Source organism: Salvia hispanica, chromosome 4, assembly GCF_023119035.1.
Source record: "Salvia hispanica cultivar TCC Black 2014 chromosome 4, UniMelb_Shisp_WGS_1.0, whole genome shotgun sequence".
In the NCBI taxonomy this organism is placed as follows: Eukaryota; Viridiplantae; Streptophyta; class Magnoliopsida; order Lamiales; family Lamiaceae; genus Salvia; species Salvia hispanica.
Genome location: NC_062968.1, coordinates 2251931 through 2391640, shown reverse-complemented (window position 1 = coordinate 2391640; position 139710 = coordinate 2251931). Strand labels below are relative to the sequence as shown.

The 139710-nt window shown below is 35.1% G+C and overlaps 19 protein-coding genes and 1 non-coding gene across 31 annotated transcripts in view; 11 read left to right on the top strand and 9 right to left on the bottom strand.

Annotated features, from left to right (window-relative positions):
* Positions 1-3037, bottom strand: part of LOC125220085 (protein DNA-DAMAGE INDUCIBLE 1) — a 6551-nt gene extending 3514 nt beyond the window's left edge. The window contains exons 1-6 of one of the 2 annotated variants that reach the window (XR_007176288.1): positions 2780-3037; positions 2651-2683; positions 2405-2541; positions 2003-2120; positions 1057-1173; positions 236-301 (exon numbers count right to left, since the gene is read on the bottom strand). Coding sequence is in view for 1 of the 2 variants with exons in the window: in XM_048122221.1 (XP_047978178.1) it covers positions 236-301; positions 1057-1173; positions 2003-2120; positions 2405-2541; positions 2651-2683; positions 2780-2845 (537 nt within the window). In the remaining variant the exon portion in view is untranslated. The remainder of the gene's footprint in view (positions 1-235; positions 302-1056; positions 1174-2002; positions 2121-2404; positions 2542-2650; positions 2684-2779) is intronic. The other variant, XM_048122221.1, reaches the window with a different exon arrangement.
* Positions 3038-6032: 2995 nt separating this feature from the next.
* Positions 6033-14404, top strand: LOC125185627 (enhancer of mRNA-decapping protein 4-like). Its single transcript, XM_048082185.1, has 11 exons — positions 6033-7233; positions 7803-7852; positions 7928-8084; positions 8173-8391; positions 9299-11014; positions 11524-11883; positions 11956-12075; positions 12500-12670; positions 12807-12968; positions 13082-13207; positions 13838-14404. Exons 1-11 carry the CDS (start codon positions 6307-6309, stop codon positions 14144-14146), a joined length of 4317 nt encoding a protein of 1438 aa, XP_047938142.1. The 5' UTR covers positions 6033-6306; the 3' UTR covers positions 14147-14404.
* Positions 14405-15502: 1098 nt separating this feature from the next.
* On the bottom strand, positions 15503-16223 carry LOC125218817 (chaperone protein dnaJ 11, chloroplastic-like). Its single transcript, XM_048120591.1, has one exon. It carries the CDS (start codon positions 16145-16147, stop codon positions 15704-15706), a length of 444 nt encoding a protein of 147 aa, XP_047976548.1. The 5' UTR covers positions 16148-16223; the 3' UTR covers positions 15503-15703.
* A 19129-nt stretch (positions 16224-35352) lies between these two features.
* On the top strand, positions 35353-40123 carry LOC125222786 (probable galactinol--sucrose galactosyltransferase 1). Its single transcript, XM_048125592.1, has 13 exons — positions 35353-35619; positions 35693-35910; positions 35994-36084; positions 36436-36484; positions 36567-36658; positions 36731-36838; positions 36928-37059; positions 37139-37549; positions 37653-37794; positions 37914-37981; positions 38066-38200; positions 38286-38503; positions 39207-40123. The coding sequence occupies exons 1-13, from the start codon at positions 35447-35449 to the stop codon at positions 39584-39586; spliced, it is 2217 nt and encodes a 738-aa protein (XP_047981549.1). The 5' UTR covers positions 35353-35446; the 3' UTR covers positions 39587-40123.
* A 3838-nt stretch (positions 40124-43961) lies between these two features.
* On the top strand, positions 43962-48203 carry LOC125223941 (probable galactinol--sucrose galactosyltransferase 1). The gene is made up of 13 exons (XM_048127260.1): positions 43962-44230; positions 44505-44755; positions 44833-44923; positions 45373-45421; positions 45530-45621; positions 45705-45812; positions 45909-46043; positions 46131-46541; positions 46626-46767; positions 46862-46929; positions 47024-47158; positions 47243-47460; positions 47565-48203. The coding sequence occupies exons 1-13, from the start codon at positions 44040-44042 to the stop codon at positions 47939-47941; spliced, it is 2268 nt and encodes a 755-aa protein (XP_047983217.1). The 5' UTR covers positions 43962-44039; the 3' UTR covers positions 47942-48203.
* Positions 48204-57050: 8847 nt separating this feature from the next.
* Positions 57051-57662, top strand: LOC125217656. Its single transcript, XM_048119176.1, has 2 exons — positions 57051-57401; positions 57468-57662. The coding sequence occupies exons 1-2, from the start codon at positions 57051-57053 to the stop codon at positions 57660-57662; spliced, it is 546 nt and encodes a 181-aa protein (XP_047975133.1).
* Positions 57663-62591: 4929 nt separating this feature from the next.
* Positions 62592-63716, top strand: LOC125223438. Its single transcript, XM_048126583.1, has 2 exons — positions 62592-63413; positions 63486-63716. The coding sequence occupies exon 1, from the start codon at positions 62720-62722 to the stop codon at positions 63371-63373; it is 654 nt and encodes a 217-aa protein (XP_047982540.1). The 5' UTR covers positions 62592-62719; the 3' UTR covers positions 63374-63413; positions 63486-63716.
* Positions 63717-67198: 3482 nt separating this feature from the next.
* Positions 67199-71753, top strand: LOC125219169 (KH domain-containing protein At5g56140). 3 transcript variants are annotated; one of them, XM_048121071.1, is made up of 8 exons: positions 68129-68213; positions 68332-68388; positions 68553-68611; positions 69105-69256; positions 69983-70102; positions 70188-70304; positions 71014-71157; positions 71238-71753. In XM_048121071.1, the coding sequence occupies exons 2-8, from the start codon at positions 68342-68344 to the stop codon at positions 71385-71387; spliced, it is 789 nt and encodes a 262-aa protein (XP_047977028.1). In that variant the 5' UTR covers positions 68129-68213; positions 68332-68341; the 3' UTR covers positions 71388-71753. The 3 variants fall into 3 exon arrangements, with proteins under 3 accessions (XP_047977027.1, XP_047977026.1, XP_047977028.1); XM_048121070.1 differs by lacking the exons at positions 68332-68388; positions 68553-68611 and adding an exon at positions 67199-67533 and having other exon boundaries at positions 68128-68213; positions 69108-69256; XM_048121069.1 differs by lacking the exons at positions 68332-68388; positions 68553-68611 and adding an exon at positions 67199-67533 and having other exon boundaries at positions 68128-68213.
* A 99-nt stretch (positions 71754-71852) lies between these two features.
* Positions 71853-73813, bottom strand: LOC125219170 (probable calcium-binding protein CML21). Of its 3 annotated transcripts, none has more exons than XM_048121072.1 (5): positions 73662-73813; positions 72975-73187; positions 72639-72841; positions 72340-72514; positions 71853-72243 (listed from the first exon to the last, which is right to left on the bottom strand). In XM_048121072.1, exons 2-5 carry the CDS (start codon positions 73168-73170, stop codon positions 72089-72091), a joined length of 729 nt encoding a protein of 242 aa, XP_047977029.1. In that variant the 5' UTR covers positions 73171-73187; positions 73662-73813; the 3' UTR covers positions 71853-72088. The 3 variants fall into 3 exon arrangements, with proteins under 3 accessions (XP_047977029.1, XP_047977031.1, XP_047977030.1); XM_048121074.1 differs by having other exon boundaries at positions 72340-72511; XM_048121073.1 differs by lacking the exon at positions 73662-73813 and adding an exon at positions 73510-73649.
* A 6047-nt stretch (positions 73814-79860) lies between these two features.
* LOC125218396 (heavy metal-associated isoprenylated plant protein 16-like) lies at positions 79861-80600 on the bottom strand. 2 transcript variants are annotated; one of them, XM_048120052.1, is made up of 3 exons: positions 80529-80600; positions 80332-80410; positions 79861-80216 (listed from the first exon to the last, which is right to left on the bottom strand). In XM_048120052.1, exons 1-3 carry the CDS (start codon positions 80532-80534, stop codon positions 79969-79971), a joined length of 333 nt encoding a protein of 110 aa, XP_047976009.1. In that variant the 5' UTR covers positions 80535-80600; the 3' UTR covers positions 79861-79968. The 2 variants fall into 2 exon arrangements, with proteins under 2 accessions (XP_047976009.1, XP_047976010.1); XM_048120053.1 differs by having other exon boundaries at positions 79861-80108.
* Positions 80601-92041: 11441 nt separating this feature from the next.
* On the top strand, positions 92042-97239 carry LOC125224534 (phosphatidylinositol/phosphatidylcholine transfer protein SFH13-like). Of its 4 annotated transcripts, none has more exons than XM_048127949.1 (16): positions 92042-92138; positions 92297-92363; positions 92814-92915; positions 93041-93344; positions 93858-93957; positions 94095-94361; positions 94647-94724; positions 94876-94980; positions 95067-95116; positions 95196-95295; positions 95415-95498; positions 95575-95688; positions 95937-96081; positions 96317-96693; positions 96776-96850; positions 96947-97239. In XM_048127949.1, exons 3-16 carry the CDS (start codon positions 92909-92911, stop codon positions 96965-96967), a joined length of 1827 nt encoding a protein of 608 aa, XP_047983906.1. In that variant the 5' UTR covers positions 92042-92138; positions 92297-92363; positions 92814-92908; the 3' UTR covers positions 96968-97239. The 4 variants fall into 4 exon arrangements, with proteins under 4 accessions (XP_047983906.1, XP_047983903.1, XP_047983904.1 ...); XM_048127946.1 differs by having other exon boundaries at positions 92809-92915; XM_048127947.1 differs by lacking the exon at positions 92042-92138 and having other exon boundaries at positions 92217-92363; positions 92809-92915.
* Positions 97240-99877: 2638 nt separating this feature from the next.
* Positions 99878-102120, top strand: LOC125185342 (GPI-anchored protein LLG1-like). Its single transcript, XM_048081866.1, has 3 exons — positions 99878-100201; positions 100268-100324; positions 101644-102120. Exons 1-3 carry the CDS (start codon positions 100111-100113, stop codon positions 102006-102008), a joined length of 513 nt encoding a protein of 170 aa, XP_047937823.1. The 5' UTR covers positions 99878-100110; the 3' UTR covers positions 102009-102120.
* A 2516-nt stretch (positions 102121-104636) lies between these two features.
* Positions 104637-109692, top strand: LOC125222446 (uncharacterized WD repeat-containing protein C2A9.03-like). Of its 2 annotated transcripts, none has more exons than XM_048125067.1 (10): positions 104637-104850; positions 105886-106029; positions 106430-106597; positions 106688-106774; positions 107334-107468; positions 107574-107684; positions 108103-108194; positions 108330-108435; positions 108802-108888; positions 108969-109692. In XM_048125067.1, exons 2-10 carry the CDS (start codon positions 105889-105891, stop codon positions 109380-109382), a joined length of 1341 nt encoding a protein of 446 aa, XP_047981024.1. In that variant the 5' UTR covers positions 104637-104850; positions 105886-105888; the 3' UTR covers positions 109383-109692. The 2 variants fall into 2 exon arrangements, with proteins under 2 accessions (XP_047981024.1, XP_047981025.1); XM_048125068.1 differs by lacking the exon at positions 104637-104850 and adding an exon at positions 105167-105185.
* Positions 109693-110475: 783 nt separating this feature from the next.
* TRNAW-CCA lies at positions 110476-110547 on the bottom strand. Its single transcript has one exon. It is a non-coding gene; the product is annotated as a tRNA-Trp (tRNA).
* Positions 110548-110736: 189 nt separating this feature from the next.
* Positions 110737-111359, top strand: LOC125218505 (photosystem I reaction center subunit V, chloroplastic). The gene has a single exon (XM_048120184.1). It carries the CDS (start codon positions 110813-110815, stop codon positions 111263-111265), a length of 453 nt encoding a protein of 150 aa, XP_047976141.1. The 5' UTR covers positions 110737-110812; the 3' UTR covers positions 111266-111359.
* Positions 111360-114423: 3064 nt separating this feature from the next.
* LOC125219111 (high mobility group B protein 10) lies at positions 114424-118601 on the top strand. The gene is made up of 6 exons (XM_048120988.1): positions 114424-114595; positions 116011-116089; positions 116801-116963; positions 117056-117109; positions 117220-117581; positions 118256-118601. Exons 1-6 carry the CDS (start codon positions 114447-114449, stop codon positions 118340-118342), a joined length of 894 nt encoding a protein of 297 aa, XP_047976945.1. The 5' UTR covers positions 114424-114446; the 3' UTR covers positions 118343-118601.
* A 2387-nt stretch (positions 118602-120988) lies between these two features.
* LOC125222854 (WPP domain-interacting protein 2) lies at positions 120989-123288 on the bottom strand. The gene is made up of 2 exons (XM_048125698.1): positions 121923-123288; positions 120989-121778 (listed from the first exon to the last, which is right to left on the bottom strand). The coding sequence occupies exons 1-2, from the start codon at positions 122923-122925 to the stop codon at positions 121234-121236; spliced, it is 1548 nt and encodes a 515-aa protein (XP_047981655.1). The 5' UTR covers positions 122926-123288; the 3' UTR covers positions 120989-121233.
* A 1358-nt stretch (positions 123289-124646) lies between these two features.
* On the bottom strand, positions 124647-125616 carry LOC125220003 (PRA1 family protein G2). Its single transcript, XM_048122110.1, has one exon. It carries the CDS (start codon positions 125407-125409, stop codon positions 124816-124818), a length of 594 nt encoding a protein of 197 aa, XP_047978067.1. The 5' UTR covers positions 125410-125616; the 3' UTR covers positions 124647-124815.
* A 1872-nt stretch (positions 125617-127488) lies between these two features.
* On the bottom strand, positions 127489-133092 carry LOC125222182. 2 transcript variants are annotated; one of them, XM_048124670.1, is made up of 4 exons: positions 132832-133092; positions 131822-132179; positions 130508-131513; positions 127489-130190 (listed from the first exon to the last, which is right to left on the bottom strand). In XM_048124670.1, exons 2-4 carry the CDS (start codon positions 131983-131985, stop codon positions 127797-127799), a joined length of 3564 nt encoding a protein of 1187 aa, XP_047980627.1. In that variant the 5' UTR covers positions 131986-132179; positions 132832-133092; the 3' UTR covers positions 127489-127796. The 2 variants fall into 2 exon arrangements, with proteins under 2 accessions (XP_047980627.1, XP_047980628.1); XM_048124671.1 differs by lacking the exon at positions 132832-133092 and adding an exon at positions 132544-132779.
* A 4809-nt stretch (positions 133093-137901) lies between these two features.
* Positions 137902-139710, bottom strand: part of LOC125222130 (uncharacterized protein At4g26450) — a 4561-nt gene continuing 2752 nt past the window's right edge. Inside the window, exons 3-5 of the mRNA XM_048124597.1 lie at positions 139377-139566; positions 139019-139073; positions 137902-138265 (exon numbers count right to left, since the gene is read on the bottom strand). Coding sequence (XP_047980554.1) covers positions 138213-138265; positions 139019-139073; positions 139377-139566 — 298 coding nt within the window. The 3' untranslated portion in view covers positions 137902-138212. The remainder of the gene's footprint in view (positions 138266-139018; positions 139074-139376; positions 139567-139710) is intronic.

The window sequence follows — 139710 nt, the reverse complement described above, 5'->3', positions numbered from 1 at the left end:
TAAACATTAATCTACAAATTCTTTCATATTGGAATATTTATCAGTTGCAGCAAACAGAAAAGGAATATAGGAAATATTGGCTAATAAGCCAAAAGAAAATATTCAAAAATGGGTTCAGAAAACCAGTTTAGCATAACTATGAATGATCTTAAGTAAAGAGATTCTCAATATAATATCAATGTCAATCTACGCACTGCAAATTATCTCGACATTATATAGAGGAAAACTGAGCAACCTGGCGAATAGAGGCTTCTATTTTCTTTTGTGCCTCCACATCAAATGGATCTGCATAAAGTAAAGCCTGCCCAAATAAACAGCATTAAAAAATAAAGAATATGAATTTATTATGTATAAGAGAGAAATGCATTCAAAACGAAACCAGGAAAAGAAAAAACCAAAAGGCATGTGCTAATAAAAATACTCCCTCCGTTTTTTAAAAATAGCAACTATTCCCATTTTGGGCCGTTCCTTAAAAATAGAAACTTTGGAATCTTTCTGTTTTAGGACATGGACCCCACAATCCACTAACTCTACTTTCACTATTTTTTCTCTTCCTCTCTCTTACTTTGCTCATTTTTCTTTTCCTCTCTCTTATTTAACCAATTCTACATTAAAAGTGCCGTTTCAAATGTTTCTATTTTTTGAATACGGAGGGAGCATAAAACTAATGAGCTTATCAGTATTCTGATTGGAAAGTAACCAACAAAATAATGCTAAACAATGAACGAAGAGATTCAGATGACAGCAGTTTAACTGTGAGTCGGGACTGTTATTTAAGAAATTGCATTTAGTATTTCATCCAGTAACTTTTGCAGATTCCAGCCAAGGATCAGATGTGATGTGTTATGAGAAGTTAGTAAATTCTTGAGAAGCAGGAAAAACAATCTCTTCAAGTCAATTATGAGATAGGAGGAAGCATCTAAACATAGCCATGTGAAATTACAGCATTACTACACATGATCATCCCCGTGACAAGAAGCATGTACTGCTATATCTAATAGGGGAACTATAGAATGGAAACAATTATAGATGAAGGAATAGCTGAGACACACTGACCATTTCCTCTTCTTGTTGACGCCTTAATTCAGATTTCTGGCGATTACGTGCGCGCAAAATGTCTTGTAACCTGTTGAGATCATTTCCAAGTATGGCTTGTGCTAACTCCGGATCCCTCTATCAGTTCAAAAGCCATAGTAAGATCAGCACCAAATCTAAGTGCTATAGATTTAGATTTTTGGATGCAAATATACCAAGAATCGTAAAACCTAAAAACAAAGATGGAAGAAATGAAGGCAATCACCAATACTAGCCCATCCCCCACCCCCTCCCTCAATATAATAGGTCAAAAGAAAAGAGGTAATCATCCTTTCAAAATACTCTAACTAAAAGGTAATGGGCACTTTTAAAAGCCATAGTATAATATTTGAAGAGTAACATTTGAGTTCAAATCATGGCAGTGAGTTTTATGAGTGGATATAATCCATATTGGTTTACCAATGACTACTTTTCTCGTAAGCATAGTTGGAACTAATAACACTAGAGTCAGGCACCCCCATTAACATCAAACACAAGAGTCAGGCACCCCATTAAGATCAAACAAAAGAGTCAGGCACCCCATTAAGATCAAACAAAAGAGTCAGGCACCCTCATTAAGATCAAATATAGAGATCGCATTCATTTTTTAGCATGATCACATGTCTCAAATCACTCAGCACAAATTGGCTTCACATATGGATGTTTGGATAGCTGCATATCAAGAAGAGAGGAACATAGCAATAAAGTTAATTGAGTTTGCAGCGATAGTGTCACTCTTGACAACAGACTTAGCACAGGATCCTAATCATGTATAAGAGCATGACAGAACATTGCCAAGATTAAATCTTTATCAATTTCAAGTTCTACATCATTACATCTGTACCAAGAACATGCATATTATTTTTATTTCTTTTTTAATAAACTAAATTAGGAAGCACTTTATTTGGTTTCCCAATTGATATAGTACCTGAAACAGTTGTGCCATCAAATTCGAATCACTGCGCACTTGCTGTTGGAAAGCTGAGGGATTTACAGCTGAACCATCAGGACTGAAGCCCGCAGCTTCGCTTGAAGGTGCTCCAGCTCTATTTAAAGATCACAGCAAAAACTCATTCATTCCAAGGAAACACTTTAATTCCCATACATTCCCAAACAAAATTATTACTTTACCAAAAAATTAAAGGGGACAATTTAAAGAAGAGGGGGAGAGAGAAAGGAAAAGAATTATGAGAAGCAAGTAATTAACATTATAGCATCATACATTCATACTATGCTATAGCTAAACGTACAACTACATAGAAACTTTCCTAAATAGTACTATAAATCTCAATGCCATAAATATTAAAACTTCAAGAATTCAAAGATAAACCTGGAACCAGAGGACGCGGCGTTCGGAACCATCATAACCAAATCTCCATCAGCAACACCCAGAGCACTCAATTTCTGAGAATTCCCCATCTCATTCCCGTTAAGCAGCAATTGCTGTTGCTGCAGCGGCACCCGAGTCTGTTCACACACATTGAATTGCACATAATTCCATATCAATAATCACAAACTATCCAAAAAACCAAGCAAAATTAGAAAGAATCAATAACAACACTAATAATCACCCCACCTCAACTTCAAGCAGAGCTTTCAAGTTCTCAACCTGTTAATTATGCATTGAAAAACAAAAAAAGAACAAAAATCAACAATACTTCAAAAATCAAGGGGAGGTAGGGTTCAGAAAGTTAGGGCAAATTACCGATTCGTCGCGATCGACTTCTAGCGTGACGATTTGCTCGTCGGTGGTCATGACGGTGATCTTCATCTTCTCCGGCGCAATTGGATTCGGATTCTTCGAGGAATTATCCAAAATTGAGTATGGAGCTATGCAATTAATAAGAGAAGGCTCTAGATTTCCTCCTACTTGGTTGATACTTTAACTAACGCCGAAAGTTATCTTCCTCGCCGTTGACTGATGCTTTCTAGGAAATCGGTCGCTTTACTTCTTCAGCTATTTTCCACTGCGGTGAATTTTCGGCTGCGGTAAAACCTGTTTCTGATTGAGAGGACGCTTTTATACTACTCCGCCGTTAATCAAGTTTTTATTTATTCATGGTATTTTAAAAGCATTTTATATGTATGAAATAAATTAGGTAATTTCCATAATTTCAGTTTTAACTTTTGTTTATTTCCTTCTAAATTCGAATTTGGATTATTACGACTTGTAAATCCGTATTAGTTAAAGTTAGAGCATCTCCAATGGCGGACGTCGCGGTAGGACGTCGCGGAAGTCCTACCCGGCGTCTGGCATTGTGGAGCAAAAGGTCGGACACGCCCGTCCCATTAGCCCGTCGGATGTCCTTGGATATCCTCGCGACGTCCTACCTGACGTTCGCCATTGTGGAGGGGGTCGGACGTCCGAGTTAAAATTTAATTTATTTTTCTTTTTAAAAAAACTCTATAAATACGGCTCTATATATACGGCTCGTTAAATTTTGTAAATTTGAAACATATAAATTGAATAATTGTGATTTTATTTTATTGCGGAAAGTCCTAGTGGAAGTCCTACATTGTGCAGTGGGATGAGAAGTCCTAGTGGAAAGTCCTAGTGACGTGACAGGAGGTTTTTATGGAAAGTTCTAATGAAAGTCTTGGTGGAAAGGGCGCCACCGGAGATGCTCTAAAATTTCCTTTTACCTTACGTGTGATTCTTGTGCCTTGCGTATGAGAATTGGGCTTTTTCTTTTTTTTAGTAATTGGGCCATAAGCGTTATGGGAAGAAATTGGGCTATGATTTGATAATAAATTACAAACTGACTATATTTTCTACTGGATCATTATTGGTTGGGTTTGATTAGGTCAAGTCAAGGATGTGGACGGATGATTAGCATACCCAATCAGTGAACTTGTTAGTGGATTAATATTATCCATTATTAGAAAAGTTGACACTTTTAATGTGATTATGTGATTCTGAAATAAATAAAATTATCATTTTTAATGAAATAGAGTGAAGTCAAACTTACTCGAATTCAGGTTGATTAATTGGAATTTACTAATATAATTTAAATTTGTTCTGTATTTCTTCTCAAAAAAAATAAATTATTTAATAAATTCAATTATAGGGGACTGATCAATTGCTAACTACAATTAATTTAAGACCATAGAATTTTAGAAATCTAGTGGTCTAAAATTTACCACGTGTAATTTTCATTTTTATTAATTAAATCGAAAAAGATAATAAATAAATAAAAAAACCTACCAAATTAAGGTTTTGAATGAAAATATCAATATAGCGTTTTGAAAATATCAACACAATGCTTTGAGAATGTCAACACATTGCTTTAAGAATGACATTCTACATGTATTATATTTACATATTTCATACACTATGTTGGCATTTGTTGATATACGGAAAAATTAAAAATTTCTTATTTATTTTTTAATTTTGACATCGGAACATATGCAAGTGAGATCTCGTTAGAATCCTTATGAAATTATCTTTAATTTGATATATGTTGTGAGAAAAAATAATTTAAATTGAGAAAGTTATATGCGTCTTAAAGTTACGTGATATTTTTCAAAAGTTAATTACAACTAATTTGTTTTAAATTGACCTTAATACTCTTTATTGACGTTTTTTGTTGATCGTATTGACATTCCGGGGTTGATGATCTAGACCCATTGATTTGAATATCTAAGGGCTATTATTTAATTATAGTTAGCAATATAACACTCCCCTTCAATCATACTTCTATCTTCATTGTTACTAAACTATCTTTTGTCTATTTCACATCGGTATAGTTAAATACTTTAACGTACTCCATTAAACAATAACTCTTAAAATTCTATACTATTTTTAAGGATTACATATATCTAACTTTCACAGGGTGTGTTACACTGTTAACTCACCCTTAAATTGTTAACTACAGCCAAATAGTAGGCATTAGATCATTAAATCAATGCATAAGATCTTTAAGTCAAGAGTATCAATACAATGTAAAAAAATATCAATTAACAAAAAATTAGTTATAACTAACTTTTAAAAAATATCTCAAAACTTTAAATTCATATAACTATCTCAATTTAAATTATTTTTACACTACATATATCAAATTAAAGATAATTTTATAAGGATTCAAACGAGATCCTACGTGCATATGTTTCGATGTCAAAATTTGATAATACTTTCGCCAATTTTCATATATTTCGTGCAGCAGATTACATCAATACAATATAATACATGGATAATGTCAATATGAAACTGTATTTACATTTTCATGTATTTGTGTTGACATATTTAATACACTATATTGACATAATGTTTCTCAACCCTAAATTTGGTAGATATTCTTATCTTTCCAATATTACAAAATAAAAATAAAATTACACATGATAATTTATCCAAACTTCTATGATCTTAGCTTAGTTGTAGTTAGTAATTAAGAGATGAGTTAGCAAATTAATGAACCCCAGACTGAGATTACAATATTTTTTTTTTGGTTTTAACCACAGATATATTGAACGAATCCGACTAATCCTGCTCGACCGGGCTTGCGTATCAAGGCCGAAAGTCTCCCAGCGGGTGGCAGGGTTTGAACCCGTGACCTCATGGTCACCACAGCTCTGCGCTGCGACCAGTTGGTTTGAGATTACAAATTTTACTTTTTAAAATACACACTAATATTTCTAAGTTGAGATATCAACTCATGATTAAGTGCAAATGCTTTTTTGACTAGGTTGAAACAAACAAGTGAAAAACTTTTGATGGTAAAAAGAAAGTGAATATATCAATTGAAGACAAAATTCGTGTATCACTAATTCTCAAATCCATCAATATATATGTGACTCATTTTAATGAAATCATCAAAAATAGACCCTAGATCCAATTTGCAATCATATAAAGGACCAAAGTAGTATATTCCAAAAATACAAGGACTTTCTCGGGAAATATGTCACTGAATGACGCCATGAATCTTTTTTTCCGATCAAATGAAAACTGGCGACGACTGTAAAAACAATAATATTTGTGAATCCATCTTTCTTCATAATTTGGTCGCTTAAAAGTCTCTCCTCACTCACTCATCACTCCATCCCCATACCCCCAAATTCCTACATCGGATCTCCCAATTTCTCACTATTTCAATCCACTTCTCAATCAATCTATAGATGCCCGCTGCTCTGAATCCACCGGAAAATCGATCAGATCGTTCCACCTCAGATTCCAGCTGCAGCAGTCGATCGGTTTGCTTGATTGATTGATTGATTGATAGGTAGATACGTATACAGATGGCTTCCCCTGGCAATCCCCACGCACCAGGCGGAGGTCCCTTCGATATGCACAAATTGTTCAAGCCCTCCACGCCGCCGCCTCAGCAGCAGCATCCCACCTCCACCCCCAATTCCAACCCTAACCCTCAGAGCTTCCCCAACAACGTCAGCAATGCTAATTCCAACCCTAATTTGGTCTCCGCCCCCTTCCCAGTCCCGTCGGCATCGTATCCGCCGCCTACCGGCGCCGGAAGTGGGAACTACTCCTATTCCCCACAGACGTCGCCGTACCATTACCACCCGGTGTACACCCCCTACTCCAACCCCCCTCCGCCGCCGCATCAGGAGTATGCTAATGTGCACCCTCAGAGATCGATGTCTTATCCCACCCCGCCGCTCCAGCCCCAGCTGCAGGCGCCGCCTAATTCGCAGCACCAAAATAATTTTCAGAACCCCCCAAATCCCCACCCCCAAAACCCTAATAATCCAGGTGCTCGTTTGATGGCGTTGCTGAGTGCGCCGCCTTCTACCATGGATGTTGTTCCGCAGCAGCTGTCAATGCCAATGGCTCAAATCCACCCCACTTCCTCATCGGGCTCTGATTTTTCTATGCTGCAGAATGTGAACGTCTTGCCCTCTTCTGGCCAGGGTATGGCTGTTTCACATCAGGGCCCGGTAATGCGGATGCCGAGTAGTAAGCTGCCCAAGGGGCGGCATTTGATCGGAAGTAATGTTGTTTACGACATAGATGTTAGATTGCCTGGAGAAGTGCAGCCTCAACTTGAGGTTACACCCATCACAAAATACGGATCAGATCCTGGACTTGTTTTGGGGAGGCAAATCGCGGTCAACAAGACTTATATCTGTTATGGGCTGAAGTTGGGGGCCATCCGGGTGCTCAATATTAACACTGCTTTGAGATCCTTGCTTAAGGGTCTAGCGCAGGTTGCTACCACACTATGCTCATTAGATTCTGTTGTTTTCACTTAAGTATGTCAAATATTGTTTCCCTTTATTGATTTATTAATCTCTTGGTTAAACCAAATGTAGTTTCTGACTGCTTATGGTCATGTTTTATTTTGCTTGCATCTTTGTATTGGTTAGTTAATGGTGTGATGCAACTAAAATGTATTCTCTGTCTTGAAATTTCTGATTAAGCTGTCATTTTTCGGGCATTAGTGAAAGGGAGTTCTGCTGTGGGAATGGAATATAGTTTTACTGATAGTACAATCTTTCTGGATTCCAGGATATGTAACACTAGTGGAACTTGATAGTTTACTATTAGGTCCTTGTAGAACATCCTATACTATATGATGATTGCCTTGTTAGCTAGACTTAATGCATTAATTTGTATGATATCCCATGGCATGATCTGTGGTTTAGAGTGGTAAAATCACTCTATTGATCTTATTTGTGGTAATTTTATGGTGACATGTTTCATTTGTTAGCTTGGCTCGTCAATAGCATCAATAAGTTCTCCTGATTTACGTATTGAATGGTGAACTTTCTTGCAGAGAGTCACAGACATGGCTTTCTTTGCTGAAGATGTTCACCTTTTGGCTAGGTATACTCTTCGCCAGCTGTTTTTATTCTTCACACCAATTAATTTCTCCTTAACATGCTAATGTGCTCCACACAGTGCAAGCGTTGATGGGCGGGTTTACGTGTGGAAAATAACAGAAGGTTCTGACGAAGAAGATAAACCTCAGATTACTGGAAAGATAGTTACTGCCTTACAAATTACTGGAGAGGGGGAATCTCTCCATCCTAGAGTTTGTTGGCACTGTCATAAACAAGTATACTGCCCTTTTATATATGTTCTGTAGTTGTGTTTTTACACCTCCCTGTCACTAATAGTTAACCAAGAAATTTATCCTTCTTCAGGAAGTTCTTGTAGTGGGAATCGGTAGGCGCGTTCTGAAGATTGATACTACAAAAGTTGGAAAAGGTGAAAAGTATTCAGCAGAGGAGCCACTTAAATGTCCAATTGAAAAGTTGATTGATGGCGTCCAACTTGTTGGCAGCCATGATGGAGAAGTGACTGACTTGTCTATGTGCCAGTGGATGACCACACGCTTGGTATCGGCTTCAGTGGATGGAACGGTTTGTTGACTTTCCTTTTTGTGTTATCCCATTACAAGTGATCAATTTCTCATTTTAGCAAAAAACATCTTTATTTTCTCTTACTTTATTCTCTCTCCTACTTTATTCTTCTTTATCTCTCTACTTTATTCCTCTCCCACTTTATTCTCTCCCCACTTAACTCATTAAATATCATTTCCTTCAATCCTATGCCGAAAACAAATTGATTACTTGAGGTGGGACGGAGAGAGTAGTAGATAAGGAATTGTGAATAACTGCCTTACTTATATCATCTGCATACTTAATTGCAACTTAAGTAAAAAGAACCTTCTTCGATTGTGTATAGTTTACTCATACATTATCCTAATATAAGCATGATTGATTTCCAGAGCATCATCCGCTTTATTTGGAAAGTTCGTAGTGATCAATTAAGCAACCTCTATGACTAATTGCATAAGAAGTTTTACATTAAAATCTTCTTTAATACTACTCCCTCCATTTCTTAAAAGTAGAAACTTTGGAAACAGCACGGGTTTTAATGTAAAATTGGTAAAGTAAGAGAGGAGGAGAAAAAGTGGGTAAAGTAAGACATATGATGAGAAAAAGTAGTGGAATTAGTTTTAGTGGATTGTGTGGTCCATTTCCTAAAGTGGGGAGTTTCTATTTTTAGGTAGCGGACCAAAAAGGAAAGAATTTCTATTTTCAGGAAAAAGAGGGAGTACAATACAAACAGCATAAAAAATTTCACATATACTTGGAGTTTGCAATGATGTTGAGAAAGTATGTAAACTCTCTGTAATTTCCTTTTATTCTGATGATGGGTTTGCCCTTAAATAATCACTTGATAACTAATTGGTACTTGCATAGTTAGCTGTCCTGAGTATGATAGTTCTGGTCATGCTTATACCTGTTCTGATTGTAACCACAGATAAAGATTTGGGAGGATCGCAAGTCATCTCCAATTGCAGTTCTCAGGCCACATGAAGGACAACCTGTCAATTCCGTGACCTTGTGGCTGCTCCTCATCGTGCACTCAATTGTCAAAGTGTTCATGCAGGGCCCCCTGAATCGAGAATTGAAGATATGGGTTTCAGCAAGTGAAGAAGGGTGGTTGCTTCCTAGTGACGCAGAATCATGGAACTGTATTCAGACGTTGGAATTGAGAAGTTCAGAGGGTCAACTAGAAGAAGGTTTCTTCAATCAAGTAGCAGCATTGTCACAAGCTGGCCTTCTTTTATTAGCAAATGCTAAGAGAAATGCTATTTATGCTGTGCACATGGAATATGGTCCTAACCCAGCAGCAAGTTGTTTTGATTATATAGCAGAATTTACAGTCACTATGCCAATACTCAGTTTTACAGGGACAAGCGAAGTAGGACCTCATGGTGAACAAATTGTTCAAGTGTATTGTGTCCAGACACAGGCTATTCAGCAGTATGCTTTAGACTTGTCACAGTGTCTGCCACCCCCTACAGAGAATGTAGTCTATGAGAAGACAGACTCTAGTGTCTCACGGGATGCTGCAAGTATTGAAGGGATTGCTAGGATGGAGCCGTCTGGCAGTAAACCATCAGAGATTTCTATATCTAGCACAGCTCCCAAGGCAAGCCTGCATGAAGGTGGCTTGGATAATGCATCAACCATTAGGTATGCTGTTGGTGCTGCTTCCGGTGAGTCACCAGCTATACAAGAGTTTGCTACCTCAAGTATGGAGTCCAAACAAGTTAATTTGTCCAAAGCTGTTAATGAAACTGATATTTCTCTTGCCACTTCAACTCAACTCCCTCTGAGTCCCAGGGTTTCTAGATCTCTATCTGGTTTTAGTCGATCAAGCAGCATTGAGCATGGCCCACCTGGTTCGGAGCAGAAAGTGATTGAATATTCAGTAGATAGACCAATGGATGGTATTCATGGAAACTTGTCTGATGTTGCTTCATTGGATGGTGATTCTCAAGATGATATTTCTGCCGCTCGCAATCATCCAATCAAGTTCAAACACCCCACTCATTTGGTAACTCCTGCTGAGATATTGATGGCCACTTCATCCTCTGATGTTAACCACGCAATTGAGCCCCAAAGTGAGGGTGAGCGTAATATTCAAGATGTGGTAGTTAGCAATGATACAAGGAATGTTGAGGTAGAGGTCAAAGTTGTTGGCGAAACAAGATTCAGTCAAAGTAATGATATTGAGCCCCGAGAAGAACTTGAGACTTTTGTGTCAGAGAATAAGGAAAAAACCTTTTGCTCTCAAGCTTCTGATCTTGGAATGGGAATGGCTCGGGAATGCCGCATCTTGTCTCCTGAAACGTACACTGTGGAGGAAGCTAGGCAGGTTAGTGGGACAGATCGAAGAGAAGCAGATACCCAACCCTCTACCACAGTGGAAGAAGGTCATGACTCTGCAAAGGATATGACTCAGAAGGATGCCGATTCTTCAACCCCTTTGGCTGCTCAACCAACTGCACCAACTACGAAAGGGAAGAAGCAAAAGGGAAAGAGTGCTCAAGGATCGAGTCTATCTTCACAATCTCCTAGTGAGTTCAATTCAACTGATTCTACTGTTGAACCTGGTGTTAGCTCTAGTACTCCCCAGGCAGAAACTGGAGTTCCACAAATACTTTCCATGCAAGAAATGCTGAATCAGGTGATTTTACTTTCATTTTTTGCTAGTATTTATGATAGATCTTGCATCAGTAATTTTTGTTAGCACCATTGTGATACCTTTCATGATTTCTAGTGTCTGCTCTTTTATCCTTGCCCCTCGGTGAATATTTGTGTCCATCTGAATTGTATACTTAATAGTTGTAGGGCTAAAGAGAATTCTTCGCTCACGACTTGTTGTTGTTTGTCATTCTCATTTTTGTATTTGACTATTTTTACATCCCAAATTGAGCAACTTTATGGAAAACTTAATGGCTACATTCTCAATTAGGATACCTGAGTATGGAAACATATATTTGTAGCTAATGCTAAACATGTAAGTTGATCTATGCTTTTTTTAAATTAATTTTCATTTGTTTTGATATTACAAATCTGCAGTCTTATACATTGTTGATATTCAAGTACTGCCATTTTATGTGGATTTACTGTGTCTTGATGCATCAAACTATTGCCATTACTTCATTTTTACTTTTTTGCTTTCTTTTCTTGCAGATTGTGAACATGCAAAATGAAATGCAGAAACAAATGGCACTGATGGTTGCCGTTCCAGTTACCAAAGAGGGAAAAAGACTTGAGGCAGCCTTGGGAAGAAGCATGGAGAAAGCTGTCAAAGCCAATTCTGATGCTTTGTGGGCTCGTCTTCAAGATGAAAATGCAAAACAGGAAAAAGCAGCTAAAGAGCGCATGCAACAGCTAACGAATACAATCAGTAATTGCTTAAACAAAGACTTACCTGCTATCATAGAGAAAACTGTCAAGAGAGAACTGACTACGATTGGGCAATCTGTGGCACGCACCATTACGCCAGCCATTGAGAAAACAATTTCCACTTCCATTATAGAGAGCTTCCAGGTTAGAACCTCAGTTTGTTTGGTTCTCTTTTGTTCAACCATGTATTGTAACTTACATGATTTTTGTTATCAGAAAGGAGTAGGTGATAAAGCTGTAAATCTGTTGGAAAAATCAGTCAGCTCCAAACTTGAAGCTTTGGTTGCTAGGCAAATCCAAGTTCAATTTCAAACTTCTGGCAAGCAAGCTCTGCAGGTATTGAACAACAATATAGTTGATTTACTACGTCGGGTGGTTGCAGTTCCTTTTTTTTCTTTGGGTGAAGCTCTTGTAATTTTTTAGGAGTATCTAAGTTAAAAGATCAAAGATCTGATTCATGCATAATCATGCTCAGTTGCTCTGTTTTGCTTTGAATTGAGGGTTGTAGATAGAGAAGCATTTATATTGTATCATTTTCTAGCCTAAAGCTCTCTAATGATGTAATGTGAAACCAAATATAATAAGGTTATTAGTTTTGCAATGAAGCCATGACCTAGCCAACTGGGAGCTTTGTTATATCAATATGTTCCAAGATATGATTAACTGGATTTTCATTATAGTAGAAAGTATTCATTTTTGTTAACACGCTTTGCCTTTCCTGAATCTTTTGTATATGATTTAGTCTGACTTTGCAATGCAGGAAACCCTGAAATCGAGCCTGGAAGGTTCTGTAATCCCTGCATTTGAGATGTCATGTAGGACCATGTTTGAGCAGGTCGATACAGCATTTCAAAAAGGAATGGTTGAGCATACGTCAGTGGTTCAGCAACAATTTGAGGCATCACATTCTCCATTAGCGCTTGCACTAAGGGTACTAAAGTTGATGGTGTTATTATGATGTTTTAATATCACCATTGCTACTTTTTAGGATAGCTTTAGTCTAGACACTAGAGTTTATCTCATTGTACTTCTTATCCACCTAACAGTAATTTTATTTTACTCTTCAGGATGCTATAAATTCAGCATCATCAATGACTCAAACTTTGAGCAACGAGTTGCTTGATGGTCAAAGAAAATTGTTAGCTATTGCTGTATCCGGAGCGAATTCTAAAGCTCCGAGTCTATTGAGTCAACTAAGTAATGGTCCTTTGGGTTCACTTCATGAGAAGGTTTGCTGTTTCTATTTTTTTGGTTATTTTTCTTTGTTGGCTGTGTTATCTATAAAATTTAATTTCTTTCTGTCTATAGCTATTTCATCTGATAAAAGGCTTTTCTGTTTTAGCTTGAGCTTCCCCCTGACCCGACCAAAGAGCTATCTAGATTAATAGCTGAGCGCAAGTATGAGGAAGCTTTCACCGCTGCCCTTCAGATGAGTGATGTTAATATAGTATCTTGGCTGTGCTCTCAGGTATTGTCTGTGCTGACGATAGTTACATGCCTTACTCTGAGTTCCTGTGGTTGGGTTCAGGTTTGAACTTAGGTAGCTTTGGCACATGGTTGGAGAATGATGAGGCTAATTGCTAGATCATACTCATGTACCAATGTAGGAATATGGCTAGGAGGTTTTAAAATGGATTTTGTCAAACTTGAGATGAGGCTCACTTTGTGTCTCCCCATTGAATGATTGAATGTTTCACTTGAGAATTGAAACTGGAGAGGATTGAATAACTTTGTCACTCAACAAAAAGATAGGCAGTTAGAAAACTGAAAATATAATCAGTTCATGGTAAAAAGACAATTTACAGAGGAGAGATGCATGCGAAGATTGGCATGTTGAACTTAGTGAATTTGGATTACTAGCAACAAAGATGTTTGTGCTGGACTAACTCTATAGTGAATTTGATAAAATTGTGGATCTAATGAAATTTGTTGTGTATGTCTAATATGACCCCACACTCACTATACTCTTCATACCTAATCAAAACTTGCTCAACTTAGCTTGGGCCTGCACTATATTCTATTTATCTGCATTAAACAGCAGACAGTTTTCTAACGTGACTATGTTTTTAGTGTAATGAATTTGTATGGTTTGGCCCAGGTCGACTTACCCGGAATTTGTTCGGTGAATCCCCTTCCTTTGAGCCAAGGTGTACTTCTCTCCCTTCTACAGCAATTGGCTTGTGATATAAGCAATGAGACACCTCGTAAGTTAACGTGGATGCGGGAGGTTATGACTGCAATAAATCCAACTGACCCGATGATCGCAGTACATGTACGCCCAATCTTTGAGCAAGTATATCAAATACTAAACCACCAGCGCAACCTTCCAACGTTGGGCGGTGCTGAACTTGCCAACATCCGCTTGATCATGCATGTCATCAACTCCATGCTCATGAGCTCTAAATGATTGATGTGGTTTGCTGGAGCCATTCGGATTTGGGTGCTTAAATCTTTTGCCTTTTCCCCGAATGATAGGACCATTGTTAGCAGCAGTTTGTGTGAATTTTAACTATGCAGTTTTAGTGAGTTTTCCATATGCAATTTTGTACTGTGGTACACTGTCTGTCCAGTTACAATTCTGTGTCTGGATTTGACTCTCTTCCATTTGTTTGTCATATTGATTTTCCCAGTTTCATTTGAAATATATATATGCAATTAAGGGATATGCTGTTGCAGTGAGTGCGCTGTGGCCCTACTTTGCCTAAACTTTAGTTACTCATTCATGTTTTTCCACATGCCAAATCTAGTGATTTGGAGTGAAATATACCCTACTATGAGAAATTGGGTGTTCAATGAATGCATTTTCATATGTAGCAATTTATTCTCTTTCTAAACCCTTTTTGCTCTTTTATAAATGAATACATTTTCATACAATACGTTAAATTCATCATAAACTAACCGTTTTACGCAATTCAATATTTGTCCCCACATTAAATCATGTTCTCCCCTTCCATTTTCTGCTTAGACGATGTCGTTTTGCCTAACGCTGTTCTATTCACGTGTTATGAAATAAGTTGCCACATCAATAGTAATCGTTGGAAAAGAGAGGATGAAATAATTGAAAAAATTTGCCTTATGATTTTGAAAATTGTAAGACATTAATGTAGCCAAAATAGAAAATAAAAAAATGACTCAAGTAATTTGGAACCATCCAAAATTGAATAGAGTACGACTCAATTAACTTGGACGACTGAGTATTTGATAAGTTGCCAATATAAATTTAGTTCTTAGCTAATACTCCGTCCGTCCACGAATAAGAGTCCCGTTTTTCCATTTTGGTCCATCCACAAATAAGAGTCTCGGTTCATGATTACCATAAATGGTAAAGAGACCACACATTCCACTAACTCATTTCACTCTCATATCATTTAAAACTAATATATACAAGTGGGACCTCTATTCCACTAACTTTCTTCCACCCACTTTTCTTAACATTTCATAAAACCCGTGTCATTTAGAAATGAGACTCTTAATCGTGGACGTAGTGGACGTAGGGAGTAGCAGTAATCAACAAAATCAGATTCTCCACAAACAACTAATGAGTGTTGTGTAAAGAGATAAAAGCACAGCTACCAGAAAACTGGAAAGGAAGGCTGAAACCTTCTTCCTCTTTGCTTTTGGGGTGGGGAGATAGTTTCTCTCTATTAATTCTTACTAGTATTTTATTTCCGCGTCGCAGTCGCGTACAGCATTTTCTGTTTCTGAGAATAGATCTTCAAAGGTAGCCAATGAGATTAAATTTAGGTGCAATCACAACAAATTCTTTCTCAATAATCAGTCTTCATTAATATTATACTTTTCTACACCGGGGAATTACATTCAGAATTCCAAACAAAAAGAAAAAAAAAGCAAAGAAAAACCGTATTCTAATAATTTCCCCTTCTAAAAATCGGAAAAATCAAAAGGATCGCAAAAGCATATACATACGACTTGTCAATGTTCCTGGATCGCGATTGACGCGGCATCACCAGCACTGGTCCGTCTCCCAGCGACGCGTCTGGTAAAATCTCCCCCTGCCAGGGCTCCGGTAGCCGCCGGGATTCCACCGCCCGCGCGAATCGACGGTCAAATTGAGATCGTACTCCGCCCTGGCGTTCGGATCCGAGAGCGTGGCGTAGGCGTTGTGGATCTCGATGAAGTCTCCGCCGTCCGCGGACGTTGCGATCGAGGAGTCCATGAACCGCGCTCTCGCGTCCGGGTGGTGCAGCTTCGCCAGCGTGCGGTACGCCGTCTTGATCTCCACCTGCGACGCGTTCCGCCTCACGCGGAGGACCTCGTAGAGGCTGCGGCGGTCCGGCGCCGCCGCCACGGCCAGCTGCGCCGCCTCGGCTCGGACGGACATATTGCGGCTGCGGAATTGCTGGAGGGGAGCCGGCGATGTGGAGGCGAGCGTGGGGCTCTGTAGCATCGAAAAATCGGAAGGGGAAACGGAGATTTTTTTGGTTTGGAGAGGAGAGAAAGAGAAGTGAATATACAATTGGAAATGTGTGGAGAAGAAAGGGTTTAAATGGAAGTCAAGAGGGCGCGTGGGCCCCACCCGTGAGAGGGGGAAAAGCTGTGTGTTTCTGATGATTTACTGTGTGCTGACTTGGCACACTGTATTGCCTCTCTACAGCTCAATAGCGTCGACTCCACATTCTATTTATTTTGTCTTCTATAATAAATTGATTTAAATATTGAAGCAAAATTATACTCATATTCTAAAAATTGTTTTCGTGAGGAGAGAGAATATACAAATTTATTTTTAAATATAAAAACTAGATATTTTGAGTGGGAAAAAAAATTATTGGGTTTTCTCATAAATGGTCCATGAACTTTAAAAATATCACCAGTAGTCCCTAGACTAAGGGATAATATCAAAAACGGCCCTTTTGCACTATTTCGAGACGAAAATGCCTTTTGAGGGATTTGGGAGGTTTGGACAATTTGATCTTTTTACACTTTTAACATTTTAAATCTGATATTATTTCAGTTATGTACTAAATCTGATATTATTTCAAAATTATCATTCTTCTTCCCTTTTGTCATCCTTCACTTTGTTTCTTTATTTCAATATTAGATTTAATTTTACAAAATTAAATTTTAAATATCAATAAATCTTTTTAATTATAAAAATTATTAAATAACAAAAATTAATAGTCATAATCAATATTTGATAGTGTCTAATATTTAATCAATAAGATATGACAACGCCTTAGTTTTAATCAATATTTAATAGTTTTAATCATAAATAGATCATATAACACGATTTATTATGAAATAAATATGCATCTAATGTAAGACTAATATAATTTTCGTTTATTAATTTGAAAACAATCAAAATGACTATAAAATTTCAACAAAAATACTCCTATATAAAATTTTTAGTCAACTTCATAATATTTAATCACAAGCAATTATAACAATCGAAGAAGGCTAAATAGAATAACTCTTATTTTTCCATCATGATTAATTATTTTTCTATACTTCTTCAATTCAGCTGAATATTATATTAAATAACAAAAATTAATAGTTTTAATCAATATTTATAGTGTCCACAAATTAATAGTTTTAATTAAAAATTTTATTGATATTTATAAATCAAAATTTAAAATTTAATTTAATAAATTAAATCTAATATTGAAATAAAGAAACAAAGTGAAGGATGACAAAAGAAGAATGATAATTTTGAAATAATATCAGATTTAGTATATAACTAAAATAATATCAGATTTAAAATGTTAAAAGTGTAAAAAGATCAAATTGCCCAAACTACCCAAAACCCCTCAAAAGGGCATTTTCATCTCGAAACAGTGCAAAAGGACCGTTTATGATATTAACCCTTAGTCCAGGGACTACTGCTGATATTTTTAAAGTCCAGAGACCATTTATGAGATAATCCTATAGTCCAGGGACCATTTTTGTAGTTCACTCTTGCGTAAATTGTTGATTTTATTCTATCTCTGAGGCATTTATATGAAAATGTGCAATTGTCGTTTAGTTCTCGTTGTTTAATTTTTTAGAATAAAATATCGGTGTAAAAGTATTCAGAATGTCGACATGACAACAAAAATTATGTACATCGATCATCTACATTACACGTTGTTTACATATCAATTACTCAATCGACGTGTACTTCCAGCTGCTACGTTGATATTCAGATCACAATTAAATATTTTTTGTAGAAAATAATACTTCCCTCCATTCGTGAAATGTTGTCCACATTTGACTCGGCATGGTTTTTGAACAAATATGAAGAAAAGAGGATGGAAAAGTTTGTGGAATATGAGTTCCACATTTATAAATTAGTTTTGTAATAGAACGTGAATGTAATGAGTTAGTGAAAAGTGAGCCTCATTTATCAAAAATGAAAAAAGAAGAAGCAAAATGAACAACATTTAACGGATGGACTGAAATGGCAAACACTACAACAAAAAAATCAGATAAAGACACTTTTTAATGCTATTAAGGATGCTAATTTGTGTGTCTAATAATACCTCATATGCTTCATAAAGTGTCCTTATTGTTTGTGTCTCAACTAAAGTTAAGGGAAACAAATAAATGTGTCTTAAAAAGCAAAAGATTAAGATAATTTGCCCTCAACTAGGGCCACTTTCTTTTGTATCCTAAATTATGGTTATTTTAAAAAATTTCTTAACGCTAGTAATTGCGCCTCAAACTTTGTGTTCATAAGAGATGGAGTACTACTAAATTTTTTGTAGTGAAAAGTGGATAATATTTCATGGATGGATGAGTAATCAACACTAATAGAGTGAAGGAAGTACATTGTTTGTATTCCCTCTCTCTACTAATATAAGGACAATTTAACCGGACATAGGTTTTAAGAAATATAAGTACTCCCTCCGTCCCATTGAAGATGACCCACTTTCCTTTTTGGTTTGTCCCAATCAAGATGACTCATTAATTAAAATGGAAATCCTTTTATCTCTACTTTATTCCCTCTCTCTTACTTTACTCTCTCCACTTAACACACAAAATAAAGTTGCATAAAATCCCGTGCCGCCCAAGAAAGGGGTCATCTTCCTTGGGACGGAAGGAGTAAAAAGTAAGTGAAAATGGTTCGTGGAAGGTGAGTCCTACTTTTAATATTATTAGTGTATAATAAAATGTGAGTGAAATAAAGTTAGTGGACTGTCAGATCCATTACTAAAAATAATGAAATATAAATAAAATATTTATTGGTGGAGGAATGAAAATGATAAAATGAGACAGTTATTGACGTTGGACGTAGAGCTCAATCAATTTATTGAAAATTCTATGTGGATAATAGGATAAGGATGAAAAATTGGGTCGTATTGATGTTGAGTTGTCAGAGAACCCAACTCTACTTCCATTTGCGTCAGTATTTAAGCTTTTTAATTTCCTTATAATTTATTTTTTCATCAATTGCTTTCTCTCTTAACAATTGTAGAATAATTGTTGTGTGTTGATTCTCCTTTTACCTTTACATCTATCTTCACTAAGGATCTGAATTATTGATCTTCGCTTCAAAGTCTAGTAATAGTGGTTATATTCCTTTTATTTGTCTAGATAAATACACACATATATTGATATAGATGGTTAAAAACACAAGTCATATATACACGGTTATGTCACGAATATCAAAATACAGATAAAAAATTGATATATTATGATGATGATCTCACTTAACTCTCACCTTCCTCTGTAATCAATTAGTTATCAAAGTAATACATTACATATTATAATTGCAAATGAATGAGGAAAATATCTTTTGAGATGCGAAATGGATATGTCTTGAATGTAATAGAAATAGATTTGTACAATAATTATGAAAGACTAGTGTAGCGAAAAATTGTCCCACCATGTGTGCAACTCCTAATGTTGTTTATCCTTCAAGGAAAGCATGACACGAAGAACAAGTTGTTTTCAAAGATTTTTATGTGTCTTTTGCAAAGAGGAATCATAAAGTCTTAATCATATGCAAGTATTCCTTTAGTATTTTTGTTGCAAATGTTAGAATCTAATCATTTTGCTTGCTCAAGAGTCTGATCACGTCTTTCTTCAAACTTGATAAAAAAAAAAAAGACTGTGGAACTCGCTCTTCTTTGTTTATGCATGGTTTATTTGGTGGTTTCAGAACAACGTTGTCTTTCAGAAGATAGATCCAAATTGAGAGGTTGAAAAAATGTTAGTAATATTTTGGAGACTTGATTCGTGGATCAAATAATGGTGTTTATAGCTTCCCTCTCTATCGAGGCAAATGTAATCGGAGATGATTAAGGTTAGAAGACGGTGAATAATAAGCAAATGATCAAAGTTTCAATCAAAGATCAGTAATGATGATATAATGTGACATTTTTCTCGTCTTTGGTTTGTTGTTTATGCTTTTGATCCTTGATCTTGTTTGCTCTGCAGATTTGTTACGTGTTTTGTGTGTTTCACTTGTAGGTACGTGTGCTGACAGTTGACATGCGTGCTACTTTGGACTATTTTGGATTAAGAATTTTTCTGCTAAAATATTTTTGGAATACTTGCTCATCGTTCTATTCTATGATTAAAGTATTTTATTTACCAAATAACCTTGCATAGACTATACAAGTATTCAAATGTTTTTGAAATACTTGCTTATCAAATAACCTTGCATAGACTAGACAAAAATTCAAATGTTTTTTGGATACTTGCTCGTCGTACTTAATTTATATTGAAGTTTTTTTATTTATCAAATAATCTAGCATAAACTCGACAAATATTCAGATGAAATGAAACTGAAATTTACTCATGATATTTGAACTCAGAGTCACTAATGTTTTACCCTTGTCATTTTAATTAGAAGGCTATAAAAAGCATCATATTAACAATTTACTTGTGACGAGTAAAGATGATGAATTCCGATGTATAGGAGGTAGTATAAGATTAAAATATTATTGTAAGGATGCATGGAGGGGCCAAAAATTGATCTCACTTTTATGACAATATTTATATGGATTTTTGGCTTTTTAAACCAAAACCTTTGCCGGAATTCCGGTTTTTCCCATAAACTATGAAATTTGTTTTTAAAACCACGAACTATCATTTCGTTAGGATTTTCCCAACCCGACCCGAATAGCACATTTCTGACCCAAATAGCATAATTCAAAATGTTAAAGTTGTGTTTTGTTTATTCAAAAGTTGTCATTTGTTATGTAATAATTGTGACTGTATGTATTATTGTGTCAAATAGGATCCAAGTAATCAATTTAGTGACAAATAGGCTTAAAATTGACATGTAGACAACCCGGGTTTCGTCTTTAACCCGTCAGGGGAAAATCCTAACGAAATGGAAGTTCGTGGTTTTAAAAACAAATCTCATAGTTTATGGGAAAATCGGAATTCGACGAAAGATTTTGGTTTAAAAAGCCAAAAGTCCTATTTATATTATTAATATATATCGATAGATAATTACTATTTCACACTTTCTAAATCCAAAATTTAAAAATAATTTATTTGAAAATGGCGACTGACTCATCGCACATTAAGATATAGAGAATGTGCATCAGACTTCCAACTTTTCTAAATATTTTTTTTAAAAAAAAGTACTAATACTATTTCTCGACTCAAATCATAACTGTTTTTATATGAAAATTACCTTCAAACCAATCTTGAGTCATAACGTAACAAATTAATTTTTATCCATCCACGTAAGTCCACTATCTGTTTCAGTCAAGTGCTCCATTGTTCATATCCATTAGTCTTAATAGACGACAATAAAAAATAATTAGCCTCTTATTTTACCAAGATCTTCACGAATCATTAGTTTGATTGACTAGGAAGTTAACTTATTTAAATTGATTTCCTCGTGACTCATAAGCATTCACAAATAACAGGCAAAATTTGGAACAACTTGTAATAAAATAGGTTAATATTTATAATTAACAGAAACCTCATAAATAAGGGTCTGATTATTATTAGTACAAAATACATGAGTGGTTTTATTTACATAGCCACAAAGTCTCCAAGAGTAACCGAACTCGATATCACGAATAACTAATTAAGAGTCAACTTATAGCAATTAATTATATAATTTGTTCTTAAGTTGTGTGCTTACAATGATTAATTGATGGTATGATATATCTTCAATATTTATATACTCTTTTGTTTATAGGACACTCTCACTATACGAATGTTATTATTTAAACAACAAAAGCCCCCACCACTTTTATACTAATCAAATTTTATTTAATAAGTATAATCGACTCTACTAAACAGCCTCCTCATAAGTTAGAAATAGAATATAATCAATTATTTGTTGGAAACGCAGATCATATATAGACAAACAAAATTCATTTAAATTCTCCAATAGTATAGATCCGTTGTCACAAAAATCCACTACTAAAGCTAGTTTTAATTTATCAAAGTGAAATTTCCAAAATGGATACCATACATACACCAACTTAGTTTTTGATACTCTATTTTATATTTGCAATTGCATAACTCAAACTAAATGAAATAGATAAATAGAAAATAATACTCCCTCTACCTCATCTCAAGTGATTGACTGGTTTTCGACACGTATTTGGGAAAATGATAATCAATAGTTAAAGTGAGGAAAACTAAAGTAAGCGAGTAAGAGAATAATGTAGATACGACTCTCTTCTATATTATTCTCTTTCTTATTTTTACTTTCTCTTTACTTTAACTATCTATTTATTATCGTCTTAGCAAAATAACGATAAAAAAGAAATAAATCACGTGAGCCGGGACGATGGAGTACTATGTAAACCCACTAGATATAGTCTGCAATTTGCAATTTGCAATATGCAAAGGCAATAATGATTGAGTATATATTAAATTATATGCATCCATCCACAATGTACATGCTGATGAAATAGTAGGGCCAATCACTAGCATTTGTTTCCTAAAGTAGCGCGCAATTGTGCAAGTGTTCGGATTTGGATTATGAACTAAGACACACTTTTGGCAAAAAAATCTCTATGATTGCCCTCGCATCAAAATATCTCTGATCATATAACAATTAAAATTTTATCTCAACATAAACAAATATGAACAAAGTTATAGTAATTATATCACTTAATAAAAGTTCGCTTCTAGATTGTCTTACAAATTTAGTTCGTAAAATAATCCTATATTTTTTTTGTCAAGGTGTACTTAAGGTTGATGGAATCTACTAAATTTAATTACCATAAGGTTGATATAATCTATTAAATTTAATTACCATCCTTGTTAAGCGACCAAACACAACTCAATTGGTAAGATGCTTAAGCTCCAGCTAAGAAGTTGGGATATAAATCGTCGTGGTGTATGTGTAAATCTAAAAAGAAATTCTTAGTCTTGTAAATTTTATTAAATATATTTTTTTTTCTTTCGCACATGTGAAGTGGAACTGATTACTCTCATCCTTCACCTTTACATGAATACAAATTAAGTTCGAGATCGTTGGTAGTCTTTCTATAATGTTAAAACCGCGATAAGCAAGCAAGATTAAAAAAAATCTATGTGGTTATTTGGTTGATACTTAATTTTTAAAAATCAAAATAAAAAAGTGAGATTTTGGTACCTAGTTTGTTTAATATTTCGAGTTTTTCTACTTATTTATTTTATGTCCCAAACATATTGGATTATATCGATCCTTTTTAAATTATTACTACTTATTTTTCCGGAAAACCATTTCTCCCAATATCTATGCGTTTTCTTAATAAAAAAATTTATAATTCTACGCCACTCATTTTTCTATATATATATTTTTTATTAATTTCCCCCATTAGTACGTTCCAATTTTCAATAAATTTGGTATTTTAAGAAAATATTCGATGGCTGAATGATTTAAAATTTGAGTCTATGAACATGATGCAAGAAAATTTAATTACAATTTTTTTTTAATTGAATTATTAAATTTGACCATTCCGATTATAAGAAGAGATAGATCACAAATCGTTTTCAAATGACTCGTAGTGACATTTCATATTCAGCCTTCCAAAGCTTCTATCCAATCGAATGAGATAAAGATCAAATATTCCACTTGTAACATTTCATAATTCAAAATAAAATAAAATTTCTTGGCACGTGCCAAAGCTACTAGAAGCCTTTCACTCTCACACTCGAAATAGCCACACATTTTTAGCTAACGTATTGATTGTTCCATTTTCTTTTCTTTTCATTATTGACCCTCTGCAGTTGTACCATTCGCTCAAGTGGTTGGACCTATTCCACTTTCCATTGTGTGATGAGATTGATATATAATTAGGCTGTCAAAGTGTGTTACGGATAAAATTTCATAATTATAACTATGGTTTGATTAATCAAGCCAACAACAGATTTCATAGGTTATGATGTCACTATAATAAGTATACGATTAATTTAAAATTTTCACTAATGGGTTTAAAACAAGGATTAGTATATGGTGATGGTTTGATAACGATGTGAAAGCTATATCTTCGCCACTACTACTATTTTTTATATACTCCATTAAATTATATAAATGCAATCTGATGTACTCCTATACACTATGTTCTAGAATATTTAATTGCTTCTTTTGTGTTATCGTGTAAACTTGTATTTTATTTCAATCATATAACATTAAATTTATAACCAGGGTTTCAGGTGAAAGTTAACTTAGATACATGATTTATTAAAAGTGATCCATCCATATTGATTAGTCTCGCATGCTCTTCGATACAAGCAGTGTATATTGGAAAATTACCTAATTAAGTAATCAAAGAGTTAGCAATAAAATACCCATACTATTTTATTAGTACTTCATAGTGAATTACTTACCTCTTCGTTCCAAGTAGAGTCATTTTATTTTCTGCACTTATTTTAAAAAAAAAATAGTTAAAAAAAATAATATAGAGAAAACTCTTATATTTATTATTATTTTTATTATTTTACTATTTCTCCACTTTATCTATTTATTATTATTTTATAGAAACGAGTGCAGAAAATAAAATGACTCTACTGTTATAGAACGGATGGAATATAATTTAAGTGCAGCTAGATTTGTATAAAATATAAGTAAAAGCAAATTTTTATGAGAACACAACCTTATCATGAGAATGTGACAGCCATTTCAGTCTTTATTAAAATATTTACAGTAAATGCATTTCTTATAAAGGATAAATACAATACACGTTTGCAAAAAATAGTCTTATTTTTAATTTTGTTATATAATTCAATTAAAAGATCTGAATTTTCTAAGATAAACAAAAACAAAAAAAATGATAGATGTTTCTGATAAAGAACTATTTTCTGTGTTTTGCATTTAAGGGGGATATTTTGTTTTCAACATGACCTTATATGCCCTTCTTATATGGAGTATATAGTATATGAAGAATGTATTTGATTTGATGGAGCAACATATACAACAAAATCTATATTACTACTACTATTTGATAATAATAATTAAAGTTTGAATAGAGTACATTTATTGGCATGTAATTCCATCTATAGTTAAGAACATTTATTTGTGTGCGTGTTGATGAATGTCACATGAACTAACATAATATTCTCTGTTTATTTCAAATTGTAGCCTACATCGAGGTGATTATACGTTTTAAATTTCTAATACTTAAGGATTTAAATCCATATTCACACTCACAATTATTTTGACGTGTTTCTTAACCTAATAACTAATTAGCCATAAATATAAGCTCTACTCCTTGCGTATTCGGTAAGGACATTTGACTATTAAATTCTTGTACATATATTTCGGCCAAAATCCGCAACTTATTATTATCTGTCGGGGAAAAGTCAACACCAACTATTAGAAAATTGAAATAAACATCATTAATAACAATTGTTGTCGTATTAGCCGCAGTAAGAATCAACTTGTTTAGTCCTAATAATAGAGAATACTATTGGGGCTTTATTTATAAAATTTCTTCTAAGAAATACTTGAATTTAATATTCAACATAAAGTTTCGATGCTATCCAATAAGGTGAGGTTGTAGTATAATTTGGCTTTGACTTCCTAGGCCATTGACATAACTCTACATCCCAAATCTTCGGATCTAGCTAGCTACTTTATCTAATGATCTCGATTCATTCATACAACTTGTATAGTACTCCCCATGTCCTGCTTTACTTGACCCATTGATTTTTCTGTCCTTTTTTTTTGTTAAAATGATAAAAAATAGTTAAAGTGGAGAAGTGGTAAAGTAAGAGAGACAATAATGTAAATAAGACTCTTCTCTATATTATTCTCTCTCTTAATTTACCATTTCTCATCTTTAACTATTTTTTATCATTTTTATAAAAAGAGAGCAGAAAATTCAATGGAAATACTAAAGCGGGACCAAGAGAGTACATCGTAACAAAAATAATTATAGATAAATGAGATTTTAATCCGTCATTAATAAATGTACATAATTATAGATAAATGAGATTTTCATCCGTCATTAATAAATGTACTACTATTATACTATTACTGCTAGTATTATTTAACTATCAAACATTAAATAGTATTTCAATTCACCGACCAAAACATCATGACCTTGATTCACTTCCCTAAGACCCTAAGTTGGTTAAAATATAATTTAAAGTCATCTCAGATACATTTACGTAATAGCTAACAAAATACACAAATGTTTTACAATGTATTTTGAACTTAATCCGAGTACTCTAAATTCATACCAAATTCCCCTCGATCAAACTATATAACCAAAGTCCTAACAAGTTTATCAATCAATTTCCATTAAAACGCTAAAATGGTAGGATATTGCAAATGTTTTCCACCATTATAATAATAATACTAATACTAATAATAATATATTTATTACTATATTATTATAACCGACTGTGATTGCCGACATGCTTATTTTACTTGTCTCGTGAATCACATATTTTTCGACAAACTAATCTTGTTTTAATTTCTTTCTCATCACGCATGTATTCACACAATACATCACATCCACGAACCATTTTAGTGGGTGTGCAACTGATACTGTTGGGAAGCATAAGAAGAACTTTGAAATAAATTTAATTAGACGTTTATTTATAAAACCTTTATGCAATCTTAATTCATAACGTGAGACTTTTTTATATATAAAATGACCCATAAAAAAAGGGGTACAATAAAATTATGCGAAGCTATTGATATTTTACAATTATTGTGCATATACCTTAATATTTCACATATTCTTGAAAAATTATATGCACTTCAATAACTTTTATAAATTGAAGCATAGATCAAACTAAAATAAAATTATCTAATTCAATGATGATCGTAAAATTTGATATTTATATGTTTCTATTTGCGAAAATATATAATTTTTTAAATCAAATTATTAGTAATAGTTAATATATAATTTTTTAATTTTTTTAAAAATATCAATTTGGTATAAAATTACCACAATATGTCTATTTTTTTACCCCAAATACCCCTTCCCCTACGTCCCTGATGATATCAAATGGATAAATAAATATGTGGATCTAAGATTACTGTCACACTAAGTTAAAGTATTTTAATTTTTGCTTTTTCGAAGCATATATATTTTATTTATCAACTTGACTGTGAACCTTGCAACGTGGCTTACTGCTATTTGTAGTAACCAAAAGATCAAATTAGTTTAATTAAATGACTGCTACCGTGCTACGTGAGGTTAATATAATGTTAATTGGTTTGAAGTCAAAAACAGAGTTACATACTAAATAAACTCCACAATACTATTGTTTAATGTACTGACCTATTTCCCTTCGAAACAACATAAAGTCACAAGCTCTTTACTGTATTTAGAGGCAAAACATTCAGATTGAAAGATTATGCATTTGTAAATAATTAATTGGGTATTTAACTTTTCATTTTTGTTTTGTGTTCTTTTGTAAAGTTTCTATGTATACTTATTTAGGATAGAATACTTAATAATGTGTAAATATGTTATAACACAAATTAAGTAAAACATTTCTTACATATGTGTGTTATTTGATTAATACTACTAGTAAATAATGCAAAAGTATTGAAGTGACTAATTAAATAAAATGAAACCAAATAATTGGATTATAAGAAACATGAATCTTAAAATGTGATCCAACCAAAGAAAAAGGTTTTAATAAGCAAGAGTTTGTACTGTAAAAGAATGTACTAAATACAGTACTTATATTTTGGTCGAAATGTGGATAAGGTTCGGTAAAATCTTACCAAATTGGGTTGGGTCAAGCCCGGTACAATTTTATTTTTAGCCCCACTTTCCTTTTTTCATAATCCCTAAAATTAATTAAAATGAAGCCCCACAGTCCTTCAGGATAAGAAAATAAACAAAATAGAGAAAAAAACAAAAATGTAAACAAAAGCTATATTTACACCGTGTTGTTCTGAGATTAACCTATGCAATAATGTCATGTGACTTCTTGTCTATGTTTTCTAGGATATCCACGCAATGATGACGATGATGTGGATAAGGATAATCAATTTCGGATCTAGCTTAGGATCAGAACACAGTGAAATAGATCGTTGGTAGCGTGAGAAGGTAGAAATTGTATGGTGGAGCTCCGACGACGATGTGGCCCATAAACAAGCATTATAGCATGACTATTTATGTAGGTTCAAATGTTCAATAATTTGTATGTGGTGGATGAATTTAGAATTCTTTTGTTGCTTTTATGTTTTTCTTTTACGACATATACTACTATAATTCATTTTTCAATGATCAGTGAGATCTTCTATGATTTGGTACCCAGCCCATGTCTTAATTAGTCCCAAATGCTGTGGTCAATTTTGACTTATATATCATTCAATATATATACTGGGCTTAGGTTAATAAGATTTGTCATGACCTAACCAACATCAATATCAATTGTTAATATTGTTGAAGTTTTGATAAGGTGGTTGAAACAAACCATCAATTCATGTAACCTATGAATTATGATAGTAGTACTTACAGGACAAAACAATAATGGAAAAATATTAAATGAGATTTCATGAAACATAGGACATATTTGTAATATTGAGAAGGCTGATTATGAAATTCCCCAAAATGAAGTGTCAAACTGTCAATATAAGTAAGAGCTTGAAATCTGGGCTGGGCTTCAAATTAAACAAGTTTGGGCCTGAATTTAGCTAAGATGATCACTTTTATGCATATTGACACAAAAATTTCCCTTACATCTCCATTCCAACAGAATTGACCAAACTACAGAGTGTTTGCAATTCGTCCAAAACTTAATACTTCCTCCAATCCCATGTAACTGAAGCATTTTTTAAGTATGAAATTTTAAAAATTAATTTGTTGAAGGTTGCATAACTAAAATTCTAAAATTATAGGACATTACTGAAAGCTGAAAATATACTCCATATGATAGAAATATAAAATACAAAATTCATTAAAAAATAATTTCAATTAAACTCAAAGATAATATTTTCTTTTTCTAAATTAATATCCCAATTAAATTTTTTCCATCATTTGGAGCGTTTATTAGAAAAATATCCTACTCTCTCTGTCCCTAAAGAATATGTACTTTGGTTTCGGCACAAGTTTAATGTAAAATTGGTAAAGTTAGAGAAAAGTGGAGAGAAAAATTAATTAAAGTATTGTTAGTGGAGAACGGTTCCCACCTCATTAGAGAGAAAAAACTTTTCAAAATTAGAAATGCATTTTCTTATAAGACAGACTAAAAGGAAAAGAGTGCATATTATTGTGAGACGGAGGAAGTATCATCTAGATAATAACCATTAAGCAATCACTTATCGTATCATTTTTGGAAATAAAATGTATCGTAAACGATTGAAGGCGATGTAATCTTACTTATCAAACTATAATTCTATTTAATATTATATTGAGCATTTGCTAGGAAGATTATCACAAGTCATGTATATGACTAGTTTGCTATGAAAACGCATATATATATCTCTAACCCATTTTGTCCAAATATTTTAACAAAAGATTACAATAATAGACAGTTTAGCGAGGAGGTAACATGTTGTCTGATTAGAGGTAATTTGAAGTTCATATGGTTGAATAATCACTCATATGTCAATCGAGCTGGCCCCACCATAAACTTGATTTTTGACCACAACTAGACTTATCAAGTAGGCTGAGATGACCTGCAGGTACACTCCCCAATATCTCCCTCTACTTCGTCTGATTTTAGGGGCGCTGCTTTTTCTCCGGTCATCGTCTTCTTCCCTATAAAACATAAAACGTAAAGGGCAGAGCTTTTGTCCGGTGATAAAGAAGAAACACACCAACACTTCCACTACTGGACTTGGGATTTTGAATCACTACTTTCAAAATAAAAAGCTGGTTACTGCTTAGATATCCAAATTTAGCTCACGATCCATTTTTTACGAAGGCGGATTGGTGTCTTGTTATCGAAAAGCCTCAATGCATCCTTCCGGTGAAAATCTGTGCATCCTTCCGGTGTCTTATATGTTTGGTGATAAGATGGCTTGTTATGGATCTTCAATGTTTTGATCTACACATGAGTTCATGGATTATATCCATATGTTCAAGCGCCCTAACAAGGTTAAAGGCTTAGGTTCATTCGACGTTGAAGAACTTGGAACACAACACAAAATATCGTGGTGGCATATAAGTTGTAGTTCCATCTAAATTTACGAATCTCTTCTCGCTCTCTCTTAACTTCCCCCACAGCGTCGGCGCATTTTGACTTGAGATCTTCAAAGCCGTCGTGGAGCCGGCTAGCGTGGGGGAGGATGCCCTCCTCGCCGTCGGCACACGCGCGTAAGTCGGTCAAGGCTTTCTTGGCCTTGGCCGCAACGCGTGCGCACATCAAATTGCACTGCCCTTGGACCTCCCGCTCGGCAATCAGTGAAATAGCTTTCCTGGTAGAGTTGGCGGCGCCTCCGCCTCGTAGCGGAGGTGAAACTCCAACTTCTCAACGTTGGTGTACTCTTCTCCCTCCAGCCTCTCTACGATTTCCCGTCGTGGGATGAACTTGAAATTGAATCAGCAATTACACTTTGGGATCATGCATCCTTTCTTCAAGAAAAAATTACAAAAGAAATAGAATCAGCATACACTTTGGGATCATGAAGACACTTAGAAGAAACATAAACAATATTACTATACTACTAGCGGTGAAAACTCTGTGCATTCTTCCGGTGTATATATTTGGTGATGAAATGGCTCATGATAGATCTTCATTGCTTGGATCTACACAAAAGTTCATGGATTATATCCACTTGTTCAAACGCTCTAACAAAATTTCAAGGTTTGGATCCATTCGACGTTGAAGAGCATGAGTTTGCAACCAGTTTTAAAATAGTTTTTTAAAGGAAGATTGAAGTCTTATTATCGAAAAGCCCTCAGTGCATCCTTCCGGTGTCTTATATGATTAGTGATGAGATGGCTCATGGTAGATCTTCATTGCTTGGATCTACACAAGAGTTCATGGATTATATCAAGCGCCCTAACAAGGTTGAAGGTTCAGGTCCATTCGACACTGAATAACGTGGGTTTGCAACCAGTTTTAAAAGAGCTTTTACATATGCAATGTGTATGGTGTATCCCCTTACCGAATTATCCGTAGGTCGGTAATGTTGGTACTTCACGACATGTGGATGGACCATGGAATGACATCGTGAACTTTAATGAGTGTTCGATTGAATTTATTGAAAAAAATTCATATAATTGACCATAAAAAGACTATACACCAAGGAGCAAGTTCTACATAAGCTACACAACTAGCCTGCAATCAGTTCTATACAATTGACCATGGAAGACTAAAGAAATTTTGTTAGTTGAAGGCAAATTGTATAAGAGACTTCATGGTGTGACTATCACAAGTTAAGATTGTGAAGACAAAAATAATTACTACCTATGCCAAAACTTATATGAAGCATAAGAGTTATTTTAAGATCTTGAGACGCCTGATTGGATACTATAACCCATATTATAAATACTACTTCCGTCGTCCCACTTAAGATGACACACTTTCCTTTTTAGTTTGTCCCAACCAAGATGAAACATTTTTATTTTTGGTAACTTTCTCTCTTCAATTAATACACCCAACTACTTTTTTCTCTTTCCAATTAAATATTCACCTCTCTTTCTCTCTCCATTTAATACTTCCACGCGGCACACGCTATTTCTCTTTCCAATTAACCGCATTAACCAACAACTCCTAAAATCCCGTGTCGACTAAGAAATGTGTCATCATAGCCGGGACGGAGGGAGTAGTACTGTACAAGAAAAAAAAAATTGGTGTACAACCTTACCCCATTACTCCAAAGATCTGTCAGTTGTTGAGATAGTACATAGTTATATTTTAGATTAAGGGGTCTATTTTATCATATTGTTTGGGATGTCTATTAAAAAGTGTCTCATCGATTAGGAAAATAATAATTTTGTACCAATGTTTTGCTTTTGAAATTAAAATGTCTCGCAAAAAATAGGCAATAAAAAAATTGATGTGACAAAAAAATTACACATCACCACTTATCTATGTGCGTCGGGATATCCCGACCACAAAGTAGCTTGGTGGTCTTCCCAAACTGGGCTTGTGGTGAAATTCTTGGTGAAATTACTCCGAAACAACCATAGTCTACTGTACAAGTTAAACGAGGACGAAGATAGCATATTTCATGTTGCTGTTTTGTATCGTTGTGATGATGTGTTTGCCTTGATGCATGAGTTGGGTAGGAGTAAGGATACGATAGCAGCACACGTGGATCGTGATGGTAACAATATGTTGCACTTGGGGGGGGGGGGAAAATGTCTACACTAAATTGGGTCGGCGACAACTTTTACGTGACCCCTTTGCGGATGTAATGGGAAGTATGGTGGTTCATGGTATGAGATTTGTGTTTATTGTTTTAGAACATTCATTAGCATTGTCCATTAATTTTGGCTTTTACAAGTTTAGACTAGCATGAAAAAGAGAAATTCTTAGGCGGTGGAGAAGTTTGTACGGCCCACATTCCGATGCATGAAAAACAATGACGGGCAAACGCCTTTGGAACTATTCATAGTCTAGCACAGAGAGACCTGAGGATAGAAGGTGAGAAGTCTATTAAGAAGGCTTTGAAATTGTGCATGGTGGTGGCGATCTTGGTCACGACGTTGGCGATCACGACAACTTTCACCGTCCCTGGCAAATACAACGACAAAGGCGTCCTGATCCTCCTGAATCAGAGCACGTTCAAGGTCTTCTCTGGTTATGAGACGGTGGCGGTTCTTTCCTCGGTCACCTTGTTGATAACTTTCCTCTTGATCCACACGTCCCGCTACTCTAACTCGGACTTCCTAATAACCCTGTCGTTTCACTATTTTTCAATTTCTTATATTTTACTATTATCTGTGCATTAAATTTGTGCTATCTGCAGCTAAGATTACTTTTAAACGGATTGGTAACATTTATTTGAAAAATAAACTCGCTCAATCCTAGGTCCAATTAAATAAAAGATGAAAGTAATTATGTATTAAATAATAAGTTGCTTTACTAATATATAAAAGGATAGTAATTGAAAATTAATTATCCTAGGAAATGAAAAAACAATGATGACAGGAGTAATAATTACTAATGAGTAATCAACACACGCAATCAAGACTAACAACGATTCTATTTTTGTGCTAAACTCGCCCTCCCACTATCTATTTATACTGCTAAATTCTATTTATTTGCTAAACTCACTCTCCCTCAATCCATATCAGGCAACTAAGAATCCTTGAGCCCTGCAGTGATCAGCGATGAACTTCTCTCCTAAAACCTCTCTCCCTCTATCCCTTCATCAAATGCATTTGAACCAAACAATTTCTCTCATTCTCATTCTCTCTCTCAAAGAAGGATGGGTAGCTTAGTTTCTCTGTTCTTCATGTTACTTTGATGCATTAACGTTTTATTTGAGTCTATTTTAACTGATATTTCTCCTCTATTTTGTGTGTAGTTTGAACTGAAGGTGCGCTACTATGGGGATTTTTCTATCAAGACAACTACGAAATCACAATCCAAATGGTTCACATTCCTCATCTCTACTTTTTTTCATGTCCATGCATATGCTTAGAGTTATTTTTGTGTTTTTTCTACTACAATTTTTTTTAAAAATTTTGAATACCCTTGCTACACTAAATCAGTGCCACTCAAGACAAAAATCTCTTAAAATTGAATGTTTGGAAGCTAGGACAAAAATAGATGAAGAATGGCGGCTGTGTGCGCCTTCTCCTTTTTTTATAAAGTTGTTATATAATAGTATTATTATATTAAGTATATTGTAAAAGCTTTGTTTGTAAAATTGTGTATTTTCACTTTAATTTGCTTTAATTTTTTTTTAGGAATTAGGGTATCCAAACCCGAAATATCTAAAATATCATACTCGATATCTAACTCGTCTGTAAATTCAGGTACCTTAATATACAATGTTAGTACCCGAATCCGACTAATCAGATACCCGTAAACCCAAAATTATTATATTCCAAAGTTTTTCTACTTAAATAAATTATATTGCGATGAGTATAAGAGTTATTTATTAAAAATAACATGATATAAATAAAATGGGGAAAGCATAATTGTACTCTTGAAGAGATAACAAATTAATAAGAGAATATAAATAATGTCAAATCCTAGATAAACATATTTATCACAAATCCTTAAATGGACATTAATCGGTACTAATTAGGTAACCGAATACGGATTTCGGTACCCAAAATCTGAAAAACGTAATTTTGGGTTTTGGGTACCCATCGTTGGGTATCGCTCGGGTATACCCAAAACCCGAAAACACCCCTATTGAAAAGTAACATTTTGTTCTAACTTATCTCATACTACTAATTCCCATATCGAAAATAAGAATATTAGCTTACATACTCCCAAGTCTTTTTTTTTCTCGATTTTTCAGTTTGACTGGTGAATAACCGATCATAATTAATGACTCCAATTGTTTACGTCAAACTCAAACTCATTTTTGAGTATATGTCCCACTAAAAAGTAGTTTTACTCCATCTTTAAGTTTACACCATTTTTGAGTATTTCTCTAACAAAATTTTAGAGTAAACACCATATTTGGTGTTATTCCATTGAAAAACCCAAAAATGGGTTTGAATTTGATGTATGGTTGGAGAAAATTATCTACACCAAAAATGAGTTTTGGTGTACGGTTGGAGATGAACCATTTAGAGTTTAGACCATCTCCAACAATTTACACCAAACTCAAACTCATTTTTGAGTATACGTCACACCAAAAAGTAATTTTACTCCAATCATTTACACCAAATTCAAAATTTACACCATTTTTGGGTTTTTGTCTCAGAAAATTTTTGCAGTAACACCATATTTGGTGTTGTTTCACAAAAAATACCAAAAATGGGTTTGAGTTTGGTGTATGGTTGGAGAAGATTTCTACACCAAAACTCATTTATAGAGTACGGTTGGAGATGGTCTTACACCAAACTAAAACTCATTTTTGGGTATACGTCACACCAAAAAGTAGTTTAACTTTAACCATTTACACCAAATTCAAAATTTACACCATTTTTGAGTTTTTGTTTAACAAAAAATTTGCAGTAACACCATATTTGGTGTTGTTTCACAAAAGAACACTATAAATAGATTTGAATTTGGTAATATGATTGGAGAAAATTTCTACGCCAAAACTTATTTTTAGAGTACGGTTGAGATGGTTTAAGATACGCTTTTTTTTAAAGCACAAATTGATTCGATTTTCTATTAGCTCAAGCAAAAAAGAATTAAAAGTTGAGCTCAAAATTCATAACAATATGCGCCATAGAAATAGGCTCCGTTTATCGCATTACGTAATCCCCCCTACCGATTGAGAAATCAAAATCTCTGCTTCACCGCTAAAATGCCAGCCTTATCTCTTGCTCACGGAAACCTGAGCGTCAACGCCAACTGCATTCTCAGCGATGTTCGTGAAAATATCATTCTAACTCCCGCCGGAACTGAGCACGGTAGTTTCATCGGTGTCAACTCCGACCACCGCGGCAGCCGCGTCGTCTTTCCGGTCGGAAAAATCAGGTGAAAACCGACTCAGCTATTTGCTTGTCTGATGATTGAACTGACTGGTGCTTAATGATTCTCAATTTTGCAGAGGATTGAGATTTTTATGCCTCTACCGATTCAAATTGTGGTGGATGACTCAGTGGATAGGGACACGTGGCCAGGATGTACCGTGTGAAACTCAGTTTTTACTGGTGGAGGTACCGAATTCAGCTCACTACGCTGTTTTCTTGCCGGTTATCGAAGGGGATTTCAGGGCTGTGCTTCAGGGAAATGCGCATGATGAGCTGGAAATCTGCTTGGAAAGTGGTATTTAGTTATCTGATGCATTTTTATGGCTGTTTTCAGTGCATTCGGGTAGTGTTGCGATTTGAATTTGGCGATGTTTGCAGGCGATCCTTCTGTGGAAGAATTTGAAGGGAGGCATTTGGTTTATGTGGCAGCTGGAACCGATCCGTATAGCTTAATTGAAGATTCAATCAAGTATGTCAAGTTTAGCCTCTTCCAGGAATGCTTGATGCTGTAAAATTGTGTATTCTCACGTTTGCGTATTTTGTTATGCGATTCGGATAGGAATGCTAGTAGATCATTCTCTTATAAAACGCTGTTGCATTATAATGTATAACCTACATCAAACTGAAAATGCTTTGGTAATCTGTCATTGATGCTTTTTGTTGTCCAAGACCAGATTGCATTACTTTCTTTTGCAAATATGCACAATAATCACCAAACTTGAAGTTAGTTGATATGACTCTCTTGATTTTCCATAACACAGTATGTGTTATGCTATCAGAATTCAAGTTTCCTCTCTATTTAAATAGAAATGCTTAACAGGTCCTTGCAAAGCAATCTCCAGACGTTCCGTCATCGTAATGAGAAAGAGGTAATTCTTATATTGTAATTGTTACTTTGATTGATATGAGTGTGTTCTTCTCTGATGACTTTGGCTCTGCTTCCTTGTTAAGATGCCTGATATACTGAACTGGTTTGGATGGTGCACGTGGGATGCTTTTTATACTGATGTCACTGCTGAGGGAGTTAAGGAAGGAGTAAGAAGGTCATCTTAGAAGATATTAAGTATCTTTGAATCAGTTAAAGACTTGGTATAACTTCTGTGTTATATTTGTAGTTTGATTGCAGGTGGAGCACCACCAAAGTTTGTCATCATCGATGATGGATGGCAATCAGTTGGCATGGACCCTACTAGTACAGAAGCCAAATTTGACGACACTGCCAAGTAAGCAAATGTACCTAAAGGCTTGCGACAGCCTCCCTGAAATATCACTGCTAGGAAGCTAATATTGCATTTTAATTTTGGGCTCCCAGTTTTTCAAATCGGTTAATTAGTATCAAAGAGAACCACAAATTCCAAAAGGACGGAGGCGGGAATGATACCATGGATACAAGCACTGGATTTAGCAATTTTATCGCTGAGATGAAAGGCCAATTCGCTCTCAAGTACGAACGTTCATATTTCTAATCTCTTTTTTTTTCCTGGCCAAGAGAGAAGTATTATACATATTTCCCAATTATCCAGGTATGTTTACATCTGGCATGCGATAGTAGGTTATTGGGGTGGTGTAAGCCCTGAAGTTGCTGGAATGGCCCAATATGACCCGAAGATTGTACCCGCTATTCCATCCCCTGGAGTGAAGTCCAATGGCATTTGTTTCGTATTGAAGAGCATCATGATGAACAATGTTGGTGTTGTGAACCCAGACAAAATCTTTTCCTTCTACAATGATCTGCATGCTTATCTTGCATCAATTGGCATTGATGGGGTTAAGGTAGATAACCAAAGTATACTTGAGACTCTTGGAGCTGGTTACGGAGGAAGAGTTAGGATTGCAAGAAATTACCATGAAGCATTGGAGGCATCTGTGTCTAAAAACTTTAAGAATAATGGAATTATTTCCTGCATGAGCCACAGCACTGATGCGCTGTACAAGTACGTAATCTTACATTTGGACCGGACTTTGGATTTGTCTATTCATAGAAACGTGCCTCATTAGCTTCATGAGTATTAAATTTGAGCTCTCTTATTACTGCAGTTCCAAGAAAGCAGCCACGGTCAGAGCATCAGATGATTTCTTTCCAAGAGATCCAGCATCCCACACAATTCATATAGCATCAGTTGCATACAACAGTGTCTTCCTCGGAGAGTTTATGCAGCCTGATTGGGATATGTTTCATGTGAGCATACCATTTTTTAGAACTCATTTTTTCAACTCACCAACAATACTTAGTCAGCCAAGGTTCATCAGGGATATTGTACACTAGTACTGAATCACTTCAAATGTTCTATATCTTAGAGCTTGCATCCCATGGCCGAATACCATGGAGCTGCTCGTGCTGTAGGAGGCTGCACTATCTATGTCAGGTGCTGTTTTCATGATACTTCTTGTACTTTTGGAACTCACACTTCACCCCTTTATTGTTTGTATTCATTGCATCTTCATTTCAGTGATAAACCTGGAAACCATGACTTTGATGTTTTAAAGAAGCTTGTACTTCCTGATGGCTCCACTTTGCGAGCCAAACTTCCAGGTAGACCGACAAGAGACTGCTTGTTTTCTGATCCTACTAGAGATGGAACAAGGTATAGCTGTTAGATTGAAATACAATGGATCTCTTGATTTACAAAATAGATTGATTAACTTATTAAATCATCGACTTCGTGGCAGTCTTCTCAAAATCTGGAACATGAACGATGTCAATGGAGTACTTGGGGTTTTCAATTGTCAAGGAGCTTCATGGTGCGGTTCTAGTATAAAAAATTTGATCCATGATCAACAGCCTCCAACAATCTCTAGCACCATCCAGCCAACAGATGTTGAATACCTGCACAACACTGCTTGGAGTGGATGGAATGGAGATTGCATTATGTATTCGCATAGAGATGGTACGTATCTCAGCCAAAAAAAGTGATCCTTATACACTAATACATGAGAGAGTTTGATCAATGATCCCATAATATAAATTAACATGTAACATCCATCTAAAGTTTGATAATTGTCAAAGGTGGTAAAGGGCTAGATCAGGATGTCAGGGCAAGGGAAATTCTGGTTCCGGCTGAGCTAAAATTTCTGTGTCAGCAATTCTGGAGCTTGGCCCAACCTCTAAGAACCTAACAAAATAGTAGTAAAAATAAGCAAATATGACAAGAAAAGACTGTCAGTTTAGTTGGGCCAAGTAGGCCTGTTGGGTTTACTTAGGTGGGACCAAAGTTGCCAGTTGTATTCCTTGTTCATTGTACTCTGTTAGGTCCAACTATCTAATGTAAAACATCCAAGCCAGTCTCTAAACATCATTATCCCTTGTTCATTGTTGTTTGTTAGTTCATAGGTAAATCAACAGAAGTCAAATCATGTTTGAAGTTGACTATGGAAATGTTATCATGCATCTCAGTCCCAAAAATTCTACTCAAGCTGTTAGTTTGGTGCACCTAAAACACAATTAACCATTAATTGATGTATGAGGAGGCTATCATACGACGAAGGATAAACCAAGAAACAAGGAAAATAAATTGACTAGTTTCAAAATTATTGTTACATGAATTCTGACTTACTGGAAGTTCCAATAATCATTTGCAAAATTCCCTACAGGAGAACTCATTAATGTTGGGATGAATACATATCATCCAATTGAACTAAAACCTCGCGAGTTCGAAGTGTTCACAGTTGCAGCTGTGAGGCAACTGGCAAATGGTGCTGCATTCGCACCAATAGGTCTCGTCAAAATGTTCAATTCAGGCGGAGCAATAAAACAAGTCGACTATGAGTCCAAGAAAGCTGGGCACGTGGAGCTGAGAGTCCGCGGATGTGGCACGTTTGGTGCTTATTCGTCCCTTAGACCGAAAAGGATCACACGGGATAAATTAAAGGAGCAGGAATTCGATTACGATGAAAATTCAGGACTCCTCACTCTCGATTTACCCGTTCCGGATGCAGAGCTGTACGAATGGAACCTATCAGTTGATCTTTGAACCCTGGTTCAAATAAATGATGAATCTCCACTAGTTTGGTATTATGCCTCTTCCCTCTGTCCAAAGATTGCACAGGCACATTGTTGGTGTTGCAAGTGTCCATATTTTTTACTGAATTCAAGATTGGATCTGTCGTTATTATGAGTCCAGAGCAGGATTGCGATCTCACCTCTCGTGCAAGAATTTAGACATTATTATGGGTACATGTGTTTGGATCCATTGGTGTTGGAGTGGACCACCCAATTAAAATAGGTGTAAAGTGGCAGTACTTTCTGAAGCTGCAGATCTCATTGCTTTGATGTCCTTTTCTTTTTATGAATGGTGATTTTGGTAAGTCTTTGGAGTAACCGGTCCAAAACGGTTTGTCTCGAGCGATGACGGTTTTGATGTGGCAGTATAAAAGTAGTGAAATGTGAGTTGGTTTTATGTTTGGTATTTGGACAGAACAAGTCACGAGCGACCATGTTATACAATGTGATATGTCTTGTCATTTAGTGTATCACAGTTCAGGAATCTTAGGCATATTACTTTCATCCATTTTCTTGTCTTAACTTAATCCATTTATATGTCCTATGCAAATAAATTGCATGCTTTTTTAAAGAAAAAAAAACTCGTCGATTCATTCCAAGCCTTAAAAGTGAATTAAAACTTTTAGTAATTCGGATATATTGTTACGTGGTATGTCTAGCCAGTCACAATTTGCTGTTGTGATTGCCTGAAACCATAACATGATAATATGTTTTATACGATTAAATTTTTATTGCGAAGATTGTGGTTATTGTTTTTGTAATCTATATTATCAGTAATATTTACTTAGATTTTGATAAATTTGTTTTATTTACATGAACAAATCCATAGAAAAACAAAATTTGACTATAATAGATTCTCATAAATTAATTATATGCAGCATTTATCTCAGGGATCGTAATTGATTAACTTTTAACTATAGAAACTATAAACTCACATTCTAGTATGCTTCTTGACACATAATTTATTTCATTTGACCTTAAACTAATTTATTTCATATTTCTGAAAATTTTTGTATCACAAACCCCAATTAAATAGAAGTATGTATGATTCATGTGTTCCTGTTAACAAATGCATGATTAGTGTTTTGGTTTACAGTTAGTATACCAAAAACGTGTGTTACTCTTAACAAATGCATGAGAGTATTTCATCATCCTTTTATTAATAAGAAAACATTGGTTCAATTCAATGTCGTCCTAATTTAAATAAAAACAATTGCATAACCACAAGTTAATAACATAAACGCATGGATGAGAACTAATAGATGAACATTCATCTTGTAATTTTATAAGTATAATTATTGTTTCTTTCATTATTTGCACACTTTTGTACTCCATTGGAATACCAATTGAATACAGTTAATTGCCATTTGAACAAAGGTATCGCGTGCAGATTTTCGCTCAACGTGGCCCTTTCCTTTTCTATTCCAAATCACCAATTTTAATTAGAAATTAATGAACTTCTGTGACTGTTACTAGCAATTTAATTACATTAAAATTAAAATTAAAATTAAAATTTAATACTACTAATTTAATGAAAGATCGTAGCTCAATCAATAGCAACACTCTAGCTAAGTAGTTAAAGTGTTATTATGCTTCCTCCTGTCAATTTTTGAAATTAAGAATAGGCGAATTAAGAAAATAAAATATACATAAAAATTACAGCATAAAAAGTCAAATGAATTAAAGTTGGAAACAAACGGGTACGTTACGGTCAGAACGTTCTGATGATCAGAATGACAAATAATGTAGTACAGTTTATGCCAAGTAATGTACCATCCCCATAATGTACATATGGGCTGATATATTACTTGTGCATAAACTGTATATTATTTGTCGTTCTAACCGTCAGAACGTTTGGACCTGAATACACTTCTGGAAACAAATAAATAAAAATCCTTCCTCTTCATAGATGACAAATTCAGTCTTTTGAATTTTTTGATGGGACCTTTTTTATGCCTTTTTCCTTGGAAATAGGGTTTTATTGATGAAAAATGAGGTGGCATTCATCCACAGCAGCTGGCGGGATAACACGTCAAAATTCGGTGGCTTTCATTAATTAGTTGAATCAATCTAAGCCGTAGGATTAGAGTTGTATGCTAAATCTAGGCCGCTGATTACACGTAATGACAACACGGATCCCTCTCATCCTATAATAATTACACAAACTAATGTATTGTCAACAAGAAAGATCATGCATTAATTAATATAAACCCCACCTATGCTAATTGCATTCATATTTGCCAAAATATTTACACTCACAATTTTCATTTTCCAACCTAATTCGTGTTGTAAAACACATGACCTAATTTGGTTAGGAATTATTCCTAAATTGCAATTTGGTATGTCTAATAGTCAGATTATAATATAGAAATGTGATCAAATGAAAACTCTAAATATTGTACAAACTCAAAATTATGATTTGGACCATTGAAAATGTCAATAGATCACAAAAAAGCATCAACAGGAAAATGTCAACATAATTTCAAAAGTAGTCAATGATTGATGCTGTGTTGATATTGTGTCGATACTGTATTAACATTAAAATCTTGTAATTTTACATTGTGTTGATATTGTATTGAAACTGTGTTGAAGCTGTATTGAAGAGTTTTGAGTTTGTACAATACATAAGTTTTCATTTTATCACTACCCTTATAATATAACCAATTTCCTTAATTTTTTTTTTGGGTTTCGATCTAATTCTGTTGATATATACACGATTTAGTCAATTAAATACACATGCAATAAGCTTTAATTGGTTCACATATTGACTCAAAATCAATTCCACGTCATCAAGCCTTATCCAAAAACTTAGAAGACCAAATGTTTTCAACTCTTGACACTTTAACATATTGGATTTAAATTAAAATATTGGTAAGGATATCACATGTATAATCAAAATTGTAATTATGATTTATGACAATGGGAATGGATACAATGATATTGAATTATATGTGAAAAATAAGAAACATGCCTAAACATGAATTTTGCATCTAGAAACATAAAAATTCATGAATAAGATATGGACCAATGTACTTAAATCAGATTTGACTCATGCTACATTCATCCAGTAAAAAAATGTACAATAATAAATAATGATTGATAGATATTATTTCTAACCAAAATTTATCATTTTCACAATATTATTTTGTGGTAGCAAATTCATAAATAGATTGTATCATATTGTACCAGTATTATACACTAGAGATATGGTAGGTAAACAGATTATTATAAACCGAATGCATATTTTATAAAAGGTAAAGACATAGATTCTTGTTTTGGACCATGTTGAGTAAAATTTATAATCACCAACTCTCAGTTTGAAATAAAGCTGTCACTTTTGAATAAATACCATATGAAAATTGGATCGAGATGCCACATTAGTCGTATTAATTATAACCAGAGGCATAATTGCAATTCGCAGATCTATCCAATTCCAATCTCCTATTAACACGTCGTGTATTATTACAGATTAACAATCTTCCCTAATTAAATAGGACCACCCTTCTCACACAAAGACAATCTCATAACATCCTATTCATCAATATTACATATACTTCAATTGCAATATAATGTCCCATTTTATCATTTTGATATCTCAATAAAAATTTATTTTCATTTTTCTAATATGAATAAATAGAATTCACACTTCACTGAACCATTACATTCAAATGTTATTATTCCATCCGTCCCATTTAAGATGACACGTTTTCCTTTTTAGTTTGTCCCAACTAAGATGACACATTTTTTTTTTCGGAAACTTTCTCTCTCCAATTAATACACCCAACAACTTATTCTCACTCCTATTAAAATATTCATCTTTCTTTCTCTCTCCATTTTAATATTTACACCCACATTTTCTCCCTCTAATTAAACACTTTAACCAATAACTCCTAAAATTCTGTGCCTGCTGCTGGCTAAGGAATGTGTCATCTTAGCCGAGACGGAGGGAGTATAAAACTAATGGAAGTGAATATATGGTGAAACTGATGCAATTATTTACTGTTCAAGTGTCACCTAATAAGTTAGGTAACGCATTCTACGATGCACATTTTGTATCTTTTAGCAAATCGTATTAATTAATCATGTGTAATCAGTAATAGTGTATAAACAATTTTCCCTACTTTTAATCCAAATTATTTAAATCTCCTTAGATAATTGTTTACAGTATTGAGTAGAGCTTTTGCAAAAATACCTTTATCTTTAATATTTATAAATAAATAATTAAACGAAAATGAATTTGTACGGAACATCATCACCAAATTCCCGCCAGATAAAGATATTTTCACCCCTCTCCGTTTTCGCTACCTATAAATACCCCCTCACACTTTTCATCATCTCACCATTCTTTCATTTCCGTGTTGTTGTTGCTGTGCTGTCATTTTTTCCGTTTATTTGATTTTCTGAGATTTCCCTAGGGATCGAAGATGACGGTTGGGGCTGGGATCTCTGTGAGCGATGGGAGGTTGAATGTGGTTGGGGAGACTATATTGACCGATGTTCATGACAACATCATCGTGACGCCGGCCGCCGGAGGAATCCTGACAAATGGAGCCTTCCTCGGCGTTGTTTCCGATCAGATTGGTAGCCGCAGGGTTTTCCCCGTCGGCAAACTCATGTTAGTTCTCCTCTTTCTCATCTGAAACTTTTGCATTTTCTCGTGTTATGATCAAACTTAGCCTTATGTTAGTATATGAATATGAGTTGAAATTACTTGTATAGATCGCCTTTCGTTTCAGCTGTATTTTGCCATTTTTAACTAGTTTTAGAATTTGACGGCATGTATAATTTTTAAAATTGTTCGGCAATCGTCATATTGGATCTATTCTGGAAGTCGGTGGTGAGGATGGAATAATAAGCGACATTACTGAATCGTGATCGTGATTCTCCAGGGATTTGAGGTTTATGTGTGTTTTCCGGTTCAAGTTGTGGTGGATGACACAGAGGATGGGCAGTTATGGCCAGGACATTCCGTTTGAGACGCAATTCCTGATCGTCGAAGGGCGGGATGGTTCGCATTTCGGCGAAGATGAGAAGGAACAATCAGCTCAATATGTTGTGTTCTTGCCGATTCTAGAGGGAAATTTTAGGGCTGTTTTGCAAGGAAATGCAAATAATGAGCTGGAAATTTGCTTGGAAAGTGGTATGAACAAAATCTAGAGTTTCTTTACTTTTTGGTCATTTTTCAAATGTTCATATGCTAATAGTTGAGTAAATCAGGGGATCCTGCTGTTCAAGAGTTCGATGGGAGCCATATGGTGTTTGTTGGAGCTGGATCTGATCCATTTGATGTCATTACCAATGCAGTCAAGTATGTTTCTATCATTAATTCTGCTGAGTGATTGTATCCTGTCTATAGCTTATCACAGATCTCAAGTTTTTATTTATTTATATTTTAAGTGAGAGATAAGGTGTTGATGATACATTGTCCTTGAGGATTGAACTGGTCATAGTGAAACATTTTCTTTACTGCTAGATTTAGAAACAGATCTATCAATATTCCTTTCACCAAAATCCATGATGAGATTTATCATGGCTTTTTATTAGGCTTTGATGTTGTCTCTCACTTTATGGATCAAAACTGTAGGTTGTGAATCTTGTGATACTAACCTCTTAAGTGGATGGCAATTTTTTAAAACAGAGGACCATATCAGGGTTTGTTTGTGGCTAGGAAATATTATAGTGCTCTTAGATGATTTAATATTCCTATATGCTCTAGGCATAGCTGAAATACTAAGGATATATTTCCAAATAATGCAGGACTGTGGAGGGGCATTTAAAGACTTTCAGTCATCGTGAGAGGAAGAAGGTAAAGTATTTCTTCCAATATTTCATTTCCAAATTAGTTTTTCCATGAGAAAAATGAATTCTCAAAAGCTGATAACGTGCTATTAATATTGCTTGTATCACAATTCAGATGCCGGACATGTTGAACTGGTTCGGATGGTGTACATGGGATGCCTTCTATACTAATGTTACTGCCCAGGGAGTGAAGCAGGGTTTGGAGAGGTAACCTGGTTACATTCTAGTGTGGCCTGACCCTTTGAAATTTCAACAACTTGATGTTATTTTCTTTGCTATTTCTTAACCAGTTTGGAGAAAGGCGGGATTCCCCCAAAGTTTGTAATTATTGATGACGGGTGGCAGTCAGTTGGCATGGATCCAACTAGTGAGAAAACAGAAGCAGATAACTGTGCTAAGTGAGTCCAATAATCATCTAATAGGAGTACCTTTCATTTATTCTTGCTACTCTTTTCTATCACTAACTGTTGTACTTTGCTCATTCTTGTGTCCAGCTTCGCGAACAGATTAACAAATATCAAGGAGAACCACAAATTTCAAAAGGATGGGATAGAGGGTGAAAGAATTGAGGATCCAGCAAAAGGAATCCGGCACATTGTTTCAGAAATCAAAGATGAACACTCTGTCAAGTATGGCCTCTTAGTGATCTTGTTTACTTCTTACTGTCATGAATATGAAGACAACAATTGTTTATGCTTCTCATATCGACCTTGCAGGTATGTCTATGTGTGGCATGCATTGGCTGGTTACTGGGGTGGTGTCAAACCTGAAGCAGCTGCAATGGAGCATTATGAGTCCAAGATGATTTTCCCTGTCTCATCTCCTGGGGTTGAGTCGAATGAACCATGTGATGCCTTCAATAGCATTGCCAAGAGTGGCCTTGGTTTAGTTAATCCTGACAAAGTCTTTAGTTTCTACAATGAGTTGCACTCATACCTTGCATCAGCTCGCATTGATGGTGTCAAGGTAGATGTCCAGAACATTCTCGAAACCCTTGGAGCCGGCCATGGTGGAAGAGTGAAGCTTGCTCAGAAATACCACCAAGCACTGGAGGCGTCTATCTCAAGAAACTTCCCAGATAATGGGATCATTTCCTGCATGAGCCACAACACAGATGGTTTGTACAGGTAACCAAAATGGATTTTACATTTTGTTTAGGCTTTAATAAGTGCATGTGCTGATTCAGATGGTGTTTTGTGCTATCTTTGCAGTTCCAAGCGATCTGCTGTTATAAGAGCATCAGATGACTTCTGGCCGCGCGATCCAGCATCACACACTATCCACATTGCATCAGTTGCTTACAACACCGTTTTTCTTGGGGAGTTTATGCAACCAGATTGGGATATGTTCCATGTAAGCTGACGACCATGACAAACCATATGTTTTTAACAAGAGTTGATGATGATAGATAAACGGATGCTAAATTTTTTCTCTGATCTAATGGCAGAGTGTGCATGAAATGGCCGAATACCATGGAGCAGCACGAGCCGTGGGAGGTTGTGCTATATATGTCAGGTGCAATAACATACCTCAAATATTGTCATCACAAAGGTTTCTATTTTACATAGCATTGTTTTCCTTATTCTGGACTTTGTTATGTTATTTGCAGCGATAAGCCCGGGCAGCACGACTTCAACCTTCTCAGGAAGCTCGTGCTTCCTGATGGCTCCATCTTGAGGGCTAAACTTCCAGGAAGACCAACTCGCGATTGCCTCTTCTCAGACCCCGCTAGAGATGGAAAAAGGTGCATACAGTTCCTATTTTGTGTATGCCATGTTACACTATAGGTGTTCTTTTTCATCTAACAACTCCTATCATCTGACTACAGTTTGTTGAAAATCTGGAATCTGAATGATCACAATGGAGTTGTGGGGGTGTTCAATTGCCAAGGAGCCGGGTGGTGTAAGACTGGAAAGAAGAACCTCATTCACGACGAACATCCTGGAACCATTACTGGAGTCATTCGATCCAAAGACGTTGATTATCTTCCAAGAGTCACGGATGACAAGTGGAAGGGAGACACGGTTGTCTACGCTCACCTGCAGGGTACTTACTTACTCTTCTAGGAAACCTCAACCGCGTTGAACAAAATGAACAATACCAGGATAATGAATGTAATCTAATGATGGTTTGTGTGTGTATGTGTGCAGGAGATGTGGTCTATCTGGCCAAGAATGCTTCTCTCCCCATCACGCTCAAGACCAGAGAATACGAGGTCTTCACAGTGGTTCCGGTGAGGGGGCTGTCGAATGGCGCTGCATTTGCGCCTGTTGGCCTCACCAAGATGTTCAACTCAGGAGGAGCGATCAAGGGATTGAAGTACGAAGCAGAGAAGGCGGGAAGTGTTGAGATGGAAGTGCGCGGGTGTGGCACGTTTGGAGCGTACTCGTCTCTCAGACCTAAAAGAATTGAAGTGGATGCAAAGGAGGTTGAGTTCGAGTACGAGGAAGCAAGTGGGTTCATCACACTTGCCTTGGGAGTTCCAGCCAAGGAGTCCTACCTTTGGAGTGTTGTTGTTCAACTATGAACAATCCATTGTCGTTATCAAGATTGTTGCATTGCTAGATTTGGGGGGGTCCACATACCTCCGATGACTCGATAGGAGTTTATGGCGAGATCATTTTTTTCTTTTGCATTCCCATTAATAAATGCAGTTGAGAATAAATAAGATTGAGCTTCTCAATCTCAGTTTAGCATTGGAGGAAACTGGAGAAAGGAGATTGACAATTTTAAGGAGGAATTTGCTTTTGCATTATGAAATAGTACAAGCAACTCCTTTGTTCTTATTACTCTTATAAGTAGCTCGTTTTATATAAGTTTTTTTTTTGAGATATTTAGGTTCGAAGAAGTGGAGATTCAAGCATGAAAAAATAGTAAGAGAAAAGTTAGATAAGAAAAGTAATGTAACAATCTCTAAAATTGTTCATCTTTTTATAGCAAGGGAGAGGCCGAAAAATTTGACAATAACCGGAAAAACAGTAAAGGAGAAATGCTAAAGAAATTACCTAACATAAGCTCGTTTGTAATGCTTGAAATATTATTTTCAAAGTAAATAGTTGATTATGATTAAATATACTATGAAATTTATGCATGTGTCGTAAATTTAGTATAAATAACTTTTTAGCAAGGGTGGACACGGTTAGGCGTGAGAAAAAAAATCGAAAACTGAATATCCAAACCGAATCAAACTGAAATTTTGAAATTCGGTTTGATTTTTTCGGTGTTTCGGTTCGGTTCAGTTTTGAAAATACAAAAAATTTGATTTTCGGTTCGATTCAAGCGGGAAAAAAAAACCAAATAACCGATCTATATTATATATATATATATATATTCCATTTATTTAATATAATATAATATAATATAATATAATATAATATAATATAATATAATATAATATATATATATATATATATATATTATATTAATTTTATATTTTATAGATATATATAAAATGGGGAGTGTTATATTGCTAACTCAATGCTTAATTAATTGCTAACTACAACTCAATAATAGTCATTAGATATTCAAATTAAAGGCCTAGCATCAACCACGAAATATCAATACTATCAACAAAAAACGTCAATAAGGCTATAGGATTAATTCCAATAAAAATCAATAGGGGTATTAATGTCAAGTTAGTTATAACTAACTTTTAAAAGAAATTCCAAAACTTTAAATTCATATAACATATATCAAATTAAAGATAATTTTATAAGGATTCCAATGATATACTACATGCATATGTTCCGACGTCAAAATTTGAAAAAAAATAATTTTTTTTTTTTGAATTTTCGTATTTTTGACGAACAGATTTATGTCAATACACCTTACATAATATGTCAATATTATGCTTGTAAAATGTCAATATGAAATTGTTTTGACATTATTATGTCTTCGTGTTGATGTATTTCATATATTGTATTGACATTGTATTTCTAAACCCTAAATTTGATAGTTGCTATTATCTTTTTAATATTAAAAAATAAAAAACGAAATTACACATGGCAATTTGTAGACCACAAGATTTCTAAAATCTTATGGTATTAAATTAATTGTAGTTAGCAACTAAGGGATGAGTTGACAATTGATCACTCCCCTATATTCTATTATATAAAATAAAATATATTATGCACTATATGTTAAATATTTATGTTTTTCGGTTTTTTCATATAGTTTTGGTTTTATTCGATTTTTTAAGTCGGTTTTCGGTTTCGGTTTCGGGTTGGAACTAAATTCGATTTTTCAGTTTTGGTTCGATTTTGACAAAAAACCGATCCGAAATCCGAATGTTCACCCCTATTAGGTACACGTTTTAATTTTTAGCCTTTAGTCTTAAAAATAACGTGTCATTACACATGACAATTAGTGCATTAAGAAAATGACATTTACAAGTGATTTCAGACTGAGCATATTTAATCAGCACTTGACACGTGGCAGGAAGATTTTTCAATAATGTGCATTTTGATGGGAAATATATATATATCTCAGCTGGGGTGTGTTATATTGCTAACTATTTAAATTGCTAACTCATCAATACAGTGTATTAAAAATGTCAACACAGTGACATCAAAATGTCAACACATAATATCAACATATTATATTGAAGTTCAACAAAATTATGTGTTGACATTTTAATGTCATCGTGTTGACATTTTTAATACACTACATTGATGAGTTAGCAAGTTAGCAACTTAAGAAAGTTAGCAATTGATCATTTCCCTATCTCAGCTAGTATATTTTGTTTTTTTCTAAACTTCTGAATATCTTGTAAATGAATTGTAAAAATAGCATATTCTCTCTGCCTCCCCTACAATAGTTTATTTTATTTTGATGCAGATTAATTCACTTCAAATTTTAGCAAATATGAACCTTCATTTTTACCTCACCTCTTACTATTTCTCCTATTTATTCATATCCAATTAATAATAGTATTTTTTTTGTTTATACTACTTTATCAATGTTCTATTAATTTTTATAGGAGTATTATTCATTATAGAGCCAATTGGACAAATTTAAAAAATATGTCCATCATTTATAGACTATTATTTTAAGTTTATTTGAAAAAAAAATATATCTCTTTATCATCGAATTGTGAAGTTTTAAAGTTTGTAACACGCCAATATTATTGTTGCTTAAATTGGTTACTATGTGTAACACCTGTTACTACATTTTAACTTTGTAATATAATTCAGAACTGTTTAAACCTAGGCTTTGATACCAAACTTGTAACACCTCCTATTCGCCCGACAACTGACCGAATAGGAAATGTCACAATTTGATACCATAAAATTTATTCACACAATATGTTCCGTATAAACACATAATTTCCGCATATCATCATCTTTGTACTATAATTTCATATTATGTCACTCACTATCACATAACACATTATAACGTATAATAGTGTCATATCTCATCAGATAATATCGTACACCCTGCCTCCCGACTAAGATGACACATTCCTTGGCCGACACGAGATTTTAGAAGTTATTGATTAATTTGTTTAATTGGAGAGAGAAAAATGGGTATAGGTATTAAAATAAAGAGAGAAAGAAAGATGAATACTTTAATAGGAGTGAGAAAAAGTGGTTGGGTGTATTAATTGGAGAGAAAAAGTTTCCAAAAAAGGGAATGTGTCATCTTAGTTAGGACAAACTAAAAAGGAAAATGTGTCATCTTAAGTGGGACGGAGGAAGTATATCCTTAGATAACTTCATGGCACGTTAGATAATGCCACTTACCATTAGAGGATACATTTAGCATCATATGCGCCACTTATTATGCTTGATCTTATAAACCGAGATATATACAAAAATTAAAGTCCTGATACGTGCAGCAGAGAATCTCTAAAGAGAAAGTCACATCAGAGGCTCCGAAGAGCAAATCACATCAGAGGATCCGAAGAGCAAATCAGAGGCCTCAAAAGGGCAATAATCTATTTCGGCCGCGTGCTTATTTCGCGATTATAATAAACTGTGTGGACTATATATTCAGAATTGACAGGAAACCTCGTGCATGAATACAGCACATTAATTATGACCGAAGATAGCAATGCGAGACACCATTGCAAGTGTTTGCGCGGAAGCCATTGGCATTTTCTTGTGACAATGTCCAAGGACTTAGGAACAAGATTAGAAGAAGTGGTTAGCTTCTTTTGTTGCATTTTGATTCCAATTTTGCAAAGCTAACAATATTTAATTTGATCATCTAAATATTTGTAGTGCTACCATACATGGAGAGTTCAAGTACAGAGAAGTGTGATCCCTACAAATTAATGGATGGTTTGTGGAGGAGCTGTTGAAATGGTTACAAAGGATCTTGAAGCACCGGTGGATTTCTCGCAATTATTCTTCATAGCGGCAAAAGAAGGAAATGTTGAATTCTTGGTGAAGTTACTCCGAAACAACCATAGTCTATTGTACAAGTTAGACGAGGACGGACATAGCATATTTCATGTTGCAGTTTTGTATCGTCGTGTTGATGTGTTTGTATTGATGTATGAGTTGCGTGGGAGTAAGGTTACGATAGCAGCACACGTGGATCGTGATGGCAACAATATGACCCACTTGGCGGGCAAAATGTCTACATTAAATTGGGTCGGCGGCAGCCTTTACGTGGCCCCTTTGCGGATGCAATGAGAAGTAGGGTGGTTCATGGTATGAGATCTGTGTTTATTATTTTAGAACATTCATTATCATTGTCCTTTAATTTTGACTTTTACAAGTTTAGACTAACATGAAAATGAGAAATTCTTAGGCGGTAGAGAAGCTTGTACGACCCGTATTCCGATGCATGAACACTACTAGAAATTTAGCCTAATACTACACCAAACTTGTGGCACTTTTCTAAAAGTGCCAGTATACATAGTCAATCTATACATCAACTTTAAACGGCATTTATTTCCAACACTAGGATGGCATTTCAAAATAATTGTCAGGAAAAGAAACATTTAGTCACACTTCTGGTAAAAAGCTAGTTATGATTATTTATTTTACCAAATTAAAAAATATATCGGCTCCAAATATACTCCCCCAATTTTTCCCCCAAAAATTCCCCCCAAATTTCCCCCCAAATATACCATTATTTCCCCCCAATTTTTCCCCCAAAATTCTCAATTTTCGACTTCTCACTTATTTTGCACTTAATTTTAGCCATCTACGGAGAAAACCACCGCTTTTATGTACTCTGTAATCTGCTGCCAAGAAATAACAAATCAAGCAACAAAGCTTAATGTTTTTCTCTTTGGACACTTGTATTCATGGTCGATCTTCGCCTTATTGTCTCGATTTTTCCTATTTGAAGGTTTAAACTTTTTAATTGTGTTTAATTTGTGAAGATTACAAGGAAATTAGATTCAACCACCGGCGGAGTGAAGAAGCTCAGTCGCTACCGCACCGAAACCTGTTGGTCTTGAGTTTTACAAATCAGAACTACTCCTGAGAAGGTGATTCTCACTTCATACACAAATTGTTGTTTTAATTCTAGTGACAAAATAAGAATATTCACAATTTTATGTGCAATCCCAAAATAATGATATGATATATGTTTTGTTCAATTAATTAGAGATTGCTTATGTGTTTCTCCATTTCTTTTTAGTTTTTCTTATGAATATTAGTTGATGTGAATATATAGGCTTAGAATTAGACTGATTGTGGTCCATATTTATTTATTGTCTTAGAAACATGATACTAATATTATGATCATGACAAACATTGGTGGATATGTGGCTTTCCTGGAAATTCCATAGATTCTTTTAACCTTATTCTTATTCAATCTGAACGAGAAGATGTATATAGTTGATTCATCAATTTCTTTTCTAGATTCTCATGTTATATTCCATTTGTAGATTTTAGCCCCGAGATTCATGTTAAATTCAAGATCCATCTCTTTTTTCAGCTTTTCTTTGAACATTGTGGAATGGAATCGATAGGAGCTGAGAAGCCTCATACAAAACACATGTGGATCTTTGCTATAGCAACTACGGGTAAATCCTAATGTAGCAACTATAGCAACTTAGGTAAATTCTCATGATATTTGTTTCAGTTAGGCCGCAGTTGTTGCATTAGCTCACAGTTTTTGCAAAAAATTAGGGATAACGTTGGTGAAAGTGATGAAGAGCGTGACAAAATTCTTCTTCAATTCAATCAGGAGTGATTGCCTGTATACAAGTGAAAGGTTGACCTGGCCGTGAAGTCTAGAGCGCACCTTTTTCAGACATTGGCTGATTCCAGAGTTTAACTCACCAATCTCCTATCGACTTTTGGAGAGAAGTCTTATGTCAGATTTGTAAGTCATGGACCTGATGGTGTTCCATTTGTCGGAATGGGAACATTGCTTAGAATTTAAGATGTTATAGTAATACATAATAATTTCAAGCTAATAGAATTTGTGTATATTTTTCTTACTGGAGAGTATCTCAATTAGTAAAATATACTTTAAAGCTGGGTTTGGTTTATTTTTTGCAGTCTGAGATGATATTATGAACAAACAAGGAACAGCTTCACACTGCACTGGAAAAACTCTGGGAACTTAAGGATGAGAAGATAAAAGAGTTTTCTGATGCTCAATCTCAAATTCATAATATATACACGAAGAATGCTCAAACTATAAACGTGTTATTTCATTCACAAATTCAAGTGAAATTTAAGCTTCATGTGTCAACTACTTGCATGCTTCATGGAATCACCTTAAAGGATCTGATTCGCTTGTGGCTGAGCTTCCTGGGGTTGATAAGGTACTCTATCACATCTCCATGATCGAATTCAAACTCTTCCATTTATTGTTTCCTTTTACTATGAAGATGAACTCTTTAAATGTTTTTTTACGTTTGACAAAGAGCCTTAACATCACCCCCTTCAGTCACACTAAGCTGGTAAGTTGATAATACTTTTTGTTGATGATCGCCTTCCATGAAGTATGTTTTCTAAGTATCAATGGCGATGTATTTACCTTGAATTTCAGATGCTTATAATAAATTCTTTTGCATTATCTTTCAATGAAAGCATTGAGATTGCATAATGTAATGCATGTTTTATATATCTACATGACTATACGTGTATCATTTACTTCTTGTTGTGTTTGAAGAGGTTATTTACTACTAGCATCATTTACTTGCTGTTGTGTTTGAATCGTTGTGCTATTGCTTTATGGTTTGTGTTCTTGCAATAGGAGCTGACAAGAAATCAACAAACACAGTGATCAATGCTAGGGTTCGGAAGCCGCCATCGTCGGGGCGGAGAGAAGAAGGAGAGGAAGATTGTGGAGGTTCCAGCTGAGACGTCGATGGCAGCAACGCTCCCCTTGGAGTTCAGGCTAAAGAGGGGGGTCTCTATTGACGGTGAGGGGTGGCCTTCCTGGAAAAGAGAAGATCGACTGAGGAAACACAGTAGTTAGGACTTTATAATTATTAGTACTAGTATATTTGTGTAGTTTAAGTAAAAGATGACCAACACTTATGTTTAATTTGTGTTAAAACACATTAGATTTGGGTAAGATCATTTGAATATTCGTATATCATGAAAATTTGCCATTTTATTTCAATGAGTTGTTTATTAAATTCTGTTGAACTATTAATACTAATTTAATGAATTATTTACATTGAAAAGTAAAAATATAAATTATAAGTGTCTAAAGGATTAAAATATGTTTTATAAATAATTGAAGGATAAAAATATAAATTAGAGAAATAAGTAGGTGAAAACGAAAATTAAATAAAATATAGGGAAAAATTGTAATAATAAATATTTATTGGGGTATTTTGTAAATTTTCGTCTAAAAGTTAGTGTAGTTTAAGAAAACATGTAGTGGCACTTTCAGGTGACATTACACGTCGTATTTCTTGGCATTTATTGTGTGCAGTTATACAACTTCTTTCCTTGCACATAACCTATAATCACATCTAGGTTTGCCACACTTGCATAAGGTGCCATTATAGATAAAGTGCCACAACAATAGTTCTCTAGTGGCAATTTTAGGTGTCATAACATGCCAATTTTCTAGTAGTGGAAGAACAAGGACGGGGAAATGCCTTAAGGTCTTCTCTTTGTTATGAGGCGGCGGCGATGATTTGGTGATGTGTTTGATGTTCTCTGCAACAAAATAGCCTTTGCATCATGGACCCAACTAGAGAGGGCCGACTTGCTGACATCATTAATCAACTCCAAGTTATATGGTAAGTTTGTCTTAATTGGTAAATACGAATAGCAATTATAGATAATTATTATTTCTCGATTATAATAAACTGTGTGGACTATATATTCAGAATTGGCAGGAAACCTCGTGCATGGATACGACACATTAATTATGACCGAAGATAGCAATGGCGAGACACCTTTACAAGTATTTGCGCGGAAGCCATTGGCATCTTCTCGTGACAATGTTCAAGGACTTAGGAACAAGATTAGAAGAAGTGGTTAGCTTCTTTTTTTGCATTTTGATTCCAATTTTGCAAAGCTAACAATATTTAATTCGATCATCTAAATATTTGTAGTGCTACCATACATGGAGAGTTCAAATACAGAGAAGTATGATGCCTACAAATTAATGGATGGTTTGTGGAGGAGCTGTTGAAATGGTTACAATGGATCTTGAAGCACCGGTGGATTTCTCGCAATTATTCTTCATAGCGGCGAAAGAAGGAAATGTTGAATTCTTGGTGAAGTTAATCTGAAACAACCATAGTCTATTGTACAAGTTGAACGAGGACAGACATAGCATATTTCATGTTGCAATTTTGTATCGTCGTGTTGATTTATTTGCCTTGGTATATGAGTTGCGTGGGAGTAAGGATACGATAGCAGCACACGTGGATCGTGATGGCAACAATATAACGCACTTGGCGGGCAAAATGTCTACACTAAATTGGGTCGGCAACATCCTTTACGTGACCCCTTTGCGGATGCAATGAGAAGTAGGGTGGTTCATGGTATGAGATCTGTGTTTACTATTTTAGAACATTCATTATCAGTGTCCTTTAATTTTGACTTTTACAAGTTTAGACTAATATGAAAATGAGAAATTCTTAGGCGGTAGAGAAGCTTGTACGGCCCATATTCCGATGCATGAAGAACAAGGACGGGGAAATGCCTTAAGGTCTTCTCTTGTTATGAGACGGTGGCGATGATTTGGTGATGTGTTTGATGTTCTCCGCAAAAAAATAGCCTTTGCATCATGGACCCAACTAGAGAGGGCCGACTTGCTGACATTATTAATCAACTCTAAGTTATATGGTAAGTTTGTCTTAATTGGTAAATACGAGTAGCGATTGTAGATAATTAGTATTTCTCGATTATAATAAACTGTGTGCACTATATATTCAGAATTGGCAGGAAACCTCGTGCATGGATACGACACATTAATTATGACCGAAGATAGCAATGGCGAGACACCTTTGCAAGTATTTGCGCGGAAGCCATTGGCATCTTCTCGTGACAATGTCCAAGGACTTAGGAACAAAATTAGAAGAAGTGGTTAGCTTCTTTTGTTGCATTTTGATTTCAATTTTGCAAAGCTAACAATATTTAATTCGATCATCTAAATATTTGTAGTGCTACCATACATGGAGAGTTCAAATACAGAGAAGTATGATGCCTACAAATTAATGGATGGTTTGTGGAGGAGCTGTTGAAATGGTTACAATGGATCTTGAAGCACCGGTGAATTTTTCGCAATTATTCTTCATAGCGGCGAAAGAAGGAAATGTTGAATTCTTGGTGAAGTTACTCCGAAACAACCATAGTCTATTGTACAAGTTAAACGGGGACGGACATAGCATATTTCATGTTGTTTTGTATCATCGTGCTGATGTGTTTGTCTTGGTGTATGAGTTGGGTGGGAGTAAAGATACGATAGCAACACACGTGGATCGTGACGGCAATAATATGTTGCACTTGGCGAGCAAAATGTCTACACTAAATTGGATCGGCGGCAACCTTTATGTGGCCCATTCGCGAATGCAATGGGAAGTAGGGGGTGGTTCTTTGTATGAGGTTTGTGTTTATTGTTTTATAACATTCATTAGCACTGTCCATTAATTTTGGCTTTTACAAGTTTAGACTAGCTTGAAAATGGGAAACTTAGGCGGTGGAGAAGCTTGCACGGCGTCATTCGGATGCATGAAGAACAAGGACGAGCAAATGCCTTGGGAACTATTCATAGCCAAGCACATAGACCTAATGATAGCAGTTGATAAGTCTATTAAGCAGGCTGTGAAATCGTGCATGGTAGTGGCGATACTGGTCGCTACATAGTTAAACGAGGACGAATATAGCATTTTCATATTATTGTTTTGTATCGTCTTGTTGATATGTTTACCTTGATGTATGAGTTGGGTGGGAGTAAGGATATGATAGCAACACACGTGGATCGTGGTGGTAATAATATGCATCACTTGGCGAACAAAATGTCTTCACTAAATTTGGTCGGCGACAACCTTTACGTGGACCCTTTGCGGATGCAATGGGAAGTAGGGTGGTTCATGGTATGAGATTTGTGTTTATTAAATAGTAAGTTGATTTATTAATATATAAAAAAAAAGATAGTAGTTGAAAATTAATTATCGTAGGAAATGAATAAACAATGATGACAAATGAGTAATAATTACAGATGAGTGATCAGCACACGCAACCAAGACTAACAACGATTCTATTTCTGTGCTTAACTCACTCTGCTGCAATCTATTTTAGGCAACTAGGAATCCATGAGCCATGTAGTGATCAACGATGAACTTCTCTGCTAAACCCTCTCTGCTTCTATTCCTTCATCAAATGCATTTGAACAAAACAATTTCTTCCATTCTCATTCGCTCTCTCAAACACAACGGCGGGTAGCTTAGTTTCTCTGTTCTTTATGTTACTTTGATGCATTTACACGAGGGCGGATACAACCATAGTCAATTGAACAAGTAAACGAGAACAAACATAGCATATTTCATGTTATTGTTTTGTATTGTCGTGCTAATGTGTTTGCCTTGATGTATGAGTTGGGTGGGAGTAACGATACGATAGCAACACACATGTATCGTGATGGCAACAATATGATGCACATGACGAGCAAAATGTCTACACTAAATTGGATCGGCGGCAATCTTTACGTGGTCTCTTTGCGGGTGCAATGGGAAATAGGGGGTAGTTCATTTTATGAGATTTTGTGTTTATTGTTTTAGAACATTCATTAGCATTGTTCATTAATTTTGGCTTTTACAAGTTTAGATTAGCATAAAAATGGGAAATTCTTAGGCGGTAGAGAAGCTTGTACGCTGCATTCCGATGCATGAAAAAAAGGAACGGGCAAACGCCTTGGGAACTATTCATAGCCAAGCACATAGACGTGAGGATAGAACGTGAGAAGTCTAGTAAGCAGACTGTAAAATCGTGCATGGTGGCGGCGATACCGGTCGCGACATTGGCGATCACGACAGCTTTCACCGTCCCTATCGGAAACAACCATAGTCTATTGTATAAGTTAAACGAGGACGGACATAGCATATTTCATGTTGTTGTTTTTTATCGTCGTGCTGATATGTTTGCCTTGATGTATGAGTTGGGTGGGAGTAAGGATATGATACCTATTCATAGCCAAGCACATAGACCTAAGGATAGAAGGTGAGAAGTCTATTGAGCAGGTTGTGAAATCGTGCATGGTGGTGGGGATACTGGTCGCGACATTGCCGATCACAACAGCTTTCACCGTCCATGGCGTATATAGCCATTGTCTATTGTACGAGTTAAACGAGGACAGACATAGTATATTTCATGTTGTTGTTTTGTATCGTCATGCTGATGTGTTTGCCTTGATGTATGAGTTGGGTGGGAGTAAGGATAAGATATCAACACACGTGGATCGTGATGACAATAATATGCTGCACTTGGTGTGCAAAATTTCTACACTAAATTGGATCGGCGACAACCTTTCTGTGACCCCTTTGTCGATGCAATGGGAAGTAGGGGGTGGTTCATTGTACGAAATTTGTGCTTATTGTTTTATAACATTCATTAACGTGTTTAATTTGGTTTAAGAAGCTACTACATGTTGGATCTATGAACATTGAACACTGTGATTTCCATTGTTGTGAGCATAGTAGGATTCCTCTATTTCCTTTCAATTACTATTACTATTTCAAAATATTTTCAAACGATGTGCAATTTCTTTATTACTAATATTTTGTCAATACATGTCCCGTGATTATACTTCATGACTAGTGACAAATGATCGCGTGTGCTTTTTGAGGCCTTATTGTAAAAACTAAAAGGCATAAAAAGGCAGCAACGGGAAGTCTTTCCTAATAATTCTGATAGTCTCTCACCTTACCCATATCTTGCACTTTATTATAAAATACAAATATTATTCACCTTGTCAATTGATTGAGAGCTTTCATTGATCGAGAGCTACAAAGTAAAACTGAATGTCAAATCTTGTTGTGCTTTTTGCGTGTTTTGATACATGTTTTTATTTAGAACATTCATTAGTACTGTCCATTAATTTTGGCTTTTACAAGTTTAGACTAGCTTAAAAATGGAAAATTCTTAGACGGTGGAGAAGCTTGTACGGCCGGCATTCCGATGCATGAGTTGGGTGAGAGTAAGGATACGATTGCAACACACGTGGATCGTGATGGCAACAATATGCTGCACTTGGCGAGCAAAACGTCTACTCTAAAGTGGATCGGCGGCAACCTTTCTGTGGCCCCTTTGCGGATGGAATGGGAAGTAGGGGGTGGTTCATGGTATGAGATTTGTGTTTATTGTTTTAGAACATTTATTAGCACTGTCCATTAATTTTGGCTTTTACAAGTTTAGACTAGCATGAAAAAGGGAAATTCTTAGGCGGTGGAGAAGTTTGTACGGCCCGCATTCCGATGCATGAAAAACAATGACGGGCAAACGTCTTGGGAACTATTCATAGCCAAGATCATAGACCTAAGGATAGAAGGTGAGAAGTCTATTAAGCAGGCTATGAAATCGTGTATGGTGGTGGCGATACTGGTCGCGACATTGGCGATCACGGCAGCTTTCACAATTCCCAGCGGATATAGCCATTGTCTATTGTACAAGTTAAACGATGACGGACATAGTATATTTCATGTTGTTGTTTTGTATAGTCATGCTGATGTGTTTGCCTTTATGTATGAGTTGGGTGGGAGTAAGGATATGATAGCAACACACGTGGATCGTGATGACAACAATATGCTGCACTTGGCGGGCAATATCTGTATACTAAATTGGATCGGCGACCTTTACGTGGTCCCTTTGCGGGTGCAATGGGAAGTAGGGTGGTTCATGGTATGAGATTTGTGTTTATTAAATAGTAAGGTTCTTTATTAATATATAAAAAAAATAGTAATTGAAAATTAATTATCCTAGAAAATGAAAAAGCAATGATGACAAATGAGTAATCATTACTGATGAGTGATCAGCACACGCAACCAAGACTAACAACGATTCTATTTCTGTGCTAAACTCACTCTCCCGCAATCCATTTCAGGTAACTAGGATTCTCTGAGCCCTGCAGTGATCTACGATGAACTTCTCTCCTAAACCCTCTCTCCCTTCATCAAATGCATTTGAACCAAACAATTTATCTCATTCTCATTCTCATTCTCATTCTCATTCTCATTCTCTCTCTTAAATACAAGGGTGGGTGACTTAGTTTCTATGTTCTTCACGTTACTTTGATGCATTTACGTTTTGTTTGAGTCTATATTAACTGATTTCTCCTCTATTTCGTGTGTAGTTCGAACTGAAGGTGCGCTCCTATAGAGATTTTTCTATATAAGTTCAATTTTTCTCCAATTTTTCTCCAACTTTGTCTTCCTGCTAGCTTTAATATATAAGTCCAATTTTTCTCTATTAATTTAGTATTTTAAATTTCATCATGCAAAAATTAGTTTTTTTTTTTTCCTTCATATTGACTTTCTTGTGTATTCCATATGAGAATGAAATTATGTTATCAAACCTGTTATGATTGAATTTGTAATTTAATTTATATACAAGGATTTCGTGATTTACTATAAAATAATAATTTATATATTTGGTTTAAGTGCAAGAGATTGGGACGTTTTTCTCTAAGCTTTGAGTTTGAGTTTACTATGGATTAAAAAACATAACTTTTTCTAAAATTCAAAATTGATAAATGATACATGTGTGCTACTACTATATATCGACAAATGATGTTTAAATTGCATACCGAAATTGATATATGCAGCTGTACTAACCCTTTCCATAACTAATTGCAAATTGCGCGCAATAATTATTTTGTCACATATATGGGAAAGACAGATAATGTTTATCCTTTTTTATATTTTCCCAATAAAATAAATTAGGATAAACGTCAAAAAGGAAACAACAATTTCCTCTTCTTCCATCCACTGTCATTGTGGCTGCATGAAATAAGTAGAAATATTCAAAAGAACAAAATGAGAAGAACTGCAGTTAATTTAGTGGTAATTTCTTGAATTTTCATGCTCTTAATTTCCTAGCAAAAAGTAAAGAACATTGTTGAATTGTTATACAAATAAGAATAACTATTGTCATCCCTTATACTAAAATTTCTCAATTGAAAGATTGCACGTTTGTATCCAATCACATTAATTCGATGTTTAGCTAAAATTTTGAGACGTCCCGTAATTTTAAAAATCAGTTTGAAAATTTTAATTTTCATAATTTTTCTAACAATTTGCGTAAAATAAAACTAGTACTATAGACAATGTATGAGTTTATCTATCAATGGAAAAAATAACTAAAATTATTTTTAAAAATGGTTCAAATAAGGATAAATGAAGTCAATACAATTTAAGGAGATAAAAATACTTGCATAAGCATTTTCAATATTATAATAACAAAATTTCCTTTGGTAATTTGCATTGACCTGGTTTATTGAAACTATTTTGTGTTTCCAATTGACCAAAATTCTTATATAGTAATTTCAATGATGTCGACCTCCTCCATTTAATATTTGTTGCCAATGCATCTTTAATTGCATCAATTTTTATTTGAAATATAGTATTATGACTTGGAATAGAAGTAAACTTCCCAAAAATTGAATAAAATATTAAGCTGTTACATTCATCGCACCATTATTTTACAAATTTTTATCTGACCGTTGCCCATTCCTCACACAAAAAATATGACCGTTGCTCATTCCCCCATCAACATCACCACCATCGTTTAAATATCTGAAACTCCCCTGTTTCCCTCAACGAATCAATCTCAACTCTCTAGATCTCTCTCTCTCTCTCGATCGACCTCTACATCTGTGAAATTGCTGAGGATTCCGGTGGAAATTGATCGATCTATATATCTCTATATCAATGGCGGAAGGTAAAGACGCTCACGTGGTGGAAATTCCGGTGGTGGATGAGGAGCAGCGGCACAGATCGGCTTGTACGGCGGCGATGCGGAGCCATCCGCTGGCGGAGATCTCGCGCAGCCCGGGGCACTTCCTCCTGCTGAAGCTGTGGCAGAGGGAGGAGGATCTGTTCGGGAGGAGGATGTCGAAGAAGGAGTCGCGGATGGACTCGATCCGGAGCGAGATCTTCCACCTCTGCACTCACTTCTTCCTCTTCCACGGCGTGTTCTTCACGATCCTCTTCGCGTCGTCGCCGCCGCCGCCGCAGGAGAGGTGCGGCGAGTGGTGGTTTCCGGCGCTGCTGTCGGGGAGCGCGTCGGCGGCGATCGCGCTGATGGCGCACTGCAAGCTGTGGAGGTTCTGGAAGGTGGAGGGGCGGCTGCAGAGGGAGCGGGCGGAGGCGCGTGCGCTGGCGCGGTGCGTGCAGGAGCTGAGGATGAAGGGCGCGAGCTTCGATCTGAGCAAGGAGCCGAACAGGGGGAAGCGGTTGAAGAGCTCCAGCGTGGAGATCAAGTGGGGACCACTCACGTGGTGCTCTCGCTACAGAGTCACGCTGCTCCTCGTCTCCTTCGCTGGATTGGCGCTGCCTTCCTGCAGATTCGTGCTCTGCGCCTGATTGATTGATTGATGGATCGATCTCGCTAGGGCACAAAAAGGTGAGAAGATATAATTCAGTTCAATTTTTCATGAATTTGATGAATCGGTGCTGATTTGGAGTTGAATTTCAGGAATGAAGCTCTCTAGGTCCGAATATTCTGCTCCATCTCTGAGATGGAGAGAAGGAGAGTGTTTCAGTTGGAGAAAATGGGAAGCATTGTTGTGATTTTGGAACAAGTTAGCAACACTGCTTGTGTTCTGTTTCTTTTACTACTATTTAGGATATAAAATCTCTGTTTTTTCATTTATTCTATTCTTTGATTCTTGCCAATAATAGAAAATTGCATTGAATTTATGATTTATCTATGGTGTTTAGAAGCATATTGCAGGTGTTTTTTGTTGTTTCCAGTGTGCAACAAGAAAGGGAAGACGCTTGCATGATAATTTGGAAATAATACAAAAAATAAGTAGTGTTTAATAAGATTGGATGATATAGCAAATATGGTATATTATTAATTCAACATTAGCTCAAAGCTACACATGCCTCTCTTTATATTTTAAATTTCTTACCTTATTAGAGGTGATGTTTGTAATGGATAGTAAAAAATAGTATAGTATCAAAATTATTTACCAAGTCAACCATTCCAAGTAAGTATCAGTTCCAACTCATGCAGCTTCTACACTAATAAAAAATGCACAACAAAGTTCAAGTCATAATAAGATTTATAAAAAATTAGTCAAATTAAGGCGATAAGACCAAATAAATGAATGAAAATCTCAACAACCTATCAACATTTGTAACGCAGTTGGTAACTCAGCGGTGGTGATCTTGAAGTCACGAGTTTAAACCCCTGCCACCCACTGAGAGACTTTCGGCTTTAATCCGCAAAACCGACTGAGCAGGATTGGTCGGATTCCGCCAAAGGCGGGTTCGGTACATATGGGGATGCAAACGGCACTTTGGATCACAACTAACTAGTACTCCTACACTATATTCTTAATTATCACTCGATCCAGTAAAATGCAAGACAATTTAACTAAAGAGTATAAAAAATACAATTTGATTATGTTTGATTATGTCGTGCAATCAAGGTAGTTTATTCAGTCAAACCATCTAAAGTAGTTGTGCTATATATATCTTCAAAGTCAACATCATGTTGATGGTGAAGCTTAGGAGACACTCATCCGAGCATAGAGAGTTGATGGTGAATGCATAATACTATTTAGGATCAAAACAATATCCACAAATTATCCTTGTAATCCAATTTTAAACCTCCTGACCCCAACTAGATTTGTGTACGAAGTTTTTTGCATAGTAACAATTTATGCCATTTTTCGTAAATTTGACATAACTTTATCTACGTGACTCCCAGAGTCTGGGGCATTAAGATGTCCGCGCAAGCCTCTATCGAAGATTACAAGATTCTATTAGAGGCCCATAAAGCAATTGAAATTATTTGAAGGGTCAAACTTGGCTCCGACGTCAAACGACATGAATGAGGTTTGTTGAACGATTTTGAACGGGAAATTGCAAGTCATCGTCATCAATATAAGACATGAGAAGTGAGCTAATCGAATTATAGAAGCATTCTATAGCTCAATTTAATTCCATTTTGCCTATGGGTAATGGTAGTATGTATTAATGTGAATTGCATATGTTAATTTCGATTTTCATTCTATGAAATACTCCTACCTAACAATTTAGAAATAATTCACCATCAAAACCTCAAATGGCTCAAGTTCAATGAGCTTCTATCAACGTTGCACCAGTAAACACATAATAATAATATTATTAATCTTTAATTCAAATAAAAGTTTATAGAAGGTTATAGAAAAGTAAAAGTTTTGATCCTAATTAGCTAGGGTGGGTGTTTGAACCTTCTTCTAATTTTCAGCATAAACAAACAACCAAAAAATCCATGATAGAACTACTACAATTCTTCCCAGATACTACAAAAGAAGATGAATTTTGGTTTGGTATAAAATTCAAACAATTCCCTAAATACATGGAGAAAAGAGGGTGGTCAGAGTGAGTGTGTGATTGTATTCACATTGCCATAAAAGTAACATCACAACTACCATTCCCTTCTACATACGCTAAGTGCCTTTTTCACTTTCACACTGTCAACAATAATTAATTATAATTAGTGAAAATCTAATATATTAACAAGAAATATCCAATAAATATTAAAGAAAAATGCAAAAATAAAGAAGGCATCAAAATCAAGAAATGAGATGGACAGTAGTGGGCAAAGGTCCCATGATTGAGGGCCAATCAATGATGGTTGATGACCAAGCTCCAAGGCCACCACAAAAAAGACCTCTGCATACAAGAAAGTTTTTGCCCTTTTTCAAATAGTACTTTTTAATATTCAATTTTTTTACCATGTGTGGAGTAGCTTGTTTTGCCCTTTTCCAAATAGTACTACTAGTAGTACTTTTTTATTTAATGTATACTACTATATATATTATTCAATTTTTTACCATGCGTGGAGTAGCTCAAGCTAAAGTTCAATTAAATTAAAACTGAATAAAGCCTAATTAGGTCGACCAAATATTGGAAACTAATTTATGACATTTTACTAGGTCTAGATCGACAATTTTTGTCACAAACACGTATAATGATAAGGTTAATGGAATTGAGTGAAGTCTTATTGAATTCATATCTTGATTGGGTTAACCCAATATAAATTAATGTAATTTGGGTTTGGTTTTAATTTTTTTTAAAATAAAAATATTTTTGAGTTTTATTCTATATGATCATGTAAATCATGTTTAAAATTTATGTTTAATCATGTAATATAAGGTGTTAATAGTGTAAATCAGGTTTTTATTGTATAATACCAAACTTTAATAATGTAAATCAGATTCAAATCATTGTTATTCTAATGTGTACGGGTCAGGATTGGATTTGAAGATAGTAGAAATCAGGTTCCTGTTCCGATTAAGAGTCTTCAATAAGTCGAGTTCAGATTAAACCTTATCGAAGTACTAGGATATAACCAATCCACACTTTATCATGTTACTCCTAGGTCCATATACAATGTACCGACTAAATTATGAAAGAATGTTAAGTCAAAACCAGAAATTACACAGATTCTCTACATTTTTTATATAAAAATACATATACTCTCTCGATCTTAGAGGTGCCCACGGTTTAGGAACCGGCAGTTATGGTTTTGAAAATTCTTGAACCGGAACCGAACCGCGAGGGTGTTTTGCGGTTACGGTTCCGGTTCCAAAACCGCCGGTTTCGGTTTCGGTTCCGAACCGGCGGTTTTCCGACAGTTTATTACGATTCCAAACCGCCATTTTTTGCGGTTCCGGCTTCATTCTACGATTTTTCGGTGGTTTTTCGCGGTTCTGGTTTGGAACCGGCGGTTCCGGCACGGTTTCGGTTCAAAAATATTTGAACCTGAACCGAACCATGGTTCAAGAATCGACGGTTTCAGTTCGGGTGAATTCGCATGGTTACGGTTTCGGTTTTAACCGCCGGTTCAGTAATTCTTGGGCAGGTAGAGTATATTTTATTTTTCGTCTGTCCTATAAAAATAGTCTATATTCATTTATGACAACTTTTTTCTCCTTTTTTTTACTTTAGCATTTATGAGTCCCATCATCATTTACAATTTCAACTATTTTTTTATATTCTCTCTTAATTTATCAATTATATATTAAAATCTGTGTCAATTCTAAATGATCTATTTTTACTGAACTGAGGGAACGGGAGGGGTACCTCGTGTAAATTGAGGAAATAGTTACAGCGATTGAAATAGCCAGCTGGCAGAGGTGAAGAGGTATAAATAGGAGTGAATCCGATAATTGAAGTAACGCACGGTAAAAATAATTAGGCTTTGCGCCATTGATTGGATTTGGGTTTGGGCTCAACTCTCTCTCTCTCTCTCTCCTCGTCTCATCTCTCAATCTCTCATCAATTCAATAAATACACACACTTGTCCTTCACAATTGCCTCCCCTTTTAGCTCTTCCTCCACCGACGCACCGCCTCCATCAGCCAGCTGTGTTCTACTGTCACTTTGCTGGATCTGACACTGCAATCATCGCCTCAAACCATGTCGTCCGGGAGGTACATGGCCTACTCGCCCTCCCCCTCCGCCCCCCACTCTCCTCACATCGCCGCCACCCGCACCGCCGCCTCCGCTATCGTCGAGCAAGAGAAGTAATCTCTCCTCTCCTCTCCTCTCCAATCGTTAATTGACGCCAGATCTTTGATGTCGTGTGTGGTTTTGCTTTGCTGATTGAATACCTACTTCGATTCGGATTTAATTGATTTATGCTTTGGTATCTAGTTTGTGAGGTGTTGAGCTGCGACTACTCGTGTTTTAATTTCTGATGATTATTCATGAAAACAGATGTATGACGTCCAGTGACATGGCGTCTGAGTCTTTTGTATTGATATGGATTGGTTATGGACTAGATTCAACATGGATAGAGTGAATCGAATTGTGTTTTGACAGTCTGCATAGTCGTGTGGATGCGTAATAAGTTTTTGTCAGTTGTCAAGAGTCAGGAACATTATCTTTATATGTTGGCCTTGCGGTTAACCTCTGAAGCCAAATGTCTCGATTCCACTATGCTGCGGTATTTAAATTTTAAATTGCTATTAAAAAAGTATAGTTTTTATATGATTGCTTCATATTGTTTGAATCAAATGTTTTGCGCAGTTTTATCTCTACTATTCTGTTCGTGGTTAGTAGTATTCAGTCTGGTGCACAACTAACTGTTCACTATGAATTGCGTCACTTGCTTGCAGGTACCTCACAGACTTGCTGGCAGAACGTAACAAGCTCAATCCTTTTATGGCCGTGCTTCCAAATTGCTACCGGATGCTGAATCAGGGTGAGTTCATGATTCAAATTTTTAAGATTCTTGTACTGAAATTTATAACTATGTGTTGATATAAAAGTAAGCTGTTACTTCATCATGACATGGTGCATTGCTCTTTACTGCCTACAAGGTCCTGTCCGATGTTATTGCAGCTTCTGCATATAATTTGGCAGCTCTCAACCATAAGGTGCCATGATGGATTTTGTGTGCCTGGATGTATCAAAATTAAATGAGAGAGGGACAGGATAGTAGTTTTATGTGGGGATGGGGGCAAGTATCTAATATTGGGTATGGATACATTGTTTTCATGTTCAACTGGCATTTTGTTTTGTGATTGTTCTTATGCTCTAGGTGCTGTGTGATGATCTCTACTCATAGGATCAGCTCCTCACTGCAAGGTCTTTTTTTGGGTATAAAAAGTTTTCAGAAAACTTGCTTTTTGCTACTATTTATTTGTTTTGGAAGTCACCCTTACTTGACAGGGAACCTTACATTAGTGGAAGACTAGTTTAGGAGGATGTTTAATCCTAAGTTATTTTATAGCAACCGTTGGTTGGTAGATAGCTGGTTTTGAAGCACCTTCGTGCTATTTTATGTGATATCTTACAGAGGAAATAGCATCCATCTGCTTCAAGCTATAGATAATAGTGAACTTGGGAAATCCAGGTCTCCCGAGCAGTGGCTAACACTAGAGTTGTTAGGTCAATAATTTCGTGACATTTAGAACTTCAGTATATACTTTTTGACATTCCTTATTATACTTGTTGATCATCTTTAACTTCACTGATATTTAACTAACCAGTTTAACAGTCCGTGTAGTGTCCATATTGTGGTGACTGATCACTAATTTCTTAACAAATGCTAACTGGTACATCTTGTTCTTGGAAATTGACCTTTTTGAAGCAGAAATATTGCGTGTAACTACACTGTTGGGGAGTGCATCAGTTTTAGAACAAAGTATGCTTGAACATGCTAGCCCCCTGGCTTCAGGAGGAATATATTCAAATGGAGGAGCTAACGCGAACAGATGGGCATCATCACCATTTCAATCAGAAGTATGGATACTAACCATTAACATAACCTTTTGTTCGATCTAATTCTTTACTGTTTTCAGAAGAGCCCCAACAAAATCTTTTACATCTGCCAATACTAACGTTTTGTCATTTGATTGTAGTGTTCTTAAATTTAACTTCTCATGACAGGCAGTTTGGAGCTAACAACTTCAAGAATGATTATACTAATGGCTGGGAATGGCAAACACAGAATTTTATAGAATAGTTTCTTTTAATTGCAATTGATCTGACTACCTATATGCGACCTATGTTTACCAGCATTCAGCTTTAACGTAGCTTAACATAACTTTAATCTTATCTCTGGGTAGTTGGGTAGTTGCTCTTTTTGCTTCAGTAGAAATATTAGTGTATTTATTTTATCGGGGTAAATGAGTTACTTGATTTAACTGCTAACAACTTCTTGACCCACATTTGTACTTTTATCTGATGTAGATAGCTATTACTTATGCTACTTCCCGATGTTTTATCACATAGTGATTTCTGTCATCATTTGCCTGTGTGTTGATGTGCCTGGATACAAATCCATGATTTCTTTTCTTTTGCAATTTGATGTTCAGGCTTCTATGGGCCTTTTAGTTTATCTTCTCTCACCCCCGTTGAATTCTGAAAGATTTCAAGTTGCAGCATTAAATTTTGTAACATATACCTGGGAGAGGACAATATTTGTGTGGCTCTTTGTTTGACAACATATTAAACTATAACGTGCAGATGTCTAGTGTAATGCAATCTTCCTCCACACCAAACTGGCTTGGTTCCCAAGGTAGCTCTTCTGGTCTCATAGTCAAGCGAACAATCAGGGTTGATATTCCAGTTGACCAATATCCTAGTGTACTGTTCCTCCTCCTACTACTAGTACTTTCTTTATTTGTTTTGTTGCCCCATTTTTACATGAACATTATGTTTGGAATTGCAGTATAATTTTGTTGGACGCCTCCTTGGTCCTAGAGGGAATTCTTTGAAGCGAGTTGAAGCAACTACCGAGTGCCGTGTTCTAATCAGAGGGCGTGGCAGTATCAAGGATCCAACAAGGGTAAGTTAGATATGGCCTTTACAGCTGCTGTATATTTTACATAATCAAATAACATCTGAAAGACATTCTTAAATCTTTCCATCACATCTGAAAAACATTCTTAAATCTTTCCATCCCACAAATTTGGAAGATTGCAATATTCATTACTTGCAGAAAGGCTTTATCATTCCCTTAGATTATTTGTTTCCTGCATAACAAACATGGTTGAACTTGCGGATTGGGAGTGATTAGATAATTACTTACATGGAGCGGATGTCATCGATAAAGGAAATTTCATCTTATTTCCAAAAAGAAGTTGGTTTTTTACCTTTTAAACACAAATTATTAGCTCCTGGCATCATATTTTATGAACAAATAGACCTTTTTCTACAAAATATACCAAACACTTGGTAGGAGCTTATAAAACATTGGGAAAATGTGTAAAGAGCTTATAAGCTCACCCAAACTCACCTTATTTCACAATCGAGTTCAAACATTCACGTTGATTGATGTTTCTGTGGGAACTCCTTGAAATGGTTGCTTCTATAGCTGCTACATGGTTTTTAAAATGCACGGTTCTATTAGGAACTCCCCTCTCTTTTTTTGGCTAGTAACTATTCGTTATAATATCTTCAATTACAGTAATTGTTTGTTACGAAATGATCTCTTTCAAAACAGACAGAATAATCTTCCTATTAATGATGGTTTGCTCTATGATTTTAATCTGAAGGAGGAGATGATGAGAGGTAAACCAGGATATGAGCACCTCAACGAGCCTCTTCACATACTTGTCGAGGCAGAACTGCCAGTTGAGATCATCGATGCTCGTCTAATGCAGTCACGTGAGATACTAGAAGATTTACTTAAGCCTATGGTCAGTTTCATCCACCAAACTTTAATTTTCGTCTTTTCCCAGCTATCATCTAAAGTTCCATTCCTTGGTCTGCAATGCAGGACGAAGCTCAAGACTACTATAAGAAGCAACAGCTGCGAGAACTGGCACTGCTGAATGGTACTCTTCGGGATGATGTCTCTCAAATGTCTGGCTCTGTATCACCGTTCCATAACAGTCTGGGAATGAAGAGGGCGAAAACCAGGGTGTGATCAATATTTGGAGTTCAGATGTCTTCCAGCTCTGCCTTGAAAACTGCAGTTCCTATAGCACAGGTCTATTGCTGTGCCAGCCGATGCCTGTCACTGCGCCATCGGGGCACTGGTCTGCTGAGTGCCAGTTCTAACCTGTCTCTATATGATATGAGTGCTTTTATATTACCTGTGGGAGATTTAGTAGCAGTAAAAATGTTTGGTAATGGATGTTAATGGTGAGGGGTTTTGAGTTTGTATGTTGTTTCGTGGGCAGTTTGGTAGGGGAGTATTCTCCCCCCACAAGAACATCGCCTCCTATTATTTTATTTGTTGTTAGCTTTTGCTGGGAGTTTTTTATATTATGGAACATATTTGTGTTATTCATTATGGAATATGTATACTATTATGCAAATTTACTACTCCTAAAACATTGATACCTGCCAAGTGCCAATGTATTGAATTTTTGGGAATGAATCATTTATGTATTACCAATTTCCTCATTTCATTTCATCTCATCAGAAATTCAACATACAGTCATGCCTTGGAATCTGAGTTTCAAGCAAAAAAAAAAGAAGCAAGAGATACAACATTGGCTAGTTTTACAAAAGGTGGAATATCCTTTTGTGGCACTAAGGATGTGTTCTAGTTGAACAAGGTTTATGTACAACATAGATAACAGGACCAGAAAACGATCTGCTGAAATGATGAAATTGTGAAGGTCAGTTATCGTTCTCTGCATCATTGTCGCTGCTGTCGTTCTCTGCATCCTTGTCGCTGTCATTGTCATCAGCGTCTTCAATGCCGACCCAACGAGTGAAAGCAAAAAGGAATTCCTTGAAGTTAACCATTCCATTCTTGTCCCAGTCCATCTCTTCTGCAAAACACAAATTAAAGGCTTGTGTTAGAAATCCTTGACAGTTTTTATGCAGAATGCATCACTATAGGAAGTTAGGAACAAGAAGCAACTAACCGAATCTCCTCATGGCAATTCTTCCAGAGGATCGTTCGCCTGAAGTAGTTTCATTTATAGCATCAACCATCTCATTTCTACTCACATACCCATCTTTGTTCTTGTCCAGAAACACAAATGCATCCACTAGTGTTTCAAATGTAGAATCCAGATTCGGCATCCCCTTCCACGACTTCTCTCAATGTCAAGGAACACAATGTATGTACGAAAAGCAGGCAATATTTCCAATTTTTGCAACTCAAATAGATATTAAATGCAATTGATATGAATGAATGAAAGAAATTGGTAGGTTTGGATACAGATTGGTGGGCAGCTGGATCTTCCCTGAGAAAGTAGACGAGGCAAAGAAGAACTATGAACTCGTTAAACTTGATCCCCTTGGCCTCGCTTATATCGCACGCATCAAACAGATCATTAATCTCCTCATCAGTGAGACTGATCTCTAGCTTTTCAAAGCAGTGCTTCAGCTCTTGTGGATCAATTACACCATTCCCATCCTCATCTACAAAGACAACACAAACGGATGATATCAAAAACAGCACTTGCTCCACTCTATTTGTGTCTTCTAATCATCGAATTCTAAGGACACTATAGTCAAGATTCACCAGCACCGGAACACAAAGCGCGATGCTCACCAAAATTTTCGAATGTAGCTTTGCATTTTCTCAAGCTCTGATCAATTTTGGGGAACTTCAAAATGATGCTATTGAAGGACTTGATACTACAGCCTTTAGCTTCTCGTCTACGCATTGCCTCGAGTATTCTGGCCTCGAGATTCGACTCTGGCACTGCACCCCTCGCAGACGAACTTTTGGCAACCGCAGCTCCCATTTCCAGTTTATCAAAACCTAAACAACAAGAGAGCAACACAATGATTGAGGACAAGTTATACTATCAAAACTCAAAACTACAAGATGAATTTTTGACAAGATGGATTTCCTCCAAAGCCCCAACCTTTATATTTCTTGAAAAATAGGATAAAATTCCAAATTATATAAATCTTATCCACACGAGACTCAATAAAATTTCAAACATATGCTGCTGGGAATTCAACAAAATTGAAGACTGGAATATGAAAATCGACAGCCCTACCACCAAAAGCAACTTCTCAAAGCTTCAAATTGCAAGATTTATCTGCCTATATGTATCAATCCAGTCCAAATTATATACCTTAGCCACAGAAATTCACCCCCAATCTTGAAACATACAGAAAACTAGGTTTCAGAGTAATAACATGCATGTGAATTCGCACAATAAGTCAAAAATACTCCATTTGTGTGTGTTTGCTTTTGGAGAGAGAGAGAGAGAGCAGCTTAGCTTACTTGGTTGTTGATTTTGAGAAAATCAGGAATCGTGGGCAAGGGAAAGATACAAGCTTTAAGCAGCAGCTGAGTGTAAATCTGAAGGTGCGAAGGCAGAGATGGGAGTTGGGAAAAGAAAGTGAAAAAAACAAAGAGGGCTAATGTGAAAGTGGGTTATCTTATCAATTAACATTCCTTAATTACGTATTTAACTTTAATTAAATGGGTTTAATAGACAAGCAGAGATTGGTGATCTGCATTTCTCTACCCACCACGCTTTCCTTCTTAAATTTTTCGCCACGTGATCTTTGTCGTCCTCTTCAACACGACAATTTAACCCATCTCTACTGCGATGGATATAAAAAATTACTGTCAAGATAGAATTGACTCAAAAAAAAAAATTAAGAGTATGGATTTTGTGCAAATTTTGATTAGTCTCAGAACAATATAGTCTATTTATAAAAAAAATGACATTATTTAGTACTAGTATTACACATAATTATTTATAATAAAATAATGAGAAATTGGTCTCTAAAACTATGAATTTGGCCAAATTTGATATTTTCTACAAACTTTAAAATTAGTTTAAAATATCACCAACTTTTTAGTACTCCCTCCGTCCCAGATAATTCGGGACACTTTGACCCGGCACGAGTTTTAAGAAATCTAATGAAAAGTGAGTTGAAAAAGTTGGTGGGATGTGGGTCCTACTTTTAAAGTATAAGTTTTATAATAAAATATGAGTAGAAATGAGTTAGTGAATATGAGGTCTACTACCAAAAATGGTAAAAGTGAAGTGGGACAAATTATGTGGGACGGCCCGAAATGGAATACTGGATCGAATTATCTGAGACGGATGGAGTATTTGTTTGTTATTTCCCAACCCAAATAAGATATCTTCAGTGAAAAACTTATTCTACATGGGCAACCGTAAAATATTTATGATATTTTAGATCACTTTTTAAGTTCGTGAAAAATATGATAAAAAGCTCGTAGAAACCACGTTTATTTAGTAGTGTTAAGAAGGATAAAAGTGCATGTAAGGTAGTCTAATATGCTGGTTGACATGCACTAGAAAATAACAAACAAAATTGTGATATTTATGGCTAATTTTAAAGTTTATGAAAAATACCAAAATTTTGCAAAATTTCTAATTTTAGGAACTGATATCCCTAATATATTTGATAACTTTTTAAAATTAAGTAAGCAAATATTTATTCAAATTTCATTTTTATTTTTAGCAATTTACTTTAATTGAAAATAATGAGATTATTAGAACAAGAGAAAGTCTGAAAAATCACGGAAAAGGGCCACACTCAATATTAGCCAATTATTAGGTGTCATGCAATGATTGGAGGCTAGACGAATTTTAAAACTTCAATTGCGTACACTAATGACAAGTCTTAATCATCCCGCAATAATCAAGAAAATATATAGGAGTAGTATAGTAGTATTCCGTAATTGACTTAAAACAATCATGATATTATTTTCTTATTTTAGAGGTGAGATGTTAGAATATTTTATTTAATAAAATGAATGGGGCGGTTTAGCTTAATTTGATTATGAAAATCCACCCACCCCACACCCATTTCCGAAAAGAAAAGGAAAAGTCACCCACAAAGCTAAAAATGATTAATTAATAAACTTATTTATTAAAGAAATGAGCTGACAGTACAGTGCCGCCGGTCGCCTAATTTAAATAAGATTAAGTCTAAATAATGTTGTTTGATTAAATAAAATAAGTATGATGTAATAATATATCATGTATAATTATTAATTAGTCTTCTCTTATAAGTCTTGATTTTTTTCGTGATAAAATCAATCACGACTAATCTTAATTTCATGCTTAACTCTGATTAGAATTTCACTAATAAGTACTCGTATAAACAATATGAAAGAGAAATATTCAATTATTCAAATCTCATATGTGCATAATAAAGAATAAAAGAAACATGAAAAGGAAAATTAGACACAAACTATCATCTTGTATTTTTGATGTTGTTGTTTTGTCGAGTTTCACGACGAAGAATAAAATATTTATTTCTATGTTTAAGAAGATTATAACCAAATTTGAAAAATATATTGAAAGATTTAAGAATAAAATAGGAATATGCCATTCACAATTTCTGAAAGAAAAGATAAAGAAAAGGGAAAGTTGACTTTTCCGGCCGTGGGTTAAATTAAACTCGTTGGAAAAGTCTATAATACTTATTATAGAGTACTAAGTATTTAATGGAATACTATTCAAAAGTCATCAAATTAATTTAAAATGACGTTAAAATAAAAGCAACCAAAGAATCGAACAACTAATCCATATAGGCAAATCTCTCAATCTCTACGTCAATTTCAAATTTGTGAATTTAAATTTTGTGATAAAATCATAATAAATCAAAATAGAAATTCCTTATATATAAGTACAATTCATACATTTACGAGTGTAAACCAATATTCCTTCATTTAATTAGCTAGAATTCTAACTTAAAACAAGAATTTGAAAGGTAATGGATGTCAAATGCAATGATTTGGGAAGTGGGCTTGTATGAAATGGGCCGGCCCGCCAACGATGACTAATACTCATCACCTAAAGAGTGATGAATTTATTTACTTACGAACTCTTATTTCATTTACAAAGATAGATAATGAATAGATAATGGGCTTATAAGCTAATCCCATTGCATAATAATGATATACCAACATGTGGTTAAAAAAAAAAAGGTGTATTCATATTAAAATGTTAAAGTATAAAGTAAAACTTAAAATACTAGCAGTCTATTGGATCTTGTATCTAATGATCAGATTAATGATACATGTCATCTTATAATGTAGATTTTTAGCCTAATAATGTAGCTCGGATAATAATATAGCATTTTAGTCTAATAATGTACATTTCCATTCTAAATATGTACCTCGGCTAATAATGTACGTTTTTATGGTTTAGTATAATAATGTAGTTTATCACAACTATCCAATCTAAGGATCCAAGGACTTTTATTTATGCTTGTATTTTACACTAAGATGATGTAAGGACCCTAACACACCCAAAAAAAAACTAATAAACAAGAATATCACTACACTCGAGTTAATCTTATCCTCTATTAGCTTCTCATATTTGATGTTTAAACTTTCATATTTTTCATATAAGCGTAAATTGCAAAAAGTATAGTATATAATTGTTTAACATTCTAATATATTAAATAAATATTAATTACCAAGTATTATATTTAAAATTTAATTTTATAATAAATATTACTATTAAAATATTTAGACATGAGGCACGGTGAATGAGCCATAAAATGTGGAATTAATCTCCTCTCATTAATAATACTAGTACAATAGTTTGTTAGTCTATTTTTTTGTCTTAGCAGACTTGAGGCCCATGACCCAAAACCTAATCCACGTTATGTACTGGTTTTACAATTTTTAGCAAATATTCTTTTTATTCCTTCTAATTTCAATATAGTAGTACTACATTAGTAGTAAAATTTTGTATACCTATTATTAAGAATCTGTTGCATCAAATTGGAGTATATAATTAAATTTGAAGAATTTATTATCATTTTTATTAGATAGCAATTTATATTTAGAGCTGATAATTAAATTCGAAAGAAGGGTATGTTTTTTTATTCCAAAATAAATATTAATTTATGATGCATTACTAATACTATTAAAGTAATTAAATTAAGGATGAAAATTGTTAAATAAAATATAAAAAGTGAGACCAAAAGAAGGTAGTAGTTGATAACTTGGGATAATGGGTTGTATAACAAGCAATGGAGAAGTTTCTGACTTTTATATGAGTATTTGCACATATATATTCCTCCATTTATGATTGTTGAAAGGAACCACAAATTGTATTATTACATCAATCTAATACTCCCTCCGTCCCACATAATTTTACCCAGTATTCCATTTTAGTCCGTCCCACATAATTTTATCCATTTCACTTTTACCATTTTTGGTAGTGGACCTCATATTCCACTAACTCATTCATACTCATATTTTATTATAAAACCAATACTTTAAAAGTATGACCCACATCCGACCATTTTTTTCAACTCACTTTCTATTACATTTCTTAAAATCCGTGCCAAGTCAAACTGTATAAAATTATGTGGAACGGAGGGAGTAAGTTAAATTTGAAATAGTGGTCATGACATGTATAATTAATTCATAATGAATATTCAAAGTATATATATGGACCCAATTTTGCATCCCACACATTACAGGTCCCCTCAAGACCCAGTCAAGGGTCAACTCTTCCTTCTCTACATCTCCCTCCCCAATCTATTAATTAGCTACTCTATTCTAAAATCTAAACAGACAATTTTGAGGCAATTGACTACTGCAATATTACAAGGTCTGATGCAACTAGCATCAACTAACTAATTGTCTCGCTACAAATGGGATCTTTCGTATTACAATACATTTGTGACTTTGTAGAACAAATGTTGAAGAGATTTGCAAACGGCAATGAAAACTACCTCTAAATTCAATCTGAATATAAATTACATTGGTCAAAGTTTGATTTGTGTTTTTATTCTAGACTTTTAGTAAGAAACAAAGTAAATATGATAGTAAGAGTAGAAAATGATAGTAGTACTTACGTTTGCAGTCAAATTGGTAAGAAAGATAGTCGTCACTAATAACGTATAAAATATATAAGTAAGTATATAGTTAACCTAATACTACTATATTACTCCCTCCGTCCCGCTTAAGATGACACGTTTTCCTTCTTAGTCTGTCCCAACTAAGATGACACATTTCCTTTTTTGGTAACTTTCTCTCTCCAATTAATACACTCAACCACTTTTTCACACTCCTATTAAAATATTCATCTTTCTTTATCTCTCTACTTTAATACTTCCACCCACTTTCTCTCTCTCCAATTAAACACTTTAACTAATAACTCCTAAAATCTCGTGCTGGCTAAGCAATGTGTCATCTTAGCCGGGACGGAGGTAGTATTAAAGAAACTAAGATTGTAATATTGATGGGCTATTCTAGTTGACTATTCAGTGCTATTTAAATTGAAACTAACTACTATTCCCCGTCCATAAAATATTGTTCAAGTTTGATTTGACACGGATTTTAAGAAATGTGAAGAAATGTGAGTTGAAAAAGTAATGGGACGAGAGTCTCATATTTATATGTTAATTTTATAATAGAATGTAATTGTAAAGTGTTGGTTGAAAGTGATGCCCATTTACCAAAAAAAAAAAGCAAAGTGGACCATGAATAGACCAAAATGATAAAACTGGACAACATTTTATGAACGGAGGGAATAGTGTTTAATATCGTGGTAGTGTTATTGTTAGATAGATATACTTATAAAATAGTCAATGCATCATTTTCAAACTATTCAGCGTTTGCGGCAATATAAGCTTATGAAATTATTGGAAACTCGCATACAAAAAGTTTGTTAAGATTAGTCCAAATAAGATCGTATTATAATGAGGATAAGAAAAGATATTGGGCATAAAACACATGATTTACTATTCACATTTCACATGGAATTTGGCTTAGGGGTCAATTTTTTTATTTACTTCCTTTTAAGCTTCATACTTCAACACATACAATAACAATATAAAATAAATTAATTTAGATTATATACTCTCTCTGTCCCATAAAGATTGTCCCATCTTTCCATTTCAGTCCATCCCATAAAGTTTGTCTCATTTCACTTTTTATTATTTTTTATAGTGGACCCCATATTCCACATTCCACTACCAAAATGTGAATCCTATTTTTATATATACAGTATATAACATGCATGTATTAAATAAAAGTAGAATACATGCATGTTATTTAATTTACGCGGGCTATTTTGTATTGAGTGACCTTTATACGATACTAGAACTCATTTTGGGAAGAAGAGAAAATGTCAAAATTTTGTGATCTATAGTATAATCAGGCGTCTTTATTAATTTGAGACAAAAATACTAAAGGTATGTAAGTTAGGTACTCCCTCCGTCCCGCTTTAGCAGTCTCATTCACTTTTCTGTCCTCTTTTTGTAAAAATGATAAAAAATAGTTAAAGCGGAGAAATGGTAAAGTAAGAGAGACAATAATTTAGATAAGACTCTTCTCTATATTATTCTCTCTCTTAATTTACCATTTCTCCTCTTTAACTATTTTTTATCATTTTTATAAAAAGAGGGCGGAAAAGTCAATGGGGCTGCTAAAGTGGGACGGAGGGAGTAACTATTATGATTCGGAAACATTTGAACAAATGAAAGGAGACAAATCTCCATATCTGGTACAGTGTATTTATATCCGACTTGCAAATATTCATTAATTATCAACAAGGAGACAATACATATATAAATGATCACATAATGGAGCAAATGGAAGGAGGAGGATCGTATACGCTTTCGCAACAAATTGGGGGGCAATACGGCGGCGGTGGACACACCGGCGGTACCGGGGGTTTGGGAGGCGGTGGCTTGGCTTCTCCTACGCTTATGATTTCTGCAAAACAAAACTTCTTCCTGAGACAATTTGCCAAGCACACCGAATCCACCTCTTCTCCCACCACCTCTAGCTTATCATTTGCTCCTACACTCACTGACATCACTCCTGCACATAAATCCATTGATATATACGAGATCGTGGATACTATCTTAAAATGAGAACTATCAGACAAACTAAAAAGGAAAGGTGGATGCAGTACATACGATGAGATAAATTATACCTTCAACAGCCACAGCAATCTTCATGGCCTTGGACTTAGCCTTCTCACTGTGCATCGGCACATTTATCACTATCTTTTTCTACATTACAAATTACAATCATAAACCATATAGTAGTACTAATATATTGATTCACTTTAGTTACACACACACACACACGGTTATTAATTTGCATGTGTCTATGAATCGAAAAGCCTACCTTCATACGTACGAAGATTAAGCCCCGGCCAGAAATTTTGTTGCTTTATTTTTGGATGATTAGTTTTGATAGATTTTGCAATTTATAAGGGAGAAAAAATATCCAGTTGCAATATATCTATATTTGGAGTAATAGTATATGCATGTGGGTTTCACTGTGTGGTTAAGCATTGGGTCTTCCATGGACCTCCACCAATTTTGAAAAAAACATAAAGATAGCTCCGTCACTGAATGTAAGCATCCCCACTTAATGACAATCAAATTTTAATTAACTTGGAATTGGGTAATTGTTTTGACAAACTATCTTTGTTTAATATTACATGCTTATCAGCTCTTGGTTATGTATAAGGTTATGCCGAGGAAAGTGGACGGCATGTAACTATATTTTCATGACTTCAATCAAATTGGCTTAATTAATCCATCAAAAGATGGTAGGTTTATTTGGAGTAATATATGAGTTTTATTCATTATGGATTAGAAAAATGAATAAAAATGATTAACTAGTACGTAAATGCTACTCAATGTATGTTAATTAACTATATAGAATGTTTTGTTAATATATTCATAATAATAGTTGGTGAAAAAGATTGGTTTTGCGCAATAAAGGGATTACTACAATGTAATACTCCCTCCGTCCCACATTTGGAGTCACATTTAGTTATAGTATGGGTTTTAAAGAATTGGTGGAGTGTGTAATTAATGAAATGAGATGGTGAAGTGTGTAATAAATGAAATGAGATGGTGGAGTGTGTAATAAATAAAGTGAGATGATGAAGTGAGTTGGTTCAGGGACGAAGCCAGAAAATAATCTCAAGAGGGGCAAAAATATATATAGAGAAAATTTTGAAGAATTTTAGAAGGGGCATTTAGTGAGTAAATGGTGTAAATTAGCAAAAAATATAGAAATTTATATGTTAGTAGAAAATTTTGGGGAGGGGCATATGCCCCACCTAACTATTCATTGGATCCGTCTCTGAGTTGGTTGAAGGTGGATCCCTCTTTGACTTTTTGATTTTTTATTTTTGTATTAGTTTATTTTAATATAAATAATGACATTTTGATGTAATTTTGATGAACAACGGGGTAAAATTGTATGACCAAATATGGAAAATTCTAAATGTAACTCTAAAATTGGACGGACTTTTATGGTAACATGTGACTCTAAAACTAGGACGGATGGAGTACTTACATTAATAACTAGTGGAGTGAATATAATGTTGTTGTGGAATGAATACATTAATTTGATTACGCGAATTAAAATAGTTGCCACGGCCTTATTACTACAGAGAGTGGTTTAAGTGAGTATTTTTTTAAATGAGAAATTTGAGAACTGATTTTTTTTTATATTAATACATTTATGCGAAATGATATATATACTACTCCAAAAATAATGATTTTGAATGTAAAACTACTTATAATACACAACCATTTATGTCATATCTTTTCCCTCTAGTGAATTTTTATGTGTGGGATTATTTTTTTGTAAGGGACATGTTAAATTATCTTGTAGAGAGCTCTCAATTTATTAATTGATTGAAATGGACTTATGCGTTTGTTTGCATTTGATTTTTAATCTAGCAATTATTAGTTGAATATTAATGTTAAACTGATCCTAGGGCAACCAAATTATTGAGTTTTGTTTGACTAGAGTGGACTTCGGTCCCCCAATCTTCAATTCTCTAATTAAATACTTCACCAAACTATTTTGATTAAACATTACTTACCCATCTCGTTTCTAATTAAATTTCTTACATACCTGTCGTTTCAATAATTAATTACTCACATACCTCTCCACGTTAAAAAGAAAGGAAAATATAGACTGTAGGCTCTTAATTTGTTGTATCAAAAAATTATTGTTTTTATCTTTTTTTATATTTTTTTCTTTTTTTTAATCGGTGAATAAATTTTTTTATACTAGAGGAAGGACGCATACGTCAGAGTGCTTCAATCATTGTATTTGTAGTGTTTATTAAAAAAAATAGTCTAGAATAAGGGTTTTTAACTTAACCTATAGTAATACTACATATAATCCGTACAGAAAGTAATAATAATTAATTATACTGTCTAATCGTAATAAAAACTAATGATTAATGAATTACTTCGATTCCTTGATTTCGACTAATTTAACCTTAGGATTTCAATTTTTCATGTCAATAATATACAAGAGAGGTTAATTGCATTATGTTTCGTTAAAATAAAATTAGCTATTTCACGAAACAAATTCTATATATGATGATACTACGTATACTGAATATGAATAATTGCATTATGTTTCGTTACAATATATAGCTATCGTTAATTAATTGCCGATAAATAGGCCATTCTGCACCCATTTATTGATTTATAAAAAGTAGTTGAAATTCAAATACTTCCTCCGTCCCACAAAATATGTCACACTTGTGGGATGACACGGGATTTTAGGAGGTTTTGTTTTGTGTGTTAGATGAAGAGAGAAAATATAATTTTTATATTAATGTGAGAGAGAACTTTTTCCAAAAATGAAAATGTGACATCTTTTATGGAACAAACTAAAAAGGAAAGTGTGACATCTTTTGTGGGACGGAGGGAGTACTAATTTATGCATGGTGTTCGGTCGTATTTGTTGTGAGATTATGGGTGAACGATGAACTATACCATCAGTGGCGGATCTAGGGGGCAGGAGGGGGCGGTCGCCCCCTCCGTGCGACTATTTTCCCCTTATCAGGACGTAAAATTACCATATTCGCCCCCTCCGTTTGCCTCCGGCGTCTCCCCGAACAACGAAAAAAATAGCCATGTCCGCACTGAATCAAGCTAATACTATATATTCCGCCCCCTCCGTTTCCGGATCCTGGATCCGCCACTGTATACCATGTATTAGTGGATGAAATTATTTGACCTTTTACCGATTCAATGTAGTTTGGAATTTCTTAATTGGAGTATTTCTTAACATGATGTTGTTCTGGATTTTTTACAGCCGATTAATTAATTGAGTGGGATAGACTTACGCGTTTTTTGCATTTGAATTTTACGATAATACTGTTAATTAGTTGAATAAAACAACTTGACGATCGAGTTAGTTATTTATGTTACGAAATAATATATGACAATTTATTTTGCTATAGTTGGACGTTGATCAGCCCTTTTTTTTGTGTAATTACCTAACCAACTATTTTGTTTATAGTACTAACCTATCAACTAGATGCAGCCACGGTTGTTTCAGATTTTATTTTATTTATTTTCTTTTATAGTGAGAAAAGTCTGAATTGAGATTTTAGTGCAAGAAGTATGTGTGTAAGTGCTTCAATAAAAAAAATTCGTCATCTTGTTAGTTTCGGAAACCCGAATAAGTGATGGGCACACTTTGGTAAAACTCACTTGACATACACTATCGCAGTTCAGCAAGCCACATCAACTATTTGGTTTTGGTTCACTTGTACTCCCTCCGTCCCATATAATTTTACCCAGTATTTCATTTTGGGCCGTCCCATATAATTTTACACACTTCACTTTTACCATTTTTGGTAGTGGACCCCATATTCCATTAATTCATTCATACTCACATTTTATTATAAAACTAATATTTTAAAAGTAGGACCCACATCCCACCAACTTTTTCAACTCACTTTCCATTAAATTTCTTAAAACCCGTGCCGGGTCAAAGTGGGTAAAATTATGTGGGACGGAGGGAGTAGACGATAGTATAGTGTCGTACAAGTGATATGAAATCAATTATTCAAGATTTTTAAAGTTTAACATGCACTCTAATTAAAAGTGATAAATAGTTTGAGATTTAATGGAACATTATCTTATTTTAATCCTCTTAATATTGAAAATATGCACATCATTTAAAACAATAATCAATTTATTACATGTCACTTTTAATTAAAGGGAGAATGGGCCTTACTAGATCATTGGGCTTGATTATCAATTTCATCAATCCAAAGTTCAAGAATATGGGTTTTCACTTTTCAATTCTAGATCATGCACATGTCACTAAAAACTACTCCTATTCAACAAATATTGATTATTGTTAATTTTTGAATTTGCAACATTAAACAACTTATTTATTTTTATTATTTAAAATTTAATATAATCATGCAAGATTCACGTTCCATTAACTTTTTATATCTTGTTTTTGTTATAATTTTGCCGAGTCAAAATGAGACATTTATTTATGAATGAATGGCATAAAAATTGAAAACAAAAAAGGTTTCTAGATCATGGTTACTACATATTCTACCTACACATTTCATGCTACTATAAGTGAGCAAGAAGAGCAAATTTGTATTTCCAAACACAAATTCATAGCTCAAATTAAATTAAAAAAATCGAAAGATTTGAATACCACCACTAACTACACAGCTTCTGTAGCAATGAATTTGATAAAATACAAATAAAATAATAAAGTTAAAATAAGGAGGGAATCTTGAAATACATACCAGTGGTCCATAATCGAAAAAAGGGTGGGGGCACACTCGAAACGTCTCTGTTGTGAAGCAACTACAGATTGTATAAAACCAAATTATTACAGTTTCATTGCTTGTGTTGTTCTGTTTGTTTACTTTCATCCTATTTCGTATTTGATCAAACTCAGTTTTCATTCGAAAGAGACTTTACCAAACTCCCATCTTCTCCATTTCCATGTCTCAACAATTTGGTACACATGTGACTTCTTCTCAATTTTCATGTTTATTTTACATAAAAAGTTGGATCATTTAAGCCATCTAATCACATATAGATATATTCACATACATGAAATTACTAGAACTTTAGGGTTTAGGCCGTGTGTGTTGGCCTAACAGTAGAATAATTAGTGTCGTTTCGAGTCCGCATAGTCCTAAAATAGCTAATAAATATAGTAAAACTTATGGTGTTGCTTGCAATATGTTATGTGCCGTATAATGCTAGAGAAATTTGCTAGCTACTCCCTCCATCCACGATTAAGAGTCTCACTTTTAAATGGCGTGGATTTTAAGAAATGTTAAGAAAAGTGAGTGAAAGAAAGTTAGTGGAATAGGGTCTCACTTGTATATATTAGTTTTAAATGATATGTGAGTAGAATGGGTTAGTGAAATGTGGGGTCTCTTTACCATTTATGATAATTATGAACCGGGACTTTTATTCGTGGACGGACCAAAATGGAAAAACGGGACTCTTATTCATGAACGGAGGGAGTATCCATCAATATTTTTCTAACCTAAAATGTTACTAAAACAGTATGGAATGAGGGTGAGATTTGTCCCCACAGTTACATGTAGAAAAGGTATGCAATATCATATCCTTAAAAATCCCAAGAAAAATATTTATAAGGTCCCCATCTTCTTTTTAGTTTTTTATATGTATAGGAGTAACTATGCCTGTATAAATAATTTTTTATGATTTCGCGTATGAACTAAAAATAACTCCTTCCGTCCCATTTTAGGAGTCTCATTTGCGTTTGGCACAAGTTTTAAAAATATAAAGGAAAGTTGGTGAAAAAGACAGTGGAATGTGAGTCCTACTTTTATATAGGTAAATTAGTTTTATAATAGAATGTGAGTGCAAAAATGTTAGTGGAATGTGAGACCTATTACCATTTATGCAATATTCTAATCGACACTCTTAAAGTGAGACACCCAAAAATAGTAAATCAGAACTCCTAAAGTGGGACAAAGATATTATGTCTCAAATGTACATATTTTTCAAAAGATTGTCAATTGACCCAAATTAATAATAAATGGGACACTTAAAATAGCTAAATATTTCAAACGATTGATGTATACTCCCTATGTTCCCTCATAGTTGAGTCATTTTTCTATTTCGGGAAGTTTTCTCATAGTTGAGTCATTTTCATATATAGTAGTAACTTTTTTCTCTTTTTTACTTTACTCTCTCTTACTTTATTCTCTCTACATTATTCACTTTTTATTTTATTCTCTCTACTTTTTTTCTCTTTCTTACTTTTTTATCTATTTATTTAACATACTCAACATTCATTTTTTAAATTTCGTGCCAAAAAGTTTCGCCTCAGCTATGAAGGAACGGAGGAAGTACTAAACTAAACGATTTAGTTGGATGTCTACATTACTTGAGGTAGTTACTAAACTTAGGAGAACTAGTCACAATTACATTAAATTTGACAAAATATATCAATTAATTAATAGCGTAAAAACAATAGTAAAATTATGATTATTGTTATAATTAGTGGATGATTGGCAATATTATTGTTTGTGGGGGTCTGCACCGACCAATCCTTCCCTTGGTGTGTGAGTGGCATTTAATATTGAGGATGATGATGATGCCTCATTTATTATGTAACTAAATTCATAATGTCATAATAATTTCCCCTGACTCCTATTAAATTCCATCTCATTTATTGCACCAAACTAGTCTGTTTTGCACTGTCCTACTCCCTATTTCCCCACCTAGTATTTCACATGAGGTCAATCAATATTGTAATGTACATAAATCAACAAAAAAAAAAGATGAATATTGATGATGTTCATATATAGGGGGTGGGGAGAGTGACCCCAGCAGCCACTGTGGTGTCCATGTCTGCAACGAGGTGTGAAAGTGACAAGGCTCTGTGATTTCGACCGTGCCGTCCGCATCTCCAATTCCTCTTGTTTCTTTTTCTTACCTTTTTAACCTTTTCAACGCTTCTCTTCATTCCCCTTTCCTACTTTGTTTTTATTCATTTCCATTTTTTTCTTTTTATCCCATCAAAACTCTACCATTATTGATTGGATAATCTGCTAATTTACTCAACTATTGATCATCTGTTCTAATTTTACTACCAGACTTTTAAGAAATAGTAGCGAATTAGAAGAGATAAAACGAGAATACGACTAGTCAGGGACGGATGTACATGCATCCTACCAGTGGCGGATCTAGGGGGAGCAGGAGGGGGCGTGCGACTATTTTCCCCATATCGGGACGTAAAAATACCATGTTCGTCCCCTCCGTTTGCCTCCGGCGTCGCCCCGAACAACGAAAAAAATAGCCATGTCCGCACTAAATCAAGCTAATACTATATATTCCGCCCCCTCCGTTTCCGGATCCTGGATCCGCCACTGATCCTACAAGGGGCAAATGTCCCACCTCAAAAAAATTTATTAGTGCTATTTTGATCATTATTTTTAAAAAAAATTTGAAATACCATTATAAATGCCCCTTCTAAAATCCTTTGGCTTTGTATGGAATTTTGCCTCACCTATACAGAATTTCTGGATCCGTCCATAGTGAGACTATTTAATTCGGTGGAGTATAATGCGCCGCCATTTTGTTGCCATAATGTGACGTGGTTTTGGTTTATGTCCGGTCATGCCAAGTAAGTGAGTCATTAAGCCATATCGAAATCTTGATTTCTATCAAAATTAGATTAAGTGGATAGTAAATTTACATGCAAATTATAAAACCTGATATACAAATCACAATTTTATTAAAGTTTAAATTCTGTAGATAAAAAGACTTGATACTATATATATTTCAGAGTTAATTGTAAATAAAATGATATCTGTAATCCAAGTTTAGTACTCCATCTATCCCATGTTATTTGAGATATCTTTTTTTCAGTCGTTCTGAAAAAATGATATTCCCTCCATCACTTACTAAGAGAGTAATTTCTTTTCGTCACAAAATTTAAGAAAATGGGGTATTATTTGTAAAATAGAGAGTGAATAAAGTAATACGAGAAATAAGTAGAGAGGAAAAAGTACGAGAAAGAATGTCAAAAGGGAAATGACTAACTCCCATAGTTTATGACTCGGGGGAAATTATGTATGCTTTTGGCAAATGAAAAATATCATGCTAACAAAACGTTTGAATATTTAAACGACTTCATTTAATACATCTAGTTAATTATGTATTTAATTTTTACATACAAACGCATCACATTGATAAATACAGAAACATAGCATGATGGAATTTTTTGCTATATAATTGTGCCAATTTCAAAATTTGTGGAATAAACTAGAATTTGACAAAACTTGATAATAATTTTTTTTTACCATTTACCTAAAATCCTTGTAAGGATAGTGTTTTTACAAATTTGACCCCACAACTATTCTCTAGGGGCCGGCATGCTGTGCCAGTTGAAACCATTCATCAAATCTGCCCCATGGATTTGAAATCTTTTAGATTCCCTTCACTTAGATATTCTCACAATAAAGTTGCTATTTTCCCATCTCTCCAAAACCTATTTTTTCTCTCTCTCCTTTTTGTTTTTATTCATATATACACTTCCCTCTACTCTATCTATACCCAACTTTATTGATTTGCCAATACATTGAAACATGGATTCTCTTTTCTTTTCACCAGAGCCATAGCCTTGTTTGTAGCCTCCCTTGTTTTTGCTTCAAGAAAATGCCTTGTTATTGAATTTAAGTACTCCATAAAATTACAACATGATGAGACTTTTCAAAATAATCTCAAATACTATGAACTTTATAGTATTATACTTACAATAATGAGCATTGCATTCAATGTTGCTTCTGCCCTCACTTTTTCCATTTCTCCTTATCAACTTTTTACCATTGTTTTTTGTACTCCTATGTGAATATTATTAACCTACAAAACCAACATTGTACTTTAATCAAAAACCCTACCTAACACTGCAATTTTGCAATACAGCTTTAATCAGAGAAACCCCTTTATTTTATTTTTCTTTTGTCAATGGTGTTGGGAAGAAGAAGATCTAGGTATGTCACCCAATAAAATATTTTTGAATAGAAATAATGTGATTGCTTGAAACCAGTGATCTGACATTTTTTTTGGATGACAACAAAATTATTACACAACTCTCCACATGCATAAAGTTAAACACTGCTACCTTGTAGCCCACTATACATACCCCAATCCCTTGTTACACTACATTACTCCATTATTTTTCTTCAATTGTAAGTACATAAAATCAAATCTTTGACCCATGGATTTTAATTGTTTGACATTTTCTGTGACCACCTAAATTATTAAATATAATTTCTCATTTATGATAAATAATTGTATATAGACCGAGCTTAGTGGTCAATGCCTTATAACGGTATATAGACGTATAGTTAATGGTCTTTGAATGTACATACATTTCATTTTGATGTATTTAAGTGGGTTGAATGTATTTGAGTCATTGACTCTTTTATCAAGTTCAGTAACTTGCATTTTTATTTTGTTTGAAAAATAAACAACATTTTTTATCATCCTAAAAAAAACTACTTCCAACGTTTTAATTAAGTTGAGTCAAAACTTCTGACCACAAAAATTAATAAATTGTGTTGAAAAGTAGTAAAGATGTGGAAAGATAAAGAGAGAGTAAAGTAGATGATGAAGTAAAGTAAGAGGAATTAGTTTTTTTTTTGGTAAAAAAAAGAAAAGAAAATGACTCGCCTTAGTTGGAACATCCCAAAGAGAAATACGGCTTTTTATTTCAATATGTAAAAGGAATGCGACTTAAACTTAGTTAGGACAGATCCATCATCCTAAAAATAAGCTATATTCCCTCTGTCTCAAAGTAGTTGGGGGCATTTTTTTTGGACACGAGAGTAAGAAATTGATGTGTTAAATGTTAAAATAGAAAGAGTAAAGTTAGAAAGTGAATAGATTAAGAGAGATGAAGATAGCCTAACGTAAAAAAAAATTGGCTAAAAAAAATTACTCAACTAATTTAAGATAATTCGAAAAAATATGACTCAATTATTATGACCAAGATTGTATTTTGTATATATCGTCGTATTTTGTACATATCATCCTCTATTTCGTAATGATAATTCAAAAAAATATGACTTAATTATTATGACCAAGATTGTATTTTGTACATATCGTCGTATTTTGTACATATCATCCTCTATTTCATAATGATAATTCAAAAAAATATGACTCAGTTATTATGACCAAGATTTCGTCGTATTTTGTACATATCATCCTCTATTTCATAATGATAATTCAAAAAAATATGACTCAGTTATTATGACCAAGATTGTATTTTGTACATATCGTCCTCTATTTCGTAATTAATGATGATGGCAACAAAACGGAATTTTTATGGAATTAGTATCACCTTTACCAATTATAAATTCTCAACCTGACCACCTATGTAACTAACGCAACTAACTCTATAAACCTAGTGTTACCTCCCAAAATTTTAAATTAAACAAATACTACGAGTATATGCAATATTTCCATCAAATTTATTACACTATAATATTGAAGCATCAATAATCTACTGTGTATACATTTTGATTCAATTATTTGTCCATAAACTTCAAACTAGTGATTGAAATCATATTCACTAATTAAACCATATAAAAAAAACTTGAAGAATTTAATAGTGTTGATAATAAAAAAAATATAGGATGAACAAAACATAGGAGTATAAACTAGGAGTATGAAATAGTGGAAGATGTTAAATACTGATAATAAAGTGATTGAAATCATATTCACTAATTAAACCATATAAAAAAAACTTGAAGAATTTAATAGTGTTGATAATAAAAAAAATATAGAATGAACAAAACATAGGAGTATAAACTAGGAGTATGAAATAGTGGAAGATGTTAAATACTGATAATAAAGTGATTGAAATCATATTCACTAATTAAACCATATAAAAAAAACTTGAAGAATTTAATAGTGTTGATAATAAAAAAAATATAGGATGAACAAAACATAGGAGTATAAACTAGGAGTATGAAATAATGGAAGATGTTAAATACTGATAATAATATACTAATACTAAATGCTTCTAAAAGTTTTGACGCAAATATTAAAGCGGTGGTAAAACAATTAGTTTGATTTTTTGGTTGAAAGAGAAAAATGAAATAGATAATAGATAAATATAAATAATTTAAGTGTTTTTACCTATACACAATAAATAGTGCAAGTGTTTGTGGCAATTGAATTCCATTGTCACTTATAACTTCCTTGGCCCATAATAATAATTTTGTTTTATCATTTTTATCCTTTTCATAATAAGAGTCATATTCTTTTATTTTTTCTTTTTTTTTTATAGTTAAATGAACATAAATTTAAAGGCCACCACACAGAGGACTCAAATCTGAGATTTTTGGCCTCCGGCATTTTTATTATTTCACCCATATTTATTATAAAACTAATACATATATAAGTGGAACTAATATTTTATTAAACTATTCAACCCATTTTTATTTATATTCTTGCTATAACTAAATAGGACACGGAAAGAGTATTTACCTATAAATATAAGGGCAAAATTGATTTCGTTTACTACTAGTAATAAAAAATTTACCCAGATTCCAAAAGAAAATGAATACTAGTAAAAAATATGGCGGGTACACTGTAGTCTGTAGGCCGTGGAATCACTTTTTACCTCGTTTAAAACCTAAAAAGTGCAAAATTACAGACACGCCGTAACTTTTTTATTCCGGTTTTACCGCCACGGCAGCAGATTCTTCATTCTTCCCCCTCTCCTCTGTTAATTTTTTTTTTTTAAAAAAAGGAAAATGACACGTAAGCAGTTGAAAGGGGCAGCAGCGGTGCGACATATAACAGCAATGCCGAAAATACGAAACCAAATAAAAAAAGTTTGATATGATTTGGCTGAGTGAGACCGCAAAATACAGCACAGCAAAGAGGATTGAGATTTGAAGGAGAAGAAGACGTACACACAGCACACCTATACGTACACATTCCCCCTAATCCCTATCCCTATATAATATTAGTCGTTAGATCTTTCGTTTTCATTCAATCCTTTTTTTTTTTTTTTTCGAGGAAAATTCGCTTCCGATTCTATTTTATTTACATATATAACTAAATTTAGCACTTATCTGTGAATTCAAGGCCGAAGAAATCAATGCAGTAGGCTCTCGCTGTTGCGATCCAGCTGCTACGGATTCTGCGGTTTAGTGTAAGTTTTGCTATGGCTAGATGCTTCGCGTTTCGTGATTATCCATTAATCGCATTGATTGATCGTTTGTAGTGTGTGTGTAATTTTTTTTATTGTTTAAGCCTTTTGAATCTAAATGCAATGCGAGATCCGAGGGAAATTTTAATTGCATTATTGAATTTCTCCTTTTATGAGGATTGTGAATGTGGATTATGAGAACCGGAGGAATGTTGTGCTTGTGATCTAGCTTCACTAATGGAATTCGCGGTCTTCCAATTTATTTTGACGCTAGCGTAAATTTGAGCTGTTTTCTGATAAGATTAATTTGATGATGACCTTGACTATCTATTTTGATGTGGTTATTGTCTTATCTAGTTTGATGAATCATTGGCAATAAATAGTTGATTACACATTGGATTATGGAGTGCAAATTTGTTACCAATACAATTGTTTATTGTTACTGTAGTGCAGCTTGGGCGTCATCATTTTCTTTGCGAACCAGGCGACTTTAACCTTGAAAATCTGATATTCTCTCCTCTGAGCTATACATCTTGGTCCTGGCGACAATGTCAGGTGGGGTGGCTAATAAGCTGCGGTTTTTTTTTTAAATATGAATGCCTATTATATGATCTATTATCTGAAGAGAGAAACAAGCTCTGAAATGATGCTTTTGGCTCTTGACTTCTTCAATGTGCTAGGCCAGGATGGATTCGATAGTTATGACGAAACAAGGGAGAGCAAATCAGACTGTGAGAACTCAGATGATGAGAGGAGGAAATCAAGAATTGGGGCTTTCAGGAAAAGGGCTATAAATGCTTCAAACAAGTTCACTCATTCTCTCAAGAAAAGAGGTAAAAGGAAAGTTCACTTTGGCCTGCCTTCCATTTCCATTGAGGATGTACGCGATGCAACAGAGGAGAGTGCCGTCTGTGACTTGCGTCAAAAACTTATCGATATGGAATTGCTGCCACTGAAACATGATGATTACCATGCTTTGTTGAGGTGAGATTTTCTCTGGGTTGGCTTTCTCGATAGGCATATGTGACTTCAGACTTAAGAGCATTTGGGACTGTTGGATGCTCTATCAGTTGTAATTATTGAATCCTAACATATTCACCTTTCAAGAGTTGTAACACTGTCAAGAAACTTGGCTATTAGTCACTTTGCCTGGACAATTTGAACTAACCCCCTTTTTTTTTGCATGATGATAATTGATCATAGCAAATGAAATGCTGTGTTTCATATTGTATAATTTGATGCATGAATTTGTGTTTCTTTTCTTTTGATTCTATGATGGTAATTTATGACTATATGGAGAAGTTTCCAACAATATTTAGTAATCAATTTCATTTCCTCTTTGAAGTCTGTCTTTTTGTTGAAGAAACCAGGGGTTTGGGTGGGGTGGTTGGGGTACCAGTCATTGCCACTTCCCCATCTTCACCATGTCATATAAGGTTCCTCCATCTTTTTTTTTCTGCAGTAACCTAACTGTTAATGATATTGATTTGTGTACAGATTCCTGAGAGCAAGAGATTTCAACATTGACAAAACCATCCAGATGTGGAAAGAAATGCTTCAGTGGAGGAAAGAGAATGGCGCGGACACCATATTGGAGGTATGTGGTATACATTATAAAAGTTGAAAAGCAGTTCTGAGTGGATATCTCCTCACTCTTGTACATATGTCACCCTTAGGTGGGGGTTAGTGATTGTTTCACCATTTAGTGACGAAATGTGTAATCATTTGCTTCAGGACTTCAAATTTACAGAGCTGGAGGAAGTCTTACAATGTTATCCCCAAGGATACCATGGTGTTGACAAAGAAGGCAGACCTATATACATTGAAAGGCTTGGGAGGGCCCACCCTGGCAAACTAATGCGCATCACTTCTATTGAACGGTATTTGAAATATCATGTTCAGGAATTTGAGAAGGTTATATATGAGAAGTTCCCTGCTTGTTCTGTTTCTGCAAAGAGACGAATATGTTCTTCCACCACAATTTTGGATGTACAAGGCCTGGTTAGTCAATCAACTCAACTCTGAAACAATTTTAGTTCCTGATTCCCTGATAAGTATATTGGGATTTGTGAATAAAAGACTCTTACATCCTATGTTTTGCTATAATTGATTTCTTTTCCCGCTTCCTGTGTTCTGCGATAAAGGCGCATTCTTTTCTATAGTTCTCTGAGTGGCAAGGAACTCAGGAATTTGTTTTCTGGTTTTATCTTACATTTCATGTCCTCACATTTGTTGATAAACTTTGAAATTAGATGTCTAGAATAATGTCAATGACGGTTATTTCAGGGGATAAAGAATTTCACCAAGACTGCTACCAGTTTACTGGCTTCCATGACAAAGATTGATAATAGTTACTACCCAGAGGTAATCATTATCATCTTTGTTGTCATATCAGTATTAACACCACAAACATCATTATTGTTATTATTGTTGTTGTCAATTAGTTCTAGGGATAATATTTGTTTGAGACTATTTATGTGCTCCCTTTTTTAAGTATTTCAATTTATATATACAGACTCTTCACTCTTTGTACATTGTTAATGCTGGAACTGGATTCAAGAAGGTTCTCTGGCCTGCTGCACAGAAGTTTCTGGATCCAAAAACTCTCTCTAAAATCCATGTAAGGATATGTAAATCCATTCATGCCTTATATCTGTTTGTCCCATTTCCGGCGACATATTGATCTAAAAATTCATTGTCAAACAGGTTTTGGACCCCAAGTCTTCAGGAAAACTACTGGAAGCCATTGATCCATGGTTTAATTTTCTCTTCTGCATTGCCTCACATGTCTTTTACAACAAAATGTCATCTAACAGTTTCTCATTTTATCCATAGTCAATTACCTGAGTTTTTGGGCGGAACATGCTCTTGCAATACTGAGGGAGGTTGCCTAAGATCTAATAAGGGTCCGTGGAATGATCCAGAGATACAAAAGGTTAGCACAATTATGAGTAGTTCGCGTACTTCTAATTGCAACTTGCAGAACATCGCTCAAGATGTCGAAGTCTGTATATCTGTAATTATTTACTAATGCAAATAATTGTCCTTTTGTAGCTTATGTTCAATGCAGAACCAGCTCTTGTCGGGCATATTGCAAAATCAGCAAGTGACTCATATATTCAAATCCGTTCACTGAAGGTAGCGTTTTTTCGTAACTGGCATTTTTTAGTTTCTGTTATACCATGTGTCACATTTTGGTATATCACATTCTCAGGGTAAATGCGGGGATATCTCTACTCTTGAATCATGGTCTGATGGCGATGATCCTTTTTCTCCAACAAAACTAAATAGCTCCGTGAATACAAAACTGGCTTCTGTTCATGAAGAAGTGAGTCTGATACATGCATATCACTATTAGTAATTCTAAAATATATCACTGCACAATATGTAAACAGAATATGGTTACTTTAATTCCCCCCCCCCTCTTCCTTCCATCTCTCTCCTCCCCCTTCATTCCTCTCGCTCACTTTGCACATGCCAACTAAAAAATGCACCTATCTATGTAGTTATTGTGGAATATTTGTGGCAGCAATGCAGTGTGGTTGCCTACTCATAAATTGATAACTTTTTTTTCAGGGCAGAAGATCAGATGCACATACCTATAGCAGTTCCAGTGAGTATTTTAGTGCAGTGGGCAGTGATACAGATGATGAGTATGGACAGGATAATGAGTCTATGTATATGAACAGTGCAAGAAATAAAGACGCTGATGCCAAACCAAGTATGAAAGATTTGTTTTTCTCCTTAATGTGTCTCTCTTGTTGTGTGGTGCATGTTGATTAGCTATCGCTCGTTCTTTTTATCTTAATTCCTTATATATACCTTTTGATCTAAGTAAATTGAGAAAAGCAAATTGTGAGTGTGTGTAGTCCTCTTGTCTTTTTATACCACTAATTAATTGTTTTAACCATATACTCTACTATTTTGCTTAAGATTGTGTTTTGGGACTGTGTCAGGTACCATAAAGCATAAGATGAAAGTCGTGAAGAGAGGTTTGCATTATATGTCCAGACCGTTGGTGTTTTTACTGGTCAAGCTTTCACTGTTAGTCCAAAAGGTACCTATCGAATATTCGAAGAGACGGAGCAATGTTAGTCCACCAAACGTACTAAGGAGTGACCCTGCACCAAAAACCAACCATTACATCCACGAGAGAGCTGTGAGAAGAGAGGAGATGGTTCGTCCATGCATACAGCGTCTCCAAAGGCTTGAAAGTTTGCTGGAAGAACTCAACAGCAAACCAAGAGAATTTCCAGCAGAGAAGGACCAAATTCTTCAGCAATCTCTTGATAGAATCAAGAACATGGAGTGCGACCTTGAGAAAACAAAGAGGGTAATCATCCACCAGATTCGGTCATAACTCAGCTGAGTTCTGGCCGACATGAATTAAACTGTATCTTTTTTTTTGTTTCCAGGTGTTGCACGCGACAGTGGTGAAGCAGCTCCATATAGCAGAGTTTCTGGAGAATATGCGAGAGTCCGAGTTTCAGGTAAGTCAATTAGCCGAGCAGGGCATGCGCTTCAATTTCATAATTGCACTGCCTCACTCAGACAATCTTACTGATCTAGTTTGGACTCATTTGCAGAAACCGAGGTTTTTCTGTTAAGTGTTAAACGCGGGAGGAATGCAGCTTCAGTTATGATTTCGTATTCGGAGGAATGCGGTTGGTCGTTGTTGACTGGACAGTGTATACATTTTAGTGTAAAAAAAAGGCAATAGTTGATCTAACCGTGCTCCGATAAACTAGGTTAGGCTCTCTTTTCTCCAAATATAATGTCGGTAAAGAATAGAGCAAACATGTAGAAATGAAGCAGTTTTCATCAAGATGTAACTGCTCTGCTAATATTTATACGAGGAAAGATCCATGCTTTTGCTTTACTTCTTTTCCTTTTTCTGTTTATTAACTAAGAAACTAGGAAGCAGCATGTTGTTAGAATGAAAGCTGTCGTGCACACACTACCAACATAGAGTTGTGGCTTCCACGATGTGGATTTTGTATTCTTAGGTAGGTCTAATAGTACTTTCTCTGTCTACGAAAACATAACACTTTTTTTCATTTTAGATCATCCGCTAATACGAAATTAAGAAATTTGGTCGTATTTAGATTAATATAACAATGATTAATTGTCTAATTGCCATTTATAAAAAAATACTAAGTAGAAACATATTCGCGGTTCATTACAAGATAAATTAATTCTGTGTCTGATTGAGTAAATTTAGTTAATTATATCTATTAGAATATGAATTCATTCGTTGATTACAGCTAAAACATTTAACTTAGGACATGATATACTTTATTGAAGCCCCAGTTAAACTAATCAGCCGATAAGTTACAATTAATGAAATGAATTCAACTATTTAAATTTTAAAACAGTCGGCTTTGCAACGATAGAATCATTAATTACGACATTAATATTTAGATATTTAGGGGTGTGATCAATTGCTAACTTTTTAAAAAACTTTTTAAAGTTGCTAACTAGTTAACTCATCAACGCAATGTAATAAAAATGTCAGCACGATGACATTAACATGTCAACACATGATTTTGTTGAACTTCAATATAATGTGACTGTGTTGACATTTTGAATACATTGCATTAATGAGTTAACAGAGTTAGCAACTTAAATAGTTACCAATATAACGCATCCCTGCACATAATGATATACAATTTCTCATACAATTGAAATACAGTTGTTTAAAAACTCATTTTCCCGAGTCTAGCTCAAGATTGATGGTTCATTCACCATTGCATCGGGACACACAAGAGGAACAGTTGGACGTGGTCGAACGACATAGTCCATGGTTCTTATAGAGCTAATTTTAGCTTTGACGTGGAGCTCTTAGTTCCAAGTCAATGCTTATTGCTATCTACAGAGCATGCCACACATTTAGATTGGCTTGGACCGTCGGATGCAACAATCGAAGCATGGCTAGGGTACTCTTCGATATATGATGGCATACACTCGCTTACTCTCCCAACGTATTATGGCTTGAGTCACTAGATCATATTCGTCGTGGAGGTGACCGTGAAGTGGATTTCCGACATATAGATGGGCCCAGCTACGTATGATCACCTTTCAGCGCATTCCTTTGAAGACGACGGTTAGGATAAACCTATTAGGTTATTCTAATTTGATTGACTAATTTTGCTCATTTTGTTTTGGGATGTTTATGTCTTTTTGTTGGGGACTAGCCACTTTTGGGATGCCCTATGTTGCTCGCTTTGTCATCTTATGTTGTGGTTCAATATTTGTGGTTTAGATGCAATTTAATGTTTCAACTGATATTTATATCTATACGTATCACATGCAACTAGAAATAAAATTTAAATTTTAATATTAGGTAAAAATTGATTACATAAGTGAAAAAGTTGGTCCGGATTCTTTGAATGTTCAGGCCGGATCGGATTATTTTATAAAGTTCGAATGTTCAACATCTGATTGGATATTTTAAAATTCAAAGTAATCCGAAATACAAATTATACATGTAACGTATGAATATGATTTTTCCGCTATTTTGCCTTCTCTATATTTCTGTTTTTTGTTTTATACCTAATAAAGTATATATAATTTTTATAATTTATGATTTTTAATTATGCTCATATTTGGGATTATATAGAAATATTTTAGTAGGGGCATGTTAGGGTGACACCACCCCTTAAAATAACACCATACCACCATTGCTAGCCAATCATTTGTACACGTGGACGAATAATAAGCTGCCACGTGGCAAAAAAAAATCTGAAAAGGACGGCCAGCAATTTGTTGCTCCTTATATATAGCAATTTTTCTTGTCCAAGTAATATCCGACACACTATACAAAGAATCTATAGATTGCTGTGTAGTGTTTATAATATTGTTGTATAAGTGGTGTCACGGTGTCACTTTAAGAGGGGTTGTCATTTTAACACAAACCTATTTTAGTATGTATTTTGTTTAAGTTAAAATATTAAAAAAAAAAAACTAAAATATAGTTTGTGTTATATAAATATCTAAGAACTTCCGTTTTAAATACTAGTAATATTTTTTCAAGTAATAACAATAAAAAATAATTTTATTTTTATATACAATGAAGTGATTTATTGGAAAAAATGATTGGGATAATATAATTAAAAAGATTGATTAAATGTTAAATCTTTTGATAGGTGTACGGTGTACCTATTTATCGTACCCCCAATTTAATATCTATGGATCCGCCAGATTTTAGTTATTAGATTTTCAGAATTTGGTAGCATTAGATTTCCAAATAGATTTTTGAATTTCGAATAATTCGAATTTGATTCATTTTCATAAAATTTTTGATCAAATAAGATCGAGCAAAAATCCACACCGAAATTTGAACTCAAAATCCCAATTTATTTTATAGTACTTGGTACTACTATTTAAACATATAGTTGGTGTAGACACGGAAACGCAGGAAAATGATCATCGCGTTATTATCTGGCAGTGGGCTGTCTTTCATTTATTCCAACCATTTCCACTTTATAATAATAATAATTTAAATATTTTACATAAAATTTCATAAATTATCCATCATCTCTCTTCATCAGTTATCCAAATTCCAAACCCAGAAGCTAAATCAGTTGATCTTGATCAGTTAATACTTATCTCTCAGCTCATTTATTGCATTTACCGGAAATCTAGAGAGACAAACGGATCTGCACCGTTTCGACCTTTTGCGACAGTTTCAGGTTACACAAATTGATTTAATTGGATCGCCAAACCAAACGGACTCATCTCTACCACAAACATGCTGAATTCAGCTCACACCAAGCTCTATTTCATTCTGCTTCTCTGTCTCTCGCTCTCCGCCTCTCTCTGCGCTTCCACTTTCATTTCAGGTTTGTTTTTCGGATTCTCTGTTTAATTTTTGGCTGAAAACTGATTGTTCATCTTAACCGACGCAGATGCTGTATTTGGATCTTCGGTTTTGGGTGAGAGGAGGCTCCTTCAAGCTAAGAAATGTAGGTTTTATTTCTCTCTCTCTCTCTCTCTTATCCTTAATTTCCATTTTTTTTGGATTTTGTTATTTGAATCTGTTGGTTATTTGATTGTTTATGGAAAATTTCAGATTGCAATCAATACTTCATTTACTAATGCCTTTGAAATTTTCACGTTTTAGCTTGTTTCTTAAAAAGTAAATATGCTTTCCACTTTCCAGAATGAATAGGTTATAGAAATTGTGAATAGTTCTTCAATGATAAAATTGGGGTGAAGGAAGTTATTTCTTGACCTAATTCACTGAAATTGGCGTTTTATTTGTGCCAAATTTTATGAGAGAGGAAAATGTGAGTGGCATGGAGTGTTTTTGGTGATTCAAATAGAAACCAAAATCTCGGAAAAAACCTTGAGAATGTGATCTGGTGAAATAAATGGCTGGAAATCAAGCATAAGTAGCAATATAAACTCATTTTTGGTGTAGAAAACTTTTTAGGGTTCCCATTTTTGGGTTTTTTTATGGAACAACGCCAAATACGGTGCTATCGCAAAAATTGTGGGACAAATGATGTAAAATTTGAATTTGATGTAAATGGTTGGAGTAAAACTACTTTTTCGTGTGACATATATACTCAAAATTTTGAGTTTAGTGTAAATGGTTGGAGATGGCAACAAACCAAAATTAGGCTGAAAAGTTAGAACAAGCACAGTTCGGTTCTCATTCGTGAAGTTTGAGTGGCTAACTTTTGTCCCCCGTTAGAAATAATATATGGAAATTTAAACTAGGATAGGTTTGGATGTTGTCAATGTTTTCCTCGTTCTCTAGCTAGATTATTTTGAAGTGAGTACTAAAATACACCTGAGCAGAGTATCTTTGATCTTCTTTTATCTAGTATTGGAGAATGTAAGGTTAAGGGAGAAAGGGGTTTTATCCAAATGCCACTTAATTGAAATGATGCTAAATTGCTTTATAGGTCATTTGGTATCATTTTAATGTTTGTTTGGCAAACATTAATTAATTGATATAAATTGTGTTCCGATTTCAACTTCTTCATATGGTATGTCAAAAAATCAATCAAAATTTAAAACTTTGGTATGGGTTGCACGTGCAATGTGTGTTGTGTGCGTGCACAGTTTGTGCTATGTGTGTGTAGTGATCTACATAATCCCAACATCTATCTAAGTAAGTAACTTAAGTAAAGTGATACAAAAAGTGATATAGAGAATGGAATATGCACACTGTTCTGTTTCACAAGAAGGGTATTGTTCCTTGATATTGTATCGAATAATTTTGCGTAACTAAAACTGATTTTGAGCTTGATGGTTAACCAATCTGTGGTGGCAGCATGCCCTGTGAACTTTGAGTTTCAGAACTACACTATCATCACCAGCAAATGCAAGGGGCCTAAATACCCACCAAGCTTGTGCTGCTCAGCTTTGAAGGAGTTTGCCTGTCCATATGCGGACGAGTTGAATGACTTGTCCAACGACTGTGCTTCAACCATGTTCAGCTATATCAATCTCTCCGGGAAGTATCCACCTGGCCTATTCGCTAGTGAGTGCCGTGAGGACAAGCTTGGCCTCGTGTGCGACGCATCAGGGCCGGGATCTGCACAAGAGAAATCTGAGGTTAACAGTGGAGTTCAGATCGAATACAAGTTGCTGCCTGTGACGGCCCTCCTCCTCGTTCTTTCGCTGCTATTTGTTTGATGGTTTGCACGGGCAACTCTGTATTCTTTTGTTATAAACTATTGTGAAATTCAAATTACTCCTAGTGTTGAAAGGGAGTTATATTTATACTAATATTTTTGTATTTCACTAATTTTGATTTTATATCATACTCCTATTTAATTTGATTTGCAAAAGTAAGTTGATTAAATAGCAATGATTATATAATCCTAATTACAAGTGAAATTAGACACTTTTGTTTGGCATAATAGGTGGAAAACAAGAAACAGGGTGAATAAGGTGAGGTGGTCAACACATTCTCTGTGATAACAAGTTAACAACAACACACACCATTGGTATATTCGTCAGCTGTTAAATGTCTTATATTATCATTTCCGTTCATCATTAAATAACTAATTTTACTTTTAAAAATTTTGATAAATAGAACTTATATTTCACTTATTCATGTCATTCATATATTACTATCAAACAATATAAAAATGAGATCCATGCTCTATTAAATTTTTGCATTGATTTTTTTTTTATATTTCTGAAAATTTGGATCGAATCAAAGACACTATGAGATGAGATGAAGTAAACAAATAATGTATAAGTGTATGGAAGAGGAGATATGAGAGAAAAAAACATTTGAATTATTTATTATGTCACGTTACGAGGAAAAATTTAGTAGATGATTCACATTACAGTGGGGTTATGAGGTGGTGTATCCAACCAATTATTTTTTGACATATAAAAATATCATGAAGGAGCCGCATCCAACTAGACACAATATCATTTAGGAAACATTCTTTTTACCACTATTATAGAAAATTACATTATCTCAAATATGGAAATTACTACTATACATTATATTGCATATTTATACATGATATAATAAAATATATTATATGTACCGACAATAAAAAAATACTCCATACAACACTTGTTAGTATTCTTTTATGGGTATGCTTTTCTTTTTCTTTTATGAATAAATTACTGCTACTAGTATACATTATATTGCATATTTGTATATACACAATATAATAAAACATCTTATATGTACCGACAAACAAAAAAATAGATACAACACTTGTTACTAGTATTTTTTATGGGTATGATTTTCTTTTTCTTTTTTATTTGTATACATAGCATATATATATAGCATGACTATAATTTAATTTTTATTTACAATTAAGCTATTGAGTAGATATATAATTGATTATACACACTAAAATAATATTAAAAAATTAAGTTATGGTCATGCATTTTAAAATTTATTTAAATTTTCAATTATATATATTTATACATAAACAAGAAAAAGGAAATCATATCCATAAAATAACTCTAGCAAGTGTTATATGATTATATTTATATTATATGATTGGGATAAGGATAAAATGCAAACTCTAAACATTGTACAAACTATGATCTGGGCCATTGAAAAATGTCAACAAATGATAAAGTTACGTCAACACAAAATGTCAACACGATGTCAACACAACATCAACCGTTGACACTGTATTGATATTTTCTGTTGATGTAATTTTATCATCTGTTGACATTTTTCAACGTTCCAGATCATAGTTTGGAGTTTGTATAATATTTAGAGTTTGCATTTGATTACATCATTATATGCGTATGTAGCTTCTGGCAGGCAGTGGGTTAGGCCCTCTCTTAGCGGGTCACTGCGTACCCTGATTTAACATCCCTCACAATACTGTCGGACCGGGATGTGAGGGGCCCTTAGGGTGATTTCAACCTTTTTGTATGATAAATATGCAATATACACAGGAGGTGAAAATATATTGGTAATGTCCATACTTAGATTATGCAATTTTCCATAATATTGGTATAATGAATGTTTCCTAAATAATTGTATATCTAGTTGGATGTGGCCCTCTTTATATTTTCATTTGCCATAAAATAACTAGTTTGACACACCACTTCATAATACCACTGTAGTTTGGACTGACCACTGAATTTCAGGTCAATAAGGAGGTCATCATTAACTTGATTCATATTTCTGATAAATAGTCCAAATGCATTTTACTCTCATATTTCCTCTTTCATATCTCTCATGGATTGAAAGTAATACGGTACATAATTACTCCTCTGTCCCAACTAAGTTTAATCGTATTTCTTTTTGGGATGTCATAATAAAGTTTAATCATTTTCTTCTTTTTAATACAAATACAAAGATCTAATTACTCTTACTTTATTCTATCACATATTTTACTCTCACTTATTTCTCCGACATTTTATTTTATTTTCGTTTATCCATTCAACGTTATTTGTTATCACCCGTGTATAAAAGTTTGTAGAAGATTTCAACATTTTTTCTTCTAAATTTTACTCCATTTTCAAATACAAATATATCAACTTTCTTCTTTCATGATAATTTTCATAAAAAAAAGAGTCAAAATCACGCGACAAAGTATAATTTATATAATTTCAAGTTAATATTATTATTTTGATTTTATTAAAATTAGCCTGCCATTTGTGTGTCTTTTCTCATACAGCTAATGTATATTACTATTATTAATCAAATTATTGTCGTTATTATAAAAGATACCTAAAAAAGAAAAAAAAAATTAATTTTTGACCCTAATTGTTGAAGATTGAGCTATAACAATAAATCACTGCATAAAATCAAGCGTCCCTTTCATTTCTTGTTAGATTGGAAACTCGCTTAAAACCAGTGGATAAAGATTGCTGATATATATCATCACCCCCTTTCTCTCTCCTTCTAGACCTATCTCACAAATTTCGCCAATTTACAATCTGATTTTCATCGAATTTGTTTTCTAATCAAACATCATCTCTCAATCGGAATTCATTCCCCAAGACCTTCCTGATTCTACACGACTTCTCTATTCCCAGGGAGGTCAGAATCTCGACACTTGGTTTAGATTTCTGCAGAACTATTTATTTCTTGTGCATTGTTCACCAACGACCATGCTTAATGCGTCTACCGTGGTGTGAATTTTGACTTTTGCGCTGTTGCTTTTATGCTGCCATGTTTGGAATTTCTAGGGTTTATGTTCACCATGTTGCCTAATTGTCCGTAGTTGATGAACACTGCTTTTTAATTGTGTTTAATTCTGTGCAATCGTGTTTTCATCTCTGCTCGTCAACTTGTGAAGGAATTTTTGTAATTGGTGCGAATGGGATCACAATTGTTGCGTTTTTTGCTTGTCAATTACTACTATTTCACAACCGGTATGGCCTTTCCAGTTTTAAATTTGTACTACTCGTTTGGAATTCATTTAATTTATTGCCTTTACAGTGTTAAAATTATGGAGTTCAATTAATATATTGCGGAAACGATTGTTCTGTATCCTCATATGTGTTGTTTCCTTTGTTTTTGTGCACAAGTTTTGTTCTTGTAGCTTGTTTAGTCATTAACAAATTTTAGTTTCAGTTTATGTATGCTTGGAGTTACCTTTATTTTCTGTTAATGTTAAGCTTAGATTATCTCTGCCTCTTACATTTTGTTCTACATGATGTTACTACGAGAGTCGGGAACTGGTGCTCCTAATATAATATGATAATTAATGTCATAATAGGGGTACTGAGAATGTAGCGTACACCCTCCAATCAGTTTTCATGTCTTAGAAACCTTGTTCTAGGTCATGTTCTTAAATGATATCAGAAGCTGAACGGTTCTATAAAACCTGTTTATATTGATTGGTTCTTTCCTACGTGACCTTATGCACAAGATAAGGCGGAATGTGTAGCGACTCTTCTCTTAAGTACATTTATTGCAACCTATCATTTTTTACTATTTTTGACCCGATCGTCCATGAAACGTGACATACCATTTAACTCGATCCTTATAGCTGTCTTGATATTTGTGACTAAGTGAATGCTAATTATATGTAGTCATTGAGCAGTTTCGTTGATTGTTCTTTCTACGTAGATCATGTCCAATCAACAAGGAAACGAAGCTGAAGAAATGGAAGAGGAATATGAGATGGAAGATGCAGATGACGATATGGATGATGAGTTCCACGCAGGAGATGCTGGTGGCTCAGATTCTGATATGGACGAATATGAATACTTGGTTCGTTCATACTTTTTAACTTGCAAATTGAACTGTTAGTGGCTGCTTTTTTTTCAACTTATCTTAATTTTAAAAAAAATGAAAATTACATTAAAAAGTTTTCAATCCTCCCTGTTGAAGCTTCTGGATGAGATGTTCATATTGCATGATAGCCAAATGAAATGTCTTGTGTTCGAACGTCACTGCCAGCCATTTATAAATAATTAAAGTGTGTGGCTCTGCTGAAATGTTAACCAGTTTGCACATGAGAAGCGTGATATTTTCGAAAAATCAAAAGTTACCTATTTACCATAGAATCTTTTAGATGAGCTACCCATTTAGCATTGATCTGATACTCTCACTTTATTGACAATCAGATCTAATCTATATGAATTGCTGAACATCACCTCTTTCCTCGCAGAATAATAGAATGCAAGACACAACTGCGGCTCAAGCTAGAAAGGGTAGAGATATCCAAGGGATTCCCTGGGAGCGGCTGCACGTGACAAGAGAGAAATATAGGCAGACTAGACTAGAACAATATAAGAATTACGAAAACATTCCTAAATCTGGAGAGGGATCAGAAAAGGTAGATTCTTTATTTTGTTGCTTTATTTAATCTTTTCTTGGTTGGTTCTGCTTTGCAATTCAATTTATTTCCTTTTCCGGTTTCAAATAGGATTGCAAATCTACTGAAAAAGGAGGCCCGTACTATGTGTTCAGACGAAATTCAAGATCTGCAAAATCTACCATTTTACATTTTCAGGTATTTGAAATAGTTTGCCGAGGATATTTTCTTTATCGATTCGTTTTAATTGCTTAAATGCCTTTCTTGTATGAATCAGTACGACATATTTAAGTAATGAGTGCATAAACAAATTGTCTCCGAGTACAATGCTTGAGCGATTTTCCGTATCTCATCTAATAATACATCCTCCTTGTCTATGACTCTCTGGGTAGCATATTTTCCCATATTATTTTGGTTATTTGGAAATTTCTTTTCTTATTCTTTTTTGTGGTCTTAAGTAGAGTCCTTAAGAGCTTGCCTGAATAATGTGTAATGCATAATACTTTTTGTTTCATCCCTGAATATTTTTTATAAATTCACTTGTCTGATGGGATAGCTCGAAAAGCAGAAGGGTTTAGGGTTAGGGGAGCAGTTGGCTCAGTTGGAGTAGCCCTAAATCCTGAACGGGTGGTTTGAGTATCAGCCCTAAACATGTGACTTTTTTTCTTCTCTCTGTTCTACCATGACTTTTCTTGGCAGTGTTGAAATTGGATTACTATTGCTTACATGTGATTTTTATATTTATGTTTTTTTGCAGCTGAGAAATTTGGTATGGGCTACATCCAAACATGATGTCTACTTCCTGTCTCATTTCTCTATCATGCATTGGTCATCATTATCATGCACCAAATCTGAAGTTCTTAATGTATCAGGACATGTAGCACCTTGTGAGGTAGTCTTTCACTTTAGCATCTACTCTCAGTTTTGCTTATAGTGGATGTGTCTCTCTTTGCGTGTGTATAAATCTAACTTATTTCATTATTCTTACCTAATGTAGAAACACCCTGGGAGCTTGTTGGAAGGATTTACCCAGACTCAGGTCAGCACGGTAGCAGTGAAAGATAAGTTGCTAGTTGCTGGAGGGTTTCAGGGAGAACTTATCTGCAAGGTGTGCATTCATTACAATATCTTTATTTAATGGTGTTACAGTTTTATTTATTTTTGCTTTGTCCAGCATATTCTGTCCTTATCTTTTGAGGGTAAACTGTTTTGCTTGACTGACAGGTGGTGTGGTTTCTGCTGGCAGTTGTATTGTTATTGGTTTTAAGTTTTAACTGGCAAAGACATGCTATTTGTAGATTCTTTCAATTCGTTCAACTAATTATCTGGACTTTTAGTTACAAATACCTTCAACTAGCCAGACAGCTCTAAATATGCATATAACAGATATAATCTGTTTACTATAATACTATTCTTTTCATTCGTGGTAGTTGTGATAAATTCTTAATTGTATATTCAGTTTCTCGCACCAAACTAATGACTATTGCTAGAATATTAGCTATCCATATTTTCCTGTTTCGTTGCAGAATCTGGATAGGCCTGGAGTTTCCTACTGTACTCGGACCACTTATGAAGATAATGCCATCACTAATGCGGTTGAGATATATACATCTAGCAGGTATCTGCTCTTTACCCAATTTTGTGGATTTTTTGTTTTTCTCTCTCTACCTGTGACCCCCCCTTGTTTTCTTTTTGTCCCCTTCTTTTTCCTTTTACTGGTTGGACATTCATGAAAGTGTCTTTCTTATTCCAGTGGGGCAGTGCATTTTGTGGCTTCGAATAATGACAATGGAGTTAGAGACTTTGATATGGAGAAATTTCAACCATCTAACCATTTTCGATTTACATGGCCAGTCAATGTGAGTCTCTGGCCATCTTTTTGTGCATGAACATTCACATATGTGTGTTGATATCAACCAGTTTATAGATTGACATTACACACTTGCACGTACACAAGTTATTGAAGTGTCTTATGTGAGTTGGTCACCTGCCTCTATGTGTATATTAAAGTAATGCTACTGTGATGGGAATGATTGGAGTACTTGTCTAGGTAGCTAATTGGGGTGGGACCAATTCAACATTTTTTCTACAACTTTGGGGTGCAAAATCTTGTTGCCTAACCTGAGACTGTCATTTATGCCTACAATTGCATAAGTTATTTTCAGATGCAAGTGTAGTCCTTCAATATTTCGTGATGATGTTAACCGACTTTACTCTTCATGCAGCATACTTCCCTAAGTCCCGATGGTAAGCTTCTTGCTATTGTTGGTGATGACCCGGCGGGTATGTTAGTGGATTCCAGGACTGGAAAGGTATACGAGTCTTTCCTTGCACCACAGAGACTTCCGTGCTAAGTAATGATGGGTTCCTAAACTTGTATCAATGTTTGCAGGCAATTGCATCTTTTCAGGGTCACTTGGACTACTCCTTTGCATCAGCTTGGCACCCTGGTGGATTGACCTTTGCTACCGGGAACCAGGACAAAACCTGCCGAGTTTGGGATATCCGGAATCTTTCAGCATCAGTCACTGCCTTGAAGGGAAACCTTGGAGCCATTCGTTCAATCCGCTATACATCAGATGGCAGATTCATGGCTATGGCCGAACCTGCAGATTTCGTCCATGTATTTGATGTCAATAGTGGGTATGAGAAGGAGCAGGAAATCGATTTCTTTGGCGAGATATCCGGTATGTCGTTTAGTCCTGATACAGAATCCCTCTTCATTGGAGTGTGGGACCGTACATATGGTAGCCTTCTTGAGTTTGGCAGACAGAGGGAGTACTCATACCTCGACACTATTGTCTGAGGGGGTTTTGTTATGCGAGCGGGATGAAGGTGTATAGTTGTCATGTTGTGCAATGCAATTTATTTTGGTATCCTAGTTTAGAGGTTTGGTGAAGGGAAGATCAGATGCTATGAGTGAAGGGTGTACAGTGAGGATAGATAGTTATGGTGAAATGGTTGTGCATTTCCAACTAGGGATATGAGTTTGTGTCATGATTAAATTTTAAAACAAACAATAGCTATGGAGGTCAGGAATCTTGTCATATTTGGTTTGTGAAAAATTGGACTTGTTGCCTTTTCTGTTCTTGGACAATTTTAATTTCGTTTTCCAATTTGCTGTTTCTCTTCATATATTTTGTGTTGGATAATTTAGTGAATGGAAATCAACGAATCTTTCAATCAAGTTCTTTAATAATGTAGTAACTGACAAATCTCACCATATGAAGAGAGTATGGTCGACAGCACAAAATCAAGTTATTTTATATCACATGGTCTTGCTTTTGGTGTTTGGCCAAAAGCTCGTATAAGAGCATCCACAGTGGGGCGGAGGATGCGACGGACGATGTATCCACCGCCCCTTAATCCGCCACTGCAGCACCACGGACTACGCGGACTATAACACGGAAGATGCATCCTCCGGCCTATCCTCCGCCCCATTGCAGGGGGTGCGCAGGATATTCCGGATTATGCATACATTTTTCATTTTTTTTAAAATTTTTAAAACATTTTCTTCTATATATACCACCATTTTTTTTCACTTCATTTCACACCTTTCACTCCACTCTCTTCCCCATCCCATTTTCTCTCTAAATTCAATAATGAATTCTGATGATTTTTCATTTTGCAAGCATAAAAAAATAAAAAATAAATATTGACAATAGAATTTACCTTTAATTTGTGGTGTTTTTATATTTATTCTTGCTAATTGTTATGTCTGCAAACATAAAAAATAAAAAAACAAATACAAAATATGAGTTAAAATTATAGGGCGGATTAAGAGGGGCTATAGTCCGCCCCATGCAGGTGGAAGGGACGGAGGATAGAATGCTGATGTGGCGGAGCATAGGGCAGGCTATCCAAATAAAAAGAAAAAAGAAATCCGCATGGATCGGGATTGAACCCGACGTGAATCGAACACGCAACCTTCTGATCTGGAGTCAGACGCGCTACCATTGCGCCACGGATCCTGGGTGTTAAATTCAGCCTGCAAAAGCTATAACTAGAAATAAAACAGTAAGTAAGAAAATGCACCAAATATCTGTGATCCAGACCCAACCAATGAGACGGCGCCATATCAGCATTCAAAATCTTCGTTTCAGAGCTCCAATTCGTTCACCTCCTCACAAAATCCCCAATTATAAACCTCATCATCTTTGATTAATCCAATCCCACCACCACCACTTCAAATCCAATCCAAATCCAGATCAAATCTCCACCGCAGCCACAATCGCAATGGCCTCCGCCTTGTTCTCCGCCCCAACCTTCCAAGGCCTCCGCCCACTGAACAAGGCCACCGACTCCTCCTCCTCCCTCCTCCTCTCCAAGCCCGCCTCCGCCGCCTTCCGCCGCAGCACCATCGGCAAGCGCAGTGGCGCCGTGAAGGCGGAGCTGAATCCGTCGCTGGTGATAAGCCTGAGCACGGGGCTGTCGCTGTTCCTAGGCAGGTTCGTGTTCTTCAACTTCCAGAGGGAGAACGTGGCGAAGCAGGTGCCGGAGCAGAACGGGATCTCGCACTTCGAGGCCGGCGACGTCCGCGCCAAGGAGTACGTCAGCCTCCTCAAATCCAACGATCCTGTCGGATTCAACATCGTCGACGTGCTCGCCTGGGGATCCATCGGCCACATCGTCGCCTACTACGTTCTCGCCACCTCTAGCAATGGCTACGACCCCAGCTTCTTCGGTTGAAATTTCAATTTGAATTTCAATTTCAAACCCTAGCTATGTCTTCTGTATTCTAGCACCTGTTGTTGTGTATACATTCTCATTTACTTTTGCTCAATCTGTCCTCTTCTTCTTCCCATTCATCTACTGAAACACTCTTTTGTTTTGGTGAATCGATTGTTTCTTCATTTTTTCCGACGACATCGACTGTTACTTCATTTGCTCCGGCGACATCGATCTTAGTACTTAATTGAAATTATTAAAATTATAGTACTAATATTAATTCAAAATCAAAATTTATAAAATTAAAATCCAAATTTACAAACCTACAATACATAATTTCAAGTCATAATTTACTTGCAAATTATTTCTAAGCACATCAAGCAACTCTTGCTCTATTATCCTCGTTCATCGTCTCGTATCCCGTATTACCAACAATGTGTCTCCGATCTTGTCCACTCTAGCAGAGTACTAGGCGTGTTGAGGGTCTTGAGTGGGTGCAGTGCACATTCTCCTCCATCGCGGACTTTGGTTCTATTCGAGACACCAAAAGACTCAGAAAATTGCCGCATAATTTGGCGTTGCTTTTTAGAATCACCCCTTGTACTTGAACATTTTTCCTTCATCATCGAATAAATCCTCCTTCGCCTATTGACCAATATTGTACTACCTTTTTGTGAATTGGTGAAGATGCAACGTCTTCAGTGTTGCATATATGCTCGTTATCGCATACTACACTAGAGTCCAACGTTGTGCAACTGATCGTAATCACGATCAAGTGCCCACGCGACTTCAGCTCGTCATACTTTGTGCCGATGCTCTCCCAAAAGATATTGTTCTTTTGGTTGTTGTTAGTTATTAGATCTTCCTTTAGTGGCCGTCTTCTTTCACTTTCCTATCGCCACCTTCTTCCTCGTTTCTAAACAACTTGATGGTGGTTCCATATTGAAGACTTTAACATTCACTCCGTCCAGTGGCGGATCCGGACCCCGAAAATGGCGGGGCGAAAATTTAATATTATTTTTAACAATAAAATAAATAATATTATATTAAGTAGCACTAGCTTCGTTAATAAAATATAAACATGCATTAGCTTGCAAATATGTATTATTCATTTTAAAATATAAAATTATTATAAATATTATATACTCCTACATTGAAAATCATCGTAAATATTATATACTACAAAAGTGTATAAGTAGATTAGTAAATATTTAGATTTTAAAAATATTTAAATGTTTATTTTGTTACATAGATAATAATTATGATGCATGGATCAATATTTTAGGAAAAAAAAACATTAACACAAGATTAAAATAATTTTAACTAGAATAAATATAATAACGTAACATATGCAAATTAGTAAAAGTTTAGATTTAAAGGTATTATTTCGATGATAAGAAAGAAATATGAATTGATAAACTAAAAGAGTAAAAAATGAAAAAAATATGCTCTTGTCCCCTTAGAAAAAAGCCAATACCCAAACCAATAGACTACTCCATTTTATATGACATTTATTGAAAACAATGTATATTTCTATACTCTACGAAGGGGGCGGATATGCTATTTTCGACTCGATTCAAGGGAAAGTTTAGGCTCTCCAAATGGCAGGGAGGGGGTGACCGTCCCCTTTTGCCCCCTAGATCCGCCACTGACTCCGTCAATTGAGATGAAAGTGAAAAAGAGTTATGTCTGCATTCATAAACTAATAATCGAAATTATAAAAATTTTAATTAATAGCACCGCATTGCTATTTTGACCGATAGCCAAACACAGTCGCGATGTTGATGTCCAAAAATAACACTATAGACAATTTAAATTATGACATTTGGAACCCATAATATGCGGTTTACTTGTAAAATATAATCATAAGTTAGGCTGTTGCGAAAGCATTCCTATTTAAATTTTACATTTATTTTATTGATGCAAATTGGAGCATAATTTTATTCTCAATTAGAACTACTTTATAGTAGTACAACTTTGAAGTAATCTTGCAGATAAACACACCTTTTCTTTGGGAAAATTATTGCATAACATGATTATTCTCTCTTTTCTTTATCATAAACAAAAAAGGGTGAAATGGCTTTGAAAACACTCAAATCACATCAGATTGTCGACGGGATGAAGTTATGTTACATAATACTTATAAATTCAAATTTGAATTCGATAGTATTTTATAATTCTCCCCATTTTCTAATAAAAATAAATAGGCAATTCATTAATTTTCTTCTTTGACTGATCCTCTAAAATAAAGGGCTTCTCGGAAGCGTTAGAGTCACGGTATTCTTCTACTTTTCTTTCTTCACCACCCATTATAATTTTTCTATTCACAATGAATATATATTTATTCCATATTTAATCTTGAAATCGATTTGGAAGACTAAAACTTATGTGTTGCAATTCTACACGTAAGAATATATAGCTAAAAAAGTTTACGGACTTAATTAGTCTAAAAATAAAACTACTTTTCTTAACCACAAATTTAGGGAATAAGATGTTTACGAATTAAACATATTTCATAATACTCCCCCGTCCCATAAAAGTTGAGTCACTTCATTTTTTGCACTCGTTTTGAAAAAATCGTAATAAATAGGTAGAATGGATAAATAGTAAAGTAAAATCGAGAATAATGTAGATAAGAGTCTTCTCTACATTATTTTTAAATTTACTTTACTATTTATCCACTTTAACTATTTATTACGATTTTTTCAAAACAAGTGCACAGAATGAAGTGACTCAACTTTTATGGGACATATGGAGTAATAGTATTTATGTACAAATGAGATAGTGTGAAAAATAATTAGGAAATGACAATATTAAGTACTCTTATTAAAAGTTTTAAAAAAATAAAAATGAAATTTACTCCCGGTTGTCGAACAATTGGGCTTTCAGCCATACGGGGTTGGAATTGGAATTGGAATGCCCCCCGTTTTCTGTGTCACAAAGCACTCGCCTGGAACAGCTGCATTGTGAGTGCTCTTACACTACGGTATAAACAAAGAATAAAAAAAAATGAATGAAATTTATTGAAGGAATATTTAATAAATAATTAAAATAATCGAGTATGTGAAGAGCGGCGTGGGTTAGAAATGGAAGGGTTTTACATTAGGGGTAGAGTGTAAAAACCCTATTTTAATTCAATAATTATCATAGAAATGATTAAAATGGTATTTATTATCTGAAGCATAATTGTTTGCTGAATAAAATGTCAAACGGCCCATCTTCGGAAGCGCCTATGACAATATACAGTTCATATCCCAAACCCGAAGCTCAATATCAGCAGATTATTCAAAATCCTGATTTTTTCCTCGACAAGCTTCGCGCCTTTCACGATTTCTACGGCACAAACTTCCGGTATCTCTCCTCCTTCACTTTGTTTACTGCTTTTTTTCTGCTGCGATTATGTTTTACTTACTTTTTTGTTGAATAATTTGTTTCGAGCTGCATAATTTGCTTGTGCATGTTGTTTTGGCCGTGTTGGAGTGTTGGTAGACCTGATTTGAGCTGATTTGTGCTTTTGATTTAATGTATTCCAATTTTTTTGGGGGTAGGGATTTAGTAGGGGTTTTTGATTTCTGGTTTTGTTGTTTGCAAAGAGTAATTTGTCGAAGAATATCAATATGTTTTAGTAATGTTGGAAAAACCTATGTGCTGCTCTATTTTATTGATAGTTAATTAGTTATACTGACTGCTAATGTGTTTCAGTGTTTCTAATCCAATTTACATTGAGGAATACATTTTGTTACCTTTTGAGTTTATTTTTGCAAATACTATGGTAGTTCAACAGATGGTGCTGCAATTTTATGCTGTATCTTCGATGGGGTTCTGTTTGTGCACATCTAGGGCATGTACATAGTGTATTATATGTGTAGAAACAAAGAAAGCGGTTCTTACTTTTTGTCCTGTGTAATTATTGATTTGTTTCACTCGAATGCTGGTGCTGGTATTTGGCTTTTATTAGCGTTTGAGCTTAGTGTGCAGAAAATAAAACCGACATGTGCGATTATTAGCTATTGGAGTGTTAGTATCGTGTCATACATGACTTTTATATAGAGAATGAGGTTTTAGAGTAAAAATGTATCGTTTGGGAGGTATTTCCGTGAAATTGAATTTTGAAATTTTCAACTTGCAAGAGAGGTCAGAGGTTACATCATACTATATGACATGCCCTATTGTGATTCAGGGAAATGTTGTACCTGTTGTACTAGGATTTGCCTCTCTAATGAAATCATGAATTCTGTTTTGGCTATTCATAATTATGGTCCTTTACAGTAAGACATCTTAGGGAGTAGGGACTCCAAATATAGATATTCCGTTTATGTGTATCTTCGTTGCACTCTTTGGCTACTACTTTAACATATAACTATAGCATGGAAGAAGAAAATAATTTTTTGATCCATGAACAAGTTCATGATGTTGGAAGTATGAATTTGCTTATGACATAGGATTAGATCAATTGGCAATTGTTCGAACTTTTATTTCAAGTGAAATTAGTTGTTTCAGTCTCATTCCTTGTGAATCAAGTTTCATATCTGAGACATGTTATGTATTTTGTGTAATGATAGTAGCTATAATTACTGCTTTTAGAGTAGCATAATCTTTTGGTTTCTCACCTGCATATTCCCATTGCATGCATCTGAAACATGACTTCGGCACAATAGAAAATATAGTGATTTCGTTGACTCAAATTTGGTGATCATTGCAACCGCATGCAAAATTGTTGAGAGATCACTCACTATCTTGATTAACTTCTGTCCTTTGCTCTTTAGGGTCCCTATTGTGGGAGGGAGTTCTTTAGATCTGCATCAACTTTTTATAGAGGTGACCACTCGAGGTGGTATTGAAAAAGTATGCTTTCTTAACTCTTTGGATCATTACTATCTGTATCTTTTTTATTGTACATTTTAGATTGTAATATATGACTGCTTATGGTGCGTTTACCTTTCGTAATTAAGTTTTTTTCTGTTTGTTGAAAAAAATGTTACTGTAATGTTTCGTAGATACCCACTGTTTAAAAGTAACATTATAAATCATGAAAATCATGCTATGAGGTGTTATCATTTTTGAGTTTTTGTTTGAATAGCACTTGACATTAAACTTTCTCTTAACTTTTTCTGATTAATTACTCGGGAAAATTCATTTACAGGTTGGGAATTGGGATCACTTTTTACATATTAAACTTTATATATCATTATTCTATGACTCAATCTGTAGACTTGCCTTTCTTGCTTAGTGAAAGAATAATGGGACTTGTGACGTTAGCATGTGGATTTAAATTTTACACCAGATTTTCTGTAGAAAAGATGACTGGTGCTTTTCGGATGAACAATGAAAATTTTGTGAACCATTAGTGGTTAGCTGATTCTTCGGCAACACTATATTATGAGCAGCAGTGCCAACAGATAGTGGGTATTTAATGGATCACTAAAATAATTGGCAAAGTTGGCGATATCATACTGATTGGCTGGAGCTGATTACTAGTTCTACACTTATACTATTTCCATAACTTAAAAGTTTATTTTGATGTGCTTTGCTAACTATTATATATACATGTGGCAGGTCATAAAAGAACGCAGATGGAAGGAAATCATTGCTGCTTTCAACTTCCCAACTTCTATTACAAGTGCATCATTTGTTTTGCGGAAGTACTATCTCTCGTTGCTTTATCATTTTGAGCAGGTTTATTATTTTCAGAAAGAAGAACCAACCGTCATAGCAGCAGGTACCTTCACAACTTGATTATAGTATTCTTCTTCTTTGTCTTCGAGTTTTTCCTGGTGCGTAGCTTTTAATCTGCTCAAAACTGTTAAATAGGTCAAACATTGTCATATGGGGATGATGATGGTGCTGCATCTGAGAAGCTCTCAGGTGGGGATTCAATATAACTATATATATAATGTTGTTGTGGTCTATTTCGTGTTACTTGACTTGCTTATTCTTGCAAATATTAACATGGGATCACATTTTGTGATAAGCAGCAAATTCTAACTTGGGCGATGGAAGCTTAATCTCTGGAACAATAGATGGAAAATTTGATGATGGATATTTAGTTACAATGAAGGTGGGATCTGAAGTTCTGAAAGGTGTCCTTTATCACTCATGTCCAGAACAGGATGCATACCAAAGTCGTAGCACTTCTGACGAGCCTGTTCACCTTAGCCGGAGAAAGAATCATACAGCCGTTAAAGACCCAGCTCATCCCAAGCGAAATAGAAGCGGTTACACCTTCTTTTTTGCAGAGCAATACCAGATACTGAGGCCTTCATACCATGGACAAGAAAGAGCTATTAGCAAAAAAATTGGGCATCTGTGGAGCAATTTGACAGAGGCTGAAAAACAGGTAAAATAAAAGTACTCTTGACAGTTTAGGAAACTTATTTGCTGTATCTTCCGATTTCTGCTTAAAATAGATTATATCTGCTAATATAGATAGCCAATTCTTGTTTGTGTTATTTTCCTTTGCAAAGCATGTTTTTGTGTGGCCCTTGGCCCCTTGTGGAAACTGGAAACCTCAAAGATAATAAGGCTTAGGCTTTAATATAGCTACTAGATCTCTGTATATCCAGGGACTAGTGTAATGACTTGCTCAAGTCTTGTCGGTTTAATTCCACCTTCTCTGTAGTAAGTAACGATATTAATAGATAAAGGGTAGTGAAACAAGGCAGGACCCATATATATTCACTCTTACTGTCTTGTTCACACACAACCTATTGTCAATTGGTAACCCCACCCCATTTTTTTTTTAATTGTACTATTGTCTCTCATCAGGCGTTAATAAAACTGCTTTCGAATTGTGTTATTCACTTGACCTGGAACTTCAGTTTTCTGTAGGATGTAAAATGCTTGTTTGATCATTGATAGGAGCTCTCAGTTCCAACTCATACACACACATGCATAGAAAATTGAAATATAGTACTACTAATCCTGGGACCTGTACTCTTGAATCTGAAATACTGAGATAAAATGACACAATTGTATCTTGCAAATAATTGCTTAACTCTGCGGTGATATCAGGTATACCAGGAGAAGGGTTTACGAGACAAGGAAAGATACAAAGCTGAAATGTTGGAGTACAAGTCATCCCAACAAACGCAAGGCTAACAGGCTTTAACTGTTGGGTACTTGGGATGTCTGCTCTCGAGGGACTCCAGGTCTTCATTTTCCTCCCTCCCTCTCTCGTTTTTATATTGTTTGTAGAGAAACGACTGAGAAGTTGCTGCGATCTTTCTAATTGACAACGAAGAGGAATTCATATGAACAGAATGAGAACGTTTTTCCTTGAGGAATATGGCATACCGTAGTTTGTTGTTGCTGACGTTTAACCATTGACGCTCTTTAATTTTTCATGATCTTTCCTCTACGCCTTACCATGAGTATTTCAGATTATGTCAACTGTTCCATGTATTTACATTTAGTCTGTGATTTCTCTGGAAATTAGTCGACAAGAGGATTTCGAGACCATTGTTTTCACCCTTGGCCTATAGCTGAATGCAGCAAGTGTGTCAGCTTCCTATTTTATCTTTCCATGAATTTCCCCATTTATTTGATGGGATATTGGCATCTAATATCACGAAACTTTCAAATAGTTGGGTTTTTCCAACGAACTTTAAAATTGGCAAATAATATCACGAACTTTACCACGTGTTTGTTTTTTCCCACGAATGAAAAAATTCATGTTATTTTAATAGATTGAAGAACAATTTTGGAGGGTGTGCTTCAAGAAAAACTATCTTCAAAAATTGAAAAACTTGAAACTTTCAAAATTGTTGTCGAGAAATTATGAAAAAAAATCGGTATCATAATATTATTTGTGGGAATTTTTTCATTCATGTAAAAAAACAAACATGGGGTAAAAGTCGTGATATTATTTGCCAATTTTAAAGTTCATGGGAAAAATTCAACTTTTTGAAATTTCGTGATATTAGATGCCAATATCCCTAAAAAAAACTACCAATTGAAATATTGGAAATTTGATATGTTGCATTGACTATAACGTGTTTTCAACTATGGGATATTGACATATAATATCACGAAACTTTTAAAAAGTTGGATTGTCAATTGACTTTTACTAACTTAGGACCACCAATCGGGCAACGCCTACTCAGCTAGAATTTCATCCCCTTGCTCCAACCCGTGGTCCCGGTGGTCCTGGAGCCTTTGCTTGTTGAGTATTAGCTGACTGAGGTGTGCTTCAACCAAATTCTAGGTCACTCAACCACTTGTCAGTTTCGAACTTTCACCCAAGTTTAACATACTGGAAAGACTTTTTTGTTATGTGTCGTGTGTGAAATGTGATCAAATATAGTACGCAGTAGGATGCCGACTAACCACATTCTGCGATTCAACAACTCTCTCCCCGATAGCCTTGGCTTTTTGGCTCTTTTTAACGATCGAATCTTTGCTTGACGTTCCCTTCACAAATCCACTTCGTATGTTGCATAAGGACAACTCATCGGAAAAGTTGGATGTCGCCAATACTTAGGTAGGGATGTCGGGGATATACACCTTGGTGCACTGATGACTGAGCAGAACCTCAAATAATAGGGAAATTAGATCATAGCCTTTAAGAATGGACCAATCATGCCATTGGTTTTGATTGGTGTCACCACACCAGACAGTAAAATTTGTTGTGAACAAAAACAAAAAATTGGGAAATTGAGTGAATTTTAGTAAATACTACTAGGGGGAGTGATCAATTGCTAACTCATTATTTAATTGCTAACTACAACTAATTTAAGGCCATATGATTTTAGAAAACGTGTGGTCTATAATTTGTCACGTGTAATTTTCATTTTTATTAATTAAATCGAAAAAGATAAAAAAAAAAACTCCAAATTAGGGTTTTGGAAGAAAATGTCAATATAGTGTTACGAAAATATCAACACAATGCATTGAGAATGTCAACACAATGCTTTAATAATGTTAACACATTGCTTATATTGACATTCTACATGTATTATATTGACATATTTTATATAGTATGTTGACATTTCTGCTTTATACGAAAAAAATTAAAAATTATTGAATTTTTTTTCAAATTTTGACGTCGGAACATATGCATGTCGGATATCGTTGGAATCCTTATGAAATTATCTTTAATTTGATATATGTTATATGAATTTAAAGTTTTGGGATTTCTTTTAAAAGTTAGTTATAACTAAACATGTAATTAATTGACATTAATACCCCTTTTTGGAATTAATCCTATGGCCTTATTGACGTTTTTCGTTGATCGTATTGACATTTAGGGATTAATGATCTAAGCCCTTAATTTGAATATCTAATGACTATTATTTAGTTGTAGTTAACAATTAAGTTATTAGTTAGCAATATAACACTCCCCATGCTATTAGTATGTGAAAAATACTTATATCTATAAATAAATATACATAATATAGCCATTGATTTAAATTGTTGTCGCTAGACAGTAAAATTTATTGTGAATAAAAAGAAAAAAATTGAAAATTTGAGGGAATGTTTAGGAAAAACTCACGTGTGGAAAATACTTATTTGTGACAATATTAGAAACCATTATTAATTAAATACGTCGAAATAATTAGGATAAATGGAAAATTATTATTGATCCCCAACAATCTTTATTTGTAATAACCGCCGACAAGTTGATCACAAAACCAGTTTCTTTCTGATTTTATGTCTAAACCAACACAATCTTTCCTGTTGAACCAAAAGAATCGACACTACAATTTTTTACTATAACTATTTGACATACATCACAAAACAAATTCATTCTCATCAACAATCAACATCTTCATATCCTGAATTTGTATAAAGGGATAATCTTTATTACATAAAAAGTGAAGAAACAAAAAGAAAGGGCTGCAAAATCAGGGCAATACACATTGAACTTCTTTATAAGAAGAGAGCTTACTCAAGGGATTGATCTACACATCTACTTCTGGAAGAAAAAGATGTAGCCATCACCGGTAAAAAAGGAGGGAAGGAAGTCAAGAGCTCTAGAACTAGAACTAGAACTAGGTGGGAACAACCTCCGCGTAATCTCCCGAAAATTGGAGTATAAATACGCCCAAGATGACGAACAACAAAACTAGTTGCATCAAGAAACAAGAACCGTATTTAAACGCCCCCTTCTGCAGCTTCAATATTTCGTCCGCACTTGCAATTTCTTCGCAGAAGTTCTCCAACTTGTCAGCCTGTTTCTTAAGCGAAGCAGCCTTGTGTTCAGCATCTCCGAGCTGGTCAAGTACCTGCGTCTGCACTGAACTCAGAGCCTTTTGTTCTTCTAATACAGTAATTTGATCAACAGCTGCAACCCTCATCTTTTGTACCGTTCTTGATAATACCAAATACTCTAGTTCAGCTTCGACCTTCTGCTTGAAGAGGTCTTCCAGCTCGGTTACAACATCACTAGTTTCTCTTTGTAATCGCAAAAAGCTTTGTGAGCCCTCACCGCTTGTTTCTTGAAGTTTTTGCTCTACATCTATGAACTCATTGCATAAATCTGAAACAGGACCATCTACTGATACATCATTTCCAATTTCCTTAAACTTAAGCACCTCTGCATCATAATACACCATGACAACTGATCAGAAAAGAACAACAATACTAATCGCACAAAGCTAACATTTTTTCAATGCATATGATTTGAAAAACTTGCAAAAATGAATTATCATTTATCAGGGTGATCGAAAAGAATGCAAACCTGCTTCTAGTGCTTCTTGTGCAGATTGGAGTGCGCGCATAGATTCAGATAGCGGATCCTTATCTCTTATGGGACCATGATTCTCATTTCCTTCTTCAGGTGACAAGTCCTCAAACCCTCCCCTCCCACTATCATTGCCATATACACTTTGATTTCCATCGTTTACGTGCTTCTCAATGCCCTGAACTTCGTCGCCATTTTGTCCATCATACTCATTTATTCCTTCACTCAGTCTCCCATTATTCAAAGAGAAGGCTCCCTGCATAAACACAAAAGTGGAGCTCCGCGAGTCAGATTCCACACTGGAATGAGAGTTTTCTTTCTCGATTTTGACCCGTTCTCCTCTAGCCTTCTTGCTGCCCTCAATCCGACCTTTTCCATGCTGGCCATACTGCACAGCATGCGTCAAATTCTTCCCATTGTAACTACTTATCTTGCTCTTATCGCGTGGAAATCCCCCAATCACCGGTATCTCATACCTCATCCTTGGAGCACTAGCTGCAGTAGAGGACTTGCTACTCCGATCCTCACTATTCTCAGAATCTGTTCCAGCTGCAAACGATGGACTCAGTCCCAAACTCGACTCATCAAGCAGCGCAGAACCATCGAAATTCCTAACCACAGCATTCGTGGAAGAAACAGAGCCCTCGCTCTTCTGCACCCGTTTGCTAGGGTTAGACGACACCTCACGCGGAGAGTCCTGCGCCACCACAGCAACAGCGTCACTGCCACTATCCCCATCTCTGTTAACATCTCTCTTGATCCTCCTCCATTTCTTCAATCCAAACCCTTTCCTCGTAGGAGTCGGAGTCGACACATCAGGCTTCAGCTCCACATCAGCTCCCTTCAGATTCAACTCATCCCTATCGCTATTTCCCACTCCATGAGAACCATTAGCTTGAACCTTAGATTCACTCGCACTCCCCAGTTTATCCAAAATCAAATCACTCGCAATTCCCTCATTATCCTCTACTAATTCCCGAACCAAACAATCGTTCTCCATATATAAGAAAATCGCCTAATCGCAGCTGGAAAACACCATTACTCAAGTACGACACTCCAAAGTGATGATCCAGATCAAGATCGAGAACAACCAACCATCATTCCAGCTCACGGGATTATCCAAGACCTCAAAATCAATGATTCAATCCCCAAACGGAATATTGATTGCAATGATTGATTGAAGCAGAAGTGAATTCCGAAGCTAGAAACAAACAATTCATGGGGCCAAAACGAAATTGGAGGAAGTAAAGTGTGATTAACAACGTACCTTGGGTTTGGTCTCCATAAATTAAAAAAAAAAGGTTGAAAATTATTTGGGGGAGAAATGGAAACCCTAGATGCGGAGATCGATGGATTTAGATCAGGAAATTTTAATCCTCATATTCTTATTCTTAATAATAATAAAAAAAATCAAGAAAAAAAGAACAGTTGGAAGATGAATTCGGTGGAATCAACGTGGGCTTGGGCCCACCCCACCTCATGACCTGACTATTTTCTATTTTAATAATATTAATACATCTGACAAGATCAATATTTTCCAAAGTTGCTTTTTTATTTTATTTTATTTGAATTGGATCGAATGTACTATAATTAATTATTATTTTAATTGTGTGGCTCGGCTATTAGGTCATTTGCATCTCTTTCTTTTATCCGTCTCTTAACAATCTCATTTCTGCACTATTTATAGGCATCACTATACTTTTCACCTCATCTCTTAACTAAGAGACAGCACCTGCATTCCTCCATCTCTTAATCATCTCATCCCTTAACTATTCATTGAATTTCATTTTTTATTTTTAATTCCAACAAATTCAATTAATAAAAACACACTTCATTAAATAAAATAAAATTACAATTTAAAAGCCTAAAAGATTAAAAAATACATAATTAAAATTCTAAAAAAAATTAAAAATACATATTTAAAATCATAAAAAAATATAAAAAACACACCATTAAAAAAATTTGAGTGAGAATAGAGAGTATTTTTTATGGCGGATAATTTGTGGGAATGATTTGGTATTTATAGAAGTGATGATGCCCAATACTGGCCCTTCGTGGGACGCCTATACATCCGGATGGCCCCATCTCGACCATGTGGTTTTGCCACTCGTGAGTCATCAAGGAATAAAAACCGTTGGGGCCCGACCTCGAGGGGCTCCCCCCCGGGGCGGACGCCGCCCCCCATGGTCCTTCATTGAGGCGCTTTCTCGTTTGGGGGCAATCCGCTTGAATTATCTCGCCCCAGCCGCCCCGCGTTGGACGGTCCGCCCAGCCGGGGCGCCGCTTTGGGGAAGAGTCCTTTCCCGCTTCCCCTTTATCGGGAACCCCTCGCCGGAAAAACCAACCCGCGCCTTTTCCCCCCCGCTCCCGGGGCCCCGGTTTGGCGTTTTCCACCAAATCCCCCGGCCCCCGGCGGCCCAGTTTTTGGTCGCCGGGGGATCCCGGGGGCGAATGGGGCCCATAAAATCGTGGTGGGCATTCCCGGAGGGGACGGAAAGTCCCCCCGGGGTTTCCAAAGAGAGGGACAAAGAAGGTCATTGCCAACACCGGACATAAGAGAGTTGTTGTACATTAAGATTGACGGAGACTCTAAAAATCGAATTCAATGAAACTTATCCTTCTTCATAGACCAACCATAGGTCCGTCAAGTCATACCCCTAACTCTACCTGAATCTGTCATTGTTCCGAGAAATTATTAAAATCAAATAATGCAGCAGACAATACCCCCAAATAATTGTTTGTAATCAATAATTTACCAGAATACAAAAACACAAAATTAACCTCACCATTTTCGATCAAAGAATCACACCAGACAAACACAAAAAATCAATTTAAAAGGAAAAATATAAAAAAAAATTGAAAAAAAAACAGAAGAAGATTCGATTGTTATTCACACAGGCGGAGTGAACGAAGCTCCACCACTCCGATTAGTAGAGTGAGACGCGATCAAACCGGTGGAAACGGCGTCGTTCTCGTCGAGGAAAAGCCCTTCCGGATTCCTCAACACGCCGTGGACGACGGCGATCAGCAGCCCCGCGATAATTCCAATCGACAGATTATGCAGCGGCCCGGTGATATACAGAGCCAAAATCGACAGCATCGCGAGGCCAGCGATCACAGCCCAATCGCTGACGTGGTGCCCCCCAACCAGCAGCGGATCCTCTCGGAAAAAGTGGAGGATCAGCCACAGGAACAGCACGAAGCCGAGAAGAATCAGCGCGATCGGCGTGGTGATCAGCGATACGGCGGCGCAGGCGGTCACGACGACGGCGTAGTTGGGGGAGAAGTAGGCGGCGTTGCGGCGGAACCGGACGGAGGCGGCGGAGAGGGAGGGGGGGAGGTCGAGGGCGGAGACGGTGGCGAGGAACTCCGACCAGGGGCGGCAGCGGGAGAGGGAGGCGGAGAGGTTCTGCGTGGATCGGAAAATGACGTCGATGGCGGAGATCGGGATTGTGGTGTAGGTCGCCGCGGCGGCGGAGGTCATTTTGGGGAATCGGAGAAGAGATTGATTGGTCAAACTCCGGCAGATGATGGTTCAGTTTTGTTGGGGTTAGATTTGGAGAGCGGATCGTATGCGACGAGGTGTACAGTGCACAGTAGGCACAAGTGTTGCCCACGTTTATGGGCCCCAATTTACAGCCCTTTTTTATTCATATTCATTCTCTGAAATAAAAGAGTGGATTATAGTAATAATATTGAAATAACTCAAATATAATTCTTTCTTGATTCGACAAATTTTTACTATATACACATTATTATACATAGGTAATCATGTAATTCAATATTATATCAACTATATATTATGTACGGCATCTTTTCAAGTTCAACAAACCCAACCCTATAATTTAGATTTTAAATGGATAGATTTCAAAATTTTATGTTAACGGGCGATAAATAATGTTGAAAGAAAATGTCAACACATTGTTAATCGAAAAATGATGTCAATGCCGGATATCGGGACTGCGGTGTTGGCCGCAGATGCGGTGGTCGTTTGGTAATTGGAAAAGAGATTGATTGGTCAAACTTCGGCAGAAGCTTCAATTTTGTAAGAAAATGTAGTAATGCTCCTAAAATGTTTGTAAAATAAAGTGTTGATTAGTTACTATTTACTTCCTCCGTTACAAAATTAAGACTTAAAACAGAAACATGTAATAGCGTCGGTCAGCGAGACCTATATGATTCAAGGTGGCACCGATGTGTGGGAAGCCAGGTTTTTTTTTATTATGTTATTTTTATGATTTTAGTTAATGTACTTTGACTTTTTTTATTTAAATAAAATTAATGAATTTTTCCCGTATATGTCTCGTAAATTTAATTCGGTAATTTAATCGTAATTTTAATTACGTAAATGTAGTATATTTTGAATTGTTTTTATTGCGGCTGGCCTATGGCTGGCCTATAGCTGATGTGGCAGGTGGTTTTTTTAGTGCTGCTGACGTGGCAGGGAGAGAGAATGGCTGGCCTATTGCTGGCCTAAGCACCATTGCGGATGCTCTTAGGAGTTCCATTTATGGGCGACACGAGTTTTAAGAAATGTTAAAAAAAGTGAGTGGAAAAAAGTTACTGGAATAGAGGTCCCACTTGTATATATTAGTTTTAAATGAAATGTGAGTGGAATGAGAAAAGAGATTGATTGATCAGAAGCTTCAATTTTGTAAGAAAATGTAGTAATACTCCAAAAATGTTAGTGAAATAAAGTGGTGTTTAGTTATTTAATATTGAAAGAATAAAGTGAAGTTGTGAATAAAATTCCACTTCTATAACTGCTCTACCTCATTTTTGTCATGTCATGCATGCTATCTCTGTTCCTTTCTTCGTCCATATTATTGCATATGGGTGTATGTACATGATAAATAACCTAAGAATATTTTGAAGCGAATCCTCAAAAGAGAATAGGAGTAATAATTATTTGAGAGACTAAGTTAGTGATCTATGAATATTAGCAAAAGATGAATAAATGGGAGACAACTTATCAACGTATGCGATCTGAAACGATTATATATCATTATTATTAGTAGCATTATCTTTTAATTTATTATTCTCATTATTCATTTATCACTACTATGGAGTAGAGTAGCTAGCTGTCCACCTTTCAACATGTCCATACACTGATACACATTCCATCACCAAACCCCAACATAATCAACTTATGTTTATTTAATTAAATTCACTTTAATATTTTTACTTTCTTCACACCATACCATGCTACTCCTTCCGTCCCAGATAATTTGGGACACTTTGACCCAACACGAATTTTAAGAAATCTAATGAAAAGTGAGTTGAAAAAGTTGATTGGATGTGTGTCCTACTTTTAAAGTATTAATTTTATAATAAAATGTGAGTATGAATAAGTTAGTGGAATATGAGGTCCACTACCAAAAATGGTAAAAGTGAAGTGGGACAAATTATGTAGGACGGCCCGAAATGAAATACTGAATTGAATTATCGGGGACGGAGGGAGTATTTATCTATATCAACCATGAATTTGCCATGCATATTTTTACCTTTATATGTGGATTAAAACAAAGTGATCTATCCTAATGCATTCTACTACAAGCAAACATACAAAAACAGTTACTACCATCTTAATTCAACTTATTATTCAAAGAAAGATCCTTTCCTTTTACACACAAAAAGAGTTATCTTAATGCAACTCGGTATACAAGATCAACACTCATCTCTCATCATAACCTTCATCAGACTCTATATATTATCTTGCCCCTTTCAAATATGAAAACTCAAGCCATCAGATGCCACATTTCGATGCAAAACAAAGTCGCTTAACCGGTCATCACGAGAACCTGGCAACGGCACTGATTCCATGTTCGTCAAGCACCTCTTCGCTCTCTGGTGAGTCATCGATGATGATGATTATTTCCTTGCATCCGCCACCAGAAGAATCTTCCTTCTGAGTGCCCACTCGCTATCATACGCTGTTGTGCGGGTGTCAGGGCTGATCAAACTGAACCCATTACCATATTCGTGATATCCCGGAGCAGAAGTGGGTTTCACACTCGGATTCATTGTCGTTGGCGGATGACAAGGTGGCCTATAGTTAGGAGGAATCTTGAAAGGATCAGAAGGATTGTAGTCTGAGTGGTGTGCAGGCATGTAAGAAGGACCTTGAGATAGCATATGATGAAAGGAGTTGGGCTCATTCTGGTTATGTCTGCCATTTTCAGCACATAACCTCACACCGGGATGCTCTATCATCGTGCTCGACTGGCTAGGCAGATTATCCTCTTTATTCACAACCATTAAGTTCTTCCCCATCAGTCTCAGGACAGGATTTGAAGTAGAAGGGCTTGGAAACTCAATATCTCGGAACATTGCCTCGGGATTATGAGGAACATGACCTAAGGCTGAATTCGTCGGCTCCTTCTCAGAGAGTGTTTCTGCAGTTAAGTCGATGAAGCAGATTTCATTCTTGGTTATCTTCTTCTCCTGGGGAATAGCTGAGAGTGGAGTCACAGCCCGTCGCCTTAAAATTTGTGATTCTTGATAATTCAAAGAACCACCTTGCAGCGAGGCATCCTTCCTAGAGCAACAACATGGTTGGATATTCTGGACTTCATAACTCATCTTGACATGGTTAGGCTCTTTTTCTACACAAGCAATCTGCTCAAAGGGAGGAAAACCTTCGACAACAGGATTGTTCCTCTCTGCTGTGAAGTGTGATTGTGCAGTTAAGTTAGTGGTGGATATCGAACTAGATCTTCCCGCAATGGAATTCGACACTGTTGACATTGCAGAAATGGGAGAATCCGATGAATCCATATCAACAACTTCATGCCCACCATCAGAAGATTGTATCCGACAAGTGGTCAATGATGAAAGTCCCAATAGTTCTTCCGAGCCCATACGCCCAGGACTCGGCAAAAACGAGCCTGGTGGTCCCGGTATGGGAATTGGATCGACATCAACAAAGTAGTTTCCTTGAGCTTCATCACCATCCATTTCTGACATTTCATGACTATCAGGAGTAACCAAGTTTTCACCGGCATTGTCTGCACGAAACATCTCTCGGTCAGAATGGAACACTAGCTCAGTCGGGCAATGTCCATCATATGCTTTGCTATAATATTGTGAAACGGATCCAACAGGAAATGCAGAATCCAGTGATTTGTTAAAGGAAACAAAATCTTCTCCATCAGTTTCAGCTGGTTCACAAACAAAATCATCCATCATTTCAACCTCTTCTCCCAAGACACTATCAATAGGAACACTGCCAGCCATAAAAGAATCAATTTTGTTCCCAACATTATCACTATCAGACTCGTGCGATGTTTCTGAACCCTTAGACGTCATGTCTCCTTCACTTGTGTTCACAAATCTCCCTATCCTCTTATGAAGTTTCAAAACCCCAGTTCTATTTCTCAAAGGCTCACCACGGTTCTTTTTCACTACAAGATTATCTTCTACATGATATGTAGGTTGTGAGACTACTGCCTCATCATCTGATCGTGATGTGCAATGCATCCAAGGGTTCTTGAAACTTGAAAGATCTTTCCCTAAGTTCTTCTTCGGTTCCTCACCAGATAGATGCTTAACAGACAACAGCATTGTCCTCAAAGACGAAAATTTCCTACCTCCAGGTGATATTGCATGGCCCAACGACCTTTTTTTGGGAGTAGCTATCACACCTTCATTAGAAAAAGTACGATGGTGGGAGATGCTTGAGCCTCCAAAAGAGCTAACATTTTTCAACGTCAGACTGCTGCTCCCGATTCTCTTATTACTGCGAGAAGGGGCCGGATTTTCTGCACGATTTGGAGGATCCAAAAGCCGCTCATGACCTGATGAGATGTCTTTTCTTGACTGCTTAACATTAAATTTGGACGCCAAATGATTCTTCTTTACAGTTCTGTGTTCAGATCTCAACGAAGAAAATCCGGGTCCCTTTCTTAAACAAGGCAGTTCGTGGACTCCTTCAAGAGATCTGCATGGGTTCTCCTTTCTTTTGAGGCCTTCAGGAGGTAACACGGGATTTTCATTGGATGAAATCGGGGATATTGGGGCACTATTTCCTCTATCACCAAGTAATGAAACACTTTTTACTTGCAAGTTCTTCAAACTTTTATCTGGATGCTGAATTTCTAGTTCAAGATTGTTCTTCTTTTTAAGACCAGTACGCTTGGAGCGTACCCACCCTTTAATCATTCCAAAATCATTAAACTTCATATGATCAGAGGCTGTAGGGGACTTTGTAGGATTGTCCTCCTCGTGACTTTCAGAGGGATGAACCTTCGTTTGACCATCATTAATCTGTGAACAACACGGGGGAGACTTCAAAGAAGAGATAACAAACATATTAAGCATTCGTTACATACTAAATGTCACGAGCCTGACTCCACAAAATCATGATTATATAGAATGAATATAGACAAATAGTTAGATATAAGATGAAAATGCTAAGCAACAGATCTCCATATTAGCTTGAAACAAATATTTAGAAGCTAATTTCTCAGCTTTTCCCAAAGAAATCTTTCTATCGACTCGTGGAATATAAGGCAGACAATATAATGAGCATTCAACTAGAGTACTGCTGATGAAGATAAAAAGAAAGTGAAGACATGGCATACCTCAAGCATGGGGTAGTAAGTTTTAGGACCATGTGGAGGGCAGTCTGGAAGTTGATCGGGAATGGGGGAGCAACTTCCTTGGCCATCAAGAGAGTTCTTCTGAACCTCAAGTCTCTGGACAGTATGCTTCTTCTTCTTCTTCTTAGTCAAATGCAATTGGATTCCTTTATCTCTTTTGACCAACGTGCATGCTCCGGAACCATTAACATTCGACTTTGAAGATGGATGGTTGAGCTTTGATAGAATTCGAAGTTTAGTGCCACATGAGTCGATATATACAGCACCGCCTTCACAGTTGATGTCTTCAAAATCCAGTGGAGAACATGTTTTATTCATCTCCTCCTCCTCAATCGACACCTCCGGATCCTGAGGGTGAAGGCCCGTATTCGAAGCCCAACTTGTTCCATTTCTTTTATCAAGATCCTCCAAGGTACAGCGTAGCGCTGTTTCATATATGTCGACCATCAATCTTGTTTTCCGTGGTTTTATTCTATGTTTGTTCACTTTGGGATTTGCTGTCCATTCGATTGTTGACTCTCCAGAAAGGCATTGGTCTATGTGGGCATTCAAAGTGGTGTTAGAAGACGATGAGAATGTCTTGCACACTGGGCACACTTTCGAAGTCATTGTTTCCGAAACCACAGCAGTATCTCCGTTTGCTCTTTGTTCAACAATCAATCTGCACTTCTTAACTGGGCTTTGAATATTGATTTCAGCCTTCTTGGACTCTCGAATTGATGGAAATTCTTTATCCTCTTCACATTCACTCGGGTTCACGTTGTCAACGTTAAGAGCTGGCCGTTTGCAAACACCGCAGCCTTTCGACTCGGGAAATTTCACATCAGAATACCTCAAACTATCAACTACACTTTGAGATGGGTTTCTCAGAGGCTGGAAAGGAGGCAATACATCCTTCACTCCATGCTTCAAACAAAGCTGCAAATTCTTCTGAGAGAATGGCCAGTTATTCTTGATTTCTTTGCCTCTTGTATTGAATACATAATCCCTGCAGCAAAACAGTCAAGACTTCAACACTAAAACCAAAAAAAAATCAGCAACAATTTGCATCAGAGAAGAGACCATCAAATCACCCAAACTGAACAACAAAGGCCTATATTTAGCAAACATAAACACCACTAAAAAAAGAGCTCTTGACAGAGGATTCAAAGGCCACAGCAAAGAAACAAATCTATATCTCACAACCAGATCATCAGATACTGGTTGGATCTGACCAATCAAGGAGGCCCCAAGAAATTACATGACCATGAGAGAGGAGGACTTTACAACAGGTTAAAAAGAGAGTGTTTTTTTTACCTTATGGAGAAGTTGGGAAGTGGGTTTTTGTCATCAAGGCCTGACTTCAACAGATCTACCCCAAGCAGCTGCTGCTGCTGATTACTCTCACAACTGCCATCATCACCACTTTTCAGTTGAGGGATTTCACAGAGATCTGAAGGAGGGTTTTCAGTGGATAACATCTGCTGCTATCCTTGTCTTCCTCCTTGTGCTGTTTAGCCAAAACAGTCACAAGAACTTCTTCCCCTCCCCAAAAACGCCGGATATATATAACAACAGTAGGCCGCGCCTCCGCTACCCCACCACCGCAGAATTAAACAAACCCCACCTCACCTAAAGAAAAAAGATCTCAACTTTTCCAATTAATCCATCAACCCTGCAAGGATTACACACAAATAGAACGCGTCAACACAAGAACCACAAGTTTGAAATGTTTTCAGACGGGAACAGTAGATTCTAGACCCCTTCTTTCAACGTCATTTTATGTGGTCGTAATGAGTGATCTAAGACACATTTGGAGCGGCATGGGAGAGCAAGAAAAAGGCCCAATTTTGGGGGGATTAAGTAGAGATAAGACCCTAATCAATCGTCATTTTATGTGGGCAAACCAAGGCAAAGTACACAAATTTCGTCGATGGCAGACAACTAAGCGCTTACGCACTCCCAAAACCCAATTTCAAGAAAGCGATATTTGTATTTCGGATTCGAAATCACAAAATTAATTCGATCGAGAACAGTACCATCATTCAAAGAAGATGGAAGACCAGATTTACTGGCTTGCTTTCACAAAAGGGAAGACTTTGCGCAAAGTCCGTCAAAGATTTCTATTCACAGATCATAAAATCACAGAAATATCAACCAATTTACCACCAAAAAATTGAAAATGGGGGTTTAGTTCAAGAGACAAAGATGAAGATGTGAGAGGATACAACCAAAAAAATCTTGAAAATAGCAGAAGAAATCAAGAAAATCTTGCTCCAAACCCTCCACCACGGAAAAGAAAAACAGCAGGATATTTCCATACACACCTTTTTAGCTTTGAAACTCTTTGCTAAGTGAAGAAAAACGGGTGTGAAATTGAGGTTATCGGATGTATAATGGAGAGAGAGAGAGAGAGAGAATTGAAATTGGAAGTGAAGAAGGGGAGAGAAAAGCAAGAAAAGGGGGGTTTGGGCATCAGGTTCTTCTCAACCTCAGAAAGCAGGTTTATACCATTAATCACCCCACGATTCAGCTCACTCTCTGTGAGTATGCGTGAGACAAGATTAAAGAAAAAGGTGAAAATGGAGAGAGAGAGAGAGAGAGAGAGAGAGGGGGGAAGGTGCAGTCATAGTCTAACCAAAAGCTGTCCTATCCTATACCTACCCTACACGGCCATGGGGTTATTTTCTCGAATTATTTAATGCCATACACATTTGAACTCATTTTCTTTTGTGTTCTTATTTCTTGCATGATTCATGAATGTGTGTGTTATTTCGGATTTAGCCTCTTTCTCATTATTAAATTACAACTTTACAGCACAAGCCGACAACTCCAAGTACTTAAATCATAATTTTGATTAGTTTCTTGTTAATATTCAAAACTACCACCAAATTAAATGGACTTGTAGTTGATTCATACGGTTAAATTTCAATGAAATTTAGTGAGTACAGTATTATTTAAATCAAAGCTTTTGATTAACTTCTAGACAAATTTGATACTCTCTCTGTCCCATTAAAGATGACCCACTTTCCTGTTTGGTTTTCCCAATCAAAATGATCAATTACTTAAAATGGAAACCTCTTTATCTCTACTTTATCCCATCTCTATTACTTTACTCTCTCCATTTAACACACAAAATAAAGTTACATAAAATCCTGCGCCACCCAAAAAAGAGGTCATCTTCCTTGAAACTGAGGGAGTATTGTTTTATAGTACTATTATATAAATAAACTTCTAGATTATTATTATTATATGTATAACAAAAGTCGTAATAAACTTCATCATAATATTAATCGTGTGTGAATATAGGGAAAGATACAAAAGTGATGGACTAACATTCTATTTAAAAAGTCTTAGAATAGACTAGAAATTGACCAAAAGTTATGATATATCAGTCCATGGATAAAAATCATTTTTTTTTTTCATGAATTCTAAGAAATATAAATAAAAGTAAATTAGAAAAGGTAATAAAATTTGAATCACACTTTCATACATGGAGTATTAATTTTTGTAATGTAATGCAATTGAATGATAGTGACTTGATCTACTTACTGTTTATAGTAAAAATAAAATAAGACTCATAATGATGGACGACTTGAATAACAAATATGGACTTTTAGAACACTATTAACGCTGAAAAAAATTGGGACAGTACCGCACCTAGGGTCCGGCCAAGGCCCAGTAGCCTTGGAGGTGGCGGTGGAGAGGCCTGGGCTGCGCCTGAGGACGGGGGAGAGTCCCGGGGGCGAGCCCAGTTGCGGCCCGGCCTAGGGTTATGGGGCGTTCGGGCAGGACCCGAATCCCGCTTTTTTTTTTTCTTTTTCAAAATTTTAACTATTTATATACCATTTTTTCAACATTCTTCCATCAATTTCTCACTTTATTCTACATCTATTTATAATTTCTAGGGTTTGTAGTTTTTAATTTCTAGGGTTTGTAATTTTTATTACTAGGATTTGTAATTTATATTTACTAGGATTTGTAATTTTTAATTTTCAGGATTTGTAATCTTTTATTTTTGACTGAACAATGAATTTTTCATGTTTTAATTGTTCAACATTTTATATTTTACGAGTAAAATAACTTATAGTTTTGAATAGTACAATTTAATTATTGGGGCCTGGATGTGGCTTGCAAGGTTATAGGAGTTGTGGCCTGACCCTAAAAATGAAGAAAATAATGGCATGGATGGGACTTAGGGCCTGGATCCGGGCCAGGGTTAATAATGCTCTAATTATTGCTAGAGAAGTGATAATAATAATTACTCATCTCTTGTTTTTTAATAGGATTATTTAAAGAGTTGTTGCAAAAATTATGAAGTTTAGATTTGTTTGCTATAATTTGTTATTGAAATTGTTAATAAATCAAAATTTAATAATTTTCCTGAATGATTTATAAAGTTTAGAAAGAGAGATATCAACCAAAGTCGTAATTTTTCTCGTAATATTATAACCTTTTAATATGTACGAAATATTTATTCTAATTTTATTCTTTCTTCTTTTAAAACGTGAGGTCTCGTAATATCTTTAATGACGAGGTAGATAAATATATCAATGGCGTTCTCAACTAAAAAATTTGTTATATAAATGGCGTTCTCAAGTGGAGTAATAAATAAATATTTAGTCATAAATTTCTCTATTGTCACAACTGAACATTCATGGACATCATTATCAAACAACTCTTATTCAACATTTTAAAAATATGTTACTTGTATAACATTTCAACACTAACATTAACATTAATTAACATAATATTAATTAGCATGTGCATGTCATAGTTTAATGATGTTGTGAATATTAGTCAAGTAAAAATATGCGAAAATATTAGAATTGCCGATTGTTAGTTAGTGGAGTACTTAGTAGTAGTGTTAGGTAAAATTGTAAAAGTAGGAAGAAATAATACTATAAAAAATCGACGGTTTATATACCATTTTTTAAACCAAAAGAAAGAAATTAAAAAAAAAAAAGAAAAAGATAGGAAATGCTAGAAATAATACTAAAAAAAATAAGTATATTTTTAATTATTTGGAGGGGAAAGAGAAAATACCACCTCTTCCAGTAATTGAAGGAATTATTATCAGGTCGATATAACAAGTAACAACAGATATCATTCGATAATTTTTATTGTATTATGCTTAGTATTAAATTTGCATGGTAAACTAGCATTATATCCATACCAAGATTACTAAACTTCGTATAATAAGAATTCAAATTACACATACAAAAAAATACAATGCTCGTCTCTTCTAAACTATAATGAATTGACTAAGTTTATATTAGGTCTACTAGCACACTAAATAATTTCTGAATTACCAAGTTTACCAACATACTGAAAAGTGAAAACGTGTGATATGAAGTTATGTCATGCATACGAAATCATTCCAAATCTAGAAAATACTATAGTACAGTAAGTTTTAAGCAGGGATTTTACATAATGAACTCGTAAATCGTTAATAGTAAATAGAAAAATTAAGTTGAAGAAAAATATAAGTAAAATTGTAATAGGTATAAGTTCAACTTGAGTATTTTAGTTTCTACTGCAAGTGGTTGACCTAATTATTAATTTCAACTATTTAAATAGATCACTCTACAAATCTCCCTAAATAAAATGGCACAACAATAAAGTGAATAATACTGAAAACTAGCCACTTTTGAACTGTCGATTTATGGGCAACGACGGTTCAGCTCAATATTGGGTGTTCAATCACTATATTTTGGGGCCACTTTTGACCGTTGAGATTTACTCATAGTGATACAAATTGCAATTGTAATAATTTACTCATACTCCCTCGTCCCACATTTGGACTCACATTTAGTCATAGCATGTCTTTTAAGGAATTGATGGAGTGTGTAATTAATGAAGTGAAATAGTGAAGTGTGTAATAAATAAAGTGAGTTGGTTGAAAGTGAGTTACTTTTTGACTAATTGGTTTTTTATTTTTGTTTTGGTTTATTTTAATATAGATAATGACATTTTGATTTAATTTTGATGAATAATGGGGTAAGATTGTATGACCAAATATGAAAAATTATAAATGTGACTCTAAAACTGGGACGGACTTTTATGGCAAAATGTGACTCCAAAACTGGGACGGAGGGAGTATTTCACTTTAAGGAGAATGATCAATTGCTAACTCATCAATTAATTGTTACTTACGACTAATTTAAGATCATAGGATTTTAGAAAACTTGTGGTCTAAAATTTGCCACATGTAATTTTCATTTTTTTTAATTAAATTGATTTTTTTTTTAAAAAAAACTACCAAGTTAGGGTTTTGGATGAAAATGTCAATATAGTGTTTCGAAAATATCAACATAATGCTTTGAGAATGTTAACTCATTGCTTATATTGACATATTTTATATACTATGTTGACATTTGTGCTGTACGAAAATTAAAAAATTTGAATTTTTTTTCAAATTTTGACGTCGGGGCATATGCAAGTCGTTAGTTACGGGATAATTTAATATGATATATGTTGTGCGAAAAAATAATTTAAATCGAGAAAGTTATATGCGTTTTAAAGTTACGGGATATTTTTCAAAAGTTAGTTACAACAAATTTGTTATAAATTGACCTTAATACCCTTATTGACGTTTTTTTTAATCGTATTGACATTTCGAGGTTGATGATCTAGGCCCTTGATTTGAATATCTAACGATTATTATTTAGTTATAGTTAGCAATTAAGTATTGGATTAGCAATATAATACTCTCCTTTCACTTTAATGTATCATGCCAGATAAAATACTAGTAGTATTGCATATTATTACAACTTTAATGTATCATGCCAAATAAAATACTAGTAGTATTGCATATTATTACATGTATTTATATTATCCTTACTAAACAAGATATCAATATGTTACATATACATAGTAATTAAGCGCGTGTGATACTGGATAAGGTATGGCATGTTTTTACTAAGACATCTTTTATTAGTAGTACATATATTGATATTATGCTTGGTCGTATCAGTAAATTATATGCTAAAAATTAAATTTTGTTATAAGAATGTAATATAATCAAGTAGTTTATAATATGAGGCTGAAACAATAGTAGTTTTAACCTTAAAATAAGTTAATAAAGGAGTAAACCTTGGGTAGGTCTACTCATAACTAGTCCCCTTACTTAACCAAGTTGTAACCGCGTGCAAAATTTATTACCCAATAAACACAATGAATGATGAGATATCCATTACAAATTTAAAGGCTTAAATCGAAATTAAAATGAATCAAATCTGTGCAGGGTGTAGTTAGGTTAGGTTAAGTTGCAATGACAATTAATATTCTGAATTTATGAAAGTTTGATTTGTCTAAAAGAGATTTGATATTTATTATATCTCAATCCAAATTCCAACTCCCAAATACAAAACCACATTACCTGTGCAGAAAGGAGCTTTGGAATACAAGTTATTGAACATTTATAGAGCTGTTGATGGTCAAGTATCTCATCTACATACACAAATATAACCATTCCCACATCTTCATCATTCATATACTCTACACCATAATCCAGCTAAAATCCACTACAATCCACATTATTAATGGAGATGGGACGAGAAAGTCGTGGTCGAGTACAGGTAACTCATTGCAACTGGATCACTTGATCAACACTTAATGAGACATCAAGAAAAGGTGATCGGGAGCTTGACAAAAGCTTCTCGTCTGGGCGAGTGCCCAACATTTGATATTAATGCTCTCATCATGCTCAAAATGGTTTCCCGTAGTCCTGCGATGGCTGCTCCCAGGCTCCCAGTATGCCTGAAACAAATTAACATTAATGTGATCAGAGAGAGAGAGAGAGCCACACACAGTTTCATGTATTACATGATATAAGGTACCCAATCATTGTGCCCTTTTCAAAACGAGAAAAAATGGAAGCTCAAACTACTGCTATTAAAGAAAAGGAGAATCATAGTTCCTGTGGCAGGAAAGAAGCACATGAATGAATTTATGAGATATGTACTTCTGCAATAAATCCCAAGGCAACAATAACAGGTGAATAAACCAGCTTACACAAACTGCCAAAGGGCAAGTTTGGGTTTTGAGACGAACATGTTGACAATGGCTATTGTTTTAGTAGTAATCCATAAGAAATACGAGCACGTAAGATTCATCATTCATGTCTCTACATAAGAAATAACAAGCTTAATTTAAAATGGCAAACCTAATCCCCAAAAAATATTCCATGTCAATAAGGAGATTTATCAACAACAATAACCATACCTTTATTCTAGTGATTTTCAACAAATTGACCAAATTATTTCCACTACTCTATAGCTATAAATGCTTGGATGAAGGAAGAAATTTAAACAGATCAAACCTACTCCTAGACAGTTTAAAATTGGAATCTGCCTTCCAGAGAGAGAAAAGTGGTGGTTATGCATGCCAGAATATAATCAAATTTTATATCGTGCTGAAATAGATTAAACATTATCCACTTTGTCATGAAAATAAATCCAGTGGCAGTGAGCTAACAAGATGAATCATAAACTTTAAAGTAGTAAGGCATACTTATTGGTATTTCGCCCAGGGACATATAAATTGAGTCATCATCGCCAAGAATCCCCTGCAAATATAGAGTAAGATATTATCATCTAAGGAAAGTAAGATGAGGCATAGTTCATTGGTCATCTATAATTTGAGAGAGAGAAATAGAAATTCACTAATGCAAGACCAGACCACAAATGTAAGATATTTGAAATAATCATTTTAGATCAAAAAATGAGTCCCTAATATACTACTACTAGTTTTTTTCATTTTTTCCAAAGATCAGTAGTTCCCTTTTGATTAGAAAGAGATGCAAGTCATCATTAGTTGAGCCCTTGAATTTCATCACAACAAATTAATGGGACTAGGGGCATTCTGTTACCTCTTCATTTGGTAGACCCATATGATTGTGCAATGAATTTAAATCTGTCGGTACAGAAGAACAGTTTGGGCTGTCACTTCCAAGAAGTTCCGATATCATAAGCCCATAACCATCCTGAACGTCAGGCATCCCATTAGCATTGTGTACATTAGTAGGCAAGCCATCCAGGTCAGTGAACACAGTATCTCCCCTGAATGATCAAGACATATATCAAAAACCATGCAAAGCATGAAGCAGGTAAATTGTGAAGGCATGAGACACAAACTAAAGAGTTTTTTTACTTATAGTAGCATCTACGTGTTCATTGCTTTTTGTGTGCATCCAAAAAAGAAGT

Bases quoted from the DNA above. Each gene is read 5' to 3' on its own strand.
- LOC125219111 (XM_048120988.1), top strand. From the start codon at position 114,447: ATGTCAAACGGCCCATCTTCGGAAGCGCCTATGACAATATACAGTTCA. The intron at 114,596-116,010 runs GTATCTCTCCTC...TTTGCTCTTTAG, and splicing joins TTCTACGGCACAAACTTCCG to GGTCCCTATTGTGGGAGGGA. The intron at 116,090-116,800 runs GTATGCTTTCTT...TACATGTGGCAG, and splicing joins CTCGAGGTGGTATTGAAAAA to GTCATAAAAGAACGCAGATG.
- LOC125222182 (XM_048124670.1), bottom strand. From the start codon at position 131,985: ATGTTATCCACTGAAAACCCTCCTTCAGATCTCTGTGAAATCCCTCAA. The intron at 131,514-131,821 runs GTAAAAAAAACA...GTTTTGCTGCAG, and splicing joins CTTCCCAACTTCTCCATAAG to GGATTATGTATTCAATACAA. The intron at 130,191-130,507 runs GTATGCCATGTC...TGTTGTTCACAG, and splicing joins CTTACTACCCCATGCTTGAG to ATTAATGATGGTCAAACGAA.
- LOC125219170 (XM_048121072.1), bottom strand. From the start codon at position 73,170: ATGGGAGCTGCGGTTGCCAAAAGTTCGTCTGCGAGGGGTGCAGTGCCA. The intron at 72,515-72,638 runs GTATCCAAACCT...TGACATTGAGAG, and splicing joins ATCCAGCTGCCCACCAATCT to AAGTCGTGGAAGGGGATGCC. The intron at 72,244-72,339 runs GTTAGTTGCTTC...TGTGTTTTGCAG, and splicing joins AATTGCCATGAGGAGATTCG to AAGAGATGGACTGGGACAAG.
- LOC125222786 (XM_048125592.1), top strand. From the start codon at position 35,447: ATGCCAGCCTTATCTCTTGCTCACGGAAACCTGAGCGTCAACGCCAAC. The intron at 36,085-36,435 runs GTATGTCAAGTT...AATGCTTAACAG, and splicing joins TTAATTGAAGATTCAATCAA to GTCCTTGCAAAGCAATCTCC. The intron at 37,550-37,652 runs GTACGTAATCTT...TTATTACTGCAG, and splicing joins AGCACTGATGCGCTGTACAA to TTCCAAGAAAGCAGCCACGG.
- LOC125222446 (XM_048125067.1), top strand. From the start codon at position 105,889: ATGTCCAATCAACAAGGAAACGAAGCTGAAGAAATGGAAGAGGAATAT. The intron at 106,775-107,333 runs GTATTTGAAATA...GTTTTTTTGCAG, and splicing joins CTACCATTTTACATTTTCAG to CTGAGAAATTTGGTATGGGC. The intron at 107,685-108,102 runs GTGTGCATTCAT...GTTTCGTTGCAG, and splicing joins AGGGAGAACTTATCTGCAAG to AATCTGGATAGGCCTGGAGT.
- LOC125223438 (XM_048126583.1), top strand. From the start codon at position 62,720: ATGGCGGAAGGTAAAGACGCTCACGTGGTGGAAATTCCGGTGGTGGAT.
- LOC125218505 (XM_048120184.1), top strand. From the start codon at position 110,813: ATGGCCTCCGCCTTGTTCTCCGCCCCAACCTTCCAAGGCCTCCGCCCA.
- LOC125224534 (XM_048127949.1), top strand. The intron at 96,694-96,775 runs GTAATCATCCAC...TTTTGTTTCCAG, and splicing joins ACCTTGAGAAAACAAAGAGG to GTGTTGCACGCGACAGTGGT. The intron at 96,851-96,946 runs GTAAGTCAATTA...ACTCATTTGCAG, and splicing joins TGCGAGAGTCCGAGTTTCAG to AAACCGAGGTTTTTCTGTTA.
- LOC125218817 (XM_048120591.1), bottom strand. From the start codon at position 16,147: ATGCTACAGAGCCCCACGCTCGCCTCCACATCGCCGGCTCCCCTCCAG.
- LOC125223941 (XM_048127260.1), top strand. From the start codon at position 44,040: ATGACGGTTGGGGCTGGGATCTCTGTGAGCGATGGGAGGTTGAATGTG. The intron at 44,924-45,372 runs GTATGTTTCTAT...CAAATAATGCAG, and splicing joins GTCATTACCAATGCAGTCAA to GACTGTGGAGGGGCATTTAA. The intron at 45,813-45,908 runs GTGAGTCCAATA...TCTTGTGTCCAG, and splicing joins GAAGCAGATAACTGTGCTAA to CTTCGCGAACAGATTAACAA.
- LOC125218396 (XM_048120052.1), bottom strand. The intron at 80,217-80,331 runs GTATAATTTATC...ATTTATGTGCAG, and splicing joins GATTGCTGTGGCTGTTGAAG to GAGTGATGTCAGTGAGTGTA.
- LOC125185627 (XM_048082185.1), top strand. From the start codon at position 6,307: ATGGCTTCCCCTGGCAATCCCCACGCACCAGGCGGAGGTCCCTTCGAT. The intron at 8,392-9,298 runs GTTTGTTGACTT...TTGTAACCACAG, and splicing joins CGGCTTCAGTGGATGGAACG to ATAAAGATTTGGGAGGATCG. The intron at 11,015-11,523 runs GTGATTTTACTT...CTTTTCTTGCAG, and splicing joins TGCAAGAAATGCTGAATCAG to ATTGTGAACATGCAAAATGA.
- LOC125219169 (XM_048121069.1), top strand. From the start codon at position 67,427: ATGTCGTCCGGGAGGTACATGGCCTACTCGCCCTCCCCCTCCGCCCCC. The intron at 67,534-68,127 runs GTAATCTCTCCT...ACTTGCTTGCAG, and splicing joins GCTATCGTCGAGCAAGAGAA to GTACCTCACAGACTTGCTGG. The intron at 69,257-69,982 runs GTATGGATACTA...TATAACGTGCAG, and splicing joins CATCACCATTTCAATCAGAA to ATGTCTAGTGTAATGCAATC.
- LOC125222854 (XM_048125698.1), bottom strand. From the start codon at position 122,925: ATGGAGAACGATTGTTTGGTTCGGGAATTAGTAGAGGATAATGAGGGA. The intron at 121,779-121,922 runs GTTTGCATTCTT...ATTATGATGCAG, and splicing joins ACAAGAAGCACTAGAAGCAG to AGGTGCTTAAGTTTAAGGAA.
- LOC125217656 (XM_048119176.1), top strand. From the start codon at position 57,051: ATGGATCTTGAAGCACCGGTGAATTTTTCGCAATTATTCTTCATAGCG. The intron at 57,402-57,467 runs GTTTGTGTTTAT...TTACAAGTTTAG, and splicing joins GGGGTGGTTCTTTGTATGAG to ACTAGCTTGAAAATGGGAAA.
- LOC125220003 (XM_048122110.1), bottom strand. From the start codon at position 125,409: ATGACCTCCGCCGCCGCGGCGACCTACACCACAATCCCGATCTCCGCC.
- LOC125185342 (XM_048081866.1), top strand. From the start codon at position 100,111: ATGCTGAATTCAGCTCACACCAAGCTCTATTTCATTCTGCTTCTCTGT. The intron at 100,202-100,267 runs GTTTGTTTTTCG...TAACCGACGCAG, and splicing joins CGCTTCCACTTTCATTTCAG to ATGCTGTATTTGGATCTTCG. The intron at 100,325-101,643 runs GTAGGTTTTATT...CTGTGGTGGCAG, and splicing joins GCTCCTTCAAGCTAAGAAAT to CATGCCCTGTGAACTTTGAG.